The sequence below is a fragment of the Nerophis lumbriciformis genome, linkage group LG04 (genome assembly GCF_033978685.3).
Source record: "Nerophis lumbriciformis linkage group LG04, RoL_Nlum_v2.1, whole genome shotgun sequence".
In the NCBI taxonomy this organism is placed as follows: Eukaryota; Metazoa; Chordata; class Actinopteri; order Syngnathiformes; family Syngnathidae; genus Nerophis; species Nerophis lumbriciformis.
The window spans coordinates 67,552,193-67,696,371 of record NC_084551.2 but is presented as its reverse complement, the minus strand read 5'-3'; the positions used below and the strand labels follow the sequence as shown (position 1 = coordinate 67,696,371).

General features: G+C 38.1%; 3 protein-coding genes across 3 annotated transcripts in view; 2 read left to right on the top strand and 1 right to left on the bottom strand.

Annotated features, from left to right (window-relative positions):
* mtf1 (metal-regulatory transcription factor 1) overlaps nt 1-27,804 on the top strand; it is an 81,698-nt gene extending 53,894 nt beyond the window's left edge. The window contains exons 6-11 of the mRNA XM_061958794.2: nt 2,021-2,154; nt 2,320-2,400; nt 13,671-13,773; nt 13,842-14,446; nt 14,513-14,582; nt 26,325-27,804. Of these exons, the coding sequence (XP_061814778.2) occupies nt 2,021-2,154; nt 2,320-2,400; nt 13,671-13,773; nt 13,842-14,446; nt 14,513-14,582; nt 26,325-26,770 (1,439 nt within the window). The 3' untranslated portion in view covers nt 26,771-27,804. The remainder of the gene's footprint in view (nt 1-2,020; nt 2,155-2,319; nt 2,401-13,670; nt 13,774-13,841; nt 14,447-14,512; nt 14,583-26,324) is intronic.
* A 23,772-nt stretch (nt 27,805-51,576) lies between these two features.
* On the top strand, nt 51,577-68,466 carry yrdc (yrdC N(6)-threonylcarbamoyltransferase domain containing). Its single transcript, XM_061946695.2, has 6 exons — nt 51,577-51,811; nt 53,460-53,655; nt 53,715-53,829; nt 59,361-59,480; nt 64,482-64,612; nt 68,106-68,466. The coding sequence occupies exons 1-6, from the start codon at nt 51,628-51,630 to the stop codon at nt 68,170-68,172; spliced, it is 813 nt and encodes a 270-aa protein (XP_061802679.2). The 5' UTR covers nt 51,577-51,627; the 3' UTR covers nt 68,173-68,466.
* A 10,526-nt stretch (nt 68,467-78,992) lies between these two features.
* Nucleotides 78,993-132,028, bottom strand: maneal (mannosidase endo-alpha like). Its single transcript, XM_061958797.2, has 4 exons — nt 131,338-132,028; nt 120,867-120,976; nt 84,431-84,507; nt 78,993-80,440 (listed from the first exon to the last, which is right to left on the bottom strand). The coding sequence occupies exons 1-4, from the start codon at nt 131,819-131,821 to the stop codon at nt 79,804-79,806; spliced, it is 1,308 nt and encodes a 435-aa protein (XP_061814781.2). The 5' UTR covers nt 131,822-132,028; the 3' UTR covers nt 78,993-79,803.
* Nucleotides 132,029-144,179: the final 12,151 nt, after the last annotated feature.

Below are 144,179 nucleotides of genomic sequence, written 5' to 3'. Positions count from 1 at the left end.
CAACACTGAATATTGCATTGTTGCATTGTAATGAATGGAATAGCCTACTTGATTTGATGTTCAGTTTATAAACTTACATTCATATTTTGTTGAAGTATTATTCAATAAATATATTTATAAAGGATTTTTGAATTGTTGCTATTTTTAGAATATTTAAAAAAAAATCTCACGTACCCCTTGGCATACCTTCAAGTACCCCCAGGGGTACGCGTACCCCCATTTGAGAACCACTGTACTAGAGCATACTTGCCGACCTTGAGACCTCCGAATTCGGGATATGGGGTTGGGGGTGGGGTTGAGGTGGGCGGGGGCGAGGTTTGGTGGTAGCGGGGGGGTGTATATTGTAGCGTCCCGGAAGAGTTAGTGCTGCAAGGAGTTCTGGGTATTTGTTCTGTTGTGTTTATGTTGTGTTACGGTGCGGATGTTCTCCCGAAATGCGTTTGTCGTTCTTGTTTGGTGTGGGTTCACAGTGTGGCGCATATTTGTAGCAGTGTTAAAGTTGTTTATACGGCCACCCTCAGTGTGACCTGTATGGCTGTTGCATAAAGCCGTAGATATTAAGTGACTGGGCCGGCACTAATAGGCAGTGCCTTTTAAGGTTTATTGGCACGCTGTACTTCTCCCTACGTCCGTGTACACTGCGGCGTTTTAAAAAGTCACAAATTTTACTTTTTGAAACCGATACCGATAATCTTGAAACCGATATCGATAATTTCCAATATTGCATTTTAAAGCATTTAGCGGCCGATTTAATCGGCAGTCCGATATTATCGGACATCCCTACTTGCAGTGTTGGGTTAGTTACTGAAAACCAGTAATTAGTTACAGTTACTAGTTACTTTATTTCAAAAGTAACTCAGTTACTAACTCAGTTACTTACACCAAAAAGTAATGCGTTACTGTGAAAAGTAACTATTTAGTTACTTCTTTTTCCCCCCTTTTTTTTTAAGGCTCCCATTAATGCCCTTTTAGCCTTCATTTCAGTACTGTTATTGCACTGGAGAATAATACAATGTGTTGATCAACTTGACATGCATTTGCATCACTGAACTCTGCTAAGCAATGTGCTCTACATACAACACACAAAGACAAAGATATGTTTCAAAGGGCCAATTTATTTCAGGCCAGAACAAATTGACAAAACTATTTTAAATAGCTGCAACATAATGGCACTTTAACTTTAACTTTAAGTAGATAGGATCTTTGATCCAAGACACAACTTACATTTAACTAAAATGTTATTTTCTTTGTGCTCGACAAAAGAAAAGTATTGAGAATATCTCCATGTTAAGAAACTCGACTTCTGGCTTCTCCATGATGTCTTGTTAGTTGTTATGAGAGTAGCGTATGTGTGTGGCCCTTTAAGATATGACAGCATGTGAGGTGAGTGACGTCAGTGAGTGAGTGGGCGAGAGAGGTGAGGGACCGGCGACAGTGAGTGCTTGCAGGTGCTCTAGCTTGGTGGATGGCTGCGTACAATAAAGTCACAAAGTTGCAACACACCGCCGGTCCCGTCATTCACCCTCAGCTGTAAAGACCCACTGCTGGGTAAAGTGAAGTTTGTTAGCGCCGAAGACGTACATAGGCTTTGGAGGAACGTCTCCCCTGCGCTCCTCAACTGCGGTATGGGAGTCCCCCCCGCCCCCACCCACACAAAGCACGCCTTTTCTTTTCCACCGCAGCGCTGCAATAAAACACACTCAGATCTTCTGTTTCTAGCCGGTACTACATGAAAAATAACGTAAAATAATGCAGTAACGCATCACGTAGTAACGGTAACTGAGTTACTGAATATAAAAAATAACGTGTTAGATTACTAGTTACCGCCGAAACTAACGGCGTTACGGTAACGCGTTAGTCCCAACACTGCCTACTTGTGACTTATGTTCATGTTTGATTTGGCTTCCTCTTTGCATGTATATATATTTTTGTTTTATTAGAACAGCAGTCTAAACTTCAGACATAGAATTCAGTCAAGTGTTTATCTCATCCTAAGCTTCTGTTTGACGTCCTTTTACAGGCGAGAAGCCTTTCAACTGTCCGAGTGACGGCTGCGAGAAGACATTCAGCAGCCAGTACAGTCTGAAGAGTCACATCCGGGGTCACGACAAGGGACAGTCCTTCAGCGTCACGCTCACTCACCCGCTGTCCGAAGTGAGTCACTTTGCACTTCTGCCACGACACGTTTTGTGTTGCTGTCGAGTCACTTTCTCACATACACGATGCGGCGCATCAGTGTTTTAACAGTTACATCATGTTTGCACGACTTGGCTTTGCACACTGACCAATTATTCACCGTTCATCTTTATATGGTTCCAGGATGCAAATCATTCACTGTGCCTCAGTGACTTAAGTCTGATCTCTACTGACTCTGCCGAGCTACGGGAGCATATTCACAATGTAAGTAGAGCTCAGCTTAATGCATTCAGAATCTTAACAAACCAAAACACATGCACGGATATCTTGCGTGTATTTACAAAGACTAATTCGGTAAGGCAGGGATGTCAAAGTCAAATACAGCAGAGGGCCAAAAAAAAAACACATTTTCTGCAAGCCGAGGGCCGGACTGGTTCAATGTTTATTAAAATGATTGCACATAACCTATTGAACCAAGAACTAACACAGTGCACTGTATTTTATTTAATGATTCAATGAATAATTCAACATTTGTCAACGTGCTCACAGACAAAAACAAACTTCCTTTAAAGAAAAATCACAAGTCCTGTACCGTATTTTCCGCACCATAAGCCGCCCTGGGTTATAAGCCGCGCCTTCAATGAACGGCATATTTCAAAACTTTTTCCACCTATAAGACGCCCCGTGTTATAAGCCGCATCTAACAGCGCTAAAGGAATGTCAAAAAAACAGTCAGATAGGTCAGTCAAACTTTAATAATATATTAAAAACCAGCGTGATGTGGGCGCGCATGGAGTCGTATATCAACATGGACGGAGCTGCGTGAAAAAAGCCACCCGGCCTCTTCGCGTAAACTTACCTTAACCACTCGCTCATCTTTTCTTCATCCATCCATCCCTTCGAGTTAGCTTTTATGATGACGCCGGCTGGAAAGGTCTCTTTTGGCAAGGTCTTCCTTTTGAATATCACCATGGGTGGAAGTTTCTGGCCATTAGCATGGCAAGCTAGAACCACAGTGAAGGATGACTTCTCATTCCTTGTGGTGCGAATATTCACCGTACGTGCTCCCGTTGTATCCACAGTGCGGTTCACAGGAATATCAAAAGTCAGTGGAACCTCGTCCATGTTGATAATGTTCTCTGGCCGGATCTTTTTTTCAGCTATCTTGTTTTTACAATATGCACGGAAAGTAGCCAGCTTTTCTTGAAAGTCTTTAGGCAGTTGCTGTGAAATAGTAGTCCGTGTGCGGATGGAGAGATTGCGTCTTTTCATGAACCGGAAACCTGTCGCTTAGTAGGAGCCATTTTGTGGTCTTTACAGATGTAAACACACAAAGGAAATGAAACGTACGGTAATATCCGCGCTTCTTCTTCTTCTTCTACGCGGGCGGGTGGTTGCTTACAGTAGAAGAAGAAGCGCTTCCTGTTCTATGGGGGCGGGTGCTTACCTTGGCGGTTGCTTGCGTAGAAGAAGAAGAAAAAAGACGGGGAAAAAAGATGGCGGCTGTTTACCGTAGTTGCGAGACCGAAACTTTATGAAAATGAATCTTAATATTAATCCATATATAAAGCGCACCGGGTTATAAGGCGCACTGTCAGCTTTTGAGAAAATTTGTGGTTTTTAGGTGCGCCTTATAGTGCGGAATATACGGTACATTAAATGAATAAAGCAATATTTTCTTATGGCTCTGACAGTTTATTTCATGGGGAAAATATTTCCAACAGGCAAACAGCAAACAAGTAAATGTCCTTCAAAAATAAAATATGTTCCTTAATATCAAGATGAGTGCATAAATGACAACCTTTTTCCAAAACACAATATAGAATGTGAGATACAATAGGATAATGCATACATTTATCAATCAATCAATCAATCAATGTTTATTTATATAGCCCTAAATCACAAGTGTCTCAAAGGGCTGCACAAGCCACAACGACATTCTCGGTACAAAGCCCACATGAGGGCAAGGAAAAACTCACCCCAGTGGGACGTCGATGTGAATGACTATGAGAAACCTTGGAGAGGACCGCATATGTGGGTAACCCCCCCCCCCTCTAGGGGAGACCGAAAGCAATGGATGTCGAGTGGGTCTGACATAATATTGTGAGAGTCCAGTCCATAGTGGATCTAACATAATAGTGAGAGTCCAGTCCATAGTGGATCTAACATAATAGTAAGAGTCCAGTCCATAGTGGATCTAACATAATAGTAAGAGTCCAGTCCATAGTGGATCTAACATAATAGTGAGAGTCCAGTCCATAGTGGATCTAACATAATTGTGTGAGAGTCCAGTCCATAGTGGATCTAACATAATAGTGAGAGTCCAGTCCATAGTGGATCTAACATAATAGTGAGAGTCCAGTCCATAGTGGATCTAACATAATATTGTGAAAGTCCAGTCCATAGTGGATCTAACATAATAGTGAGAGTCCAGTCCATAGTGGATCTAACATAATAGTAAGAGTCCAGTCCATAGTGGATCTAACATAATAGTAAGAGTCCAGTCCATAGTGGATCTAACATAATAGTGAGAGTCCAGTCCATAGTGGATCTAACATAATTGTGTGAGAGTCCAGTCCATAGTGGATCTAACATAATAGTGAGAGTCCAGTCCATAGTGGATCTAACATAATAGTGAGAGTCCAGTCCATAGTGGATCTAACATAATATTGTGAAAGTCCAGTCCATAGTGGATCTAACATAATAGTGAGAGTCCAGTCCATAGTGGATCTAACATAATAGTAAGAGTCCAGTCCATAGTGGATCTAACATAATAGTAAGAGTCCAGTCCATAGTGGATCTAACATAATAGTGAGAGTCCAGTCCATAGTGGATCTAACATAATTGTGTGAGAGTCCAGTCCATAGTGGATCTAACATAATAGTGAGAGTCCAGTCCATAGTGGATCTAACATAATAGTGAGAGTCCAGTCCATAGTGGATCTAACATAATATTGTGAAAGTCCAGTCCATAGTGGATCTAACATAATAGTGAGAGTCCAGTCCATAGTGGATCTAACATAATAGTAAGAGTCCAGTCCATAGTGGATCTAACATAATAGTGAAAGTCCAGTCCATAGTGGATCTAACATAATAGTGAGAGTCCAGTCCATAGTGGATCCAACATAATAGTAAGAGTCCAGTCCATAGTGGATCTAACATAATAGTGAGAGTCCAGTCCATAGTGGATCCAACATAATAGTAAGAGTCCAGTCCATAGTGGATCTAACATAATAGTGAGAGTCCAGTCCAAAGTGGATCTAACATAATAGTGAGAGTCCAGTCCATAGTGGATCTAACATAATAGTGTGAGAGTCCAGTCCATAGTGGATCCAACATAATAGTAAGAGTCCAGTCCATAGTGGATCTAACATAATAGTGAGAGTCCAGTCCAAAGTGGATCTAACATAATAGTGAGAGTCCAGTCCATAGTGGATCTAACATAATAGTGAGAGTCCAGTCCATAGTGGATCTAACATAATAGTGAGAGTCCAGTCCATATTGGATCTAACATAATAGTGAGAGTCCAGTCCATAGTGGATCTAACATAATAGTGAGAGTCCAGTCCAAAGTGGATCTAACATAATAGTGAGAGTCCAATCCATAGTGGATCTAACATAATAGTGTGAGAGTCCAGTCCATAGTGGATCTAACATAATAGTAAGAGTCCAGTCCTTAGTGGATCTAACATAATAGTAAGAGTCCAGTCCTTAGTGGATCTAACATAATAGTGAGAGTCCAGTCCATAGTGGATCTAACATAATAGTAAGAGTCCAGTCCTTAGTGGATCTAACATAATAGTGTGAGAGTCCAGTCCATAGTGGATCTAACATAATAGTGAGAGTCCAGTCCATAGTGGATCTAACATAATAGTAAGAGTCCAGTCCATAGTGGATCTAACATAATAGTGAAAGTCCAGTCCATAGTGGATCTAACATAATATTGTGAAAGTCCAGTCCATAGTGGATCTAACATAATAGTGAGAGTCCAGTCCATAGTGGATCTAACATAATAGTAAGAGTCCAGTCCATAGTGGATCTAACATAATAGTGAGAGTCCAGTCCATAGTGGATCTAACATAATATTGTGAAAGTCCAGTCCATAGTGGATCTAACATAATAGTGAGAGTCCAGTCCATAGTGGATCTAACATAATAGTAAGAGTCCAGTCCATAGTGGATCTAACATAATAGTAAGAGTCCAGTCCATAGTGGATCTAACATAATAGTGAGAGTCCAGTCCATAGTGGATCTAACATAATAGTGAGAGTCCAGTCCATAGTGGATCTAACATAATAGTAAGAGTCCAGTCCATAGTGGATCTAACATAATAGTAAGAGTCCAGTCCATAGTGGATCTAACATAATAGTGAGAGTCCAGTCCATAGTGGATCTAACATAATAGTGAGAGTCCAGTCCATAGTGGATCTAACATAATAGTAAGAGTCCAGTCCATAGTGGATCTAACATAATAGTGAGAGTCCAGTCCATAGTGGATCTAACATAATAGTAAGAGTCCAGTCCATAGTGGATCTAACATAATAGTAAGAGTCCAGTCCATAGTGGATCTAACATAATAGTGAGAGTCCAGTCCATAGTGGATCTAACATAATAGTGAGAGTCCAGTCCATAGTGGATCTAACATAATAGTAAGAGTCCAGTCCATAGTGGATCTAACATAATAGTGAGAGTCCAGTCCATAGTGGATCTAACATAATAGTGAGAGTCCAGTCCATAGTGGATCTAACATACTGGTAAGAGTCCAGTCCATAGTGGATCCAACATAATAGTAAGAGTCCAGTCCATAGTGGATCTAACATAATAGTGAGAGTCCAGTCCATAGTGGATCTAACATAATATTGTGAAAGTCCAGTCCATAGTGGATCTAACATAATAGTGAGAGTCCAGTCCATAGTGGATCCAACATAATAGTAAGAGTCCAGTCCATAGTGGGGCCAGCAGGACACCATCACGAGCGGAGACGGGTCAGCAGTGCAGAGATGTTCCCAGCCGATGCACAGGCGAGGGGTCCACCCCGGGTCCCGACTCTGGACAGCCAGCACTTCATCCATGGCCACCGGACCTGTGCCCCCCCCCCCCCCTCAAGGAAAAGGGGAGCAGAGGAGAAAAGAAAAGAAACGGCAGATCAACTGGTCTAACAGGGGGTCTATTTAAAGGCTAGAGTATACAAATGAGTTTTAAGATGGGACTTAAATGCTTCTACTGAGGTAGCATCTCTAATTGTTACCGGGAGGGCATTCCATAGTACTGGAGCCCCAATAGAAAACGCTCTATAGCCCGCAGACTTTTTTTGGGCTCTGGGAATCACTAATAAGCCGGAGTTCTTTGAACGTAGATTTCTTGCCGGGACATATGGTACAATGCAATCGACAAGATAGGACGGAGCTAGACCGTGTAGTATTTTATACGTAAGTAGTAAAACCTTAAAGTCACATCTTAAGTGCACAGGAAGCCAGTGCAGGTGAGCCAGTATAGGTATATATATATGTATATATGTATATAAAGGTATATACAGTATAGGCGTAATATGATCAAACTTTCTTGTTCTTGTCAAAAGTCTAGCAGCCGCATTTTGTACCAATTGTAGTCTTTTAATGCTAGACATAGGGAGACCCCAAAATAATAAGTTACAGTAGTCGAGACGAGACGTAACGAACGCATGAATAATGATCTCAGCGTCGCTAGTGGATAAAATAGAACGAATTTTAGCGATATTGCGGAGATGAAAGAAGGCCGTTTTAGTAACACTCTTAATGTGTGACTCAAAGGAGAGAGTTGGGTGGAAGATAATACCCAGATTCTTTACTGATTGTGTAATTGTTTGGTTGTCAAATGTTAAGGTGGTATTATTAAATAAATGTCGGTGTTTAGCAGGACCGATAATCAGCATTTCCGTTTTCTTGGCGTTGAGTTGCAAGAAGTTAGCGGACATCCATTGTTTAATTTCATTAAGACACGCCTCCAGCTGACTACAATCCGGCGTGTTGGTCAGCTTTAGGGGCATGTAGAGTTGGGTGTCATCAGCATAACAATGAAAGCTAACACCGTATTTGCGTATGATGTCGCCTAGCGGCAGCATGTAAATAATAAAGAGTGCAGGGCCAAGAACCGAACCCTGAGGAACTCCGCACGTTACCTTAACATAGTCCGAGGTCACATTATTATGGGAGACGCATTGCATCCTGTCAGTAAGATAAGAGTTAAACCACGACAGAGCTAAGTCTGACATACCAATACGTGTTTTGATACGCTCTAATAAAATATTATGATCGACGGTATCGAAAGCAGCGCTAAGATCAAGAAGCAGCAACATAGATGACGCATCAGAATCCATCGTTAGCAGTAGATCATTAGTCATTTTTGCGAGGGCTGTCTCCGTAGAGTGATTTGCCCTGAAACCGGATTGAAAAGGTTCACAGAGATTGTTAGACACTAAGTGTTCATTTAGCTGCTGTGCGACAATTTTTTCGAGGATTTTCGAAATAAAGGGAAGGTGGGACACCGGTCGGTAGTTTACCATGAGGTCAGGATCAAGGTTAGGTCTTTTGAGCAGAGGATGAATAACCGCTTTCTTGAATGCTAGGGGAACAGTGCCAGAGGAAAGTGATAAGTTTATAATATTTAGCACTGATGGACCTAATAATACAAAAAGCTCCTTGATAAGTTTCCCAGGAAGTGGGTCAAGTAAACATGTTGTTTGTTTTATCCCACTTACACGCCGTAATAGTTCCTCTAATGTTATGTCATCAAAAAGAGAGAGACTATTTTGTATTGCAGTATCCGTCGTAGATACAGTTGTAACTGTGTTAATAGAACCCAGTTGTAGCTGGGATGCGTTGTCTTTAATCTCCTTTCTAATGAGTTCAATTTTCTTATTAAAGAAATTCATAAAGTCATCTGCCGAGTGGGTGGAGCTATTGGGAGGAGTCCCTTGTTGGGTTAGCGATGCTACTGTACTAAACAAAAATTTAGGGTCGTTTTTGTTGAGGCGGATGAGATTTGAGTAATGTTTAGCTTTAGCTAAGGTAAGCATGCGTTTATACAATTATAAACATAATATTGGGGGGCGTGCCTTAAAGGCACTGCCTTTAGCGTCCTCTACAACCTGTCGTCACGTCTGCTTTTCCTCCATACAAACAGCGTGCCGGCCCCTGTCACATGATATATGCGGCTTCTACACACACATAAGTGAATGCAATACACACATAAGTGAATGCATGCACACTTGATCAACAGCGATACAGGTCACACTTAGGGTGGCCGCATAAACAACTTTAACACTGTTACAAATATACGCCACACTGTGAACCCACACCAAACAAGAATGACAAACACATTTCGGGAGAACATCCGCACCGTAACACAACGTAAACACAACAGAACAAATACCCAGAAGCCCTTGCAGCACTAACTCTTCCAGGACGCTACAATATACACCTCCCGCTACCACCAAATCCCGCCCCCCCCAACTCTGCCCACCTGAGCCCCGACATTAATGAACTAGCATCCAAGAAAAGATGTCAGGTATCTGGCTTGGGCACATCAGATTAGATCAGTGTGTTGCAAACTGAGCAGTTTAAAGTCCTGAATGGTTGGTTTATTCATTGTTATTTTATTTTCTAATGTATTAGCCTGTGGAAAAAGTTAATGTTGATATTTACCTTAGAAGGCTGCAAATAGAAAAGAGGCATTCAATTGTTAATTTAAATTGTATTTAATATACCATTGATGTTTTTCGTTTGTTTTTTGAAAGTTGATTTTACACGATTAAGTTATATAAGCGTTGCTTGTTCCATATTCAGTGTTAAAGCAAACTTAGTGTAGCAAACTGAGCAATAATTAATGTTTTATTCATGCACTTTCTCTTGCTACTTCAAGGCTTGAATGTTTGGTTCATTCATTATTGTTATTTTATTTTCAAAGTTTATTGTTAGCCTGTTGAAAAACTTTATTTTGCAAATAGAAAAGAGGCATTAAATTTTTATTTACCGTATTTTCCGCACTATAAGGCGCACCGGATTATAAGGCGCCCCTTCAATGAATGGCCTATTTTAAAACTTTGTTCATATATAAGGCGCACCACATTATAAGGCGCATAGAATAGACGCTACAGTAGAGGCTGGGGTTACGTTATGCTTCCATTAGATGGAGCTGCGCCAAAGGGAATGTCAACAAAACAGTCGGATAGGTCAGTCAAACTTTATTAATAGATTACAAACCAGCGTTCTGACAACTCCATTCACTCCCAAAATGAATAAACAGCTGTTTTATTATTTTCCCCGAGGTAAAGTCAGTGACGTGGTATTTTGTTTATCCTTTAACAACAGCAAGGTATAACATGTAGTGCAACATTTATATCACATACACTGCAAAAACTGAAATCTAAGTAAGATTAAATATCACAAATAAGGGTGATATTTGCTTATTTTGTGTCTGATAAGATAATTCTTCTCACTAAGCAGATTTTATGTTAGAGTGTTTTACTTGTTTTAAGGGTTTTGGTCCTAAATGATCTCAGTAAGATATTACAGCTTGTTGCTGAGACTTGATGACCTATATTGAGTAAAACATGCTTGAAACTAGAATATCAACTGATGCAAAACTGTGTCATCTACACTCACAAGTATAAAACTACTTTTTTAAAGTAATAATTCTTACTTCAAGCATGGAAAAAAATCATGATGCCGAGCGCATATCATTATGTCAAGATAATGGCACTAGCTTTTACTTAAATTAAGAATATTTTTCAACATATTGAGCAAAAAGGTCTCTTTTTTTTCTACCAAGAAAAGTGCACTTGTTATTAGTGAGAATATACTTATTTTAAGGTATTTTTGGGTTCATTGAGGTAAGCTAATTTTACTTGTTTTGTAAAGTCTTGACAAGCCAAATTTTCTTTTTCTATTGGCAGATAATTTTGCTTAGTTCTAATTAAATACAACAAATTTTTGTATTTTTTTTTTCTTGTTTTTGAACACTGACTTTTTGCAGTGTATAAGGCGCACCGGATTATAAGGCGCACTGTCAACTTTTGAGAAAATTGGAGGTTTTTAGGTGCGCCTTATAGTGCGGAAAATACGGTACATTTTATTTGATATGCCATTGATATTTTTTAATTATTATTATAATTATTTGAAACCCGATTTTGCATGTCACTATAAAGTTATATAAGTCTTGCTTGTTCAATATTCAATGCAAAACTTGTTTGGGTCCCTATTAAAAGGTTCATTTGTTCAACCTTGGCCCGCGGCTTTGTTCACTTTTAAATTTTGACCCACTCTGTATTTGAGTTTGACACCCCTGCCCTAAAGGGACATGGATGTTTTGCGAGATCTCACAATACTTTTTGCGAGATCTCGCAAAAATGTTTTTTTCCTATGTCAGTGAACCGGAAGTGAAACAGGCACAGCGATGGTGAACCGTAAGTGAAACAGGCACCGCGATGGAGGAGGATGAGCATGCGGGAGCCTCCCCATCATCTGTGCTCTATTGTGGGACCATAATACTATTTGATGTCTTTATATGTTAAGCCAATACTAAAATAGAAATCAATACACTTATCCATACTTGCCAACCTTGAGACCTCCAATTTCGGGAGGTGGGGGGTGGGTGCGGGGGGCGTGGTTAAGAGGGGAGGAGTATATTTACAGCTAGAATTCACCAAGTCAAGTATTTCATATATATATATATATATATAAATATACATATATATTAGACATGCGCGGATAGGCAATTATTTCATCCGCAACCGCATCAGAAAGTCGTCAACCATCCGCCATCCACCCGATCTAACATTTGATCAGAACCGCACCCGCCCGCACCCGCCCGTTGTTATATATCTAATATAGACGATGCAAGGCATTAGTGAGGTTATAAAGCTTTTGCCTGTTAAAGAAAGGAGACTGATCCAATGCAGCACAGACATTCGCGTGCCACGCTGTCACGACCCAGACGCACACCAGTGCGCAATCATATGGGAGCCGCGCTGAGCGCACCTCCAAGCGCGTCTCGCTGCCGGCGACGGCCGGGTATATGGGCCCGACGCTCCAGCGCCATCCATTTTCAGGGCTAGTTGATTCGGCAGGTGGGTTGTTACACACTCCTTAGCGGGTTCCGACTTCCATGGCCACCGTCCTGCTGTCTATATCAACCAGGGTGAGCCCCACCCCTTTCGTGAGCGCACTGCGCGCGGAGTGACCCCTGTTACGGGCCCCCGGCAACGGGGGTGGCGGGCAGGTAAGCTGCGCGGGCGGAGCGCGCGGAGTGACCCCTGTTACGAGCCCCCGGCCACGGGGGTGGCGGGCAGGTAAGCTGCTTACCTGCTGCGCGTGACGCCGGCCGCGGCGAAGGCGGACGAGGCGGGGTGTCGGTGCGGTGGTGACCCTGGACGTGGGTCGGGCCCTTCTCGCGGATCGCCTCAGCTACGGCTACCAGTGGGGCTCTCTCGGGGGAAGGGGCCTCGTCCCTTCTCCGCTCCGTAAAAGTGTCCATCTCTTTTTTTTTTCTTCTTCTGTTGTGGCATATGCTGCAGGTGCCTGCTCGTTTTTCGTATGTGGGTAACAACATTTAACTATGTATATATATTTACCAATTGGTTTAACTGCCACCCGCCTGAATCTATTTAAAATCTTTTTTTTTTTTTTTTCAACCGCCCGACCCGACCCGCGGATAAAATCTAATTTTTTTAAATTTCATCCGCCCGATCCGCGGACTCCGCGGTTGTGCCCGCAAACCGCGCATCTCTAATATATATATATATATATATATATATATATATATATATATATATAAATAAAAGAAATACTTGAATTCCAGTGTTCATTTATTTACTCATATACACACACATAACACTCATCTACTCATTGTTGAGTTAAGGGTTGAATTGTCCATCTTTGTTCTATTCTCTTGTCACTATCTTTCTAACCATGCTGAACACCCTCTCTGATGATGCATTGCTGTGTGGCACGCACAAAAGTGCTTTCATCAAAATGCACTAGATGGCAGTATTGTCCTGTTTAAGAGTGTCACAACATTGCTGTTTACGGCAGACGGGACTGCTTTACTGTTGACGTTCTTTATATTGTGGGAAAGCGGACTCCGGTCCGCATGGAGCTGGAGGGGGCGTGGCCTCCAGCTCCACCTGAATTTCGGGAGAAAATTTGTCCCGGGAGGTTTTCGGGAGAGGCGCTGAATTTCGGGAGTCTCCCGGAAAATCCGGGAGGGTTGGCAAGTATGCACTTATCCCACGATGATGGGTAGGCTCCTCCATCACTTTGTCTGTTTTACTTCCGGTTCACTGACATAGGAAAAAAACCTTTTGCAAGATCTCACAAAACATTTTGCATATTAAACCATATGAATAAAATTGGAGTTACACCTGTAAGTGATCGGACAAGAAAACGGGCCTAAGCACCGTGTGGACTGGGTTTGGGGGATCCATAGAGGTACAAAGGTGTCTACAGGAGTGCAAGTACACCCTGAAAAGTTTGTGATTTGTCTTTTTCCATTCACTCTTAGGCACAGAATTCACACCTGAGCAACGTGACCCCTATGAAAATCTTTGAGCTCATGTTCCAGAGCCCGGAAAACAGTGTGAGCCAAGATGAGGCCCAGCCTAACGGTGATAACAAACCTCCATGCTCATTTTGTGAACCACCATCTGACACGCGCTGTATTTCTTCTCCCCAGAAAGTCTTGCTGAACGCCTGGACACCCCCACCCCGGTCACTGAAGCGTCATCCCTGATCTCCTTCTCTCTCAATCCTGCCTCCTCCTCGACCTCCTGTTGCCACACCGCCGCCGTCATGGAGGCTCCTCCTTCCTCTCAGGCCCTCGCACCTGCCTCGGCCACTCCCACTCCCACTGCCACTACGACTTCCACGCAGCCACCGGCTTTTGTGCAAATCTCAGAGGGACCTGCACAGGCTCCCAAGCATGTCACTTCTCAGCACTACGTGACACTGCCATCGACATTCCTTCAGCAGGACACCGTCGTTCAGCCTAGTGCTCTGCCTCCCCACATCTCCGCCCCTACTGTGGGGGCCCCGGTCCTTAGCAGCACGGCCCCAAGCACTACCCCGGCCGTGTCTGTGGTCACAGGCGCCTCCTCAGACCCTCTGGCAGCTGTAGCTCAACCCGTGCCTTTGGCCAGCGGTGTTGTTTCCAACTCCAGCCCCGCCACCATCACCATAGCTCCAACTCCCAGCCTGCTGCAGCCCAGCCTAGTCATGTCCGACCAGAACCTCCAGTGGATCCTGAGCAGTGCTGCTAACAGCCAGCAAAACCCTGAACAAGTGGGTTCACAATTGTTTGTTTGGACTTTTTCTGTGTCCATTCTTACATGTTTGTTTCCGTCACAGTCACACCAGGGAGGTCCAAAAGTGGAGAAGGTGTTCTTCACTACAGCCATACCAGTGGGAGGAAATGCTGGTAAGAAACAATGAATATACTTTTCAGTGGTACCTCGATCCCCACGGGATACAGTGGGCAAAGGGACCGGTTTCTTTCGCGCACCGTTTGTGAGTGAGTGTACGATAACCGAAACGCCATATGGATGGATGGAATGGAACTTCATTGTCATTGTATTTTTTTTAAAAACACAATGAAATGACATTTTCAGTACAAACCCGTCTTTTTTTTACTTTGAAAATTTTTTTTTACCTTGAAAATCATTTTTTACCTTGAAAATAATTTTTTACCTTGAAAAAAAAAATTAACCTTGAAAATTTTTTTTTACCTTGAGAATCATTTTTTACCTTGAGAATCATTTTTTACCTTGAAAATCATTTTTTACCTTGAAAATCATTTTTAACCTTGAAATTTTTTTTTACCTTGAAACATTTTTTTTACCTTGAAAATCATTTTTTTACCTTGAAAAAAAAATTTTGCCTTGAAAAATTTTTTTTTACCCATAACATTTTTTTTACCTTGAAAATTTTTTTTTACCTTGAAAATCATTTTTTTACCTTGAAAATCATTTTTAACCTTGAAAAAAAAAAATTTACCTTGAAAATTTTTTTTTACCTTGAAAATCATTTTTTACCTTGAAAAACATTTTTTACCTTGAGAATCATTTTTTACCTTGAAAATCATTTTTTACCTTGAAAATTTTTTTTTACCTTGAAAATCATTTTTTACCTTGAAAATTTTTTTTTACCTTGAAAATCATTTTTTACCTTGAAAAAAAAAATTTACCTTGAAAATTTTTTTTTACCTTGAAAATCATTTTTTACCTTGAAAATCATTTTTTACCTTGAAAAAAAATGTTATCTTGAAAAAAATGTTTTACCCGTAACATTTTTTTTACCTTGAAAAAAAAATTTTACCTTGAAAATCATTTTTTACCTTGAAAAACATTTTTTACCTTGAGAATCATTTTTTACCTTGAAAATCATTTTTTACCTTGAAAATTTTTTTTTACCTTGAAAATAATTTTTTACCTTGAAAATTTTTTTTTACCTTGAAAATCATTTTTTACCTTGAAAAAAAAAATTTACCTTGAAAATTTTTTTTTACCTTGAAAATCATTTTTTACCTTGAAAATCATTTTTTACCTTGAAAATCATTTTTTACCTTGAAAAAAAATGTTATCTTGAAAAAAATGTTTTACCCGTAACATTTTTTTTACCTTGAAAAAAAATTTTTACCTTGAAAATAATTTTTTACCTTGAAAATAATTTTTTACCTTGAAAATCATTTTTTACATTGAAAAAAAAATCTTACCTTGAAAATCATTTTTTACCTTGAAAATCATTTTTTACCTTGAAAAAAAAAATTAACCTTGAAAATTTTTTTTTACCTTGAAAATCATTTTACCTAAAAATCATTTTTAACCTTGAAAACATTTTTTACCTTGAAACATTTTTTTTACCTTGAAAATCATTTTTTACCTTGAAAAAAAAATTTTGCCTTGAAAAATTTTTTTTACCCATAACTTTTTTACCTTGAAAATTTTTTTTTACCTTGAAAATCATTTTTTTACCTTGAAAATTTTTTTTTACCTTGAAAATCATTTTTTTACCTTGAAAAAAAAAATTTACCTTGAAAATTTTTTTTTACCTTGAAAATCATTTTTTACCTTGAAAAACATTTTTTACCTTGAGAATCATTTTTTACCTTGAAAATCATTTTTTACCTTGAAAATTTTTTTTTACCTTGAAAATCATTTTTTACCTTGAAAATTTTTTTTTACCTTGAAAATCATTTTTTACCTTGAAAAAAAAATTTTACCTTGAAAATCATTTTTTACCTTGAAAATCATTTTTTACCTTGAAAATCATTTTTTACCTTGAAAATTTTTTTTTACCTTGAAAATCATTTTTTACCTTGAAAATTTTTTTTTACCTTGAAAATCATTTTTTTACCTTGAAAATCATTTTTTTTACCTTGAAAATCATTTTTAACCTTGAAAAAAAAAATTTACCTTGAAAATTTTTTTTTACCTGAAAATCATTTTTTACCTTGAAAAACATTTTTTACCTTGAAAAACATTTTTTACCTTGAGAATCATTTTTTACCTTGAAAATCATTTTTTACCTTGAAAATTTTTTTTTACCTTGAAAATCATTTTTTACCTTGAAAAAAAATGTTATCTTGAAAAAAATGTTTTACCCGTAACATTTTTTTTACCTTGAAAAAAAAATGTTACCTTGAAAATAATTTTTTACCTTGAAAATAATTTTTTACCTTGAAAATAATTTTTTACCTTGAAAATAATTTTTTACCTTGAAAAAAAAAATTTACCTTGAAAAATTTTTTTTACCTTGAAAATCATTTTTTACCTTGAAAATCATTTTTTACCTTGAAAATCATTTTTTATCTTGAAAAAAAAATTTTACCTTGAAAATTTTTTTTTACCCATTACATTTTTTTTACCTTGAAATTTTTTTTTTACCTTGAAAATCATTTTTTACCTTGAAAATCATTTTTAACCTTGAAAAAAAATTTGACCTTGAAAATTTTTTTTTACCTCAAAATCATTTTTTACCTTGAAAATCATTTTTTGCCTTGACATTTTTTTACCTAGAAAATCATTTTTTTTTTAGGGTAGAGGGTAGACAAATCGGGAAAACCTGATGTGTTGCCAAAAGAGCAGCGCCCCGAGAAAAAGATGGGGCAAAATGTTAACGCGAGAGGAAGAAGAGGAACAAAAAAAACAGCAATTCCCAAACTAAAGTCATGTTTATATTGTTTTTATATTGTTTATTGAGTATGTTATAGTCAGTTCCATATCATACATAATGTACATACATATCTCCAGAGAACAGTCTTGTGCTCAATGGCAATATTATTTCACAAAAAAAGAAGAAAAGAAAATTCAATTAAACACATCTCAAAAAGGTAATGGAAAGAAATTAGGGATTTCCGATATTACATTTTAAAGCATTTATCGTCCGATAATATCGGCAGTCCGGTCGATAAATGCTTTAAAATGTAATATCGGAAATTATCGGTATCGGTTTCAAAAAGTAAAATTTACGACTTTTTAAAATGCCGCTGTGTACACGAACGTAGGGAGAAGTACAGAGCGCCAATAAACCTTAAAGGCACTGCCTTTTCTTGCCGGCTCAATCACATAATATAAAGTTAAAGTACCAATGATTGAGGGGAGCAGTGGGCAGCAGCGGTGACCGCGCCCGGGAATCATTTTTGGTGATTTAACCCCCAGTTCCAACCCTTGATGCTGAGTGCCAAGCAGGGAGGTAATGGCTCCCATTTTTATAGTCTTTGGTATGACTCGGCCGGGGTTTGAACTCACAACCTACCTATCTCAGGGCGGACACTCTAACCACTGGGCCACTGAGTATATACGGCTTTTCACACACACAAGTGAATGCCAAGCATACTTGGTCAACAGCCATACAGGTCACACTGAGGGTGGCCGTATAAACAACTTTAACACTGTTACAAATATGCGTCACACTGTGAACCCACACCAAACAAGAATGACAAACACATTTCGCACCGTAACACAACATAAACACAACAGAACAAATACCCAGAACCCCTTGCAGCACTAACTCTTCCGGGACGCTACAATATACACCCCACCTCAACCTCCTCATCCTCTCTCAGGGAGAGCATGTCCCAAATTCCAAACTGCTGTTTTGAGGCATGTTAAAAAGAAATAATGCACTTTGTGACTTCAATAATAAATATGGCACTGCCATGTTGGCTTTTCTTTTCCATAACTTGAGTTGATTTATTTTGGAAAACTTTGTTACATTGTTTAATGCATCCAGCGGGACATCACAACAAAATTAGGCATAATAATGTGTTCATTCCACCACTGTACAAATCGGTATCGGAATCGGTAATTAAAAGTTGGACAATATCGGATATCGGCAAAAAAGCCATTATTGGACATCTCTAATTTTACGTATAAAGAATATTTTTCTATTTTATTTATGTTATGTAATTCTATGCTACTTAAACAGTTTATTTTCTGTGCTGTTAATACCCATCTTGACTAACAGGGCCACCGACTGTTTACAGTACAGTTCAATTTCAGTGAATATCGCTCAAAATTGATTATCTTTCATGTATACTTTCACCGGAAAATATGTCTAATATCGAGTTTAAGTAAAAATATATCGAGGTATATTTTTTCCGTCCATATTGCCCAGCCCTACGTTCCATACTTCCAGTCCTGTCCTGTAAAAAGCACTAACACCAATCAAGGAACATAAGACCAAGCCATGCAGTTGAATCTTCCCACTATGATGAATAAACTATTCCTAGCACCTTTTTCCAGATTTGCACCAATCTTTTTTTTTATGGTTTCTTAGGGGTGTAACGGTACACAAAAAATTCGGTTTGGTTCATTTTCGGTACAGTAAGAAAACAACAAAATATGACTTTTTTGGTTATTTATTTACCAAATTTGTAAACAATGTCTTTATCCTTTTAACATTGGGAACACTATAATAATTCTGCCCACGTTAATCAACATTAAACTGCCTCAAATTATTGCTCAGATTAAATAAAATTGCAAAACTTTTCTTCTGCATATAAAAAGTGCAACATTAAACAGTTTCAAGTCAACTCATCATGCTTCATTTGTTACAGCATTTGGGAAGCCTGTAGTTGATTTTTATTATGTAAATGTTATATTTTTATCAACATGTGATAGCAGGGACCCTGCCATTCAAAACTAGGCTGCCCCATTACTAATGATTAATGTAACTATAGCTGAAAAAATAGTACAATAGCAATAGGAGAGACTATTCATCCCTGAAAACCATGGAGTTCATGTAGGCTTAATGATGCACTTACATTATTATATCAACTATCAGAGACAGAAACTCTTCATTTAACATAATGTCCTTTTTTGCTGCTTCAACACAGCTCAATCAACACAGAAAAAGGTCAAGTGAAATAACAGACAGACAGGGCTTTGCTGTCCGTAACACACACACACCGCAAAATGAGCTAACGTTATGCTAGAAGCTAATTAGCCTCCACCTCAAGCCAGGACTGCGAGCGAGCTGAGCTGCCGTTTGTTTCTAGAACAGGGGTGCTCTCACTTTTTCTGCAGGCGAGCTACTTTTCAATTGATCAAGTCGTGGGGATCTACCTCATTCATATATATCATTTATATTTACTTATTTATGAAATATATGTTGTTGTTAACAAGTTAAAGGTGTTTAATGATAATGCAAGCATGTTTAACACATATAGTTAATATTGTTAATAAATTAAAGGTGTTTAATGATAATGCAATCATGTTTAACACATAATTAATATTGTTGATAAATTAAAGGTGTTTAATGATAATACAAGAATGTTTAATACATATAGTTAATATTGTTAACAAGTTAAAGGTGTTTAAAGATAATACAAGCATGTTTAACACATATAGTTAATATTGTTAACAAGTTAAAGGTGGTTAAAGATAATACAAGCATGTTTAACACATATAGTTAATATTGTTAACAACTTAAAGGTGGTTAAAGATAATACAAGTATGTTTAACACTTATAGTTAATATTGGTAACAACTTAAAGGTGGTTAAAGATAATACAAGCATGTTTAACACATATAGTTAATATTGTTAACAACTTAAAGGTGGTTAAAGATAATACAAGCATGTTTAACACATATAGTTAATATTGTTAACAACTTAAAGGTGGTTAAAGGTAATACAAGCATGTTTAACACATATAGTTAATATTGTTAACAAGTTAAATGTGTTTAATGATAATACAAGCATGTTTAACACAAATAGTTAATATTGTTAATACATTAAAGGTGTTTAATGATAATACATGTATGTTTAATACATATAGTTAATATTGTTAACAAGTTAAAGGTGTTTAAAGATAATGCAAGCTTGTTTAACACATATAGTTAATATTGTTAACAAGTTAAAGGTGGTTAAAAATAATACAAGCATGTTTAACACAAATAGTTAATATTGTTAACAACTTAAAGGTGGTTAAAGATAATACAAGCATGTTTAACACATATAGTTAATATTGTTAACAACTTAAAGGTGGTTAAAGATAATACAAGCATGTTTAACACATATAGTTAATATTGTTAACAACTTAAAGGTGGTTAAAGATAATACATGTATGTTTAATACATATAGTTAATATTGTTAACAAGTTAAAGGTGTTTAAAGATAATGCAAGCATGTTTAACACATATAGTTAATATTGTTAACAAGTTAAAGGTGGTTAAAAATAATACAAGCATGTTTAACACATAGTTAATATTGTTAACAACTTAAAGGTGGTTAAAGATAAAACAAGCATGTTTAACACATATAGTTAATATTGTTAACAACTTAAAGGTGGTTAAAGATAATACAAGCATGTTTAACACATATATTAATATTGTTAACAAGTTAAATGTGTTTAATGATAATACAAGCATGTTTAACACATATAGATTCCTTTCTTTCATGAAGACAAGAATATAAGTTGGTGTATTACCTGATTGTGATGACTTGCATTGATTGGAATCAGACAGTGGTGATGATAACGTCCGCATTTTCGAATGGAGGAGAAAAAAAGTCCTCCTTTCTGTCCAATACCACATGAAAGTGGTTGGTTTTTGGCATGTTATTTGTCCAGCTTCCGTACTCCTTTGTATACACTTTACAAGAAATACATTGTCGGCAAACTCCGTAGCTTGCTAGCTTGCGCACGCCAGCTTTCTGAGACTCTTATTTTGGTAGCGCAGGCAGGATGAAGCAGAGCTTTTATTGTGCAACTGTGCAGTCGGTCTTTGGAGTTTTGACGACAGGTACGGCGCCAGAGTCTGTTGAAATAAAGTGTTTCTCGCCTTCCTGTCGGTAATTGTAATGATCTGGCAGCAGCCAGCGTCATCTCAGAAGACCCTCGGGTGCCGTGAATGTCAATCAAGTGACGAAAGTGACGTCATAGTGAAGATTTATGATCGCTCATTTTTAGGACTATTTTTTTAATGCCTGGCTGGTGATCGACTGACACACCCTCCGAGATCGACCGGTAGATCGCGATCGACGTAATGAGCACCCCTGTTCTCGAAGGTCAACGGGCTCACAGTGATGTTACTAGTAGTTGACTGGGAGGTGTTTATTATCATTTGGGGAGAGTCCGCGGCCTGATGCTTACCTGCTAAACACCTACCTGCTCATCTTGACGCACGGACACCATGCGCTCTGAATACGCACTGCTGATTGGCTGTTACCGCTCTGTGTGTAACCAATCAGATGGTTGTGTGGGTGGGACAATGCTGGGTGTGTGTAGAGGACTGACAGAGACAGACAATGCTGGGTGTGTGTAGAGGACTGACAGAGACGGAGACAGAACCAAGCGGAGCAGCTTGTTAAGACTTTAGCTTAGAAACTCGTTCGGTACACCTCATACTTGCCAACCCTCCCGAATTTTCCGGGAGACTCCCGAAATTCAGCGCCTCTCCCGAAAACCTCCCGGGACAAATATTCTCCCGAAAATCTCCCGATTTTCAGCCGGAGCTGGAGGCCACGCCCCCTCCAGCTCCATGCGGACCTGAGTGAGGACAGCCTTTTCTTTATGACGGGAGGACAACAGGGTGACAAGAACTAAATCATCCAGACTAGAGATAAATTGTATTATTATGTTTATCTTACCTAAAAATAAATATATTTATTAATTTTTTTTTTTTAAATACTAAATACATTTTTACTATATTTTGCTAAAAACATCAACATTTATTGTATTTTTGTATTTTTTCTGACTCCTTATTACATCCAGCCATAGAATTATACATCAAAATAAACATATTTGAAATCATTCATTTTAAATTATCATAATTATTCGTTTAAAATGACCATATTTAATTATTAAAATAATTGCTTGTTTATCAACAACTTTAGCATTTTATTCATTACATTTTGAAGCTCTCAGAAGCCAAGTTATGTTATATTCCTTAATATTTATTTATGCAAGTTTGAAGTATCAATTATCTAAACACAGTTTTCTTTGCATATTTTCAGGATATATATATATATATATATATATATATATATATATATATATATATATATATATATATATATATATATATGTATGTGTGGGGAAAAAAATCACAAGACTATTTCATCTCTCTTAATAAGGTTATCCAAAAAATAGTGCTCGATACCGTAGTAGAGCGCAATATATGTATGTGTGGGAAAAAAAATCACAAGACTATTTCATCTATTTCATTTTTTTTTTTTTTTTCTTTTTTTTTTTTTTCCCACACATACATATATTGCACTCTACTACGGTATCGAGCACTATTTTTTGGATAACCTTATTAAGACATGTATATATATATATATATATTGGTGAATTCTAGTTGTCAATATACTCCTCCCCTCTTAACCACGCCCCCAACCACGCCCTGCCCCACCCCCAACCACGCCCCCGTCCCACCCCGACCACGCCCACCCCCACCTCCCGAAATCGGAGGTCTCAAGGTTGGCAAGTATGGTCATACTTGCCAACCTTGAGACGTCCGATTTTGGGAGGTTGGGGGGGGGGCGTGGTTGAGTGAGGGCGGGGGCGTGGTTAAGAGGGGAGGAGTATATTGACAGCTAGAATTCACCAATATATATATATATATATATATATATATATATACATATATATATATATATATATACATTGTCGGAGGCAGATATTTACATATATCCGAATTTAAGTTGTACTTCTTCCATTTCTTTGTCAAATTTGAAAACAGCTCGTGTTTTCCATTTCTTCTCTTGATGCTCTGTCAGCAAGTATACTGTGTGTGTTAACCTTGAGTTCTTTGGAATGTGTTTGGACTAGCATTTTGTTTTGTCTACAGAGATGGGACGAGAGAGAGGGTGGTGGGATCGGGAAGACAGACCATTTTTGGGAGGCGCAATAGAATGTTCTATGGTTAGATTGGTCTCAATCAATGTATATTGGCAAAGCTTTGAGAATATACAACAAAATACCTATTCTGTCTCTGGTGGTTTTTCAACTCAGCTTTAAGTGTCGGAAAGAACTTGGGAGCGAATTGTGACTTGAATTCCCTGGGAGGAACAACTGGTCCAAAACGCAACAACATATACATATATATGTAAACATATATATATATATATATATATATATATATATATATATATATACATACAGGTAAAAGCCAGTAAATTAGAATATTTTGAAAAACTTGATTTATTTCAGTAATTGCATTCAAAAGGTGTAACTTGTACATTATATTTATTCATTGCACACAGACTGATGCATTCAAATGTTTATTTCATTTAATTTTGATGATTTGAAGTGGCAACAAATGAAAATCCAAAATTCCGTGTGTCACAAAATTAGAATATTACTTAAGGCTAATACAAAAAAGGGATTTTTAGAAATGTTGGCCAACTGAAAAGTATGAAAATGAAAAATATGAGCATGTACAATACTCAATACTTGGTTGGAGCTCCTTTTGCCTCAATTACTGCGTTAATGCGGCGTGGCATGGAGTCGATGAGTTTCTGGCACTGCTCAGGTGTTATGAGAGCCCAGGTTGCTCTGATAGTGGCCTTCAACTCTTCTGCGTTTTTGGCTCTGGCATTCTGCATCTTCCTTTTCACAATACCCCACAGATTTTCTATGGGGCTAAGGTCAGGGGAGTTGGCAGGCCAATTTAGAACAGAAATACCATGGTCCGTAAACCAGGCACGGGTAGATTTTGCGCTGTGTGCAGGCGCCAAGTCCTGTTGGAACTTGAAATCTCCATCTCCATAGAGCAGGTCAGCAGCAGGAAGCATGAAGTGCTCTAAAACTTGCTGGTAGACGGCTGCGTTGACCCTGGATCTCAGGAAACAGAGTGGACCGACACCAGCAGATGACATGGCACCCCAAACCATCACCCAACCATGCAAATTTTGCATTTCCTTTGGAAATCGAGGTCCCAGAGTCTGGAGGAAGACAGGAGAGGCACAGGATCCATGTTGCCTGAAGTCTAGTGTAAAGTTTCCACCATCAGTGATGGTTTGGGGTGCCATGTCATCTGCTGGTGTCGGTCCACTCTGTTTCCTGAGATCCAGGGTCAACGCAGCCGTCTACCAGCAAGTTTTAGAGCACTTCATGCTTCCTGCTGCTGACCTGCTCTATGGAGATGGAGATTTCAAGTTCCAACAGGACTTGGCGCCTGCACACAGCGCAAAATCTACCCGTGCCTGGTTTACGGACCCTGGTATTTCTGTTCTAAATTGGCCCGCCAACTCCCCTGACCTTAGCCCCATAGAAAATCTGTGGGGTATTGTGAAAAGGAAGATGCAGAATGCCAGACCCAAAAACGCAGAAGAGTTGAAGGCCACTATCAGAGCAACCTGGGCTCTCATAACACCTGAGCAGTGCCAGAAACTCATCGACTCCATGCCACGCCGCATTAACGCAGTAATTGAGGCAAAAGGAGCTCCAACCAAGTATTGAGTATTGTACATGCTCATATTTTTCATTTTCATACTTTTCAGTTGGCCAACATTTCTAAAAATCCCTTTTTTGTATTAGCCTTAAGTAATATTCTAATTTTGTGACACACGGAATTTTGGATTTTCATTTGTTGCCACTTCAAATCATCAAAATGAAATGAAATAAACATTTGAATGCATCAGTCTGTGTGCAATGAATAAATATAATGTACAAGTTACACCTTTTGAATGCAATTACTGAAATAAATCAAGTTTTTCTAAATATTCTAATTTACTGGCTTTTACCTGTATGTATATGAAATTCTTGACTTGGTGAATTCTAGTTGTCAATATACTCCTCCCCTCTTAGCCACGCCCCCAACCACGCCCTGCCCCAACCCCGACCACGCCCCCACCTCCCGAAATCAGAGGTCTCAAGGTTGGCAAGTATGGTCATACTTGCCAACCTTGAGACCTCCGATTTCGATACTTGGCGTGGTTGAGTGAGGGCGGGGGCGTGGTTAAGAGGGGAGGAGTATATTGACAGCTAGAATTCACCAATATATATATATATATATATATATATATATATATATATATATGTGTGTATATATATCCTGAAAATATGCAAAGAAAACTGTGTTTAGATAATTGATACTTCAAACTTGCATAAATAAATCTTAAGGAATATAACATAACTTGGCTTCTGAGAGCTTCAAAATGTAATGAATAAAATGCTAAAGTTGTTGATGAACAAGCAACTATTTTAATAATTAAATATGGTCATTTTAAATGAATTATTATGATCATTTAAAATTAATGATTTCAAATATGTTTATTTTAATGTATAATTCTATGGCTGGATGTAATAAGGAGTCATGAAAAAATACAAATACAAATACAATTAATTTTGATGTTTTTAGCAAAATATAGTAAAAATGTATTTTTTTTTTTTTTTTTTTTAAATTAATAAAAATATTTATTTTTAGGTAAGATAAACATAATAATACAATGTATCTCTAGTCTGGATGATTTAGTTCTTGTCACCCTGTTGTCCTCCCGTCATAAAGAAAAGGCTGTCCTCACTCAGGTCCGCATGGAGCTGGAGGGGGCGTGGCCTCCAGCTCCGGCTGAAAATCGGGAGAACATTTGTCCCGGGAGGTTTTCGGGAGGGTTGGCAAGTATGAGTATGGTACACCTTTGAACCGAAACGGTTCAATACAAATACACGTGTACCGTTACACCCCTACTTGACAACTTTTATCGTTTTGTGTTTTTAGGCAGCTCAGTCCAGCAGATCGGCCTGAGCCTGCCAGTCATCATCATCAAGCAGGAGGAGTCGTGTCAGTGTCACTGTGCCTGCAGGGACACGGCCAAAGACAAGAGCGCCTCCGCCGCCGCAGCACAGCAGCAACCACCAGAGGGCGCCATTCCTCCTCCTCCTCCTCCGCAGCCCCAAGAGCCTTCGCAACAACCCCCTGCCTCCTCTCCCTCCTCGTGCTGCCTCCCAGAGTCTTCCTCCACGGCCGTCTCTTCCGCCTCAGCTCAGACTTTCTCCACGATGGCGAGCGGCTCCGCCTCCACCGACCCCCCGTCGTCTCACGGGCTGGCCAACATGGACGTGTCGGACTTCCTCTCCCTGCAGAGTCCGGAGACGGCGGCCAACATCGAGGCTCTGCTGCTCGTCACGGACGACTTCAACATGGCCACCGACGGCACCGCTTAGTTTGCGCGCTCGGACCCTGGAGTGCATTCTCCTCTACGTGGCATTGTGTCGACTTGACACGCACGACAACGTTTCAGTCTCTTTGCAGTAGTTTGCTAGCTGAAAGTTAAACGCAGGGAAAAAAAGGCAGTAGAGAAGCTTTTTGTTGTCGGTCACCAATATAATCCAATTTGTATATAAGATGATATCCAGTCTCGTCGTCCGGTCCTGACACTGAAATCCTGAGAGATCTGACACACGTGTGTGTGTGTGTGTGTGTGTGTGTGTGTTCTGTACTCCCGAGCTTGAGGAAGGCTTGGTAAAAAGATGGTGGGAATGCACTGAGCGCTCTCCATTTACACGGGTCGGCCGCTAGCGGTCCAAAAGATTGCATTAGAGCCGCCTTGTCATCAAAAAAAACATCATTTCCCTATAACTTAATTTACAATTGTACATTTTAATTTATTTAAGACATTAAATTGTCCTAATGCTGTTAATAAGATTATTAATTTATTCAGATTGTTGATTTTGTCTTTGTTACTGAATTATTTTTCATGTGCAAGAAAGAAATGATGCCACAGCTAGCTATTGTCCACGTGTTTTTTCGGGGTTGTGACCCTCTCTCAGGGACGCATCGGGTCAGAACTGATCCCGGCTCCCTTCACTTCTCGCAGTCGCCCTGCGTATTGCTGCACTCTTCCGTCGTGTTGTTGCACACTAACCTTGTAAAGAGAGTAACCTTAACGTGCAGCATCGCCCCTTTTTCTACACAACTGCTGTAAATGTGTCATTTAAGGAAAACATGTGTTTGTGTGTATATAGTGCAGTTAAGATTCTAGAATTTGTATTTTTGTATAGACGGTTAAAGTAATCTACTGAGCTAACAATGTATCTTGGGGTCAGTCAGTGAGATTTTACAAATTTTCTTGGAATTTCCTTCACAGAACACGGACTTAGATTGTCCCATTTATCGGAATTCTTTTGGGCCTTATAGTGGAAATGTTCATTCTGCTTTCCATTTGAGCTCCCACTTTACTGCATACTTGCCAACTCTCCCGAAAACCTCCCGGGACAAATTTTCTCCCGAAAAACTCCCGAAATTCAGGCGGACTCAGGTCCATGAGGACCTGAGTCCGCTAACCCACAATATAACCAGCATACCTTAATGATGGAGGGCGAGTTCTTGGTTTCTTATGTGGGTTTATTGTTAGGCAGTTTCATTAACGTCCTCCCAGCGCGGCAACAACACACAACAACAGCAGTCAAGTTTTTATATACCGTAAAGCAGTCCGTCTGCCGTAAACAGCAATGTTGTGACACTCTTAAACAGGACAATACTGCCATCTAGTGCATTTGATGAAAGCACTTTTGTGCGTGCCACACAGCAATGCATCATCAGAGAGGGTGTTCAGCATGGTTAGAAAATGGACAATTCAACCCATCCATCCATCATCCGTCTTCTTCCGCTTATCCGAGGTCGGGTCGCGGGGGCAGCAGCCTAAGCAGGGAAGCCCAGACTTCCCTCTCCCCAGCCACTTGGTCCAGCTCCTCCCGTGGGACCCCGAGGCGTTCCCAGGCCAGCCGGGAGAGATAGTCTTCCCAACGTGTCCTGGGTCTTCCCCGTGGCCTCCTACCGGTCGGACGTGCCCTAAACACCTCCCTAGGGAGGCGTTCAGGTGGCATCCTGACCAGATGCCCGAACCACCTCATCTGGCTCCTCTCCATGTGGAGGAGCGGCGGCTTTACTTTGAGCTCCCCCCGGATGACAGAGCTTCTCACCCTATCTCTAAGGGAGAGCCCCGCCACCCGGCGGAGGAAACTCATTTCGGCCGCTTGTACCCGTGATCTTGTCCTTTCGGTCATAACCCAAAGCTCATGACCATAGGTGAGGATGGGAACGTAGATCGACCGGTAAATTGAGAGCTTTGCCTTCCGGCTCAGCTCCTTCTTCACCACAACGGATCGATACGGCGTCCGCATTACTGAAGACGCCGCACCGATCCGCCTGTCGATCTCACGATCCACTCTTCCCTCACTCGTGAACAAGACTCCGAGGTACTTGAACTCCTCCACTTGGGGCAGGGTCTCCTCCCCAACCCGAAGATGGCATTCCACCCTTTTCCGGGCGAGAACCAATGTCCCAATTCAACCCTTAACTCAATGAGTAGATGAGTGGTATGTGTGTGTATATGTGTAAATAAATGAACACTGAAATTCATTTATTTTATATATATATACATATATATATATATATATAGCTAGAATTCACTGAACGTCAAGTATTTGTTTTATATATATATATATATATATATATATATATGTCTTAATAAGGTTATCCAAAAAATAGTGCTCGATACCGTAGTAGAGCGCAATATATGTATGTGTGGGAAAAAAATCACAAGACTATTTCATCTCTACAGGCCTGTTTCATGAGGGGGGGTACCCTCAATTGTCAGGAGATTTTAATGGGAGCATTCGCATACCATGGTTTATATAGGGCACAGAGTGGGTGGGTACAGGCTGGCGTAGGGGCGTGGTGATTGGCTCATGTGTTACCTAGGAGGTGTTTCCGTCTATGGCGGCATGTTACAATTTCGCTGCGCTTGTTGAGGGATGACAGGTCTGGATGGTAGATAATAAACAGCTTCTCTTTCAAGTATAGGTTGCATCTTTTATTACCACTATTGTAAGGTGTGCTGGATGCAAGAATTTGCCATGTTATTGAATATTCAACATTATTGTCTTTGAGGTCCCAAATGTGTTTGCTGAGTTCTGTGGTATTTCGCAAGTTTTGGTTCCTGAAAGAAGCCTTGTGATTGTTCCATCTGGTTTTGAATTCTCCCTCGGTTAATCCTACATATGTGTCGGATGTGTTAATGTCCTTGCGTATTACCTTAGATTGGTAGACAACTGATGTTTGTAAGCACCCCCCGTTGAGGGGGCAATCATATATATATATATATATATATATATATATATATATGAAATACTTGACTTGGTGAATTCTAGCTGTAAATATACTCCTCCCCTTATAGCCACGGCCCCCCTCCGACCCCAACCACCCCCACCCCCACGAATTCGGAGGTCTCAAGGTTGGCAAGTATGCTTTACTGCAGATCTAAAGAGACAACATATTCACGTCCTGCTGTTTTGTTGTCCATTACCTTCAACATGAGGCAATCAAAAGTGTCAGTTTAGGTGCGTTCCAAGTCAAATGTTGCAAACTCTCTAAAAAGCAGGGTTCACCCCGATATATTGTACATAAATGATCAAATACTTGTATTTATTAGGACGAACTGCTTACAGCATTTTACTTTTGACATTAGGCAACTTTTTAAGTTTGGTGAAACCCTGATTTTAACCATTCCAGATATGCAGTATTACAAGGGTCCAATTCACAAGCGTTAAGGCACTAGAAAAACCATTACTGTCACTATCCACGCGTACTACAAATAAACTATGCAATTTCTAGGTAAGGCATTCAGAGTATGCACACTGTCCGTAACTATAGTGATGTGCTAGGATATTTTTATATGCACAAAAATGTTTCTTTTTATCATTTGCATATACAGTAGACACTCATGTCCCCATGCATAATTATATACAAGTTCATTGACATCAGGTGAGATTCAACGCCGTCTGCTTTCTGAAGGAACGATTCTGTTTTAAGAATGACGTTGGTAATAAAGACACACCATGTTTTCATCCGGCTCGTCAAGAGTATCCATGTGAAACAAAGAGTATCCATGTGAAACAATTGACTTTTACGGTCTCAACTTGAACTCTGTTTTTACTTGTATTGAAATGTGACATCTGTTTGGAAGCGGATTTGACTCCAAAGAGATGTCTCATTACCCAAGAAAGTGAGGAATTATTGAAAAAAAAGGTGTATTTAAAAAGAAAAAGGAATGTTAAATGTTTGCATATATGCTCGTTTTGTATAAAGTTCTATAACTTTCTCAAATAAGGAGCAATATACCAATAAAAAAAAAAAAATCTTACTGTCTCAGCAGAGTGTTTATTACAATTTCAACATGAAAATCACTCGGGCTCTTTTTGTGGCGGTGTGGTGACATCCTGGAGAGACTTCCTCTGTGGAAGGAAAAGGACTATTGGTGAATTATGACCCCGTTGTGTTGAGTTGAGTTGGAGTTTATTTGGAACATGCAAGTATACAACATGATACATCACAATAAAAAAAAACAGTCAGATAGGTCAGTCAAACTTTAATAATATATTAAAAACCAGCGTGATGTGGGCGCGCATGGAGTCGTATATCAACATGGACGGAGCTGCGTGAAAAAAGCCACCCGGCCTCTTCGCGTAAACTTCCCTTAACCACTCGCTCATCTTTTCTTCATCCATCCATCCCTTCGAGTTAGCTTTTATGATGACGCCGGCTGGAAAGGTCTCTTTTGGCAAGGTCTTCCTTTTGAATATCACCATGGGTGGAAGTTTCTGGCCATTAGTATGGCAAGCTAGAACCACAGTGAAGGATGACTTCTCATTCCCTGTGGTGCGAATATTCACCGTACGTGCTCCCGTTGTATCCACAGTGCGGTTCACAGGAATATCAAAAGTCAGTGGAACCTCGTCCATGTTGATAATGTTCTCTGGCCGCATCTTTTTTTCAGCTATCTTGTTTTTACAATATGCACGGAAAGTAGCCAGCTTTTCTTGAAAGTCTTTAGGCAGTTGCTGTGAAATAGTAGTCCGTGTGCGGATGGAGAGATTGCGTCTTTTCATGAACCGGAAACCTGTCGCTTAGTAGGAGCCATTTTGTGGTCTTTACAGATGTAAACACACAAAGGAAATGAAACGTAATATCCGCGCGGTTCTTCTTCTTCTTCTTCTTCTTCTACGCGGGCGGGTGGTTGCTTACAGTAGAAGAAGAAGCGCTTCCTGTTCTATGGGGGCGGGTGCTTACCTTGGCGGTTGCTTGCGTAGAAGAAGAAGCGCTTCCTCTTCTACGGGGAAAAAAGATGGCGGCTGTTTACCGTAGTTGCGAGACCGAAACTTTATGAAAATGAATCTTAATATTAATCCATATATAAAGCGCACCGGGTTATAAGCCGCACTGTCAGCTTTTGAGTAAATTTGTGGTTTTTAGGTGCGGCTAATAGTGCGGAAAATACGGTAGGTTGAATAATTTGGGTCCTAGTATTGATCCCTGAGGTACACCACAGGATATATTTAGTGTTGTAGAGGTGTGTTCGCCTAGCTTCACGTATTGTTTCCTGTTCATTAGATAACTTCTTATCCAGTTTAAGACTAACCCTCTGATGCCATATCGTTCTAGTTTTTTGATTAAAATATTGTGATTAATTGTGTCAAATGCTTTAGTTAGATCCATAAAAACTGCTGCCGCACATTTTTTATTATCATTGGTAATTTCTTCTGTAATTTCAATTAAGGCCATCAAAGTTGAAACATTAGCTCTGTATCCATATTGATTTTCTTCGAGTATTCTATTTTTATTTATGAAACTCTCTAATCTGTTATTGAACAGTTTTTCAATGATTTTAGAAAATTGTGGAAGTAAGGAAACAGGTCTATAGTTTGTAAATTGATGTTTGTCGCCAGTCTTGTAAATTGGTGCAACTTTAGCTATTTTCATTTTGTTTGGAAATGTAGCTGTTTGAAATGATAGGTTACTAATATACATTAATGGTCCTGAGATCTCTTCAATAACCTTTTTTATCGTTTCCATATCAATTCCGTTACAATCAGTTGAAGTCTTGGATTTACATTTTGTCACGATTGTAACTATTTCCTGCTGTGTCACATTACTGAGGAACATGGAGTTGGGATTTGGCTCTATGGTATCATTATAGTCCTCAATTGAAACTGGGTCTGGAATCCTTTCTTCCAATTTTGGTCCAATATTTACAAAATAATTATTGAAGCTTTCAACTACTTCCTTTATGTTGTCTTTTTTTTTTTATTTCCGTCTAAGAAGTATTGAGGGTAGTCCCTCTTAGTGCCATTTTTAATAATGCTATTGAGGATGCCCCATGTTGTGGAATGAAGGCGCTCACCTTTAGAACTTCATCCAGGTTTTTCAAATCATCCAGGATCTTGTTGCACAGAGTGACTTTGTCAGAAGCAATCCCCGCCATCTCGTCCACATCCTCCAGGTCCTGTGAAAACGCATTCAAATAGAACGATCAGATATGCAAACTGACTGCTTGACTTCCTCCCACAGACCCCACATTGTGAAGGATGCGGACGAGACAACGGTAGTGGGCCTCATCTGTGACAACGACACGGGCTACAGGGGAGGTGAAACATCTGCTTGACTGGTGCAGAACCGACAACCTGGTCCGGAACGTCGACAAGACCCAAGAAATCGTCGACTTCAGGAGGCACCAGTCCAGCCATGCTCCACTCTTCATCAACGGCACAGCAGTGGAGATGGTAAGCAGCACCAAGTTCATACTTGCCAACCTTGAGACCTCCGATTTCGAGGGGTGGGGGGAGGGGGGTGGGGATGGGCGTGGTCAGGGTGGGGCGGGGCTAAAAGGGGAGGAGTATATTTACAGCTAGAATTCACCAAGTCAAGTATTTTTTATATATATATATATATATATATATATATATATATATATATATATTAGAGATGCGCAGATAGGCAATTATTTCATCCGCAACCGCATCAGAAAGTCGTCAACCATCCGCAATCCACCCGATCTAACATTTGATCAGAACCGCATCCGCCCGTTGTTATATATCTAATATAGACGATGCAAGGCATTAGTGAGGTTATAAAGCTTTTGCCTCTTAAAGAAAAGAGACTGATCCAATGCAGCACAGACATTCGCGTGCCACGCTGTCACGACCCAGACGCACACCAGTGCGCAATCATATGGGAGCCGCGCTGAGCGCACCTCCAAGCGCGTCTCGCTGCCGGCGACGGCCGGGTATATGGGCCCGACGCTCCAGCGCCATCCATTTTCAGGGCTAGTTGATTCGGCAGGTGGGTTGTTACACACTCCTTAGCGGGTTCCGACTTCCATGGCCACCGTCCTGCTGTCTATATCAACCAGGGTGAGCCCCACCCCTTTCGTGAGCGCACTGCGCGCGGAGTGACCCCTGTTACGCGCCCCCGGCAACAGGGGTGGCGGGCAGGTAAGCTGCGCGGGCGGAGTGACCCCTGTTACTAGCCCCCGGCCACGGGGGTGGCGGGCAGGTAAGCTGCTTACCTGCTGCGCGTGACGCCGGCCGCGGCGAAGGCGGACGAGGCGGGGTGTCGGTGCGGTGGGCGCGGTGGTGACCCTGGACGTGCGTCGGGCCCTTCTCGCGGATCGCCTCAGCTACGGCTCCCGGTGGGGCCCTCTCGGGGGAAAGGGCCTCGGTCCCGGACCCCGGCGAGGCGTCCCTTCTCCGCTCCGTAAAAGTGTCCATCTCTTTTTCTTTTTTTTCTTCTGTTGTGGCATATGCTGCAGGTGCCTGCTCGTTTTTCGTATGTGGGTAACAACATTTAACTATGTATATATATTTACCAATTGGTTTAACTGCCACCCGCCTGAATCTATTTAAAATCTAATTTTTTTTATTTCAACCGCCCGACCCGACCCAACCCGCGGATAAAATCTAATTTTTTTAAATTTCATCCGCCCGATTCGCGGATAATCCGCGGACTCCGCGGTTGTGCCCGCAAACCGCGCATCTCTAATATATATATAAGAAATACTTGACGTTCAGTGAATTCTAGCTATATATATATACGTATATATTTATTATATATATATATATATATATATATATATATATATATATATAAAATAAATACTTGAATTTCAGTGTTCATTTATTTACTCATATACACACACATAACACTCATCTACTCATTGTTGAGTTAAGGGTTGAATTGTCCATCCTTGTTCTATTCTCTTGTCACTATTTTTCTAACCATGCTGAACACCCTCTCTGATGATGCATTGCTGTGTGGCACGCACAAAAGTGCTTTCATCAAATGCACTAGATGGCAGTATTGTCCTGTTTAAGAGTGTACAAAAACGGTATACAAAAATGTGACTGCTGTTGTTGTGTGTTGTTACCGCGCTGGGAGGACGTTAATGAAACTGCCTAACAATAAACCCACATAAGAAACCAAGAACTCGCCCTCCATCATTCTACAGTTATAACGTGATTGGGCAGGCACGCTGTTTATATTGTGGGTTAGTTAATTTCGGGAGAAAATTTGTCCCGGTAGGTTTTTGGGAGAGGCGCTGAATTTCGGGAGTCTCCCGGAAAATCCGGGAGGGTTGGCAAGTCTGAGCAAGTTCCTGACAATATGACCTGGTCCCTACACACCAGAGAGCTCTTGTAAAAAGAGCTCAGCAGCGCATGCACTTTTTGCGTGGGATGAAAAGAGCGCAGCTTCCTCCCCTCGTTCTACAGGAGCACTATAGAGAGCCTACTGACCAACTGCATCTCTGGACTGGAGCCTGCAGTGCCTGAGACTGGAAGTCTCTGCAGAGGGTGGTGAGGACGGCGGAAGAGATCATCAGGACTCCTCTTCCTAGTGATGGGTCCGGCAACACCGATGCATCGGCGCATGCGTCGAGCTCATAGAGCAAAACCCTGTGCCGGTGCGCGTACCGCTTTTAGAAAGTCACGTGACCGATCATGAGCTGTTTTGGTCACGTGACCGATACGCCAACTGTGTCGCCTCCTCTGTGCCCTGTGAGCGGCTCTTTTCTACAGCCGGAGAAATAATAACTAAGAAGAGAAATCGTCTAAAATGTAATACGTCGGAAAAACTTTTATTTTTTATTTTTATAAAAATGTGTAAAAAAATAAAATTAAAACAATTCCCAGTCCACAATCATCCACAACACGTTCTCTTAGATTTCCATGTTATGATACATGTTCACATTATTTATTGACTGTATCTAAAAAAGATACAAATATATTTTTATTTAAATGAAGATATGAAATAATCCTAAATGACTTGGTTTATATTATTGTATATACTAGGGCAGGGGTCACCAACGCGGTGCCCGCGGTCACCAGGTAGCCCGTAAGGACCAGATCAGTCGCCCGCAGGCCTGTTCTAAAAATAGCTCAAAGAGCAGCACTTACCAGTGAGCTGCCTCTATTTTTTTAAATTGTATTTATTTACTAGCAAGCTGGTCTCGCTTTGCTCCACATTTTTAATTCTAAAAGAGACAAAACTCAAATAGAATTTGAAAATCCAAAGAAAATATTTGAAAGACTTGGTCTTCACTTGGAATAAGCGGTAGAAAATGGATGGATGGATGGGTCTTCACTTGTTTAAATACATTCATTTATTTTTTACTTTGCTTCTTATTACTTTTAGAAATAAAATTTTAAAGAAAAAATACAACCTTAAAAATGATTTTAGGATTTTTAAACAAATATACCTTTTTAATTTCTTCCTCTTCTTTCCTGACAATTTAAATCAATGTTCAAGTAAATTTATTTATTTTTTATTGTAAAGAATAATAAATAATTTAGCTTATGGTTTTTCGACGAAGAATATTTGTGAAATATTTCTTCAAACTTACTATGATTAAAATTCAAAAAAAATTATTCTGGCAAATCTAGAAAATCTGTAGAATCAAATTTCAATCTTATTTCAAAGTATTTTGAATTTCTTTTAAAATTTTTGTTCTGGAAAATCTAGAAGAAATACTGATTTGTCTTTGTTAGAAATATAGCTTGGCCCAATTTGTTAAATATTCTAACAAAGTGCAGATTGGATTTTAACCAATTTAAAACATGTCATCAAAATTCTAAAATGTATCTTAATCAGGAAAAATGACTAATGATGTTCCATAAATTATTTTTTTTATTTTTTCAAAAAGATTCAAATTAGCTAGTTTTTCCTCTTCTTTTTGTCGGTTGAATTTTGAATTTTAAAGAGTCGAAATTGAAGATAAACTAGGTTTCAAAATTTTATTTTAATTTTTTTCGTGTTTTCTCTTCTTTTAAACCGTTCAATTAAGTGTTTTTTTCATCATTTATTCTCTACAAAAAACCTTCCGTAAAAGGAAAAAAAAAATGTACGACGGAATGACAGACAGAAATACCCATTTTTTTATATATATAAATGTATTTATTTAGCTATTCTTGTTTAAATCACACTTACGTGTAACTTACAAATGACAATATATTTATTTATTTAAGTGTGTATCAAATAGAATGTGAAAATCCAAGAAAATATTTTAAAGACTTGGTCTTCACTTGGAATAAGCGGTAGAAAATGGATGGATGGATGGGTCTTCACTTGTTTAAACAATATCATTTATTTTTTACTTTGCTTCTTAGTAATTTTAGAAATACACTTTGAGAAAAAATACAACCTTAAAAATGATTTTAGGATTTTTAAACAAATATACCTTTTAAATTTCTTCCTCTTCTTTCCTGACAATTTAAATCAATGTTCAAGTAAATTTATTTATTTTTTATTGTAAAGAATAATAAATATTTTAGCTTCTGGTTTTTCGACGAAGAATATTTGTGAAATATTTCTTCAAACTTACTATGATTCAAATTCAAAGAAATTATTCTGGCAAATCTAGAAAATCTGTAGAATCAAATTTCAATCTTATTTCAAAGTATTTTGAATTTCTTTTAAAATTTTTGTTCTGGAAAATCTAGAAGAAATACTGATTTGTCTTTGTTAGAAATATAGCTTGGCCCAATTTGTTAAATATTCTAACAAAGTGCAGATTGGATTTTAACCAATTTAAAACATGTCATCAAAATTCTAAAATGTATCTTAATCAGGAAAAATTACTAATGATGTTCCATAAATTTTTTTATTTTTTTTTTTCAAAAAGATTCAAATTAGCTAGTTTTTCTCTTCTTTTTGTCGGTTGAATTTTGAATTTTAAAGAGTCGAAATTGAAGATAAACTATGTTTCAAAATTTTATTTAAATTTTTTTCGTGTTTTCTCCTCTTTTAAACCGTTCAATTAAGTGTTTTTTTCATCATTTATTCTCTACAAAAAACCTTCCGTAAAAGGAAAAAAAAAAGTACGACGGAATGACAGACAGAAATACCCATTTTTTTATATATATATAAATGTATTTATTTAGCTATTCTTGTTTAAATCACACTTACGTGTAACTTGCAAATGACAATATATTTATTTATTTATTTAAGTGTGTATCAAATAGAATTTGAAAATCCAAGAAAATATTTTAAAGACTTGGTCTTCACTTGGAATAAGCGGTAGAAAATGGATGGATGGATGGGTCTTCACTTGTTTAAATAAATTCATTTATTTTTTACTTTGCTTCTTAGTAATTTCAGAAATACACTTTGAGAAAAAATACAACCTTAAAAATGATTTTAGGATTTTTAAACAAATATACCTTTTTACCTTTTAAATTTCTTCCTCTTCTTTCCTGACAATTTAAATCAATGTTCAAGTAAAATTTATTTATTTTTATTGTAAAGAATAATAAATAATTTAGCTTCTGGTTTTTCGACGAAGAATATTTGTGAAATATTTCTTCAAACTTACTATGATTAAAATTCAAAAAAATTATTCTGGCAAATCTAGAAAATCTGTAGAATCAAATTTAAATCTTATTTCAAAGTATTTTGAATTTCTTTTAAAATTTTTGTTCTGGAAAATCTAGAAGAAATACTGATTTGTCTTTGTTAGAAATATAGCTTGGTCCAATTTGTTAAATATTCTAACAAAGTGCAGATTGGATTTTAACCAATTTAAAACATGTCATCAAAATTCTAAAATGTATATTAATCAGGAGAAATGACTAATGATGTTCCATAAATTCTTTTTTTAATTTTTTCAAAAAGATTCAAACTAGCTAGTTTTTCTCTTCTTTTTGTCGGTTGAATTTTGAATTTTAAAGAGTCGAAATTGAAGATAAACTATGTTTCAAAATTTTATTTTAAATTTTTTCGTATTTTCTCCTCTTTTAAACCGTTCAATTAAGTGTTTTTTTCATCATTTATTCTCTACAAAAAACCTTCCGTAAAAGGAAAAAAAAATGTACGACGGAATGACAGACAGAAATACCCATTTTTTTTATATATATATAAATGTATTTATTTAGCTATTCTTGTTTAAATCACACTTACGTGTAACTTACAAATGACAATATATTCATTTATTTAAGTGTGTATCAAATAGAATTTGAAAATCCAAGAAAATATTTTAAAGACTTGGTCTTCACTTGGAATAAGCGGTAGAAAATGGATGGATGGATGGGTCTTCACTTGTTTAAATACATTCATTTATTTTTTACTTTGCTTCTTAGTAATTTTAGAAATACACTTTGAGAAAAAAATACAACCTTAAAAATGATTTTAGGATTTTTAAACAAATATACCTTTTTAATTTCTTCCTCTTCTTTCCTGACAATTTAAATCAATGTTCAAGTAAATTTATTTATTTGTTATTGTAAAGAATAATAAATAATTTAGCTTCTGGTTTTTCGACGAAGAATATTTGTGAAATATTTCTTCAAACTTACTATGATTAAAATTCAAAAAAAATATTCTGGCAAATCTAGAAAATCTGTAGAATCAAATTTAAATCTTATTTCAAAGTATTTTGAATTTCTTTTAAAATTTTTGTTCTGGAAAATCTAGAAGAAATACTGATTTGTCTTTGTTAGAAATATAGCTTGGTCCAATTTGTTAAATATTCTAACAAAGTGCAGATTGGATTTTAACCAATTTAAAACATGTCATCAAAATTCTAAAATGTATCTTAATCAGGAAAAATTACTAATGATGTTCCATAAATTCTTTTTTTAATTTTTTCAAAAAGATTCAAATGAGCTAGTTTTTCTCTTCTTTTTGTCGGTTGAATTTTGAATTTTAAAGAGTCGAAATTGAAGATAAACTATGTTTCAAAATTTTATTTTTATTTTTTTCGTGTTTTCTCCTCTTTTAAACCGTTCAATTAAGTTTTTTTTTTTCATCATTTATTCTCTACAAAAAACCTTCCGTAAAAGGAAAAAAAAAAAAGTACGACGGAATGACAGACAGAAATACCCATTTTTTTATATATATAAATGTATTTATTTAGCTATTCTTGTTCAAATCACACTTACGTGTAACTTACAAATGACAATCTATTTATTTATTTAAGTGTGTATCAAATAGAATTTGAAAATCCAAGAAAATATTTTAAAGACTTGGTCTTCACTTGGAATAAGCGGTAGAAAATGGATGGATGGATGGGTCTTCACTTCTTTAAACAATATCATTTATTTTTTACTTTGCTTCTTAGTAATTTTAGAAATACAATTTTAGAGAAAAAATACAACCTTAAAAATGATTTTAGGATTTTTAAACAAATATACCTTTTTAATTTCTTCCTCTTCTTTCCTGACAATTTAAATCAATGTTCAAGTAAATTTATTTATTTTTTATTGTAAAGAATAATAAATATTTTAGCTTCTGGTTTTTCGACAAAGAATATTTGTGAAATATTTCTTCAAACTTGCTATGATTAAAATTCAAAAAAAGTATTCTGGCAAATCTAGAAAATCTGTAGAATCAAATTTAAATCTTATTTCAAAGTATTTTGAATTTCTTTTAAAATTTTTGTTCTGGAAAATCTAGAAGAAATACTGATTTGTCTTTGTTAGAAATATAGCTTGGTCCAATTTGTTAAATATTCTAACAAAGTGCAGATTGGATTTTAACCAATTTAAAACATGTCATCAAAATTCTAAAATGTATCTTAATCAGGAAAAATGACTAATGATGTTCCATAAATTATTTTTTTAATTTTTTCAAAAAGATTCAAATTAGCTAGTTTTTCTCTTCTTTTTGTCGGTTGAATTTTGAATTTTAAAGAGTCGAAATTGAAGATAAACTATGTTTCAAAATTTTATTTTAATTTTTTTCGTGTTTTCTCCTCTTTTAAACCGTTCAATTAAGTGGTTTTTTTCATCATTTATTCTCTACAAAAAACCTTCCGTAAAAGGAAAAAAAAAAAGTACGACGGAATGACAGACAGAAATACCCATTTTTTTATATATATAAATGTATTTATTTAGCTATTCTTGTTTAAATCACACTTACGTGTAACTTACAAATGACAATATATTTATTTATTTAAGTGTGTATCAAATAGAATTTGAAAATCCAAGAAAATATTTTAAAGACTTGGTCTTCACTTGGAATAAGCGGTAGAAAATGGATGGATGGATGGGTCTTCACTTGTTTAAATACATTCATTTATTTTTTACTTTGCTTCTTAGTAATTTCAGAAATACACTTTGAGAAAAAATACAACCTTAAAAATGATTTTAGGATTTTTAAACAAATATACCTTTTTACCTTTTAAATTTCTTCCTCTTCTTTCCTGACAATTTAAATCAATGTTCAAGTACATTTTTTTATTTTTTATTGTAAAGAATAATAAATATTTTAGCTTCTGGTTTTTCGACGAAGAATATTTCGTGAAATATTTCTTCAAACTTACTATGATTAAAATTCAAAAAAATTATTCTGGCAAATCTAGAAAATCTGTAGAATCAAATTTAAATCTTATTTCAAATTATTTTGAATTTCTTTTAAAAAAAAATTCTGGAAAATCTAGAAGAAATACTGATTCGTCTTTGTTAGAAATATAGCTTGGCCCAATTTGTTAAATATTCTAACAAAGTGCAGATTGGATTTTAACCAATTTAAAACATGTCATCAAAATTCTAAAATGTATCTTAATCAGGAAAAATTACTAATGATGTTCCATAAAAATTATTTTTTTAATTTTTTCAAAAAGATTCAAATTAGCTAGTTTTTCTCTTCTTTTTGTCGGTTGAATTTTGAATTTTAAAGAGTCGAAATTGAAGATAAACTATGTTTCAAAATTTTATTTTAATTTTTTTCGTGTTTTCTCCTCTTTTAAACCGTTCAATTAAGTGTTTTTTTTCATCATTTATTCTCTACAAAAAACCTTCCGTAAAAGGAAAAAAAAAGTACGACGGAATGACAGACAGAAATACCCATTTTTTTATATATATAAAATTTTTTATTTAGCTATTCTTGTTTAAATCACACTTACGTGTAACTTACAAATGACAATATATTTATTTATTTAAGTGTGTATCAAATAGAATTTGAAAATCCAAGAAAATATTTTAAAGACTTGGTCTTCACTTGGAATAAGCGGTAGAAAATGGATGGATGGATGGGTCTTCACTTGTTTAAATACATTCATTTATTTTTTACTTTGCTTCTTATTACTTTTAGAAATACACTTTGAGAAAAAATACAACCTTAAAAATGATTTTAGGATTTTTAAACAAATATACCTTTTTACCTTTTAAATTTCTTCCTCTTCTTTCCTGACAATTGAAATCAATGTTCAAGTAAATTTATTTATTTTTTATTGTAAAGAATAATAAATAATTTAGCTTCTGGTTTTTCGACGAAGAATATTTGTGAAATATTTCTTCAAACTTACTATGATTAAAATTCAAAAAAATTATTCTGGCAAATCTAGAAAATCTGTAGAATCAAATTTAAATCTTATTCCAAAGTATTTTGAATTTCTTTTAAAATTTTTGTTCTGGAAAATCTAGAAGAAATACTGATTTGTCTTTGTTAGAAATATAGCTTGGTCCAATTTGTTAAATATTCTAACAAAGTGCAGATTGGATTTTAACCAATTTAAAACATGTCATCAAAATTCTAAAATGTATCTTAATCAGGAAAAATTACTAATGATGTTCCATAAATTCTTTTTTTAATTTTTTCAAAAAGATTCAAATAAGCTAGTTTTTCTCTTCTTTTTGTCGGTTGAATTTTGAATTTTAAAGAGTTGAAATTGAAGATAAACTATGTTTCAAAATTTTATTTTAATTTTTTTCGTGTTTTCTCTTCTTTTAAACCGTTCAATTAAGTGTTTCTTTCATCATTTATTCTCTACAAAAAACCTTCCGTAAAAGGAAAAAAAAAAAAGTACGACGGAATGACAGACAGAAATACCCATTTTTTAAAATATATAAATGTATTTATTTAGCTATTCTTGTTTAAATCACACTTACGTGTAACTTACAAATGACAATATATTTATTTATTTAAGTGTGTATCAAATAGAATTTGAAAATCCAAGAAAATATTTGAAAGACTTGGTCTTCACTTGGAATAAGCGGTAGAAAATGGATGGATGGATGGGTCTTCACTTGTTTAAATACATTCATTTATTTTTTACTTTGCTTCTTATTACTTTTAGAAATACACTTTGAGAAAAAATACAACCTTAAAAATGATTTTAGGATTTTTAAACAAATATACCTTTTTAATTTCTTCCTCTTCTTTCCTGACAATTTAAATCAATGTTCAAGTAAATTTATTTATTTGTTATTGTAAAGAATAATAAATAATTTAGCTTCTGGTTTTTCGACGAAGAATATTTGTGAAATATTTCTTCAAACTTACTATGATTAAAATTCAAAAAAAATTATTCTGGCAAATCTAGAAAATCTGTAGAATCAAATTTAAATCTTATTTCAAAGTATTTTGAATTTCTTTTAAAATTTTGGTTCTGGAAAATCTAGAAGAAATACTGATTTGTCTTTGTTAGAAATATAGCTTGGTCCAATTTGTTAAATATTCTAACAAAGTGCAGATTGGATTTTAACCAATTTAAAACATGTCATCAAAATTCTAAAATGTATCTTAATCAGGAAAAATGACTAATGATGTTCCATAAAAAATTTTTTTTATTTTTTCAAAAAGATTCAAATTAGCTAGTTTTTCTCTTCTTTTTGTCGGTTGAATTTTGAATTTTAAAGAGTCGAAATTGAAGATAAACTATGTTTCAAAATTTTATTTTAATTTTTTTCGTGTTTTCTCCTCTTTTAAACCGTTCAATTAAGTGTTTTTTTCATCATTTATTCTCTACAAAAAACCTTCCGTAAAAGAAAAAAAAAAATGTACGACGGAATGACAGACAGAAATACCCATTTTTTTATATATATATAAATGTATTTATTTAGCTATTCTTGTTTAAATCACACTTACGTGTAACTTACAAATGACAATATATTTATTTATTTAAGTGTGTATCAAATAGAATTTGAAAATCCAAGAAAATATTTTAAAGACTTGGTCTTCACTTGGAATAAGCGGTAGAAAATGGATGGATGGATGGGTCTTCACTTGTTTAAATAAATTCATTTATTTTTTACTTTGCTTCTTATTACTTTTAGAAATACACTTTGAGAAAAAATACAACCTTAAAAATGATTTTAGGATTTTTAAACAAATATACCTTTTTACCTTTTAAATTTCTTCCTCTTCTTTCCTGACAATTTAAATCAATGTTCAAGTAAATTTATGTATTTTTTATTGTAAAGAATAATAAATAATTTAGCTTCTAGTTTTTCGACGAAGAATATTTGTGAAATATTTCTTCAAACTTACTATGATTAAAATTCAAAAAAAATTATTCTGGCAAATCTAGAAAATCTGTAGAATCAAACTTAAATCTTATTTCAAAGTATTTTGAATTTCTTTTAAAAAAATTTGTTCTGGAAAATCTAGAAGAAATACTGATTTGTCTTTGTTAGAAATATAGCTTGGTCCAATTTGTTAAATATTCTAACAAAGTGCAGATTGGATTTTAACCAATTTAAAACATGTCATCAAAATTCTAAAATGTATCTTAATCAGGAAAAATGACTAATGATGTTCCATAAATTATTTTTTTTAACTTTTTCAAAAAGATTCAAATTAGCTAGTTTTTCTCTTCTTTTTGTCGGTTGAATTTTGAATTTTAAAGAGTCGAAATTGAAGATAAACTATGTTTCAAAATTTTATTTTAATTTTTTTCGTGTTTTCTCCTCTTTTAAACCGTTCAATTAAGTGTTTTTTTTCATCATTTATTCTCTACAAAAAACCTTCCGTAAAAGGAAAAAAAAAAATGTACGACGGAATGACAGACAGAAATACCCATTTTTTTATATATATAAATGTATTTATTTAGCTATTCTTGTTCAAATCACACTTACGCGTAACTTACAAATGACAATATATTTATTTATTTAAGTGTGTATCAAATAGAATTTGAAAATCCAAGAAAATATTTTAAAGACTTGGTCTTCACTTGGAATAAGCGGTAGAAAATGGATGGATGGATGGGTCTTCACTTGTTTAAATAAATTCATTTATTTTTTACTTTGCTTCTTAGTAATTTTAGAAATACACTTTGAGAAAAAATACAACCTTAAAAATGATTTTAGGATTTTTAAACAAATATACCTTTTTACCTTTTAAATTTCTTCCTCTTCTTTCCTGACAATTTAAATCAATGTTCAAGTAAATGTATTTATTTTTTATTGTAAGGAATAATAAATAATTTAGCTTCTGGTTTTTCGACGAAGAATATTTCGTGAAATATTTCTTCAAACTTACTATGATTAAAATTCAAAAAAAGTATTCTGGCAAATCTAGAAAATCTGTAGAATCAAATTTAAATCTTATTTCAAAGTATTTTGAATTTCTTTTAAAAAAATTTTTCTGGAAAATCTAGAAGAAATACTGATTTGTCTTTGTTAGAAATATAGCTTGGTCCAATTTGTTAAATATTCTGACAAAGTGCAGATTGGATTTTAACCAATTTAAAACATGTCATCAAAATTCTAAAATGTATCTTAATCAGGAAAAATTACTAATGATGTTCCATAAATTCTTTTTTAAATTTTTTCAAAAAGATTCAAATTAGCTAGTTTTTCTCTTCTTTTTGTCGGTTGAATTTTGAATTTTAAAGAGTCGAAATTGAAGATAAACTATGTTTCAAAATTTTATTTGAATTTTTTTCGTGTTTTCTCCTCTTTTAAACCGTTCAATTAAGTGTTTTTTCCATCATTTATTCTCTACAAAAAACCTTCCGTAAAAGGAAAAAAAAAATGTACGACGGAATGACAGACAGAAATACCCATTTTTTTATACATATAAATGTATTTATTTAGCTATTCTTGTTTAAATCACACTTACGTGTAACTTACAAATGACAATATATTTATTTATTTAAGTGTGTATCAAATAGAATTTGAAAATCCAAGAAAATATTTGAAAGACTTGGTCTTCACTTGGAATAAGCGGTAGAAAATGGATGGATGGATGGGTCTTCACTTGTTTAAATACATTCATTTATTTTTTACTTTGCTTCTTAGTAATTTTAGAAATACACTTTGAGAAAAAATACAACCTTAAAAATGATTTTAGGATTTTTAAACAAATATACCTTTTTAATTTCTTCCTCTTCTTTCCTGACAATTTAAATCAATGTTCAAGTAAAATTTATTTATTTTTTATTGTAAAGAATAATAAATAATTTAGCTTCTGGTTTTTCGACGAAGAATATTTCGTGAAATATTTCTTCAAACTTACTATGATTAAAATTCAAAAAATTTATTCTGGCAAATCTAGAAAATTTGTAGAATCAAATTTAAATCTTATTTCAAATTATTTTGAATTTCTTTTAAAAAAAAATTCTGGAAAATCTAGAAGAAATACTGATTCGTCTTTGTTAGAAATATAGCTTGGCCCAATTTGTTAAATATTCTAACAAAGTGCAGATTGGATTTTAACCAATTTAAAACATGTCATCAAAATTCTAAAATGTATCTTAATCAGGAAAAATTACTAATGATGTTCCATAAATTATTTTTTTAATTTTTTCAAAAAGATTCAAATGAGCTAGTTTTTCTCTTCTTTTTGTCGGTTGAATTTTGAATTTTAAAGAGTCAAAATTGAAGATAAACTATGTTTCAAAATGTTATTTTAATTTCTTTCGTGTTTTCTCCTCTTTTAAACCGTTCAATTAAGTGTTTTTTTTCATCATTTATTCTCTACAAAAAACCTTCCGTAAAAAGGAAAAAAAAATGTACGACGGAATGACAGACAGAAATACCCATTTTTTTATATATATAAATGTATTTATTTAGCTATTCTTGTTTAAATCACACTTACGTGTAACTTACAAATGACAATATATTTATTTATTTAAGTGTGTATCAAATAGAATTTGAAAATCCAAGAAAATATTTTAAAGACTTGGTCTTCACTTGGAATAAGCGGTAGAAAATGGATGGATGGATGGGTCTTCACTTGTTTAAACAATATCATTTATTTTTTACTTTGCTTCTTAGTAATTTTAGAAATACACTTTGAGAAAAAATACAACCTTAAAAATGATTTTAGGATTTTTAAACAAATATACCTTTTTAATTTCTTCCTCTTCTTTCCTGACAATTTAAATCAATGTTCAAGTAAATTTATTTATTTGTTATTGTAAAGAATAATAAATAATTTATCTTCTGGTTTTTCGACGAAGAATATTTGTGAAATATTTCTTCAAACTTACTATGATTAAAATTCAAAAAAAATATTCTGGCAAATCTACAAAATCTGTAGAATCAAATTTAAATCTTATTTCAAAGTATTTTGAATTTCTTTTAAAATTTTTGTTCTGGAAAATCTAGAAGAAATACTGATTTGTCTTTGTTAGAAATATAGCTTGGTCCAATTTGTTAAATATTCTAACAAAGTGCAGATTGGATTTTAACCAATTTAAAACATGTCATCAAAATTCTAAAATGTATCTTAATCAGAAAAAATTACTAATGATGTTTCATAAATTATTTTTTTAATTTTTTCAAAAAGATTCAAATTAGCTAGTTTTTCTCTTCTTTTTGTCGGTTGAATTTTGAATTTTAAAGAGTCGAAATTGAAGATAAACTATGTTTCAAAATTTTATTTTAATTTTTTTCGTGTTTTCTCCTCTTTTAAACCGTTCAATTAAGTGTTTTTTTTCATCATTTATTCTCTACAAAAAACCTTCCGTAAAAGGAAAAAAAAAAAGTACGACGGAATGACAGACAGAAATACCCATTTTTTTATATATATAAATGTATTTATTTAGCTATTCTTGTTTAAATCACACTTACGTGTAACTTACAAATGACAATATATTTATTTATTTAAGTGTGTATCAAACTGGTAGCCCTTCGCATTAATCAGTACCCAAGAAGTAGTTTCTGGTTTCAAAAAGGTTGGTGACCCCTGTACTAGGGCATCAAATCAGTGTCAGTTGAGTCGGTCCATAGGTTGCCTGTAGGGATTTTTAATGTCCAGCAGATGTCAGTATTTAGTGACACAGTATCAATACAGTTTTGCAATGTGTCGAAACGCTTCATGACGCCTCATCAACCCATCACTACCTCTTCGTCCTATTCGGGAAATCGCAAAAAGCCGCTGCCTGACCAAAGCTCAGAAAATCTGTAGAAACTCCTGTAGAGACCCTTCCATGAAGTAATTTACGTGGAGCCCGACTTAAACAAGTTGAAAAACTTATTGGGGTGTTACCATTTAGTGGTCAATTGTACGGAATATGTACTGTACTGTGCAATCTACTAATAAGTTTCAATCAATCAATCAATCAATCAATTCCCACCCCCACCAAGGACTGTTTTTCACTGCTGGACTCTAGAAAAAGGTTCCGTAGCAGAACCTCCAGGTTATAGAACCAGGCCATAAGACTCTTGAACGCATCATAATAATTCTCTCCCAAAAAACGGATGAACTCGCTAGATAATAAATACAACATACATCCATAAACGTGGATGCATATGCAAAAGTGCAATATATTTATCTGTACAGTAATCTGTTTATTTATATCTGCACCTTATTGCTCTTTTATCCTGCACTACCATGAGCTAATGCAATAAAATTATGTTCTAATCTGTACTGTAAAGTTCAAATTGAATGACAATGAAAAGGAAGTCTAAGATGTCAATTTAGGCTTTTAAAATACCCACCACTGACCTTTTGGACCGTGTGAGTGTGCTCGTCGCTGGGCTGGGACATGATAGCGGCTGTGCAATGAAGACAATGACAAGTCAGATGTTTTTAATCAGTGTTTCGCAGCTGATTCAAATATCCACTTAATTGAAGTCAGTTGCAGTGTTTTCAACCAAATGTTTTTTTTGTTTTTTTATTATTATTTTTATTTTATAAACCTTTATTTATAAATTGCAACATTTAAAAACAATTGAGAAATAATAATAATCAAAATAAGTACAAAACAGTAAACTCAATAAAATAACTAAAATAGAATGCAAAAAAAAAATTATATATATATATAACAAAGTGCAAAGCCAAAGGCTCACACAAGTTCAGTAAATAATTTACATTTGGAACACAGTATCATCGTTTTCACAGCTTTTTGGTTGTTAGAGGTAGAGAGTGTTTTAACGCAGAGTTCTAATTCTTTTTTTAAAGGCACAAAAAAACCAGGTCGGGTATTGAGAAACTTACAGTTATGAATATAAAACTTAGCCAATAGTATAATGAGGCTGCAAAGGTAAAATACATTTTAATTTTTTTTTTTTTCATACTGTGTAAATTCAAATGTTTATTTATTTATTTTTATTTTATAAACCTTTATTTAAAAATGTCAACATTTACAAACAGTTGAGAAATAATCAAAGTAAGTACAAAAACAGTACAAAACAGCGGCAGAGGGTTGTAAATTCAAAGTAACTAAAATAGAATGCAAATTATATATATATATATATATAATTAATTTTTTTATTTTATAAACCCATCCATCCATCCATTTTCTACCGCTTATTCCCTTTTGGGGTCGCGGGGGGCGCTGGAGCCTATCTCAGCTACAATCGGGCGGAAGGCGGGGTGCACCCTGGACAAGTCGCCACCTCATCGCAGGGCCAACACAGATAGACAGACAACATTCACACTCACATTCACACACTAGGGCCAATTTTAGTGTTGCCAATCAACCTAAACCTTTATTTTAAAATTTCAACATTTACAAACAGTTGAGAAATAATACTCAAAGTACAAAAAAAGTACAAAAACAGTACAAAACAGTGCCAGGGGGTTGTAAATTCAAGGTAACTAAAATACAGTATATATATATATATATATATATATATATATATATATATATATATATATATATATATATATATATATATATATATATATTTATTTATTTATTTTTTGTGAAAATCTAAATGTTTTTATTTTATTTTATAAACCTCTATTTATAAACTTCAACATTTACAAACAGTTGAGAAATAATAGAGTACAAAAACAGTGGGTTGTATATTCAAAGTAACTAAAATAGTATATATATATATATATATAATATATATATATATATATATATTTTTTTTTTTGTAAATCCAAATGTTTATTTTTAATTTTTTTTAATTTTATAAAACTTTTATTTATAAATTTCAACATTTACAAACAGTTAACAAATAATAATAAAAGTACAAAAACAGTACAAAAACAGTACAAAACAGCGCCATGGGGTTGTAAATTCAAAGTAACTAAAATAGAATGCAATATATATAATATATATATATATATATATATATTTTTGTAAATCCAAATGTTTATTTTTTATTTTTTTTTATTTTATAAAACTTTATTTATAAATTTCAACATTTACAAACAGTTAACAAATAATAATAAAAGTACAAAAACAGTACAAAAACAGTACAAAACAGCGCCAGGGGGTTGTAAATTCAAAGTAACTAAAACAGAATGCAATATATATATATATATATATATATATATATATATATATATATATATATATATATATATATATATATATATATATATATATATATATTTTGTAAATCCAAATGTTTATTTTTTTTTATTTTTTATTTTATAAACCTTTATTTATAAATTTCAACATTTACAAACAGTTGAAAAATAGTAAAGTACAAAAACAGTGGGTTGCAAATTCAAAGTAACTAAAATAGAATGCAATTTATATATATATATATATATATATATATATATATATATATATATATATATATATATATTATATATATATATTTTGTAAATCCAAATGTTTATTTTTATTTTTTTTTATTTTATAAACCTTTATTTATAAATTTCAACATTTACAAACAGTTGACAAATAATAATCAAAGTACAAAAACAGTACAAAAACAGTACAAAACAGCGCCAGGGGGTTGTAAATTCAAAGTAACTAAAACAGAATGCAAAATATATATATATATATATATATATATATATATATATATATATATATATATATATATATATATATATATATATATATATTGTAAATCCAAATGTTTATTTTTTTTATTTTATTATTTTATAAACCTTTATTTATAAATTTCAACATTTACAAACAGTTGACAAATAATAACCAAAGTACAAAAACAGTACAAAAACTGTACAAACAGCGCCAGGGGGTTGTAAATTCAAAGTAACTAAAACAGAATGCAATATATATATATATATATATATATATATATATATATATATATATATATATATATATATATATTGTAAATCCAAATGTTTATTTTTTTTATTTTTTTATTTTATAAACCTTTATTTATAAATTTCAACATTTACAAACAGTTGACAAATAATAATCAAAGTACAAAAACAGTACAAAACAGCGCCAGGGGGTTGTAAATTCAAAGTAACTAAAATAGAATGCAAAAATAAAAAAAATAAAATATATATATATATATATATATATATATATATATATATATATATATATATATATATATATATATATATATATATACACACAACAAACTAAGTGCAAAGCCATAGGCTCACTCAATTTCAGTAAATAATTTAAATTTGGAAGACAGTATCATCGTTTTCACATCTTTTTGGCTGTTCGAGGTAGAGAGTGTTTTAACTAGAGTTCTAATTCCTGTGTAAATCCAAATGTGTTACTGCCCCTTTAAGGATTATGTCGTCATCGCTGGAGGGGGTGGGGCGTAACCCGGAAATGCTCACTTCCGGCGTGCTATCAGAGGGTCGACATGCTTCTGTCAACTCTGCTTCTCTAAATGTGACTTTAATGAAGTATTTGCGGACATTTGCTGTTGTTTTCAACAAATATCGAGCGGCGCGCTTTTCTCACGCGGCAGTTTGTGGAGTGTTGCCTGAAAGAGCCATGTGTAAGCCGCTGAAGACCAAAGTGCTCACTTTGTCACCGGCGGCCGGGGACGAGCCCGCGTTTGTGACGCGGGAAGCTCGTGCAGGTGAGATGACGTCATGGCTCAGAAGGACCGACAAACCCTTTCAATGTTTACTTTTTAAATGAGTTTTTACTGCACGTACAATGTTGAGCAGGCGATGACGTAAGAATGGCAGAAAGTTGCGTAAGTTTCTTATATGCACCTGTTGGAGAAGCTCATATTATTTCATTTATCTCCTTCATTGATGTGCATTTTTGATCAATAGACAATTAAAACTTTTAACAACAAAATCCATATTTACACACCTATGCTTGAGAAGGAACAGGATGAAGAAAATGTTAATATTTCCTGCCCCCCTTCAACATAATAAGTAGTTAATGGCTAGCCCAGATTCACAAGCATACAAACCAAACAAATACATCCAAATATAATGAAAACAAACAAAAAGAACAAGTGCAAAACTCCAAGAAGTACAAACCCAACAAAAAAAAGTAATATACACCTCACGGGATGATACAAAACCAGACAATAAATAATAAAAATAAAGCAAAATGTAAACACTTACGGCTGTCCATATGATCGTATTGTTCTGTCTTTATATCTTTTTTTCAATTGGAATATATTTCTACAATCTTTTATCTCATTGTAAAGACAATTCCATAGTTTAACCCCCACCACTGATATACACTTGTGTATATCAGTATAACTAAAAACAGTACGGTTAGTACCCAAAACCTGTACTATGATTTTTTCCTGTTGGGATCTAACAATAATAAGTAGTCTTACTTAATGGATAGCCCAGATTCACAAGCATACAAACTAGAGATGCGCGGATAGGCAATTATTTCATCCGCAACCGCATCAGAAAGTCGTCAACCATCCGCAATCCACCCGATGTAACATTTGATCAGAACCGCATCCGCCCGCACCCGCCTGTTGTTATATATCTAATATAGACGATGCAAGGCATTAGTGAGGTTATAAAGCTTTTGCCTGTTAAAGAAAGGAGACTGATCCAATGCAGCATAGACATTCGCGTGCCACGCTGTCACGACCCAGACGCACACCAGTGCGCAATCATATGGGAGCCGCGCTGAGCGCACCTCCAAGCGCGTTTCGCTGCCGGCGACGGCCGGGTATGGGCCCGACGCTCCAGCGCCATCCATTTTCAGGGCTAGTTGATTCGGCAGGTGGGTTGTTACACACTCCTTACCGGGTTCCAACTTCCATGGCCACCGTCCTGCTGTCTATATCAACCAGGGTGAGCCCCACCCCTTTCGTGAGCGCACTGCGCGCGGAGTGACCCCTGTTACGAGCCCCCGGCCACGGGGTTGGCGGGCAGGTAAGCTACTTACCTGCTGCGCGTGACGCCGGCCGCGGCGAAGGCGGACGAAGCGGGGTGTCGGTGCGGTGGGCGCGGTGGTGACCCTGGACGTGCGTCGGGCCCTTCTCGCGGATCGCCTCAGCTACGGCTCCCGGTGGGGACCACAATATTAATAACAGAATCAACCCTTTTGTGTGAATGAGTGTAAATGGGGGAGGGTTTTTTTTTGGGTTGGTGCACTAATTGTAAGTGTATCTTGTGTTTTTTATGTTGATTTAATTAAAAAACAAAAAAAACGATACCGATAATTTCCGATATTACATTTCAAAGCATTTATCGGCCATCTCTAATTGTATTCAATTATATTTTCCTGATTGCCTGCTACAGATCCTACCGACATCTTGAGCTGCACGGCGAAGGCTCTGAAGGACGGCCATGTCGTCGCCGTGCCCACCGACACCATCTACGGCCTGGCGTGTTTGGCCCAGAACGCCGGCGCCGTGCGTAAAATCTACGACATCAAAAGCCGGAATGAGCAGAAGCCTCTCGCCATATGTGTGGGAGAAATCCAGGATATATACAAGTATGTGCACGTGTGTGCTATCAATGTTGACTTGTCCACCAGTCATTGTTTTGTCCAAGGTACTGCAAAGTGAAAGTGAAAGAGGAGCTGCTCGCTGACCTCCTGCCAGGTCCTGTCACCCTGGTGTTTGAAAGATCCCAAATACTGAACAAAGAGCTCAACCCTTTCACCCGAGTAAGTCCACTAGAACCAGGGGTGTTCCGATCCAAAATTGATATCGGTCCGATATCAGCAAAGAACGAGTATCGGATTATATCGGGCTTGCGTCTAAAATCTCTGATGCACGTGCTAAATGTCCTCCAATAGGGACATGAAGTTAGTCATTTTTCGTGTTTTAGTGAAGACATTACAAAATGTAACCATGCTACACAAGAACAGGGAGCAAGCAGCTACACAACAGCTAAGCAAACAATAGCACACAAGCTACACGTACGTAATGAGTGTCTTTCATAAAAAAATAGTGTAGTTTAAAACTCATTGAAAAATATATGTACAAACCCCGTTTCCATATGAGTTGGGAAATTGTGTTAGATGTAAATATAAACAGAATACAATGATTTGCAAATCATTTTCAACCCATATTCAGTTGAATATGCTACAAAGACAACATATTTGATGTTCAAACTCATAAACTTTATTTATTTTTTGCAAATAATAATTAGAATTTCATGGCTGCAACACGTGCCAAAGTAGTTGGGAAAGGGCATGTTCACCACTGTGTTACATGGCCTTTCCTTTTAACAACACTCAGTAAACGTTTGGGAACTGAGGAGACACATTTTTGAAGCTTCTCAGGTGGAATTCTTTCCCATTCTTGCTTGATGTACAGCTTAAGTTGTTCAACAGTCCGGGGGTCTCCGTTGTGCTATTTTAGGCTTCATAATGCGCCACACATTTTCAATGGGAGACAGGTCTGGACTACAGGCAGGCCAGTCTAGTACCCGCACTCTTTTACTATGAAGCCACGTTGATGTAACACGTGGCTTGGCATTGTCTTGCTGAAATAAGCAGGGGCGTCCATGGTAACGTCCATATGTTGCTCCAAAACCTGTATGTACCTTTCAACATTAATGGTGCCTTCACAGATGTGTAAGTTACCCATGTCTTGGGCACTAATACACCCCCATACCATCACACATGCTGGCTTTTCAACTTTGCGCCTATAACAATCCGGATGGTTCTTTTCCTCTTTGGTCCAGCGGACACGACGTCCACAGTTTCCAAAAACAATTTGAAATGTGGACTCGTCAGACCACAGGACACTTTTCCACTTTGTATCAGTCCATCTGAGATGAGCTCAGGCCCAGCGAAGCCGACGGCGTTTCTGGGTGTTGTTGATAAACGGTTTTCGCCTTGCATAGGAGAGTTTTAACTTGCACTTACAGATGTAGCGACCAACTGTAGTTACTGACAGTGGGTTTCTGAAGTGTTCCTGAGCCCATGTGGTGATATCCTTTACACACCGATGTCGCTTGTTGATGCAGTACAGCCTGAGGGATGGAAGGTCACGGGCTTAGCTGCTTACGTGCAGTGATTTCTCCAGATTCTCTGAACCCTTTGATGATATTACGGAGCGTAGATGGTGAAATCCCTAAATTCCTTGCAATAGCTGGTTGAGAGGTTTTTCTTAAACTGTTCAACAATTTGCTCACGCATTTGTTGACAAAGTGGTGACCCTCGCCCCATCCTTGTTTGTGAATGACTGAGCATTTCATGGAATCTACTTTTATACCCAATCATGGCACCCACCTGTTCCCAATTAGCCTGCACACCTGTGGGATGTTCCAAATAAGTGTTTGATGAGCATTCCTCAACTTTATCAGTATTTATTGCCACCTTTCCCAACTTCTTTGTCACGTGTTGCTGGCATCAAATTCTAAAGTTAATGATTATTTGCAAAAACAATTTTTTTTATCAGTTTGAACATCAAATATGTTGTCTTTGTAGCATATTCAACTGAATATGGGTTGAAAATGATTTGCAAATCATTGTATTCCGTTTATATTTACATCTAACACAATTTCCCAACGCATATGGAAACGGGGTTTGTAGTTTAAAACAATGTTAACGAGTACCAAATAATTATAGTTGCATATTACGTACAAAGGTTGATTGGCAACACTAAATTGGCCCTAGTGTGTAAACGTGAGTGTGAATGTTGTCTATCTGTGTTGGCCCTGCGATGAGGTGGCGACTTGTCCAGGGTGTACCCAGCCTTCCGCCCGAATGCAGCTGAGATAGGCTCTCGCGACCCCGAACTGGACAAGCGGTAGAAAATGGATGGAGGGATGGATTACGTACATAGTCAAAGTCTCTACGGTAGAAGCGTACAGTATTAGAAAGTATCCAGTAACAAACATGTCCACTTCATTCAACTTATTGCGTCATGAGCCAATGGAAGTAAATTACCACTCCCCTTCAACTTAATTAAAGACAGTCCATTCCAGAAGGTTCATAATAAATTGGTTAGTGTTATTTATTTGTAGCATTGTTCTGTTTTGACTAATTTCACTTACTCAAACCGTTTCTAACATTCCACAACTCCATCCATCCATCTTCTTCCGCTTATCCGAGGTCGGGTCGCGGGGGCAGCAGCCTAAGCAGGGAAGCCCAGACTTCCCTCTCCCCAGCCACTTCGTCCAGCTCCTCCCGGGGGATCCCGAGGCGTTCCCAGGCCGAGCCGGGAGACATAGTCTTCCCAACGTGTCCTGGGTCTTCCCCGTGGCCTCCTACCGGTCGGACGTGCCCGAAACACCTCCCTAGGGAGGCGTTCGGGTGGCATCCTGACCAGATGCCCGAACCACCTCATCTGGCTCCTCTCCATGTGGAGGAGCAGCTGCTTTCTCACCCTATCTCTAGGGGAGAGACCCGCCACCCGGCGAAGGAAACTCATTCCGGCCGCTGATACCCGTGATCTTGTCCTTTCGGTCACAACCCAAAGCTCATGACCATAGGTGAGGGTGGTGTTGCGTCTGACCAGTCTACGTCTCAGGGAATTAAAGTCACTGGTCAATCCCAAGTTCTTTTAGATGACATATATGCTGAGTAAGAAGGACCATCAAGACAGAATAGGAATATTATCAAGTTTTACTAAAGCTTTAGGAGAGCAGCCCACATCAATACAGTCATACCGTCATCTCAGGATGGTCTAACATTCAAACGGAAAGAGACTACCGTATTTTTCGGACTATAAGTCTCAGTTTTTTTCATAGTTTGGCCGGGGTTGCGACTTATACTCAGGAGCGACTTGTGTGAAATTATTAACACATTACCGTAAAATATCAAATAATATTATTTAGCTCATTCACGTAAGAGACTAGACGTATAAGATTTCATGGGATTTAGCGATTAGGAGTGACAGATTGTTTGGTAAATGTATAGCATGTTCTATATGTTATAGTTATTTGAATGACTCTTACCATAATATGTTACGTTTACATACCAGTTGGTTATTTACGCCTCATATAACGTACACTTATTCAGCCTGTTGTTCACTATTCTTTATTTATTTTAAATTGCCTTTCAAAAGTCTATTCTTGGTGTTGGCTTTTATCAAATACATTTCCCCAAAAAATGCGACTTATACTCCAGTGCGACTTACAGTATATATGTTTTTTTCCTTCTTTATTATGCATTTTCAGCCAGTGCGACTTGCACTCCAGAGCGACTTATACACCGAAAAATACGGTACTTCTCATTCCGGCCGCTTGTACCCGTGATCTTGTCCTTTCGGTCACAACTCAAAGCTCATGACCATAGGTGAGGGTGGTGTTGCGTCTGACCAGTCTACGTCTCAGGGAATTAAAGTCACTGGTCAATCCCAAGTTCTTTAGATGACATATATGCTGAGTAAGAAGGACCATCAAGACAGAATAGGAATATTATCAAGTTTTACTAAAGCTTTAGGAGAGCAGTTGACATCAATACAGTCATACCGTCATCTCGGGATGGTCTAACATTCAAACGGAAAGAGACTACCGTATTTTTCGGACTATAAGTCACAGTTTTTTTCATAGTTTGGCCGGGGGTGCGTCTTATACTCAGGAGCGACTTATGTGTGAAATTATTGACACATTACCGTAAAATATCAAATAATATTATTTATCTCATTCACGTAAGAGACTAGACGTATAAGATTTCATGGGATTTAGTGATTAGGAGTGACAGATTGTTTGGTAAACGTATAGCATGTTCTATATGTTATAGTTATTTGAATGACTCTTACCATAATATGTTACGTTAACATACCAGTTGGTTATTTATGCCTCATATAACGTACACTTATTCAGCCTGTTGTTCACTATTCTTTATTTATTTTAAATTGCCTTTCAAAAGTCTATTCTTGGTGTTGGCTTTTATCAAATCAATTTCCCCAAAAAATGCGACTTATACTCCAGTGCGACTTACAGTATATATGTTTTTTTCCTTCTTTATTATGCATTTTCAGCCGGTGCGACTTACACTCCAGAGCGACTTATACTCCGAAAAATACGGTACTTCTCATTCCGGCCGCTTGTACCCGTGATCTTGTCCTTTCGGTCACAACCCAAAGCTCATGACCATAGGTGAGGGTGGTGTTGCGTCTGACCAGTCTACGTCTCAGGGAATTAAAGTCACTGGTCAATCCCAAGTTCTTTAGATGACATATATGCTGAGTAAGAAGGACCATCAAGACAGAATAGGAATATTATCAAGTTTTACTAAAGCTTTAGGAGAGCAGTTGACATCAATACAGTCATACCGTCATCTCGGGATGGTCTAACATTCAAACGGAAAGAGACTACTTCTTGAATAGGAATGCCTCCCCCTTCCCCAACACTGATAAGATAAGGAGAGGGATGCATCTTTCTCACATTCAAATAAATGATAAATAAATAAATGGGTTGTACTTGTATAGCGCTTTTCTACCTTCAAGGTACTCAAAGCGCTTTGACACTACTTCCACATTTACCCATTCACACACACATTCACACACTGATGGAGGGAGCTGCCATGCAAGGCGCTAACCAGCACCCATCAGGAGCAAGGGTGAAGTGTCTTGCTCAGGACACAAAGGACATGACGAGGTTGGTACTAGGTGGGGATTGAACCAGGGACCCTCGGGTCGCGCACGGCCATTCTGCCACTGCGCCATGCCTAAAACATTACACAGACTTCTGCAGACAAAGATAAACTGGTATACAGAGTATACATGGAAAAATACTAGATGCTCCAAACATGACTATGAATAAAGAAAACTCTTAAACACATATGCATTCTCCACAATGGGAACGTAGATTGACCGGTAAATTGAGAGCTTTGCCTTCCGGCTCAGCTCCTTCTTCACCACAACGGATCGATACAGCGTCCGCATTACTGAAGACGCCGCACCGATCCGCCTGTCGATCTCACGATCCACTCTTCCCTCACTCGTGAACAAGACTCCCAGGTACTTGAACTTCTCCACTTGGGGCAGGGTCTCCTCCCCAACCCGGAGATGGCACTCCACCCTTTTCCGGGCGAGAACCATGGACTCGGATCCACAACTCATAAAAGTAAACAATGTATGATTCGTGCTGATATGTTTCGGAACAATATTGGTATCGGCCAATACTCAGGGCGTCAATATTGGGTATCGTCTCGGACGTGAAAAAGTTGTATCGGAACGCCCCTAAATAGAGCAACTTAAAAGCCGATGAAAATGAACGTGATCTTGTGCCGCTCAGCTTGTGGGCGTGCGTATTCCAGACTGTACCTTCCTGCGGCGACTTTGTCAAACGTGCAAGGAGCCGCTGGCACTCACCAGCGCTAACGTCAGCGCACAAAGCAGCACGCTGGCCGTCCATGTAAGTAGTCAAGTCATAATGACAGTGATTTGTATGTGCTATTGATATTGCTATCCTCTATGTCAGTGTTTTTCAACCTTTTTTGAGCCAAGGCACATTTTTTGCGTTGAAAAAATGCGGAGGCAGAAATCATTAAAAAAACAAAACTCAGTTGACAGTAAAAAGTCATTGTCGCAATTGTTGGATATGACTTTAAAGCATAACCAAGCATGCATCACTATAGCTCTTGTCTCAAAGTAGGTGTACTGTCACCACCTGTCACATCACGCCCTGACTTATTTGGACCTTTTTGCTGTTTTCTTGTGTGTAGTGTTTTACTTCTTGTCTTGCGCTCCTATTTTGGTGGCTTTTTCTCTTTTTTTGGTATTTTCCTGTTGTAGTTTTATGTTTTCCTTTGAGCGATATTTCAATCAATCAATCAATCAATCAATGTTTATTTATATAGCCCTAAATCACAAGTGTCTCAAAGGGCTGCACAAGCCACAACGACATCCTCGGTACAGAGCCCACATAAGGGCAAGGAAAAACTCACCCCAGTGGGACGTCGATGTGAATGACTATGAGAAACCTTGGAGAGGACCGCATGTGTGGGTAACCCCCCCCCCCTCTAGGGGAGACCGAATGCAATGGATGTCGAGTGGGTCTGACATAATATTGTGAGAGTCCAGTCCATAGTGGATCCAACATAATAGTGAGAGTCCAGTCCATAGTGGATCCAACATAATAGTGAGAGTCCAGTCCATAGTGGATCCAACATAATAGTAAGAGTCCAGTCCATAGTGGATCCAACATAATAGTAAGAGTCCAGTCCATAGTGGATCCAACATAATAGTAAGAGTCCAGTCCATAGTGGATCTAGCATAATAGTGAGAGTCCAGTCCATAGTGGATCTAACGTAATAGTGAGAGTCCAGTCCATAGTGGATCTAACATAATAGTGAGAGTCCAGTCCATAGTGGATCTAACATAATAGTGAGAGTCCAGTCCATAGTGGATCCAACATAATAGTAAGAGTCCAGTCCATAGTGGATCCAACATAATAGTAAGAGTCCAGTCCATAGTGGATCTAGCATAATAGTGAGAGTCCAGTCCATAGTGGATCTAACATAATAGTGAGAGTCCAGTCCATAGTGGATCTAACATAATAGTGTGAGAGTCCAGTCCATAGTGGATCTAACATAATAGTGTGAGAGTCCAGTCCATAGTGGATCTAACATAATATTGTGAGTGTCCAGTCCATAGTGGATCTAACATAATAGTGAGAGTCCAGTCCATAGTGGATCCAACATAATAGTAAGAGTCCAGTCCATAGTGGATCCAACATAATAGTAAGAGTCCAGTCCATAGTGGATCTAGCATAATAGTGAGAGTCCAGTCCATAGTGGATCTAACATAATAGTGAGAGTCCAGTCCATAGTGGATCTAACATAATAGTGTGAGAGTCCAGTCCATAGTGGATCTAACATAATATTGTGAGAGTCCAGTCCATAGTGGATCTAACATAATAGTGAGAGTCCAGTCCATAGTGGATCCAACATAATAGTAAGAGTCCAGTCCATAGTGGATCCAACATAATAGTAAGAGTCCAGTCCATAGTGGATCTAGCATAATAGTGAGAGTTCAGTCCATAGTGGATCTAACATAATAGTGAGAGTCCAGTCCATAGTGGATCTAACATAATAGTGAGAGTCCAGTCCATAGTGGATCTAACATAATAGTGTGAGAGTCCAGTCCATAGTGGATCTAACATAATATTGTGAGAGTCCAGTCCATAGTTGATCTAACATAATATTGTGAGAGTCCAGTCCATAGTGGATCTAACATAATAGTGAGAGTCCAGTCCATAGTGGATCTAACATAATAGTGAGAGTCCAGTCCATAGTGGATCTAACATAATAGTGTGAGAGTCCAGTCCATAGTGGATCTAACATAATATTGTGAGAGTCCAGTCCATAGTTGATCTAACATAATATTGTGAGAGTCCAGTCCATAGTGGATCCAACATAATAATAAGAGTCCAGTCCATAGTGGATCCAACATAATAGTAAGAGTCCAGTCCATAGTGGGGCCAGCAGGAAACCATCCCAAGCGGAGACGGGTCAGCAGCGCAGAGATGTTCCCAGCCGATATACAGGCGAGCGGTCCACCCCGGGTCCCGACCCCGGACAGCCAGCACCCCATCCATGGCCACCGGATCTGTGTGTCTCCCCTTCCACAAGAGATAGGGGGGAGCAGAGGAGAAAAGAAAAGAAACGGCAGATCAACTGGTCTAAAAGGGGGTCTATTTAAAGGCTAGAGTATACAAATGAGTTTTAAGATGGGACTTAATGTTTCTACTGAGGTAGCATCTCTAATTGTTACCGGGAGGGCATTCCATAGTACTGGAGCCCCAATAGAAAACACTCTACAGCCCGCAGACTTTTTTTGGGCTCTGGGAATCACTAATAAGCCGGAGTTCTTTGAACGCAGATTTCTTGCCGGGACATATGGTACAATGCAATCGACAAGATAGGACGGAGCTAGACCGTGTAGTATTTTGTACGTAAGTAGTAAAACCTTAAAGTCACATCTTAAGTGCACAGGAAGCCAGTGCAGGTGAGCCAGTATAGGCGTAATATGATCAAACTTTCTTGTTCTTGTCAAAAGTCTAGCAGCCGCATTTTCCCGCATCTACTTTGTTTTAGCAAGCAAAAATACTTCGGTTGTTTTTAATCCTTCTTTGTGGGGACATTGTTGATTGTCACGTCATGTTCGGATGTACATTGTCTTTGCTCCACAGTAAGTCTTTGCTGTCGTCCAGCATTCTGTTTTTGTTTACTTTGCAGCCAGTTCAGTTTTAGTTTTGCTCTGCATAGCCTTCCCTAAGCTTCAATGCCTTTCCTCAGGGGCACTCACCTTTTGTTAATTTTTGGTTTAAGCATTAGATACTAGAGATGTCCGATAATATCGGCCGATAAATGCTTTAAAATGTAATATCAGAAATTATCGGTATCGTTTTTTTATTTATTTTTTTTATTTTTTATTTTTTTTAAATTTAATTAAATCAACATAAAAAAACACACGATACACTTACAATTAGTGTACCAACCCAAAACACCTCCCTCCCCCATTTACACTCATTCACACAAAAGGGTTGTTTCTTTCTGTTATTAATTTGTGGTTCCTACATTATATATCAATATACCGTATTTTCCGCACCATAAGGCGCCCTGGGTTATAAGCCACGCCTTCAATGAACGGCATATTTCAAAACTTTGTCCACCTATAAGCCGCCCGGTGTTGTAAGCCGCATCTAACTGCGCTAAAGGAATGTCAAAAAAACAGTCAGATAGGTCAGTCAAACTTTAATAATATATTAAAAACCAGCGTTCTAACAACTCTGTTCACTCCCAAAATGTACGCAAATGTGCAATCACAAACATACGTATATCAACATGGAAAGAGCTGCGTGAAAAAAGCCACCCGGCCTCTTCGCGTAAACTTAAACTTACCTTAACCACTCGCTCATCTTTTCTTCATCCATCCCTTCGAGTTAGCTTTTATGATGACGCCGGCTGGAAAGGTCTCTTTTGGCAAGGTCTTCCTTTTGAATATCACCATGGGTGGAAGTTTCTGGCCATTAGCATGGCAAGCTAGAACCACAGTGAAGGATGACTTCTCATTCCCTGTGGTGCGAATATTCACCGTACGTGCTCCCGTTGTATCCACAGTGCGGTTCACAGGAATATCAGTTGCTGTGAAATAGTAATCCGTGTGCGGATGGAGAGATTGCGTCTTTTCATGAACCGGATCCCTGACGCTTAGTAGGAGCCATTTTGTGGTCTTTACAGATGTAAACACACAAAGGAAATGAAACGTACGGTATATCCGCGCGCTTTTTCTTCTTCTACGCGGGCGGGTGGTTGCTTACAGTAGAAGAAGAAGCGCTTCCTGTTCTATGGGGGCGGGTGCTTACCTTGGCGGTTGCTTGCGTAGAAGAAGAAGCGCTTCCTGTTCTACCGGGAAAAAAGATGGCGGCTGTTTACCGAAGTTGCGAGATCGAAACTTTATGAAAATGAATCGTAATATTTATCCATATATAAAGCGCACCGGGTTAAAAGCCGCACTGTCAGCTTTTGAGTAAATTTGTGGTTTTTAGGTGCGGCTAATAGTGCGGAAAATACGGTATATCAATACAGTCTGCAAGGGATACAGTCCGTAAGCACACATGATTGTGCGTGCTGCTGCTCCACTAATAGTAAAATTAAGCTTTAACAGTTAATTTTACTAATTTTCATTAATTACTAGTTTGTATGTAACTGTTTTTATATCGTTTTACTTTCTTTTTTTATTCAAGAAAATGTTTTTAATTTATTTATTTTATTTTATTTGATTAATTTAAAAAAAAAAGGACTTTATCTTCACCATACCTGGTTGTCCAAATTAGGCATAATATTATGTGTTAATTCCACGACTGTATATATCGGTATCGGTTGATATCGGTAATTAAAGAGTTGGACAATATCGGAATATCAGATATCGGCAAAAAGCCATTATCGGACATCCCTATTAGATACCTTTTTTACCTGCACACTGCATCCCGCTGTTTCCGACATCTACAAAGCAATTAGCTACCTGCTGCCACCTGCTGATATGGAAGAGTATTACACGGTTACTCTGCCGACCTCTAGACAGCACCGACACTCAACAACAACACATCATATGCAGACTATAATTACTGGTTTGCAAAAAAATATTTTTAACCCAAATAGGTGAAATTAGATCATATTTCACGGCACACTAGTGGTTGAAAAACACTGCTCCATAGTAGTTGTAGCTGCTGCTGATAAGTTAGCACAAGTCATTTGTTCTTGATTGTTAGCAGCTTTTATTACTACTTCGGACTATTTGTCATATTTTCGTTGTTTGTGAGCTTATCAGCAGCTGTTTATGCTAGAATCGTGCTATCCTCTCTTGCTTTTAGCTGCGATGTAAACGTGACTTGCTTCTCTCTGACGTGAAGGAGTTTAAGGATCTGTGGCCCAAACTCGCAGTGGTCGTGGACGGAGGGCCAATCGGAGACCAGAGTCGCCTCGGGTCGACCGTGGTGGACCTTTCTGTACACAGCAGGTACCGCATCATCCGAGCCGGGTGGTAAGTTCTTCTACTTAAGTGTCTATTATGTTACTAACAACAAAAAGATACTTCATACTATTATTATCATCTTAAAAGGTGTTATGCTGAATCACCTCTATGTACTTTTTAGTTAGGTCAACAAATACATATGAACTATAGTCAAATAAATTAGAAAATTCCCGCGGATTTTGTTTTGGATGTAACTACAAAATGAGCCACAGAGCTAGCCTAAAGCAGTAGCATGTTTACATAAAAATGCTAACACTTAGCACGTGTGCTTACGATAGCATGATAACAGTCAGCATGTTTCATATACCAAGTTATATGACTCAAAGGTGTATGGCTGCGGAAATTGAACAAAAAAGTGTAAAATTACAGAAAAAAAGTTAGCAAACTTAAGTTAGCTTGCTAGTATGCTATCGTTTGCATGCTAACAGTTAACAAGTGTCACATACCAATTTATATGACTCTGGGCTGAACCGTTGCAAAACTAGCTTAAAATGTTAGCATGCTAGCAAGCTAATGTGAGCATGATAATAGTTAGCTTGTGTCACACCAAGTTATGACTCTAAAGGTATGACTCAGGAATTAGAGAGAAAAAGAGTACTATTAGCTAAAAATGTTAGCACGCTAACATTAAAGTGCTAGCAGTGAACAAGTGTCACATACTAAGTTATGACTCAAAGGTAAACGGTTGCAAAATTAGCTCAAAAAGCTAGCACTTTAATGTTAGCATGCTAACGTAAACATGCATACAGTTAGCATGTTTGAAATGCTAAAATATATGACTGTAAGGTGATTAGCTGCGATTAGAGAAAATTAATGTTAGAGTCAAAAAGTGTAAAATTTGGAGAGAAAAAATGTTGGCATTTTATTGTTAGCATGCTAGAAATGCTAACGTTAGCACGCTAACATTAAAGTGCTAGCAGTGAACAAGTGTCACATACTAAGTTATGACTCAAAGGTAAACGGTTGCAAAATTAGCTCAAAAAGCTAGCACTTTAATGTTAGCATGCTAACGTAAACATGCATACAGGTAGCATGTTTGAAATGCTAAATTATATGACTGTTAGGTGATTAGCTGCGATTAGAGAAAATTAATGTTAGAGTAAAAAAGTGTAAAATTTGGAGAAAAAAAATGTTGGCATTTTATTGTTAGCATGCTAGAAATGCTAAGGTTAGCACACTAACAGTTAACAGCTGTCACATACCAAGTTATATGACTCTATGGTAAACGGATGCAAAATTAGCTCAAAAAGCTAGCATTTTAAGGTTAGCATGCAAACATAAACATGCTAACGGTTAGCATGTGTCACATACCAAGTTATGTCCGTAAGGTGTATGGCTCTGTGATTAGAGAAAAAAATGTAAAGTTAGCTAAAAAGTTAGCACTATAATGTTCGCGTGCTATCATGCTAAAGTTAGCACGCGGTGAATGGGCGCTGGCATTGCAGCAGGCCCATAATTTAAAAAAAACAAAAAGATAGTTAAAGTTTAAGGTAAAAATGTGAATTTGCTTCTGACAGATTTAAAAAGTCTAAATCCTAAATATGAATGGTTAATTAAACAGTTTAGAATATACAGGTAAAAGCCAGTAAATTAGAATATTTTGAAAAACTTGATTTATTTCAGTAATTGCATTCAAAAGGTGTAACTTGTACATTATATTTATTCATTGCACACAGACTGATGCATTCAAATGTTTATTTCATTTAATTTTGATGATTTGAAGTGGCAACAAATGAAAATCCAAAATTCCGTGTGTCACAAAATTAGAATATTACTTAAGGCTAATACAAAAAAGGGATTTTTAGAAATGTTGGCCAACTGAAAAGTATGAAAATGAAAAATATGAGCATGTACAATACTCAATACTTGGTTGGAGCTCCTTTTGCCTCAATTACTGCGTTAATGCGGCGTGGCATGGAGTCGATGAGTTTCTGGCACTGCTCAGGTGTTATGAGAGCCCAGGTTGCTCTGATAGTGGCCTTCAACTCTTCTGCGTTTTTGGGTCTGGCATTCTGCATCTTCCTTTTCACAATACCCCACAGATTTTCTATGGGGCTAAGGTCAGGGGAGTTGGCGGGCCAATTTAGAACAGAAATACCATGGTCCGTAAACCAGGCACGGGTAGATTTTGCGCTGTGTGCAGGCGCCAAGTCCTGTTGGAACTTGAAATCTCCATCTCCATAGAGCAGGTCAGCAGCAGGAAGCATGAAGTGCTCTAAAACTTGCTGGTAGACGGCTGCGTTGACCCTGGATCTCAGGAAACAGAGTGGACCGACACCAGCAGATGACATGGCACCCCAAACCATCACTGATGGTGGAAACTTTACACTAGACTTCAGGCAACGTGGATCCTGTGCCTCTCCTGTCTTCCTCCAGACTCTGGGACCTCGATTTCCAAAGGAAATGCAACATTTGCATGGTTGGGTGATGGTTTGGGGTGCCATGTCATCTGCTGGTGTCGGTCCACTCTGTTTCCTGAGATCCAGGGTCAACGCAGCCGTCTACCAGCAAGTTTTAGAGCACTTCATGCTTCCTGCTGCTGACCTGCTCTATGGAGATGGAGATTTCAAGTTCCAACAGGACTTGGCGCCTGCACACAGCGCAAAATCTACCCGTGCCTGGTTTACGGACCATGGTATTTCTGTTCTAAATTGGCCCGCCAACTCCCCTGACCTTAGCCCCATAGAAACTCTGTGGGGTATTGTGAAAAGGAAGATGCAGAATGCCAGACCCAAAAACGCAGAAGAGTTGAAGGCCACTATCAGAGCAACCTGGGCTCTCATAACACCTGAGCAGTGCCAGAAACTCATCGACTCCATGCCACGCCGCATTAACGCAGTAATTGAGGCAAAAGGAGCTCCAACCAAGTATTGAGTATTGTACATGCTCATATTTTTCATTTTCATACTTTTCAGTTGGCCAACATTTCTAAAAATCCCTTTTTTGTATTAGCCTTAAGTAATATTCAAATTTTGTGACACACGGAATTTTGGATTTTCATTTGTTGCCACTTCAAATCATCAAAATTAAATGAAATAAACATTTGAATGCATCAGTCTGTGTGCAATGAATAAATATAATGTACAAGTTACACCTTTTGAATGCAATTACTGAAATAAATCAAGTTTTTCAAAATATTCTAATTTACTGGCTTTTACCTGTATATACATATATATATATATATATATATATATTTTTTTTTTTTTTTTTTTAATTTTATTTAATTTTATTTTTTTTTAAATAGAAATTAATTTACATTATTGAAAAAATATAATTTCAAATGTGAACTTTGTTTATTATTATTAATGTATTAAAACAGACATGTATTATTGTTTTGTGTTAGTAAATAAATACATAAATATCCAATAGGGTTGCTATACATAATGAACTGTAATTATCTCTGAATATGTAGAGTAACTAACTAAACACATGCAGTACTTGTGATAATGTGATATCAACTATGGCATGCATTCAAAGCAAAAACTCTTAATTGGCTTTTTAGTGCCTTTTCTTCCACCGTGGACGTGCTGGAAGGTAAATATGGACTCTCCTCTCTGGATTTGGGATAAAACCACATCACAAAAGTCCACACACTGACTGGAACACAACAAGCTTTTTTTTTAATGAACTTTTCTCTCAACCTCAAGACCATTATTTTTCCTCGGGAATATTTGAGACCCTGGACTTTGGAAACACTCTACGGCTATAAAGTGGACAGCTTGCAATATTTTTATAATGGGAGTGGATTTTATTTTTGTGGCTTTGCTGTTGAATTATGTTGGTCCTTTATAATAGATTTATGTGGAAGTTTTCCGTCTTGTTTTAAAAAGTATCTTATCTATACCCTTTTTTGCATTTCTATTAGAGATAAATGCTTTAAAATGTAATATTGGAAATTATCGGTATGTTTTTTTTTTATAATCGGTATGTTTTTTTAAATTTTTTTTATTAAATCAACATAAACACAAGATACACTTACAATTAGTGCACCAACCCAAAAAAACCTCCCTCCCCCATTCACACTCATTCACACAAAAGGGTTGTTTCTTTCTGTTATTAATATTGTGGTTCCTACATTATATATCAATATATATCAATACAGTCTGCAAGGGATACAGTCCGTAAGCACACATGATTAATTTTACTCATTTTCATTCATTACTAGTTTATACGTAACTGTTTTTATATAGTTTTACTTTCCTTTTTTTTTCAAGAAAATGTTTTTAATTTATTTGTCTTATTTTATTTTATTTTATTTTTAAAAAAAGGACCTTATCTTCACCATACCTGGTTGTCCAAATTAGGCATAATAATGTGTTAATTCCACGACTGTATATATCGGTATCGGTAATTAAAGAGTTGGACAATATCGGATATTGGCAAAAAGCCATTATCGGACATCCCTAATTTCTATTAAGGGCCCGCATGGCCCATTGCAAAAGGACTCCCGAAGGGACATAAGGACCTATTGAATTTGTAAGGTTTTATTCTTTATTATTATTATACCGGCCGCCTCTTTGAGCTGTAATTTGACCCACTTAACATGCTTCAAAACTCACCATATTTGACGCACACATCAGGGCTGGCGAAAATTGCCGTTTGATAAAAAAAAACCAAACCCCAAAAATCAAAATTGCGCTCTAGCGCCCCCTAGGAAATAAAAAACTAGACTGCCTGTAACTCCCACTAGGAAGGTCGGAGAGACATGAAACAAAAACCTCTATGTAGGTCTGACTTAGACCTAAATTTCATTAAAGGTATATTCTCGGGCAAAAATCAACAATTCCCCCTTTAAGACAAAAAAGTACTAAAAACAGTCAATTTTGCCTCGTTGAGCTGTATTTTCACCCTCTTAACATGCTTCAAAACTCACCAAACTGAACACACACATCAGGACTGGCACAAATTGCGATCTAATAAAAAAACCTAACCCCAAATCTCAAAATTGCGCTCTATGAAACGCACAAAAAACTGCTCCTCGGAAGAAAAAAATGACAAAACTGCCTGTATCTCCCACTGGGAAGGTCGGAGAGACATGAAACAAAAACCTCTATGTAGGTCTCACTTAGACCTACATTTCATAAATTGACAACCCCCAGCAAAAATCAACAGGAAGTTTGCTATTCCCCCTTCAAAACAAATTTTTTGTAAAAACCGGTCACCTTCCTTCAAAAACTCTCTCCTCTGAGCGCGTTTGTCGTTTCGGCTTCAAACTAACACAGGAGAGAGATTAAACCCTTGTGTATAAAATAACAGAACAGCGTTTTAATACCTGCTCCGGTTTTGATTTTATGACCCTTCAAAGACCCGCTGCGCTGATGCTGCTGCGCTGCTGTTTTTTTAAGATGGCTGCTTAAAAGCAGGAAGCACCAACGTGCCCACACAATGCAGACAAGGTAGGTACACTAGACAAAAGTCTTGGGACACTTCGGACTAAAAGTAGACAAAAGTATTGGGACACTTAGGACTAGCACCTGCCAAATACGCGGGCCCGACCAATGCTGCTTGCAGCTTTAATTCTTTATTATTATTATACCGGCCGCCTCTTTGAGCTGTAATTTGACCCACTTAACATGCTTCAAAACTCACCATATTTGACGCACACATCAGGGCTGGCGAAAATTGCCGTTTGATAAAAAAACCAAACCCCAAAAATCAAAATTGCGCTCTAGCGCCCCCTAGGGGGAACAAAACTAGACTGCCTGTAACTCCCACTAGGAAGGTCGGAGAGACATGAAACAAAAACCTCTATGTAGGTCTGACTTAGACCTAAATATATTCTCGGGCAAAAATCAACAGGAAGTTGGCAATTCCCCCTTCAAGACAAAAAAGTACTAAAAACAGTCACTTTTGCCTCTTTGAGCTGTAATTTGACCCCCTTAACATGCTTCAAAACTCACCAAACTGAACACACACATCAGGACTGGCTAAAACTGTGATCTAATGAAAAAACCTAACCCCAAATCTAAAAATTGTGCTCTACAGCAATTTTTTTATAAAACGCACAAAAAACTGCTCCTCGGATGAAAAAAATTACTAAACTGCCTGTAACTCCCACTGGGAAGGTCGGAGAGACATGAAACAAATACCTCTATGTAGGTCTCACTTAGACCTACATTTCATAAATTGACAACCCCCAGCAAAAATATACAGGAAGTTTGCTATTCCCCCTTCAACACAACATTTTTGTAAAAACCCGTCCCCTTTCTTCAAACATTATCTCCTCTGAGTGCGTTTGTTGTTTCGGCTTCAAACTAACACAGGAGAGAGATTTAACCCTTCTGATTAAAAGTTGGTGAAAGAGTTGTGATACCTGCTCCGGTTTTGATTTTATGAACCTTCAAAGACCCGCTGCACTGATGCTCCTGCGGTGCTGTTTTTTTAAGATGGCTGCTCAAAAGCAGGAAGCACCAACGTGCCCACACAATGCAGACAAGGTAGGTACACTAGACAAAAGTCTTGGGACACTTCAGACTAAAAGTAGACAAAAGTATTGGGACACTTAGGACTAGCACCTGCCAAATACGCGGGCCCGACCAACGCTGCTTGCAGCTTTAATTCTTTATTATTATTATACCGGCCGCCTCTTTGAGCTGTAATTTGACCCACTTAACATGCTTCAAAACTCACCATATTTGACGCACACATCAGGGCTGGCGAAAATTGCCGTTTGATAAAAAAACCAAACCCCAAAAATCAAAATTGCGCTCTAGCGCCCCCTAGGAAAAAAACTAGACTGCCTGTAACTCCCACTAGGAAGGTCGGAGAGACATGAAACAAAAACCTCTATGTAGGTCTCACTTAGACCTAAATTTCATTAATGGTATATTCTCGGGCAAAAATCAACAGGAAGTTGGCAATTCCCCCTTCAAGACAAAAAAGTACTAAAAACAGTCAATTTTGCCTCTTTGAGCTGTATTTTCACCCTCTTAACATGCTTCAAAACTCACCAAACTGAACACACACATCAGGACTGGCACAAATTGCGATCTAATAAAAAAACCTAACCCCAAATCTCAAAATTGCGCTCTATGAAACGCACAAAATACTGCTCCTCGGAAGAAAAAATGACAAAACTGCCTGTATCTCCCACTGGGAAGGTCGGAGAGACATGAAACAAAAACCTCTATGTAGGTCTGACTTAGACCTAAATTTCATTAAGGTATATTCTCGGGCAAAAATCAACAGGAAGTTGGCAATTCCCCCTTTAAGACAAAAAAGTACTAAAAAACAGTCAATTTTGCCTCTTTGAGCTGTATTTTCACCCTCTTAACATGCTTCAAAACTCACCAAACTGAACACACACATCAGGACTGGCACAAATTGCGATCTAATAAAAAAACCTAACCCCAAATCTCAAAATTGCGCTCTATGAAACGCACAAAAAACTGCTCCTCGGAAGAAAAAAATGACAAAACTGCCTGTATCTCCCACTCGGAAGGTCGGAGAGACATGAAACAAAAACCTCTATGTAGGTCTGACTTAGACCTAAATTTCATTAAGGTATATTCTCGGGCAAAAATCAACAGGAAGTTGGCAATTCCCCCTTTAAGACAAAAAAGTACTAAAAACAGTCAATTTTGCCTCGTTGAGCTGTATTTTCACCCTCTTAACATGCTTCAAAACTCACCAAACTGAACACACACATCAGGACTGGCACAAATTGCGATCTAATAAAAAAAACTAACCCCAAATCTCAAAATTGCGCTCTATGAAACGCACAAAAAACTGCTCCTCGGAAGAAAAAAATGACAAAACTGCCTGTATCTCCCACTGGGAAGGTTGGAGAGACATGAAACAAAAACCTCTATGTAGGTCTGACTTAGACCTACATTTCATTAAGGTATATTCTCGGGCAAAAATCAACAGGAAGTTGGCAATTCCCCCTTTAAGACAAAAAAGTACTAAAAACAGTCAATTTTGCCTCGTTGAGCTGTATTTTCACCCTCTTAACATGCTTCAAAACTCACCAAACTGAACACACACATCAGGACTGGCACAAATTGCGATCTAATAAAAAAACCAACCCCAAATCTCAAAATTGCGCACTAGCGCAATTTTTTAATGAAACGCACAAAAAACTGCTCCTCGGAAGAAAAAAAATGACAAAACTGCCTTTATCTCCCACTGGGAAGGTCGGAGAGACATGAAACAAAAACCTCTATGTAGGTCTCACTTAGACCTACATTTCATAAATTGACAACCCCCAGCAAAAATATACAGGAAGTTTGCTATTCCCCCTTCAACACAACATTTTTGTAAAAACCCGTCCCCTTTCTTCAAACATTATCTCCTCTGAGTGCGTTTGTTGTTTCGGCTTCAAACTAACACAGGAGAGAGATTTAACCCTTCTGATTAAAAGTTGGTGAAAGAGTTGTGATACCTGCTCCGGTTTTGATTTTATGAACCTTCAAAGACCCGCTGCACTGATGCTCCTGCGGTGCTGTTTTTTTAAGATGGCTGCTCAAAAGCAGGAAGCACCAACGTGCCCACACAATGCAGACAAGGTAGGTACACTAGACAAAAGTCTTGGGACACTTCAGACTAAAAGTAGACAAAAGTATTGGGACACTTAGGACTAGCACCTGCCAAATACGCGGGCCCGACCAACGCTGCTTGCAGCTTTAATTCTTTATTATTATTATACCGGCCGCCTCTTTGAGCTGTAATTTGACCCACTTAACATGCTTCAAAACTCACCATATTTGACGCACACATCAGGGCTGGCGAAAATTGCCGTTTGATAAAAAAACCAAACCCCAAAAATCAAAATTGCGCTCTAGCGCCCCCTAGGAAAAAAACAACTAGACTGCCTGTAACTCCCACTAGGAAGGTCGGAGAGACATGAAACAAAAACCTCTATGTAGGTCTGACTTAGACCTAAATTTCATTAATGGTATATTCTCGGGCAAAAATCAACAGGAAGTTGGCAATTCCCCCTTTTAAGACAAAAAAGTACTAAAAACAGTCAATTTTGCCTCTTTGAGCTGTATTTTCACCCTCTTAACATGCTTCAAAACTCACCAAACTGAACACACACATCAGGACTGGCACAAATTGCGATCTAATAAAAAAACCTAACCCCAAATCTCAAAATTGCGCTCTATGAAACGCACAAAAAACTGCTCCTCGGAAGAAAAAAATGACAAAACTGCCTGTATCTCCCACTGGGAAGGTCGGAGAGACATGAAACAAAAACCTCTATGTAGGTCTGACTTTGACCTAAATTTCATTAATGGTATATTCTTGGGCAAAAATCAACAGGAAGTTGGCAATTCCCCCTTTAAGACAAAAAAGTACTAAAAACAGTAAATTTTGCCTCGTTGAGCTGTATTTTCACCCTCTTAACACGCTTCAAAACTCACCAAACTGAACACACACATCAGGACTGGCACAAATTGCGATCTAATAAAAAAACCTAACCCCAAATCTCAAAATTGCGCTCTATGAAACGCACAAAAAAACTGCTCCTCGGAAGAAAAAATGACAAAACTGCCTGTATCTCCCACTGGGAAGGTCGGAGAGACATGAAACAAAAACCTCTATGTAGGTCTGATTTAGACCTAAATTTCATTAAGGTATATTCTCGGGCAAAAATCAACAGGAAGTTGGCAATTCCCCCTTTAAGACAAAAAAGTACTAAAAACAGTCAATTTTGCCTCTTTGAGCTGTATTTTCACCCTCTTAACATGCTTCAAAACTCACCAAACTGAACACACACATCAGGACTGGCACAAATTGCGATCTAATAAAAAACCTAACCCCAAATCTCAAAATTGCGCTCTATGAAACGCACAAAAAACTGCTCCTCGGTAGAAAAAAATGACAAAACTGCCTGTATCTCCCACTGGGAAGGTCGGAGAGACATGAAACAAAAACCTCTATGTAGGTCTGACTTAGACCTAAATTCCATTAATGGTATATTCTCGGGCAAAAATCAACAGGAAGTTGGCAATTCCCCCTTTTAAGACAAAAAAGTACTAAAAACAGTCAATTTTGCCTCTTTGAGCTGTATTTTCACCCTCTTAACATGCTTCAAAACTCACCAAACTGAACACACACATCAGGACTGGCACAAATTGCGATCTAATAAAAAAACCTAACCCCAAATCTCAAAATTGCGCTCTAGCGCAATTTTCTAATGAAACGCACAAAAAACTGCTCCTCTGAAGAAAAAAATGACAAAACTGCCTGTATCTCCCACTGGGAAGGTCGGAGAGACATGAAACAAAAACCTCTATGTAGGTCTCACTTAGACCTACATTTCATAAATTGACAACCCCCAGCAAAAATCAACAGGAAGTTTGCTATTCCCCCTTCAAAACACATTTTTTGTAAAAACCGGTCACCTTCCTTCAAAAACTCTCTCCTCTGAGCGCGTTTGTCGTTTCGGCTTCAAACTAACACAGGAGAGAGATTAAACCCTTGTGTATAAAATAACAGAACAGCGTTTTAATACCTGCTCCGGTTTTGATTTTATGACCCTTCAAAGACCCGCTGCGCTGATGCTGCTGCGCTGCTGTTTTTTTAAGATGGCTGCTTAAAAGCAGGAAGCACCAACGTGCCCACACAATGCAGACAAGGTAGGTACACTAGACAAAAGTATTGGGACACTTCAGACTAAAAGTAGACAAAAGTATTGGGACACTTAGGACTAGCACCTGCCAAATACGCGGGCCCGACCAATGCTGCTTGCAGCTTTAATTATATATGTTATTATTCTTTTAGAAAAGAATGCCTTCATGCATGTTAAAAACTGTTACTCGTGTCAATGTAAGTTAAATCTTGTACAATAAAGACCTCAAATTTCTCCTTAACAACAAAAAGCAATTTAATAAGTGTGTTTCTCTCCTTCACGTGTATTTTCAGTGTCAAATGTTTGAAGTCATATTGGCAATTCAACCACACGCACACACCTCATTAGAGACTCGATACTTTTATTGTGGAGAAAAAAAATGCCAGGAAGAAGCATTAAGCAGGAAACAAAATGTGTAAAGCAATATTCCCGCAGTAACATTTTTGCATTCATAAATCAAGTTTGCTGTGAAGTGTATTTGTTGTCTTAGCGTCATTGTGTAACTCCACTTGCCCTGGAGGTTGTAGGAACCTAGTAGGATGTCGTACGAGAACATATAGAAATGTGCTCATTTTATTGTATCCCTTGTCATGCCTGAGCATTTGCAGCTCGTGGGATTACAAAAAAAAACATCACCAACTTTGTGGAAAGACAATACTTCAGGTCTCCAAACAGATTTTCCTGCAAAATAAACAAAAGTAGTGCTCTCTGTTGTTGAAATTGTATTGCATAGTGTCGCTAACAAAACTTTAGAATGTTGTACGAAAAATCTGCAGTCAGCTGGAATGTGTAGAATATTTTGTCGATGGTTGCCACAGCCCGAGCAGGTGGAGTATTAAGCTAGTCAGACAATCGATCCCAAGTTCTTAAGATGACATATATGCTGAGTAAGAAGGACCATCAAGACAGAATAGGAATATTATCAAGTTTTACTAAAGCTTTAGGAGACCAGCCCACATCAATACAGTCATACCGTCATCTCGTGATGGTCTAACATTCAAACGGAAAGAGACTACCGTATTTTTCGGACTATAAGTCGCAGTTTTTTTCATAGTTTGGCCGGGGTTGCGACTTATACTCAGGAGCGACTTGTGTGAAATTATTAACACATTACCGTAAAATATAAAATATTATTATTTATCTCATTCACGTAAGAGACTAGACGTATAAGATTTCATGGGATTTAGCGATTAGGAGTGACAGATTGTTTGGTAAACGTATAGCATGTTCTATATGTTATAGTTATTTGAATGACTCTTACCATAATATGTTACGTTAACATACCAGTTGGTTATTTATGCCTCATATAACGTACACTTATTGAGCCTGTTGTACACTATTCTTTATTTATTTTAAATTGCCTTTCAAATGTCTATTCTTGGTGTTGGGTTTTATTAAATAAATTTCCCCCAAAAATGCGACTTATACTCCAGTGCGACTTACAGTATATATGTTTTTTTCCTTCTTTATTAGCTTTATTTATTTTCAGCCGGTGCGACTTATACTCCAGAGCGACTTATACTCCGAAAAATACGGTACTTCTCATTCCGGCCGCTTGTACCCGTGATCTTGTCCTTCCGGTCATAACCCAAAGCTCATGACCATAGGTGAGGATGGTGTTGCGTCTGACCAGTCTACCTCTCAGGGAATTAAAGTCACTGGTCAATTCAAGTTCTTTCGATGACATATATGCTGAGTAAGAAGGACCATCAAGACAGAATAGGAATATTGTCAAGTTTTACTAAAGCTTTAGGAGACCAGCCCACATCAATACAGTCATACCGTCATCTCGTGATGGTCTAACATTCAAACGGAAAGAGACTACCGTATTTTTCGGACTATAAGTCGCAGTTTTTTTCATAGTTTAGCCGGGGGTGCAACTTATACTCAGGAGCGACTTATGTGTGAAATTATTAACACATTACTGTAAAATATCAAATAATATTATTGATGTCATTCATGTAAGAGACTAGACGTATAAGATTTCATGGGATTTAGCGATTAGGAGTGACAGATTGTTTGGTAAACGTATAGCATGTTCTATATGTTATAGTTATTTGAATGACTCTTACCATAATATGTTACGTTAACATACCAGTTGGTTATTTATGCCTCATATAACGTACACTTATTCAGCCTGTTGTTCACTATTCTTTATTTATTTTAAATTGCCTTTCAAATGTCTATTCTTGCTGTTGGCTTTTATCAAATACATTTCCCCAAAAAATGCGACTTATACTCCAGTGCGACTTATATATGTTTTTTTCCTTCTTTATTATGCATTTTCGGCCGATGCGACTTATACTCGGAAAAATACGGTATACAAACCGGAACGGTCCACCGTCTGTTCCTAAGCACTAACACAGCTATGATCTTCAATCTTAAACCTTCAAAATGCAAACACGTTATCTACCTAGCGTTGCGACGTTTGGGTGGAGATGTAACACATACTTGCCAACCTTGAGACCTCCGATTTCGGGGGGTGGGGGGCGTGGGCAGGGGCCTGGTTGGGGGCGGGGCTAAGAGGGGAGGAGTATATTTAAAGTTAAAAAAGTTAAAGTACCAATGATTGTCACACACACACTAGGTGTGGCGAGATTATTCTCTGCATTTGACCCATCACCCTTGATCACCCCCTGGGAGGTGAGGGGAGCAGTGGGCAGCAGCGGTGGCCGCGCCCGGGAATCATTTTGGTGATTTAACCCCCAATTCCAACCCTTGATGCTGAGTGCCAAGCAGGGAGGTAATGGGTCCCATTTTTATAGTCTTTGGTATGACTCGGCCGGGGTTTGAACTCACAACCTACCTATCTCAGGGCGGACACTCTAACCACTAGGCCACTGAGTAGGTTTACAGCTAGAATTCACCAAGTCAAGTATTTCATATATATATATATATATATATATATATATATAAAAGAAATACTTGACTTTCAGTGAATTCTAGCTATATATATATTTATTTTATATATATATATATATATATATATATATATATATATATATATATATAAAAGAAATACTTGACTTTCAGTGAATTCTAGCTATATATATATTTATTTTATTTTATATATATATATAAAAGAAATACTTGACTTTCAGTGAATTCTAGCTATATATATATTTATTTTATTATATATATATATAAATAAAAGAAATACTTGAATTTCAGTGTTCATTTATTTACACATATACACACACATAACACTCATCTACTCATTGTTGAGTTAAGGGTTGAATTGTCCATCCTTGTTCTATTCTCTGTCACTATTTTTCCAACCATGCTGAACACCCTTTCGCAGGTACCCAGAAAGGTTTCGAGTACCACCAAAAAAAACTGAATCTCTGAAGACAGTATAAAAATCTGTGATAAAGGTGTACAAATACTGTTTGTATAATAAGCATGTTATTTTTTACAAATGAGGGTTAAGAGTTCAGTACTAAAAAAAAAAAGAAGAAAAGAACGTGGCTTAAGTACAGTTTTTTAATTGAGCTGCTGCATTTTTTGGTTGGGTTGTTTATTTATTTTGAGTAACTTCTATACATTTCTAAAAGGGGAGGAATGTAATAGTGATCTATGTTTGTCTGTTGCCATCTCCTGGTGAATGTTGGCTATAGCGTACTGGGGTTACTTTTTGGTTGGCCAACGATTTACGTGGTGTTGCGCACCTGACGTCACTCAGGTCCGCATGGAGATGGAGGGGGCGTGGCTTCCAGCTCCGCCTGAATTTCGGGAGATTTTCGGGAGAAAATTTGTCCCGGGAGGTTTTCGGGAGAGGCGCTGAATTTCGGGAGTCTCCCGGAAAATCCGGGAGGGTTGGCAAGTATGATGTAACAACCAAAAAATACGCCGAAGACGAGAGCGTTTAACAAGGGTTGACAAAGGTTTTGGTCGACGCTCACAAGTTGATTAACGTAGACCCCGACTTAAACACATTGAAAAATTTATTGGGGTGTTACCATTTAGTGGTCAAATTGTATGGAATATGTACTGTACTGTGCAATCTACTAATACAAGTTTCAATCAATCAATCAATCACGTAACATCAGTTCAGTTCAAGACTTTCTTGTGGAGGAGACAGCAGTGGTAGTGACGGATTATGATGCTCTCAATTATTATTGTGCTTAGTTTTTCCACCAACGACCTAAAGGGTACCAACAAGGTCCGTCACTCTTTCCTGTACTGTCCTCTTCACGGCTAAAAAAAAGACCGCTCAAAGCATCGCAGTTGATCTGCCGTTGACCCGCCTGGGTCTTTTTCACAGAACCTAGCGAAGGCTGCAAATTACTGCGACTGTCTGGGCTTAAAACAGTGACACGGCATCCCCATAGTCAGTCCTTTAGACGGTTCCACGGTCTGGTGAGACGTATGAGAAATTTGATGGGACATTTGCTTGCTGCAAAACCACCGGACTGGTGCTAAACGTCGCACCCCAGTCCCTGTATGGGGGATAAAACCCTGATTCTTTGTTGCCGTCCTGGCTGTTACGACCGCGATACATCGGATGGTTCAGTTGCCAGGTCAAAGTAGTCTCGCCTTACCTGAACAATAACACGGGGAAAAGCTTAGACGTCTGAAAGGGGCTATGCGTCCATTGTTTGATGCCGATGTGTTGGTAGAAAGCTCACATGAGCCACTGTTCCTTCTCCTTGTTGAAGTGCTCAGCCCAGCGTCGCGTCAGCTCCAGGTAGTGTTCAGGTCCGTGCGGCTGGTAGTCCAAGTAGACCCTGGTGGCGGTTTTCTTAGGCACCGCCTTCTCTATCTGCGTCCCCTCGTGCCACTCGTTAAAGGACGTGATGGTGACCATCTCGGGCCGCACGCTAAGCGCCGCCTGCAGGGCCGTCTCGTAGTAGCGCCCGTTGACCCGGTTCCGGGTGCTGTGGCTGTTCCACGGGCGAATGCTGGTGTCTACGTAGCCCGGTCCCACGCTGGGGATGAAGAGGAGATTGTTGTCGTCGCAGAAACTCTTAACGGCCTTCCAGTTCTGGTGGGAGGAACCGAAGGAGAAGCCGTTGGAGGCGAAGTACGTGTACATGCCGTCGAAGCCGCCCACCAGGATGTCCTGCTTGTGGCGCTCCTCCACAATCAGCGCGATGAAGATGGCGTCGTAGGCGGAGCCCCGCACGCTGTGGGAGCCCGTGGGCACCAAAAGTTCGGACCAAGACTCCGCGGGGGTCAGGTACGAGTCGTAGATGTAGAACAGAGGAAGTCTATTTCCCGTGCTGGAGGTGAACCTGTAGAAGGCTGCATGGTCGCCATACCTTCAACAGAAGTCACAAAAGCACATTGAAATCACTTCATGGATGGTAATTGTGTTGTCCTTGTTCCACAGATCACGCAGAGGTCTTTTGATAGCTGTTAGCACTGCTTTTCATTGACTTAGCCATATCTTTGATAGCTTTGATTTATGCTAATGGTATTGGTAGTCTGTTAGCTCTCCTTTCAATAGATAATCTACTCATACAGCTCACGCAAATAGTATTCTGTTAGCGCGAAATTCCATAGTCTGTACTGTTAGTATTGCCGTTACTTGCCAACTCTTTACATTCTCCTGAGCTCACAATTATGATTATTTGCTAGCTGCTCAGCGCTACTTTTTACAGCTAAGACTGTCTAGGTCAGGGGTCGGCAACCCGCGGCTCCGGAGCAGCATGCGGCTCTTTGACCACTCTGATGCGGCTCAGCTGCATTCTTGCCAACCCTCCCGATTTTTCCGGGAGACTTCCGGATTTCACTGCCTCTCCCAGGGCAAACATTCTCCGATTTTCACCCGGACAACAAAATTAAGGGCGTGCCGTGATGGCACTGCATTTTGCGTCCTCTACAACCTGCCGTCGCGTCCGCTTTTTCACCTAAGAAACAGCGTGCCGGCCCAGTCGCATTTTGTATGCGGCGTCTGCTCACACACTAAGTGACAGCAAGCCATACAGATCACACTGACGGTGGCCGTATAAACAACTATAACACTCTTACTAATATGCGCCACACTGTGAACCCACACCAAACAAGAATGACAAACACATTTCGGGAGAACATCCACACCGTAACACAACATAAACACAACAGAACAAATACCCAGAATCCCATGCATCCCTAACTCTTCCGGGCTACATTACACACCCTGCTACCACCAAACCCCGCCCACCTCAATCTACACACGGGGGTGGGGGGGCAGGGTTGGGGTGGCAGGCTCTGGTGGTAGCGGGGGTGTATAAAGTAGCCCGGAAGAGTTAGGGATTCTGGGTATTTGTTCTGTTGTGTTACGGTGCGGATGTTCTCCCGAAATGTGTTTGTCATTCTTGTTTGGTGTGGGTTCACAGGGTGGCGCATATTAGTAAGAGTGTTAAAGTTGTTTATATCTCCACCCTCAGTGTGATCTGTATGGCTGTTAACCAAGTATGGATTGCATTCACTTATGTGTGTCTGCAGAAGCCTCATATAACATGTAACTGGGCTGGCAAGCTGTTTGTTCAAGCCGTAGAGGGCGCTAAAGGTAGTGACATCACGGCACGCCCTTATTATTGTTGTTTGGGTGAAAATCAGCACACATTCGAGAGAATAGTTACCCTGAAATTCGGGAGTCTACCGGAAAAATCGGGAGGGTTGGCAAGTGTGACGCTGTCAAGTGCCCTTCATATAAACCTCGCGGGCCGCACTAACATTACATTTCCATATTAAGGTGTGGGCCGCGTGTCTGAAGCCAAAAAAAACTTTGTACGTAGTGTTATTTCATTTTAAATTTCAAAAGAGTTTTGTGGCTCCCATTGTTTTCTTTAATTTGTGGAAACGGGTCAAAATGGCTCTTTGAGTGGTAAAGGTTGCCGACCCCTGGTCTAGGTGCTCTTTGACTGCATAGCTTTCCAGGTTCTGGTCTGCGGTTAATACAGGTTATGCTAATAGTGTGTTCCAGTAACCTCGGAAGTTTGAAGTGGGACAAAAAGTCAGTGTTCAAAAACAAAACAAAAATTAGGGTTTTTTTTTTTTTTAACTAAGCAAAAGTATCTGCCAATAGAACAAGAAAATTTGGCTTGTCAAGATTTTCCAAAACAAGTAAAATTAGCTAACCTCAATGAAGCCAAAAATACCTTAAAATAAGTATATTCTCACTAATAACAAGTGCACTTTTCTTGGTAGAAAAAGAGACCTTTTTCCTCATATACAGGTAAAAGCCAGTAAATTAGAATATTTTGAAAAACTTGATTTATTTCAGTAGTTGCATTCAAAAGGTGTAACTTGTACATTATATTTATTCATTGCACACAGACTGATGCATTCAAATGTTTATTTCATTTAATTTTGATGATTTGAAGTGGCAACAAATGAAAATCCAAAATTCCGTGTGTCACAAAATTAGAATATTGTGAAAGGGTTACATTTTGAAGACACCTGGTGCCACAAACTAATCAGCTGATTAACTCAAAACACCTGCAAAGGGCTTTAAATGGTCTCTCAGTCCAGTTCTGAAGCCTACACAAACATGGGGAAGACTTCAGATTTGACAGCTGTCCAAAAGGCAACCATCGACACATTGCACAAGGAGGGAAAGACACAAAAGGTTATTGCTGAAGAGGCTGGCTGTTCTCAGAGCTCTGTGTCCAAACACATTAATGGAGAGGCAAAGGGAAGGAAAAACTGTGGTCAGAAAAAGTGTACAAGCGATAGGGATCACCGCGCCCTGGTCAAGATTGTGAAAAAAAAACCATTCAAAAATGTGGGGGAGATTCAGGAGTGGACAGCTGCTGGAGTCAGTGCTTCAAGATCCACCACCAAGAGACGCTTGAAAGACATGGGTTTCAACTGCCGCATACCTCGTGTCAAGCCACTGTTGACCAAGAAACAGCGCGAAAAGCGTCTCACCTGGGCTAAAGAAAAAAAGAGCTGGACTGCTGCTGAGTGGTCCAAAGTCATGTTTTCTGACGAAAGCAAATTTTGCATTTCCTTTGGAAATCGAGGTCCCAGAGTCTGGAGGAAGACAGGAGAGGCACAGGATCCACGTTGCCTGAAGTCTAGTGTAAAGTTTCCACCATCAGTGATGGTTTGGGGTGCCATGTCATCTGCTGGTGTCGGTCCACTCTGTTTCCTGAGATCCAGGGTCAACGCAGCCGTCTACCAGCAAGTTTTAGAGCACTTCATGCTTCCTGCTGCTGACCTGCTCTATGGAGATGGAGATTTCAAGTTCCAACAGGACTTGGCGCCTGCACACAGCGCAAAATCTACCCGTGCCTGGTTTACGGACCATGGTATTTCTGTTCTAAATTGGCCCGCCAACTCCCCTGACCTTAGCCCCATAGAAAATCTGTGGGGTATTGTGAAAAGGAAGATGCAGAATGCCAGACCCAAAAACGCAGAAGAGTTGAAGGCCACTATCAGAGCAACCTGGGCTCTCATAACACCTGAGCAGTGCCAGAAACTCATCGACTCCATGCCACGCCGCATTAACGCAGTAATTGAGGCAAAAGGAGCTCCAACCAAGTATTGAGTATTGTACATGCTCATATTTTTCATGTTCATACTTTTCAGTTGGCCAACATTTCTAAAAATCCCTTTTTTGTATTAGCCTTAAGTAATATTCTAATTTTGTGACACACGGAATTTTGGATTTTCATTTGTTGCCACTTCAAATCATCAAAATTAAATGAAATAAACATTTGAATGCATCAGTCTGTGTGCAATGAATAAATATAATGTACAAGTTACACCTTTTGAATGCAATTACTGAAATAAATCAAGTTTTTCAAAATATTCTAATTTACTGGCTTTTACCTGTGTGTGTGTGTGTGTGTGTGTGTGTGTATATATATATATATATATATATATATATATATATATATATATATATATGATATGTGTGTGTATGTTACTCATCAGTTACTCAGTACTTGAGTAGTTTTTTCACAACATACTTTTTACTTTTACTCAAGTAAATATTTGGGTGACTACTCCTTACTTTTACTTGAGTAATACATCTCTAAAGTAACAGTACTCTTACTTGAGTACAATTTCTGGCTACTTTACCCACCTCTGTTAGTGATATTCGGTGATATTAAGCTAAAAAGTGTCAGAAAACCAAAAACTTGACGTGTGTGTGTGTGGTCAAAGCTCTCTGCTGTGTCATTTTTAAAGAGTGGATTTTTGAATTTGGCACACTTTAAAAAGTCCAAAATGGGCTTTTAAATAACCCAAAGCTCTTTCTAAAAGAACTTTACAGTTTAAAGTATGCATGAAGTTGAGTCAGTAATGGAGGAGTCTACCTGTCAATGATGTACTTGATGTTGTCGTGCACACTCTGGTCGTTCCGTCCTCTGTAGGGTTGGATGTGAAAGGCAACCTGCAGGAAAGAAGCATAGATATCGACTCACCTTCTTGGTTTGCGCCATTATTGTACATAATTAAATTTTGATGCAAAATGTTGCCGCTCTTAGCATTTTTTTTACCCCCACAGTTGACTGACAGAAGCAGCCATGCAACGAGGACTCCGACATGACGTGTACTCTAAAAGTTCATAATATCAATATTTCAAAAGGTGCACGGACGCTGAATTCGACGTTCAATATTTATGACTGGTGTGCAACAACTTGGGAAAACATGAAGGAAAACGTCCTGAAAGAAGTCAGAACATCAGCACCAAAAGGTAACAACGTCAGAAATGGTAAGCCAACCTGTTCTCCTAATTCAGCAAAATTCTGCCATTTGACTGATTTCTGGAGGCTTGAACATGAAACTTAGAAAAGTGCTGCAAAAGAAAATTAAGTTGAATGTCATTCTAAAATATGTTTTTGTTTGGTAGTCTGTATACTGCAAAAAGTCAGTGTTCAAAAACAAGAAAAAAAATAAATAAGGGGTATTTTATTTGAACTACCGTATTTTCCGCACTATTAGCCGCACCTAAAAACCACAAATTTTCTCAAAAGCTGACAGTGCGCCTTATAACCCGGTGCGCTTTATATATGGATAAATATTAAGATTCATTTTCATAAAGTTTCGGTCTCGCAACTTCGGTAAACAGCCGCCATCTTTTTTCCCCGTAGAACAGGAAGCGCTTCTTCTTCTACGCAAGCAACCGCCAAGGTAAGCACCCGCCCCCATAGAACAGGAAGCGCTTCTTCTTCTACTGTAAGCAACCACCCGCCCGCGTAGAAGAAGAAAAAGCGCGCGGATATTACCGTTTCATTTCCTTTGTGTGTTTACATCTGTAAACACCACAAAATGGCTCCTACTAAGCGACAGGGATCCGGTTCATGAAAAGACGCAATCTCTCCATCCGCACACGGATTACTATTTCACAGCAACTGATATTCCTGTGAACCGCACTGTGGATACAACGGGAGCACGTACGGTGAATATTCGCACCACAGGGAATGAGAAGTCATCCTTCACTGTGGTTCTAGCTTGCCATGCTAATGGCCAGAAACTTCCACCCATGGTGATATTCAAAAGGAAGACCTTGCCAAAAGAGACCTTTCCAGCCGGCGTCATCATAAAAGCTAACTCGAAGGGATGGATGAAGAAAAGATGAGCGAGTGGTTAAGGTAAGTTTAAGTTTACGCGAAGAGGCCGGGTGGCTTTTTTCACGCAGCTCTGTCCATGTTGATATACGTATGTTTGTGATTGCACATTTGCGTACATTTTGGGAGTGAACAGAGTTGTTAGAACGCTGGTTTTTAATATATTATTAAAGTTTGACTGACCTATCTGACTGTTTTTTTGACATTCCTTTAGCGCAGTTAGATGCGGCTTACAACACGGGGCGGCTTATAGGTGGACAAAGTTTTGAAATATGCCGTTCATTGAAGGCGTGGCTTATAACCCAGGGCGCCTTATGGTGCGGAAAATACGGTAAGTAAAATTATCTGCTAATAGAACAAGAAAATTTGGCTTGTCAACTTTCCAAAACAAGTAAAATTAGCTAACCTCAATGAACCCAAAAATACCTTAAAATAAGTATATTCTCACTAATAACAAGTGCACTTTTCTTGGTAGAAAAAAAAAGACCTTTTTGCTCAATATGTTGAAAAATATTCTTAAATGAAGTTAATGCTAGTGCCATTAGAGGAGGCTACGCCGGATAGTCGAACCTCGGATTCAGGAGGAACAGTGTGGTTTTCGTCCTGGTCGTGGAACTGTGGACCAGCTCTATACTCTCGGCAGGGTCCTTGAGGGTGCATGGGAGTTTGCCCAACCAGTCTACATGTGCTTTGTGGACTTGGAGAAGGCATTCGACCGTGTCCCTCGGGAAGTCCTGTGGGGAGTGCTCAGAGAGTATGGGGTTTCGGACTGTCTGATTGTGGCGGTCCGCTCCCTGTATGATCAGTGTCAGAGCTTGGTCCGCATTGCCGGTAGTAAGTCGGACACGTTTCCAGTGAGGGTTGGACTCCGCCAAGGTTGCCCTTTGTCACCCATTCTGTTCATAACTTTTATGGACAGAATTTCTAGGCGCAGTCAAGGCGTTGAGGGGATCTGGTTTGGTGGCTGCAGGATTAGGTCTCTTCTATTTGCAGATGATGTGGTCCTGATGGCTTCCTCCGGCCAAGATCTTCAGCTCTCACTGGATCGGTTCACAGCCGAGTGTGAAGCGACTGGGATGGGAATCAACACCTCCAAGTCCGAGTCCATGGTTCTCTCCCGGAAAAGGGTGGAGTGCCATCTCCGGGTTGGGGAGGAGATCTTGCCCCAAGTGGAGGAGTTCAAGTACCTGGGAGTCTTGTTCACGAGTGAGGGAAGAGTGGATCGTGAGATCGACAGGCGGATCGGTGCGGCGTCTTCAGTAATGCGGACGCTGTATCGATCCGTTGTGGTGAAGAAGGAGCTGAGCCGGAAGGCAAAGCTCTCAATTTACCGGTCGATCTACGTTCCCATCCTCACCTATGGTCATGAGCTTTGGGTCATGACCGAAAGGACAAGATCACGGGTACAAGCGGCCCAAATGAGTTTCCTCCGCCGAGTGGCGGGGCTCTCCCTTAGAGATAGGGTGAGAAGCTCTGCCATTCGGGAGGAGCTCAAAGTAAAGCCGCTGCTCCTCCACATGGAGAGGAGCCAGATGAGGTGGTTCGGGCATCTGGTCAGGATGCCACCCGAACGTCTCCCTAGGAAGGTGTTTCGGGCATGTCCGACCGGTAGGAGGCCGCGGGGAAGACCCAGGACACGCTGGGAAGACTATCTCTCCCGGCTGGCCTGGGAACGCCTCGGGGTCCCACAGGAAGAGCTGGACGAAGTGGCTGGGGAGAGGGAAGTCTGGGCTTCCCTGCTTAGGCTGCTGCCCCCGCGACCCGACCTCGGATAAGCGGAAGAAGATGGATGGATGGATGGATGGCTAGTGCCATTATCTTGACATAATGATATGCACTCGGCATCATGATTTTTTTTTTTCATGCTTGAAGTAAGAAATGATTACTTGAAAAAAGTAGTTTTGTACTTGTGAGTGTTGATGACACAGCTTGGCAACAGTTCATATTCTAGTTTCAAGCATGTTTTACTCAATATAGGTCATCAAATCTCAGCAACAAGCTGTCATATCTTACTGAGATCATTTAGGACCAAACCACTTAAAACAAGTAAAACACTCTAACATAAAATCTGCTTAGTGAGAAGAATTATCTTATCAGACAGAAAATAAGCAAATATCACCCTTATTTGAGATATTTCATCTTACTTAGATTTCAGTTTTTGCAGTGTATATAATCCTACCCCTTTTCTTTTACATAACAGTTGCTAACACTTTTGTTCACTTCCTGTTCTCAATTTATTCACATTATACTCCATAAGTAATCACAATCAAAATAAGTAAATAAATAATAATTGGTGAAGTAAGTTACATTTCATATGATGAGATAAGTAAGATTATTTTGAGAGTGAAAGAATGGATGAATTAAATAAATTCAGAATGTTTATCATGGTTCTTCTTCTTTGTACTTTGTAAACACTTTAAGTTTGAAGAGTTTCTTGAAGTGGATCATATTAGTACATTGTTTGATTGCTTTGCTTAATCCATTCCATCATTTAATTCCACATACTGATATACTGAAGGTCTTAAGTGTTGTACGTGCGTACAAATGTTTTAAATTACATTTCTCTCTAAGATTATATTTCTCCTTTTTTTTTGAGAAGAATTGTTGTATATTCTTGGCTAGCAGGTTATAGTTTGCTTTGTGTATAATTTTAGCTGTTTGCAAATTCACTATGTCATGGAATTTCAGTATCTTTGATTCAATAAATAAAGGATTTGTGTGTTCTCTATATCCAACATGATGTATTATTATAACTGATCTTTTTTGTAACACCGTTAATGAATGGAGTGTACTTTTGTAGTTATTCCCCATATTTCTACACAGTAACTCAGATATGGTAACACTAGTGAGCAGTAGAGAATATGAAGTGATTTTTTTGTCTAGAACATGTTTTGCTTTATTCATTATTGACGTGTTTCTTGCTACTTTATGTTGTATATTTTTTACGTGAGATTTCCAGTTCAATTTATCATCAATCATTACACCTAGAAATGTGGTTTCATTTACTCTTTCAATTTCTATTTCGTCTATTTGTATTTGTGTTTGACTTTCTCTTCTACTGTTACCAAATAGCATTATTTTAGTTTTACTGAGATTCAACGATAGTCTGTTTTTGTCAAACCATCTTTTTAATTTGTTCATTTCTTCTGTTATTATTTGTAGTATCTTCTGTGTGTTCTCTCCTGAACAAAACGCTGTTGTATCATCCGCAAATAATACTAACTTTAAATCTTTTGTAACTTTACAAATGTCATTTATATAGAGATTGAATAATTTAGGCCCTAGTATTGATCCCTGAGGTACACCACAGGATATATTTATATTCATTTGTCCGTCAGTAAAATATTTTTAAAGACTACTTCAATTGTTTAGCTGACTATTTATATCTGTGTGTGGCATTGCGTTAGTGTTTTACAAGAATAAATCAATACAAAGAGAATAATGCCACGTACACCATCTGATGTGTGGAGACATTTCACCCCAACCAATGTAGGCGGAAAGGCGGTGTACATTTGCAAATACTGTGCAAAGAGCTACGTCAGAAATGCCACAAAGATGCAGCAGCATATAGACAATATCATTATTGTAATTCCCCATTCATTCCCATATATTCCCATTCATTGCCATATATTCCCATTAATTGCCATATATTCCCATTAATTCCCCTATATTCCCATTAATTTCCATATATTCCCATTAATTGCCATATATTCCCATTAATTGCCATATATTCCCATTAATTCCCCTATATTCCCATTAATTCCCATATATTCCCATATATTCCCATTAGTTCCCATTCATTCTCACATATTCCCATATATTCCCATTAATTGCCATATATTCCCATTAATTGCCATATATTCCCATTAATTTCCATTAATTGCCATATATTCCCATTAATTGCCATATATTCCCATTAATTCCCCTATATTCCCATTAATTCCCATATATTCCCATTCATTCCCATATATTCCCATTAATTCCCATTAGTTCCCATATATTCCCGTATATTCCCATTAATTGCCATATATTCCCATTAATTCCCCTATATTCCCATTAATTCCCATATATTCCCATTAGTTCCCATTCATTCCCATATATTCCCATTAATTGCCATATATTCCCATTAATTGCCATATATTCCCATTAATTGCCATATATTCCCATTAATTGCCATATATTCCCATTAATTCCCCTATATTCCCATTAATTCCCATTCATTCCCATATATTCCCATTAATTGCCATATATTCCCATTAATTGCTATATATTCCCATTAATTCCTCTATATTCCCATTAATTCCCATATATTCCCATTCATTCCCATATATTCCCATTAGTTCCCATTTTTTCCCATTAATTCCCATTAGTTCCCATATATTCCCGTATATTCCCATTAATTGCCATATATTCCCATTAATTCCCCTATATTCCCATTAATTCCCATATATTCCCATTAGTTCCCATTCATTCCCATATATTCCCATTAATTGCCATATATTCCCATTAATTGCCATATATTCCCATTAATTGCCATATATTCCCATTAATTGCCATATATTCCCATTAATTCCCCTATATTCCCATTAATTCCCATTCATTCCCATATATTCCCATTAATTGCCATATATTCCCATTAATTGCTATATATTCCCATTAATTCCTCTATATTCCCATTAATTCCCATATATTCCCATTCATTCCCATATATTCCCATTAGTTCCCATTCATTCCCATATTTTCCCATTAATTGCCATATATTCCCATTAATTCCCCTATATTCCCATTAATTCCCATATATTCCCATTAGTTCCCATTCATTCCCATATATTCCCATTAATTGCCATATATTCCCATTAATTGCCATATATTCCCATTAATTTCCATTAATTGCCATATATTCCCATTAATTTCCATTAATTGCCATATATTCCCATTAATTGCCATATATTCCCATTAATTCCCCTATATTCCCATTAATTCCCATATATTCCCATTAATTCCCATTCATTCCCATTAATTCCCATATATTCCCATTAATTCCCATGGACGGTGTCCAACTTTGAATAATCAAAAAATGGTCAATATTTCCAAACATCCCGAGCTTAACTTCCCGTGGTAAATTTCTGGAAATTTACCGGAAACGTTCCACCCCTTTGGAACCCTAACTGTTACATGCAGGCCCTTTGATGGCAGCCATAACCAGGGGCGCCGCTAGGGATTTTGGGCCCCATGAAAATAATCTTTACAGGGCCCCCAACACAGTGTCATTATTTTTTCTGTATTATAATTTCATTATCATTAGGGGCCTCTCTGGGCCCCCCTCCATCATGGGCCCCTAGAATCCGTCTCCTTTACCCCCCCTTTTCGGCGCCCCTGGCCATAACTGCCATAATGTGGCCCTTAATGAAAACCAGTTTGACATCCCTGCCTTAGGCTGTGGAAAAAATATACATCAATTTATGGAGTCATTGTTTTTTTTTGTTTTTTAAAAAGACTAACTTTTTTTTTTTAGCAACTAACAAAAAACAACAACTACACAATAGTGCTATTTGGACAGCAAACTATTTGAGATTAAATGAACCAGCTTGGTTTCAGCCAAGTACTGCACCCCATCTTGTACGGCTTGATAGTTATTTACATACAATAATCCTCAACTATCAATTACCTTAATTCACAATAACTGTACTTCATTTAATCAGATGGGTTAATTAATTTAATCTGTGTTCTAATACTTAACATGAAGACTGTCGGAGGCAGATATTTACATATATCCGAATTTAAGTGTTACTTCTTTAATTTCATAATCACATTACACAACAGCTAGTGTTTTTCTTCCAATTGTGGTCTTTTGGTTGTCTGCAAATACTGTGTGCTATCCTTGAATATGGAATGTAAGAAAGAGAGATACTCCTTCTTCTTATCTATTCTTATGTCCAGGTGCGGAGGACAATGGGCATGTGTTTAGGCTGGAAAGACAAGACAACGAGGGTGGGAGGGAGAGAGACTTTATAGAAGAGAAGGTTGCCATTTTTGAGATTAGACCATTTTAGCTGCGCGATTGAATGTTCTATGCTGGACTGGTCTCATGATATTTACAAAGCTTTGCAAATATATTACAAAATACCTATTCTGTCTCTGGTGGTTCTTTTACTCAGCTTTAAGTGTCGTAAAGAGCTTGGGAGTGACCAGAAACTTGAATTCCCTGGGAGGAACAACTGGTCCAAACGCAACAAGACCTACCTTAACAATGGAGGCCATATATATATCTAAATAAGACAGTTCCATAATGTACGCCCCTGTGTGCATGCAGCTCTTGCGGCCCATTTAGCGTGAAGACATTTTGACATCCCATCAGGGACATGATTGTCCTGGGACACAAACTTGTCCCCAGGGATCTCCACGCTCGCACACAAGACCTCACTTGGTACGGACTATTTCAGGTCCTCTTCAGTGGCAGGTCAAGCAGCAGCAATGCGGTGCTGCACAATGCATGAGTGTGTGGGTGCTGCTCAAATACTGCACAGCTTATATAATAATGAAAGGTGGAAGGCTTGCTTTTTTAGCATGACCCCCCCAAGAGGGCTCAGTAGTGTATGTTAAAAACTGTGTGGTGCTGGAAGGCTTAGAAAAGTGCTTTGAAAATAATGGAGGGAACACCGTATGAAGTTGAATGCACAGCACACTGCAAAAAAGTCAGTGTTCAAAAACAATTTTAAAAAAATACAAAAATGAGGGGTATTTTATTTGAACTAAGCAAAATTATCTGCCAATAGAACAAGAAAATTCGGCTTTTCAAGACTTTCCAAAACAAGTCAAATTAAAGCTGCAAGCAGCGACTTTGACGGCACATAAAATCCAAACCGGAGCAGTAATTAAAACTCTTTGGTCAACTTTTAATCAGAAGGGTTCAATCTCTCTCCTGTGCTAGTTTGAAGCAGACACGACAAACGCGCTCAGAGGAGATAATGTTTGAAAAAAGGTGACCGGTTTTTACAAAACTTTTGTTTTGAAGGGGGAATTGCAAACTTCCTGATGATTTTTGCTGGGGGTTGTCAAAATATGAAATGTAGGTCTAAGTGAGATCTACATAGAGGTTTTTGTTTCCTACTGGAAGTTACAGGCAGTTTTGTCTTGAGTTTTCTTCCGAGGAGCAGTTGTGTCTGTGTTTTCTTCCTAGGGGGCACTAGAGCACAATTTTGAGATTTGGTTTTTTAAAAATTTTTTATTAGATCGCAATTTTTGCCAGTCCTGATGTGTGTGTCCAGTTTGGTGAGTTTTGAAGCATGTTAAGGGGGTCAAATTACAGCTCAAAGAGGCAAAAGTGACTGTTTTTACAAAACTTTTGTTTTGAAGGGGGAATTGCCAACTTCCTGTTTTGCTGAAGGATGTCAATGTAAGAAATATAGGTCTAAGTCAGACCTACATAGAGGTTTTTGTTTCATGTCTACAAGCAGTTTTGTCAGTGTTTTTTTCCTAGGGGGCGCTCGAGCGCAATTTTGAGTTTTGGGGTTTGGTTTTTTTATTAGATGGCAATTTTCGCCAGTCCTGATGTTTGTGTCAAATATGGTGAGTTTTGAAGCATGCTAAGGGGGTCAAATTACAGCTCAAAGAGGCGGCGGAATAATAATAATAAAACCTTACAATTACAATAGGGTCCTCTGTCCCAAAGGGACATTGCGGTCCCTAAAAATACAAAAATGAGGGGTATTTTATTTGAACTAAGCAAAATTATCTGCCAATAGAACAAGAAAATTCGGCTTTTCAAGACTTTCCAAAACAAGTAAAACTAAAGCTGCAAGCAGCGATGGACGGGACCGACTTTGACGGCACATAAAATCCAAACCGGAGCAGTAATTAAAACTCTTTGGTCAACTTTTAATCAGAAGGGTTCAATCTCTCTCCTGTGCTAGTTTGAAGCCGACACGACAAACGCGCTCAGAGGAGATAATGTTTGAAAAAAGGTGACCGGTTTTTACAAAACTTTTGTTTTGAAGGGGGAATTGCAAACTTCCTGTTGATTTTTGCTGGGGGTTGTCAAAATATGAAATGTAGGTCTAAGTGAGATCTACATAGAGGTTTTTGTTTCCTACTGGAAGTTACAGGCAGTTTTGTCTGAGTTTTCTTCCGAGGAGCAGTTGTGTCTGTTTTCTTCCTAGGGGGCGCTAGAGCGCAATTTTGAGTTTTGGTGTTTGGTTTTTTTTTTTTATTAGATCACAATTTTTGCCAGTTCTGATGTGTGTGTCCAGTTTGGTGAGTTTTGAAGCATGTTAAGGGGGTCAAATTACAGCTCAAAGAGGCAAAAGTGACTGTTTTTACAAAACTTTTGTTTTGAAGGGGGAATTGCCAACTTCCTGTTGATTTTTGCTGAAGGATGTCAATGTATGAAATATAGGTCTAAGTCAGACCTACATAGAGGTTTTTGTTTCATGTCTACAAGCAGTTTTGTCAGTGTTTTTTCCTAGGGGGGCGCTCGAGCGCAATTTTGAGTTTTGGGGTTTGGTTTTTTTATTAGATGGCAATTTTCGCCAGTCCTGATGTTTGTGTCAAATATGGTGAGTTTTGAAGCATGTTAAGGGGGTCAAATTACAGCTCAAAGAGGCGGCGGAATAATAATAATAAAACCTTACAATTACAATAGGGTCCTCTGTCCCAAAGGGACATTGTGGTCCCTAAAAATACAAAAATGAGGGGTATTTTATTTGAACTAAGCAAAATTATCTGCCAATAGAACAAGAAAATTCGGCTTTTCAAGACTTTCCAAAACAAGTAAAATTAAAGCTGCAAGCAGCGATGGACGGGACCGACTTTGACGGCACATAAAATCCAAACCGGAGCAGTAATTAAAACTCTTTGGTCAACTTTTAGTCAGAAGGGTTCAATCTCTCTCCTGTGCTAGTTTGAAGCCGACACGACAAACGCGCTCAGAGGAGATAATGTTTGAAAAAAGGTGACCGGTTTTTACAAAACTTTTGTTTTGAAGGGGGAATTGCAAACTTCCTGTTGATTTTTGCTGGGGGTTGTCAAAATATGAAATGTAGGTCTAAGTGAGATCTACATGGAGGTTTTTGTTTCCTACTGGAAGTTACAGGCAGTTTTGTCTGAGTTTTCTTCCGAGGAGCAGTTGTGTCTGTGTTTTCTTCCTAGGGGGCAATAGAGCGCAATTTTGAGATTTGTTTTTTTTGTTTTTTATTATTAGATCGCAATTTTTGCCAGTCCTGATGTGTGTGTCCAGTTTGGTGAGTTTTGAAGCTTGTTAAGGGGGTCAAATTACAGCTCAAAGAGGCAAAAGTGACTGTTTTTACAAAACTTTTGTTTTGAAGGGGGAATTGCCAACTTCCTGTTTTGCTGAAGGATGTCAATGTATGAAATCTAGGTCTAAGTCAGACCTACATAGAGGTTTTTGTTCCATGTCTCTACGACATTCCTACCGGAAGTTACAAGCAGTTTTGTCTGTGTTTTTTCCTAGGGGGCGCTCGAGCGCAATTTTGAGTTTTGGGGTTTTTTTTTTTTATTAGATGGCAATTTTTGCCAGTCCTGATGTTTGTGTCAAATATGGTGAGTTTTGAACCATGCTAAGGGGGTCAAATTACAGCTCAAAGAGGCGGCGGAATAATAATAATAAAACCTTACAATTACAATAGGGTCCTCCGTCCCAAAGGGACATTGCGGTCCCTAAAAATACAAAAATGAGGGGTGTTTTATTTGAACTAAGCAAAATTATCTGCCAATAGAACAAGAAAATTCGGCTTTTCAAGACTTTCCAAAACAAGTAAAACTAAAGCTGCAAGCAGCGATGGACGGGACCGACTTTGACGGCACATAAAATCCAAACCGGAGCAGTAATTAAAACTCTTTGGTCAACTTTTAATCAGAAGGGTTCAATCTCTCTCCTGTGCTAGTTTGAAGCCGACACGACAAACGCGCTCAGAGGAGATAATGTTTGAAAAAGGGTGACCGGTTTTTACAAAACTTTTGTTTTGAAGGGGGAATTGCAAACTTCCTGTTGATTTTTGCTGGGGGTTGTCAAAATATGAAATGTAGGTCTAAGTGAGACCTACATAGAGGTTTTTGTTTCCTACTGGAAGTTACAGGCAGTTTTGTCTGAGTTTTCTTCCGAGGAGCAGTTGTGTCTGTGTTTTCTTCCTAGGGGGCACCAGAGCGCAATTTTGAGTTTTTTATTTATTTTTTTATTTATTAGATCGCAATTTTTGCCAGTCCTGATGTGTGTTTTCAGTTTGGTGAGTTTTGAAGCATGTTAAGGGGGTCAAATTACAGCTCAAAGAGGCAAAAGTGACTGTTTTTACAAAACTTTTGTTTTGAAGGGGGAATTGCCAACTTCCTGTTTTGCTGAAGGATGTCAATGTATGAAATCTAGGTCTAAGTCAGACCTACATAGAGGTTTTTGTTTCATGTCTACAAGCAGTTTTGTCAGTGTTTTTTCCTAGGGGGGCGCTCGAGCGCAATTTTGAGTTTTGGGGTTTGGTTTTTTTATTAGATGGCAATTTTCGCCAGTCCTGATGTGTGTGTCAAATATGGTGAGTTTTGAAGCATGTTAAGGGGGTCAAATTACAACTCAAAGAGGCGGCGGAATAATAATAATAAAACCTTACAATTACACTAGGGTCCTCTGTCCCAAAGGGACATTGCGGTCCCTAAAAATACAAAAATGAGGGGTATTTTATTTGAACTAAGCAAAATTATCTGCCAATAGAACAAGAAAATTCGGCTTTTCAAGACTTTCCAAAACAAGTAAAATTAAAGCTGCAAGCAGCGATGGACGGGACCGACTTTGACGGCACATAAAATCCAAACCGGAGCAGTAATTAAAACTCTTTGGTCAACTTTTAATCAGAAGGGTTCAATCTCTCTCCTGTGCTAGTTTGAAGCCGACACGACAAACGCGCTCAGAGAAGATAATGTTTGAAAAAAGGTGACCGGTTTTTACAAAACTTTTGTTTTGAAGGGGGAATTGCAAACTTCCTGTTGATTTTTGCTGGGGGTTGTCAAAATATGAAATGTAGGTCTAAGTGAGATCTACATAGAGGTTTTTGTTTCCTACTGGAAGTTACAGGCAGTTTTGTCTGAGTTTTCTTCCGAGGAGCAGTTGTGTCTGTGTTTTCTTCCTAGGGGGCACTAGAGCGCAATTTTGAGTTTTGGGGTTTGGTTGTTTTTTTTATTAGATCACAATTTTTGCCAGTTCTGATGTGTGTGTCCAGTTTGGTGAGTTTTGAAGCATGTTAAGGGGGTCAAATTACAGCTCAAAGAGGCAAAAGTGACTGTTTTTACAAAACTTTTGTTTTGAAGGGGGAATTGCCAACTTCCTGTTTTGCTGAAGGATGTCAATGTATGAAATCTAGGTCTAAGTCAGACCTACATAGAGGTTTTTGTTTCATGTCTACAAGCAGTTTTGTCAGTGTTTTTTCCTAGGGGGCGCTCGAGCGCAATTTTGAGTTTTGGGGTTTGGTTTTTTTATTAGATGGCAATTTTCGCCAGTCCTGATGTGGGTGTCAAATATGGTGAGTTTTGAAGCATGTTAAGGGGGTCAAATTACAGCTCAAAGAGGCGGCGGTGGAATAATAATAATAAAACCTTACAATTACAATAGGGTCCTCTGTCCCAAAGGGACATTGCGGTCCCTAAAAATACAAAAATGAGGGGTATTTTATTTGAACTAAGCAAAATTATCTGCCAATAGAACAAGAAAATTCGGCTTTTCAAGACTTTCCAAAACAAGTAAAATTAAAGCTGCAAGCAGCGATGGACGGGACCGACTTTGACGGCACATAAAATCCAAACCGGAGCAGTAATTAAAACTCTTTGGTCAACTTTTAATCAGAAGGGTTCAGTCTCTCTCCTGTGCTAGTTTGAAGGCGACACGACAAACGCGCTCAGAGGAGATAATGTTTGAAAAAAGGTGACCGGTTTTTACAAAACTTTTGTTTTGAAGGGGGAATTGCAAACTTCCTCTTGATTTTTGCTGGGGGTTGTCAAAATATGAAATGTAGGTCTAAGTGAGATCTACATAGAGGTTTTTGTTTCCTACTGGAAGTTACAGGCAGTTTTGTCTGAGTTTTCTTCCGAGGAGCAGTTGTGTCTGTGTTTTCTTCCTAGGGGGCACTAGAGCGCAATTTTGAGTTTTGGGTTGTTTTTTTTTATTTTTTATTAGATCACAATTTTTGCCAGTTCTGATGTGTGTGTCCAGTTTGGTGAGTTTTGAAGCATGTTAAGGGGGTCAAATTACAGCTCAAAGAGGCAAAAATGACTGTTTTTACAAAGCTTTTGTTTTGAAGGGGGAATTGCCAACTTCCTGTTTTGCTGACGGATGTCAATGTATGAAATCTAGGTCTAAGTCAGACCTACATAGAGGTTTTTGTTTCATGTCTACAAGCAGTTTTGTCAGTGTTTTTTCCTAGGGGGCGCTCGAGCGCAATTTTGAGTTTTGGGGTTTGGTTTTTTTATTAGATGGCAATTTTCGCCAGTCCTGATGTGTGTGTCAAATATGGTGAGTTTTGAAGCATGCTAAGGGGGTCAAATTACAGCTCAAAGAGGCGGCGGAATAATAATAATAAAACCTTACAATTACAATAGGGTCCTCCGTCCCAAAGGGACATTGCGGTCCCTAAAAATACAAAAATGAGGGGTATTTTATTTGAACTAAGCAAAATTATCTGCCAATAGATCAAGAAAATTCGGCTTTTCAAGACTTTCCAAAACAAGTAAAACTAAAGCTGCAAGCAGCGATGGACGGGACCGACTTTGACGGCACATAAAATCCAAACCGGAGCAGTAATTAAAACTCTTTGGTCAACTTTTAATCAGAAGGGTTCAATCTCTCTCCTGTGCTAGTTTGAAGCCGACACGACAAACGCGCTCAGAGGAGATAATGTTTGAAAAAAGGTGACCGGTTTTTACAAAACTTTTGTTTTGAAGGGGGAATTGCAAACTTCCTGTTGATTTTTGCTGGGGGTTGTCAAAATATGAAATGTAGGTCTAAGTGAGACCCACATAGAGGTTTTTGTTTCCTACTGGAAGTTACAGGCAGTTTTGTCTGAGTTTTCTTCCGAGGAGCAGTTGTGTCTGTGTTTTCTTCCTAGGGGGCACTAGAGCGCAGTTTTGATTTTTGGGATTTTTTTTATTTTTATTTGATCACAATTTTTGCCAGTTCTGATGTGTGTGTCCAGTTTGGTGAGTTTTGAAGCATGTTAAGGGGGTCAAATTACAGCTCAAAGAGGCAAAAGTGACTGTTTTTACAAAACTTTTGTTTTGAAGGGGGAATTGCCAACTTCCTGTTTTGCTGAAGGATGTCAATGAATGAAATCTAGGTCTAAGTCAGACCTACATAGAGGTTTTTGTTTCATGTCTCTACGACATTCCTACCGGAAGTTACAAGCAGTTTTGTCTGTGTTTTTTCCTAGGGGGCGCTCGAGCGCAATTTTGAGTTTTGGGGTTTGGTTTTTTATTAGATGGCAATTTTCGCCAGTCCTGATGTGTGTGTCAAATATGGTGAGTTTTGAAGCATGCTAAGGGGGTCAAATTACAGCTCAAAGAGGCGGCGGTGGAATAATAATAATAAAACCTTACAATTACAATAGGGTCCTCTGTCCCAAAGGGACATTGCGGTCCCTAAAAATACAAAAATGAGGGGTATTTTATTTGAACTAAGCAAAATTATCTGCCAATAGAACAAGAAAATTCGGCTTTTCAAGACTTTCCAAAACAAGTAAAATTAAAGCTGCAAGCAGCGATGGACGGGACCGACTTTGACGGCACATAAAATCCAAACCGGAGCAGTAATTAAAACTCTTTGGTCAACTTTTAATCAGAAGGGTTCAATCTCTCTCCTGTGCTAGTTTGAAGCCGACACGACAAACGCGCTCAGAGGAGATAATGTTTGAAAAAAGGTGACCGGTTTTTACAAAACTTTTGTTTTGAAGGGGGAATTGCAAACTTCCTGTTGATTTTTGCTGGGGGTTGTCAAAATATGAAATGTAGGTCTAAGTGAGACCTACATAGAGGTTTTTGCTTCCTACTGGAAGTTACAGGCAGTTTTGTCTGAGTTTTCTTCCGAGGAGCAGTTGTGTCTGTGTTTTCTTCCTAGGGGGCACTAGAGCGCAATTTTGAGTTTTGGGGTTTGGTTGTTTTTTTTATTACCGGTAGATCACAATTTTTGCCAGTTCTGATGTGTGTGTCCAGTTTGGTGAGTTTTGAAGCATGTTAAGGGGGTCAAATTACAGCTCAAAGAGGCAAAAGTGACTGTTTTTACAAAACTTTTGTTTTGAAGGGGGAATTGCCAACTTCCTGTTTTGCTGAAGGATGTCAATGTATGAAATCTAGGTCTAAGTCAGACCTACATAGAGGTTTTTGTTTCATGTCTACAAGCAGTTTTGTCAGTGTTTTTTCCTAGGGGGCGCTCGAGCGCAATTTTGAGTTTTGGGTTTTGGTTTTTTTATTAGATGGCAATTTTCGCCAGTCCTGATGTTTGTGTCAAATATGGTGAGTTTTGAAGCATGTTAAGGGGGTCAAATTACAGCTCAAAGAGGCGGCGGAATAATGATAATAAAACCTTACAATTACAATAGGGTCCTCTGTCCCAAAGGGACATTGCGGTCCCTAAAAATACAAAAATGAGGGGTATTTTATTTGAACTAAGCAAAATTATCTGCCAATAGAACAAGAAAATTCGGCTTTTCAAGACTTTCCAAAACAAGTAAAACTAAAGCTGCAAGCAGCGATGGACGGGACCGACTTTGACGGCACATAAAATCCAAACCGGAGCAGTAATTAAAACTCTTTGGTCAACTTTTAATCAGAAGGGTTCAATCTCTCTCCTGTGCTAGTTTGAAGCAGACACGACAAACGCGCTCAGAGGAGATAATGTTTGAAAAAAGGTGACCGGTTTTTACAAAACTTTTGTTTTGAAGGGGGAATTGCAAACTTCCTGTTGATTTTTGCTGGGGGTTGTCAAAATATGAAATGTAGGTCTAAGTGAGACCTACATAGAGGTTTTTGTTTCCTACTGGAAGTTACAGGCAGTTTTGTCTTGAGTTTTCTTCCTAGGAGCAGTTGTGTCTGTGTTTTCTTCCTAGGGGGCAATAGAGCGCAATTTTGAGATTTGTTTTTTTGTTTTTTATTATTAGATCGCAATTTTTGCCAGTCCTGATGTGTGTGTCCATTTTGGTGAGTTTTGAAGCATGTTAAGGGGGTCAAATTACAGCTCAAAGAGGCAAAAGTGACTGTTTTTACAAAACTTTTGTTTTGAAGGGGGAATTGCCAACTTCCTGTTTTGCTGACGGATGTCAATGTATGAAATCTAGGTCTAAGTCAGACCTACATAGAGGTTTTTGTTTCATGTCTACAAGCAGTTTTGTCAGTGTTTTTTTCCTAGGGGGCGTTCGAGCGCAATTTTGAGTTTTGGGGTTTGGTTTTTTTATTAGATGGCAATTTTCGCCAGTCCTGATGTTTGTGTCAAATATGGTGAGTTTTCAAGCATGCTAAGGGGGTCAAATTACAGCTCAAAGAGGCGGCGGAATAATAATAATAAAACCTTACAATTACAATAGGGTCCTCCGTCCCAAAGGGACATTGCGGTCCCTAATTAGCTAACTTCAATGAACCCAAAAATACCTTAAAATTAGTATATTCTCACTAATAACAAGTGCACTTTTCTTGGTTGGAAAAAAATTAGATCTTTTTTGCTCAATATGTTGAAAAATATTTTTAAATGAAGTAAATGCTAGTGCCATTATCTTGACATAATGATATTACATTTCTTGAAACCAGCAAACTTATACTAAAAACTAATTTATTGTTCTTAATGGAAAGGCAACAAGGCAACCGCTTGTTACTCTCGGGGTCTCCTAGTCCAGGGGTCGGCAACCCAAAATGTTGAAAGAGCCATATTGGACCAAAAATACAAAAACAAATCTGTTTGGAGCCGCAAAAAATTAAAAGCCATATTACATACAGATAGTGTGTCATGGAATTAAGAGGACTTAAAGGAAACTAAATGAGCTCAAATATAGCTACAAATGAGGCATAATGATGCAATATGTACATATAGCTAACCTAAATAGCCTGTTAGCATCGATTAGCTTGCAGTCATGCAGTGACCAAATATGTCTGATTAGCACTCCACACAAGTCATTAACATCAACAAAACTCACCTTTCATGCACAACCTTAAAAGTTTGGTGGACAAAATGAGACAGAAAAAGAAGTGGCATAAAACACGTCCTAGAAAGTCGGAGAAAGATATACATGTAAACAAACTACGGTGAGTTCAAGGACCGCCAAAATTAGTAGGACAAAACGGCGCTTGCCAAATACTCGAATCAGTGAAGCATGTTTAATATAAACAGTGTGCTTTGTGTCATGTTTGTCCTCCTACAGAAACCATATTAAAACAAAAATAGATTTTTTTCCCCTCATCTTTTTCCATTTTTCATAAATTTTTTGAAAAAGCTCCAGAGAGCCACTAGGGTGGCGCTAAAGATGCGGCTCCAGAGCCGCGGGTTGCCGACCCCTGTCCTAGCCACTCAGGCAAATCATATGGTCTAAAAATGCATTTTTCCATGGATAACATGACATCATCGCGCCAAGTGCGTGCTCTTTCAGTCAATTAGTGTGCATATATACAGCCCGGCCCCCGGCCAAAACATTTTTAATTGTAATTTTGAAGAATTTATCTGAATGTGAATGAACTATTTCTGTTCAAATTTTTTAGAAATGTCACATGTTTAAATATTAACTGTCAGTTTACTGTACTGTGTTTTAATTGAAAATAAAGCAAAGTCCATTTAGCTGTCATCTGTTTTAATTATGAGACACAATTGTGTCAAAATCATGATTTTGGTTTTCATGCTTGAAATAAGAAATTATTACTTTAAAAAAGTAGTTTTATACTTGTGAGCAGTGCCGGCCCAAGCCTCCATGGGGCCCTAAGCAAAATTTGATTTTGGGGCCCTCTATTTCTGCCAATAATATTGATTGTTGATCATTCACACACCTACTATAAACTCATTGCGGCTCTGGCAGTGTTGTTTACATGATCCTATTGTCAGCCTGGCATGTCTTTACAAATGACATGTCATTTATAAAGATATGGGGGTGGCCCAGTTAAGAACATAAATAATACCAATGAATGAACGAATGATGTCCAGAGTGCCACATATGGTTCCTAATCTTAAAATGTAGAAAACATTCAGCTACAAGAGTGGCCTGGGGTTGAACAGTCCAAGTGATAAAGCTTTGTATTTACAGTAAAAGTGTCATCTTGTCTCATCAGTCTTGTACTTATTAGTCTTTAATTACTAGTTTACATTTTTAGTTAATTGTTCATATTTAATGTTTACTTTGTACAAAGAGAGCGCAGTCTACTGAAGTTAAATTCTCAATAGTTTTCCCCTTTGAAAGACGCAAGGCAAATTCCTTCCATTTCACCATGTTGCTACAATGATCTTCACTGTTTTCATGCTGTTTCAGCAGTGCACCTATGTTGACCCAATCCCGCTGTCCCTCGGCTGACACTTTTAGGAAAATAATTTGCAGCAAAAGCAATAGACTGCATCTTTACTTCTTGAATAAGTCAGCCAGCTCCGCTTGACTTTTTCCCCATTGACTAGCTGTCTGTAGGTATAATGATAATGAAAACTTGGGCCATCATGCCGTTTGGGGAATGAAAAGTTCTCCTTAATAGACAGTGGTCCTCTGATCACCTGCTCAGTCCTGTCTGAATCTGAGAGGAAAGATATGGCGTCACATTAGTGCCAAAAATCCAAGCGCATAAAAACTGTTATCGCGCGCTGATTCTCCACTTTGTGCGGTGCCTTTCTGTGCGCGCGCCGTCTCGGTCTGTGCGCTCTCTGTGTACTCCTGGCATCTCTCCTCGCGCTGTCATTTTTTTTTTGGCACTTTGGGGGCAGGTATGCTTAGACGGCCCCTCCTTTCTGATTGGCTCTGAGCATTTTTCATATGACCAATCATTCTCCAGCGTAGCAACGTTGTAGCCATCTTACCTCGGACATCTAGCCTCAATCATTACATTGATGTCAAAGCAAGTTATGGTAATTTAATTAGTACATGTACCAATTAAATTACCATAACTTGCTCGATTTTCGACCAATTTACAAACGGTTTGCCTTGTTACAAATCTTATTACATGTAGATATGACATAGGATGCTGCACCTGTTGAAATCACCTCTTTCGCTATAAAAAAAAATGACTTAATTGTGCAACATAGTTGTGTAGGGTCAGTGTTAGTCAGTTCTCTGATTATTTTAAACTGTTTCAGAATACATTATTAAAAGGCTATTTTTAACATTTTAAAAACAAAATTCAAAGATTATTTCATAAATTGTATGGCTGAATCAAACAAAATTCCATAAATTAGAAAACAATGTTCAAGAAGAAGTGAAAACTTTGCGCCTATAACAATCTTGATACATATTGACGATGACCCGCCCTGCTATACTTCTGATTGGCTCTGAGCATTTCGCCTGACCAATCAGAAAGAAGGGGCCGTCTAAGCATACCCGCCCCCAAAGTGCCAAAACGAAACATGCCAGCGCACAGACCGAGACGGCGCGCGCGCAAAAAGGCACCACACGCGCGCAAAAGGGTGTCGCGCCCGCGCACGAAGTGGAGAATCAGCGCGCGATAACAGTTTTTATGCGCTCGGATTTTTGGCACTAATGTGACGCCATAGCAGGCGGCAAACGTCACAGGTGCAGCAGAGGCAGCTTTACATTTAAAGAGAGGCAGGAAGAATCACTAAGCCTAGATCAGCAGCAGCACTCTGTTGACCTAAAATTGTGTTTTTGTACAATAATATATCTTTGATCATTTAGAAATCATCAGTCAGACTCGTACATGCAAAAAATTAAAAATAAGATTTTTTTGTTAATTGCTTTTGGGGGCCCCCTGGTGGCCGCGGGGCCCTAAGCAAGCGCTTAGTACGCTTATGCCTTGGGCCGGCTCTGCTTGTGAGTGTTGATGACACAACAGTTAATATTCTAGTTTCAAGCATGTTTTACTCAATATAGGTCATCGAATCTCAGCAACAAGCTGTAATATCTTACTGAGATCATTTAGAACACTTAAAACAAGTAAAACACTCTAACATAAAATCTGCTTAGTGAGAAGAATTATCTTATCAGACAGAAAATAAGCAAATATCACCCTTATTTGACATATTTCATCTTACTTAGATTTCAGTTTTTGCAGTGCAGGAAACGTCAGTTTATCAGGTGATGTTTGATTGTACAGGAGCTGTTTTTAAAAATTGATTGTAATAAGAACATTCTTTATTTTTGCGAGATCAAAAACTGATCTTAAAGCGCCTGACGTGCAAAACATTCCTCACTTTTGTCCGCCTCTTCCCAGTCCGGTTCAAACTGAACATCTTACACGCGGACAAGTTGGCCAACATACGCTGAAAAGGGCGCACAAACGATGAATAATTCACATCAAAGACGTGTTTTGTGAGGACGTTTAACGTGCGATTGAGATGTTAAAAGCTCTCCTTATGTGTTCTGTAAAGTGCCCGTCCAAGTCCTCCACCTCATGCCGACAGAGCATTAAATCCAGTGCAGCCATGGCGTTTCTAGCCTGACTGTGGAATCTGCGACGTTATTTCTTCGCCCGCGGCTGTTTGGCCGCACTAACGACCGATCGTGACAAGGGCGAGATTATTCAACATGCAAGTCTCTGGATCCTTCATTCCTACCTTTTTAAAACCCCTCATCTGCACTAACCCTAAAACAGTGAAGAGATATTCCTGGCTCTGAATTTGCTCATTGCTATTTTTATGTTTTTGTTATTATTTGTTGCCGTCATCATTAAACGAACAGGTTACTCATCAGTTACTCAGTACTTGAGTAGTTTTTTCACAACATACTTTTTTACTTTTACTCAAGTAAATATTTGGGTGACTACTCCTTACTTTTACTTGAGTAATAAATCTCTAAAGTATCAGTACTCTTACTTGAGTACAATTTCTGGCTACTCTACCCACCTCTGTGTTAGCAAGCAAGGCTATTTACGTTGTTGCTATCCTTTGCGTGGACATTTTTGATTGTCATGTCATGTATGGATGTACTTTGTGGGCGCCGTAAGTTTTTGCTGTCGTCCAGCATTCTGTTTGTATTTACTTTGTAGCCAGTTCAGTTTTGCATAGCCATTGCCTTTTCCTTTCCCTTTCGTTCATTTTTGGTTTAAGCATGACATACCTTTATTACCCGCTGTGGTCTGCATATTGGGATCACGACAAACCATCCTCGTCTCACCCGACACATTCCGACTTTTACAAAGCAATTAACTACCTACCTGCTGCCACGTACTGACGTGGAGTATTACGTGGTTACCCTGCTGAGTTTTACACAGCACAGACACTAAGCAACGGCACATTATTTGCAGATTATAATTATTGGTGTTTCGGATTCAGGAGGAACAGTGTGGTTTTCGTCCTGGTCGTGGAACTGTGGACCAGCTCTATACTCTCGGCAGGGTCCTTGAGGGTGCATGGGAGTTTGCCCAACCAGTCTACATGTGTTTTGTGGACTTGGAGAAGGCATTCGACCGTGTCCCTCGGGAAGTCCTGTGGGGAGTGCTCAGACAGTATGGGGTTTCGGACTGTCTGATTGTGGCGGTCCGCTCCCTGTATGATCAGTGTCAGAGCTTGGTCCGCATTGCCGGCAGTAAGTCGGACACGTTTCCAGTGAGGGTTGGACTCCGCCAAGGCTGCCCTTTGTCACCCATTCTGTTCATAACTTTTATAGACAGAATTCCTAGGCGCAGTCAAGGCGTTGAGGGGATCTGGTTTGGTGGCTGCAGGATTAGGTCTCTGCTTTTTGCAGATGATGTGGTCCTGATGGCTTCATCTGGCCAGGATCTTCAGCTCTCACTGGATCGGTTCGCAGCTGAGTGTGAAGCGACCGGGATGAGAATCAGCACCTCCAAGTCCGAGTCCATGGTTCTCGCCCGGAAAAGGGTGGAGTGCCATCTCCGGGTTGGGGAGGAGATCTTGCCCCAAGTGGAGGAGTTCAAGTACCTCGGAGTCTTGTTCATGAGTGAGGGAAGAGTGGATCGTGAGATCGACAGGCGGATCGGTGCGGCATCTTCAGTAATGCGGACGCTGTATCGATCCGTTGTGGTGAAGAAGGAGCTGAGCCGGAAGGCAAAGCTCTCAATTTACTGGTCGATCTACGTTCCCATCCTCACCTATGGTCATGAGCTTTGGGTTATGACCGAAAGGACAAGATCACGGGTACAAGCGGCCGAAATGAGTTTCCTCCACCGGGTGGTGGGGCTCTCCCTTAGAGATAGGGTGAGAAGCTCTGTCATCCGGGGGGAGCTCAAAGTAAAGCCGCTGCTCCTCCACATGGAGAGGAGCCAGATGAGGTGGTTCGGGCATCTGGTCAGGATGCCACCCGAGCGCCTCCCTAAGGAGGTGTTTAGGGCATGTCCGACCGGTAGGAGGCCACGAGGAAGACCCAGGACACGTTGGGAAGACTATGTCTCCAGGCTGGCCTGGGAACGCCTCGGGATCCCCCGGGAGGAGCTGGACGAAGTGGCTGGGGAGAGGGAAGTCTGGGCTTCCCTGCTTAGGCTGCTGCCCCCGCGACCCGACCTCGGATAAGCGGAAGAAGATGGATGGATGGATGGATGGTGTTTCGGGCACAGGACACGTTTAGAACACTATCTCTCCCGGCTGGCCTGGGAACGCCTCGGGATCCCCCGGGAGGAGCTGGACGAAGTAGCTGGGGAGAGGGAAGTCTGGGTTTCCCTGCTTAGGCTGCTGCCCCCGCGGATGGATGGATGGGTTTGCAAAAAATATTTTTGGGACCAATTAGGTGAAGTTGCATAATTTCCCGCGGCACACTAGTGGTTGAAAAACAGAGCCCTAAAAAGATGACCACATTTCCATGTCAAAACGTGCATAATTGACATCATTGCATATTCTACACATTTCTCATGAGTACGTCAGCTGCTTGTGCTTATTGTCTTTAGGCTGAAATGCTGCATTATTAACGACACCTGCGTGGACTTACAAGCGCTTCTTGCTTTCAGCGCCTTTTTCATGCATTAATTTTACAGAAAGTCCCAGAAAGGATCACTTTAGAAGCATACACTGTGTCTCCCATGCCGCATGTGGAAGTGCCACGGGTTGTTAATTCACATTATTGTCAAACTTTAATAAGCCTTCAATATGGCTGCTGCACGCCCACACATGTTTCCTGCGCTCCTTTCAAACCACATTTTCCAGCCTAATTGGCAACGGGTCACATGGTCTGCCACCGCTCCGCCATATTGCTGATCTACGCAGCTTGTTCCGTCCCTACGGATCTAGCAGCAGCGCTTCTTTGACCCGCGTCCATCATGTCTCCCGTACAGGAAATGTCTAGAGAGATGAGCAACTTTCTCTCATTTCAGTCTTTAGGATTTTGCATTTCTATTAACAAAAGTCATCAAAGCTCCAAAAATGATCAAACCGTACGACAAAATTGTTACATTTCTAAAGCCGTTTATGTTCCTTGTAGTGTTGTCCCGGTACCACATACTTGCCAACCTTGAGACCTCCGATTTCGGGAGGTGGAGGGCGGGGGGCGTGGTCAGGGGCGTGGTTAAGAGGGGAGGAGTATATTTACAGCTAGAATTCACCAAGTCAAGTATTTTATATAAATATATATATATATATACCGGTATAAGAAATACTTGACTTTCAGTGAATTCTAGCTATATATATATATATATATATACATATATATATATATATATATATATATATATATATATATATATATATATATATATATATATATATATATAGCTCGCCAGCCTCAATCTGAACCTTGGTATTTACCGTGATGACGGACTGGCAGTGTGTCGCGCCTCGCCAAGGAGCAGCGAGAATACCAAGAAGCGCATATGCCAAATTTTCAAAGAGAACGGCCTACGGATCACGATTGAAGCCAACAAGCAAACCGTCAACTTCCTTGACGTCACTTTCAACCTGAGAAATAACAGCTACCAACCATTCACGAAACCCAACACAACACTCCAATACGTGCACCATGACAGCAACCACCCACCCACCACCACGAAAAGAATACCTACCGGAATTAATAAAATGCTATCGATGCTGTCATCTAGCAAAGCTGAATTTGACCAAGCAACCCCCCCGTACCAAAAAGCCCTTGATGAAAGCGGATACAATTTCACCCTCACCTATGAACCCACGCCAGGAAACCAGCCGAAAAAGAACAGAAAACGAAACGACATCATCTGGTACAACCCCCCATACAGCAAAAACGTCTCAACGAACATTGGACACAAATTCCTCAATCTGATTGACAAACACTTTCCCAAAGACAACACCCTAAGAAAAGTATTCAACAAGAACAACATTAAATTGAGCTACAGCTGCATGAACAATATACGACAAATCATCTCAAACCACAACAAAACAATTGCAAATGAGCCGTCGACCCCCAGTCAGAGCGACTACAAAACCAACAAAGCATGTAACTGTCGAAAGAAACCTGATTGCCCCCTCAACGGGGGGTGCTTACAAACATCAGTTGTCTACCAATCTAAGGTAATACGCAAGGACATTAACACATCCGACACATATGTAGGATTAACCGAGGGAGAATTCAAAACCAGATGGAACAATCACAAGGCTTCTTTCAGGAACAAAAACCTGCGAAATACCACAGAACTCAGCAAACACATTTGGGACCTCAAAGACAATAATGTTGAATATTCAATAACATGGCAAATTCTTGCATCCAGCACACCTTACAATAGTGGTAATAAAAGATGCAACCTATGCTTGAAAGAAAAACTGTTTATTATTTACCGTCCAGACCTGTGATCCCTCAACAAGCGCAGCGAAATTGTAACAGCATGCCGCCACAGACGGAAACACCTCCTAGGTAACACATGAGCCAATCACCACGCCCCTACGCCAGCCTGTACCCACCCACTCTGTGCCCTATATAATGCATGGTATGTGAATGCTCCCATTAAAATCTCCTGATGATTGAGGGAACCCCCCCTCATGAAACAGGCCTGTAGAGATGAAATAGTCTTGTGATTTTTTTCCCACACACATATATATATATATATATATATATATATATATATATATATATATAATCTATCTATCTATCTATCTATCTATCTATCTATCTATCTATCTATCTATATATCTATCTATATATATATATATATATATACCGGTATAAGAAATACTTGACTTTCAGTTAATTCTAGCTATATATATATATATATATATATATATATATATATATATATATATATATATATATATATTTATTTTATTATATATATATATATATATATATATATATATATATATATATATATATATATATATATATATATATATATATATATATATATATATATATATATATAAATAAAAGAAATACTTGAATTTCAGTGTTCATTTATTTACACATATACACACACACATAACACTCATCTACTCATTGTTGAGTTAAGGGTTGAATTGTCCATCCTTGTTCTATTCTCTGTCACTATTTTTCTAACCATGCTGAACACCCTTTCGCAGGTACCCAGAAAGGTTTCGAGTACCACCAAAAAAACTGAATCTCTGAAGACAGTATAAAAATCTGTGTTAAAGGTGTACAAATACTGCTTGTATAATAAGCATGTTATTTTTTTTTACAAATGAGGGTTAAGAGTTCAGCACTAAAAAAAAAAGAAAGAATGTGGCTTAAGTACAGTTTTTTAATTGAGCTGCTGCAATTTTTGGTTGGATTGTTTATTTATTTTGAGTAACTTCTATACATTTCTAAAAGGGGAGGAATGTAATAGAGTGATCTATGTTTGTCTGTTGCCATCTCCTGGTGAATGTTGGCTATAGCGTACTGGGGTTACTTTTTGGTTGGCCAACGATTTAGGTGGTGTTGCGCACCTGACGTCACTCAGGTCCGCATGGAGCTGGAGGGGGCGTGGCTTTCAGCTCCGCCTGAATTTCGGGAGATTTTCGGGAGAAAATTTGTCCCGGGAGGTTTTCGGGAGAGGCGCTGAATTTCGGGAGTCTCCCGGAAAATCCGGGAGGGTTGGCAAGTATGCCGGTACCACATACTTGCCAACCTTGAGACCTCCGATTTCGGGAGGTGGAGGGCGGGGGGCGTGGTCAGGGGTGGGACGGGGCGTGGTTAAGAGGGGAGGAGTATATTGGCAGCTAGAATTCACCAAATCAAGTATTTCATACATACATATATATATATATATATATATATGTATATATACATATATATAAAATATATATATATAAAATATATATATATAAAATATATATATATAAAATATATCCTGAAAATATGCAAACAAAACTGTGTTTAGATAATTGATACTTCAAACTTGCATAAATAAATATTAAGGAATATAACATAACTTGGCTTCTGAGAGCTTCAAAATGTAATGAATAAAATGCTAAAGTTGTTGATAAACAAGCAATTATTCTAATAATTAAATTTGGTCATTTTAAATGAATTATTATCAGGGGCGTCACTAGCTTTTAAGTACAGGGGGGGCTTTGCCCCCAGGAGATGCACAGGATGCGAGCGAATGTTACGCACGAGCACAAAACTTCACACAACGGCTAACAAAGACTTAGAAATTATTCATTGTTATTATTATTATTTAAAAAAAAATTTTAACCATATATTTTCTTTTTCTTTTTATGTATTTATTCATTTTATATTAAATGTCTTGGTTTTTCCTCCCTCTGAAAATCCTATTAAATGTTTAACAAGCCATCCTATAATAATAAAACAGCTATTAATGTAACAATACAATAAAACAAATATATTTAATGATGTTTTTTTTCATTATTTTAACAATAGGCTTATGTATATTACTTTATATAGATTCTACAAGAAACACAAAACTTAAAAAAATAAATGATTTACAATTGCACACACAAGGTTTTGTGCAGCTTCACTCATTGTAAAGGAAGATAATGTGCTTCGTACACCTGCAGGACCGCAAGCAAGGTCTCAGAGAAAATGCGGGCTGGAATTTGAGTGATGTGGGCATTTTCTATATGAACAAGTGGAATGGATTGGATACCGACGCACGAAAGGGGCTCTCTACCTTACGCTACGAAGTGAGGGGAAACTGAGTGAATAATAACAGGTTATATGATTATTTATTTAAACTCATATTTGGGCCACTTTATAATGAATATGTCGGCATTTATTTGTAAAAAAAAAACAGAAAATTATTTTGGGGGGCTTAAGAATATTTTAGGGGGGCTTGAGCCCCCCTAAAATATGCCTAACAACGCCAATGATTATTATGATAATTTAAAATTAATTATTTCAAATATGTTTATTTTAATGTATAATTCTATGGCTGGATGTAATAAGGAGTCAGAAAAAATACAAATAAAAATACAATTAATTTTGATGTTTTTAGCAAAATATAGTACAAATGTTTTTTTTTTTTTTTTTTTTTTTTTAAATTAATAAATATATGTATTTTTAGGTCAGATAAACATAATAATACAATGTATCTCTAGTCTGGATGATTTAGATTAGATTAGATTAGATTAGATTAGATTTATTGGTCCCCTTGGGGAAATTCATTGTCACTGCCGTACATTTAAACACTAGACATTACACATCACACACAAAAAAAAAAAAAAAAAAGACATCATACATGACTAACACACATTTACATTTAGTTCTTGTCATCCTGTTGTCCTCCCGTCGTGAAAAAAGGCTGTCCTCACTCAGGTCCGCATGGAGCTGGAGGGGGCGTGGCCTCCAGCTCCGGCTGAAAATCGGGAGATTTTCGGGAGAATATTTGTCCCGGGAGGTTTTCGAGAGAGGCGATGAATTTCGGGAGTCTCCCGGAAAATTCGGGAGGGTTTGCAAGTATTGGTACCGGTACCAAAATGTATTTCGATACTTTTCGGTACTTTTCTTAATAAAAGGGACCACAAAAATGGCATTATTGTCTTTATTTTAACTCGAGATGTCCGATGATGGCTTTTTTGCCGATATCCCGATATTGTCCAACTCTTAATTACCGATACCGATATCAACTGATACCGATACATACATATACAGGTATTGCCACATGTGCTCCACTGAATGCTCAGGGACTTTTTGTGTTTGCTCAGACACAATTAGAGGGAACATTGCTGCCAAGTATTTCTTTACAGAAAATAAAGGTAAAGCCGTGTGCTTAATGTGTGGTACACACCTTGCTGTGTTTAAAGAATATCATTTGATAAGCACTACATGACGAAGCACGAGGAAAAATACCGGAATCTGTCCGATGAAGAGCGCTCAAGGGTAAAACTGCAAACCCAACAAGGACTTTTTGCCATATTTCACACCCCCAGAATGCAGCCGTCAGGACAAGTTTCGTCATTTCTCCCAAAATCGCCAGAAAAAGTAAGGCGTTTTTTAAGGAGTGCTTATTGGACTCTGTTGCACTGATATGCCCGGAAACTTGGAGCTTCAGCTGAAGGAACAGAACGGCCGACTTTGACTGTTTTTCGCTGGCTTTGGATGAGAGCTGCGATGCACGTGACACCGCCCAGCTGCTCATCTTCTTACGTGGGATAACTGCTGACTTTCAAATCACGGAGGAGCTGGCAGCCATGCAGTCAATTAAAAGGGACAAACACAGGTAATGACTTGTTCACATAGGTAAATGCGTGTTTGGACATGTTAGGGACAAGCTGGCAGGTGTGACAACAGATGGTTGTCCAAATCTGACGGGGAAAAATGTTGGACTTTTAAAGAGGATGCAGGATAAACTTTAAACTGTGCAGAAATGGACATTTTTGCATTGTATTATACATCAGAGAGTGTAGTATAAGACGGTGTTAAAAATAAAACCATCAAAAGCAATTTGCTTTTGTATTAAGTTAAGTTAGGTTAAATGAAAGTATTATTATTATTATTATTATTTATCTTACGGTATATCAAAAATAATATTGAGCAAAATTTAATTGAAATATTGTCGATGTGGCCCCCGGTAAAAATTAATTGCCCACCCCTGCTCTAAACCGAGGTACGTACCGAACCAACATTTTTGTGTACCATTGCACCCTTAACTAATACAAAACCTCACAATAATGTCTGATTGAATGCTAAAACCGTTATGCCTTAATTGGAATGGAATTTTACATTTTTTTACTGAATGAGACACCCAGAATGTACATGAAAATAATGTGGGATTTACAATATTAACTATAAAGGATAAAACACTGAATATTGACAACATATGAACCCCCCCCCCCTTGATTGACATATTTTACTATAAAGCGAAACACAACAAAAATGCAACAAACACAGCGAAATATGAATGTGAAGGGTAAAAAAAAAAAATACAATCTGATATATGTTGGAATAATTGTTTGTAAGTTATCACAAAAGAAACGTGGTATTATGAATGCTGTCTTTGGAGGCCTAACAAGAGGAAGAAGGCTCGTGAAACGCCACTGTGATTTCAACACGGACAGATGGCAGGATGTGCTCAACTCCCGGAGGAACTCTCTTTGAAGTGGTTCCCAAACTCTCTTCCAACTATTTGGTCAACGCTATTTACGACCCGCTGCCCTCTTGAAGTTGCTGTGGACAGGAGACGGGAGGGGTTGTCCATTGTCCTCCAACACCTGCCCCAGCTGGATCCAGGAAGAGCCCAAGCCCGAGAAGTCCTCTTCTTGGACTTCAAGGCGACCGAAAACAATGACTGTTTTACATACTCCCAATTCCTGCTGTGACATATGTTGGTGCGTGAACATTGAACATCTGAATTAAAAGAGGAGACGAAGACCCTCTTCGTCAGAGCGTGCTAAGACACTGTAAGAGGTTACAGGTTGACGCATGTCTCTCACCAATTGAGTCCAAATTGAATTCTGTCTCTGTTTGATTCCTTGCCTTTTGTCTTGTGTAATAGATGTCCTGTGTTTGAACGTGACAATATATGTGATACATCACTAAGTTGTAGAACTTTGTTGTAAAAATCTCCTTCCGTGTCTGTCCCTGACATCCACATTTCAGGCTTGCTCTGGAAACACTCTGTGGAAACGCTCCCCACCCACATTACTCGGTGCCTCGCAATAATTTTACCTCAAAATGTTGTGTATATTACTGTAAATAGAAAAATAGTACACTGCAAAAAGTCAGCGTTCAAAAACAAGAAAACAAAATACAAAAACGAGGGGTATTTTTACTTGAACTGAGCAAAATTATCAAGAAATTTCGGCTTGTCAAGACTTTCCAAAACAAGTAAAATTAGCTAACCTCAATGAACCCAAAAATAGCTTAAAATAAGTATATTCTCACTAATAACAAGTGCACTTTTCTTGGTAGGAAAAAAAATTAGACCTTTTTGTTCAATATGTTGAAAAATATTCTGAAATTAAAGCTGCAAGCAGCATTGGTCGGGCCCGCGTATTTGGCAGGTGCTAGTCCTAAGTGTCCCAATACTTTTGTTCAGTTTTGGTCATAAGTGTCCCAATACTTTTGTCTACTTTTAGTCCGAATTGTCCCAATACTTTTGTGTAGTGTACCTACCTAGTCTGCATTGTGTGGGCACGCTGGTGCTTCCTGCTTTTAAGCAGCCTTCTTGAAAAAACAACAGCATCAGCGCAGCGGCTCTTTGAAGGGTCATAAAATCAAAACCGGAGCCGGTATTAAAACTCTTTCGATAACTTTTAATCAAAAGGGTTCAATCTCTCTCCTGTGTTAGTTTGAAGCCGAAACGACAAACACGCTCAAAGAGGAGATAATGTTTGAAGAAAGGTGACCGGTTTTTACAAAAATGTTGTGTTGAAGGGGGAATAGCAAACTTCCTGTAGATTTTTGCTGGGTGTTGTCAATTTATGAAATGTAGGTCTAAGTGAGACCTACGGAGAGGTTTTTGTTTCATGTCTCTCCGACCTTCCCAGTGGGAGTTACAGGCAGTTTTGTCATTTTTTTCTTCCGAGGAGCAGTTTTTTCTCCGTTTTATTCAAAAATTGCTCTAGAGCGCAATTTTTAAATTTGGGGTTAGTTTTTTTTATTAGATCGCAAATTTTGCCAGTCCTGATGTGTGCGTTCAGTTTGGTGAGTTTTGAAGCGTGTTAAGGGGGTCAAATTACAGCTCAAAGAGGGAAAAGTTACTGTTTTTACTCAAATTTAGTGTTGAAGGGGGAATAGCAAACTTCCTGTAGATTTTTGGCCGAGGAAATAAATTAATTAAATTTAAGTCTAAGTGAGACCTACATAGAGGTTTTTGTTTCATGTCTCTACAACATTCGTACTGGGAGTTATAAGCAGTTTTCTTTCTAGGGGGCGCTAGAGCGCAATTTTGGGGTTTGGTTTTTTGATAAAAAGTTTTGCCGTATATTACTGATGTGTGTGTAAGGGGGTCAAATTACAGCGCAAAGTTGCGGAAGAAGAATAATAATAAAACCTTACAAATTCAATAGGTCCTTATGTCCCATTGCATAAGGACTCCCTTTGGGAGTTCTTATACAATGGACCATGCGGGCCCTAATAAGTAAATGCTAGTGCCATTATCTTGACATAATGATATGCGCTCGGCATCAGGATTTTTTTTCATGCTTGAAGTAAGAAATTATTACTTTAAAAAAGTATTTTTATACTTGTGAGTGTTGATGACACAGCTTTGCAACCGTTAATATTCTAGTTTCAAACATGTTTTACTCAATATAGGTCATCAAATCTCAGCAACAAGCTGTAATATCTTACTGAGATCATTTAGGACCAAAACCCTTAAAACAAGTAAAACACTCTAACATAAAATCTGCTTAGTGAGAAGGATTATCTTATCAGACAGAAAATAAGCAAATATCACCCTTATTTGAGATATTTCATCTTTAATCAGTTTTTGCAGTTTTTATGGTGGTGTTTGTTACCAAGCTCCAATAAAAGGGGCTCACTAAGACCTGGTCCATACAAATAAAGATATTTAAATAAACACATTTGTATTTACATTTTGGTCTCTCACAGATTTTTACTTTTGGGAAAACTCCGACCAGACTGGAGATTTTCCAAAAAGCGTTGGGAGTGTAAAACTAAGCTTGTTGGTTTGTGTCATATAAAAATGTGACAATATTGAAATATTATTAGGGCCCGCATGGCCCATTGCATAAGGACTCCCAAAGGGAGTCCTTATGCAAATTGTATTTGTAAGGTTTTATTCTTTATTCTTTTTCTTCCGCCGCCTCTTTGAGCACTAATTTGACCCACTTAACATGCTTCAAAACTCACCATATTTGACCCACACATCAGGACCTGCGAAAATTGTCTTTTAATAAAAAAAACGAACCGCAAAAATCCAAATTGCGCTCTAGCGCCCCCTAGGGGAAAACAAACCTAGACTGCCTGTAACTCCCACTAGGAAGGTCGGAGAGACATGAAACAAAAACCTTTATGTAGGTCTGACTTAGACCTACATTTCATAATAGTATATTCTCGGGCAAAAATCAACAGGAAGTTGGCAATTCCCCCTTCAAGACAAAAAAGTACTAAAAACAGTCACTTTTGCCTCTTTGAGCTGTAATTTGACCCCATTAACATGCTTCAAAATGAACGCACACATCAGGACTGGCAAAAATTGTGATCTAATAAAAAAACCTAACCCCAAATCTCAAAATTGTGCTCCAGCGCGATTTTTTAATAAAACGCACAAAAAACTGCTCCTCGGATGAAAAAACTGACAAAACTGCCTGTAACTCCCACTGGGAAAGTCGGAGAGACATGAAACAAAAACCTCAATGTAGGTCCCACTTAGACCTACATTTCATGAATTGACAACCCTCAGCAAAAATCAACAGGAAGTTTGCTATTCCCCCTTCAAAACAACATTTTTGTAAAAACCGGTCACCTTCCTTCAAAATCTATCTCCTCTGAGCGCGTTTGTCGTTTCGGCTTCAAACTAACACAGGAGAGAGATTAAACCCTTGTGTATAAAAGTATAGAACAGTGTTTTAATACCTGCTCCGGTTTTGATTTTATGACCCTTCAAAGACCCGCTGCACTGATGCTGCTGCGCTGCTGTTTTTTTAAGATGGCTGCTTAAAAGCAGGAAGCACCAACGTGCCCACACAATGCAGACAAGGTAGGTACACTAGACAAAAGTCTTGGGACACTTATGACTACCACCGGACAAAAGTATTGGGACACTTAGGCCGAAAACTGGACAAAAGTATTGGGACACTTAGGCCGAAAACTGGACAAAAGTATTGGGACACTTGGGACTACAACTTGACAAAAGTATTGGGACACTTAGGACTACAACTTGCCAAAAGTATTGGGACACTTGGGACTAAAACTGGACAAAAGTATTGGGACACTTAGGACTGGCACCTACCAAATACGCGGGCCCGACCAACGCTGCTTGCAGCTTTAATTCTTTATTCTTTTTCTTCCGCCGCCTCTTTGAGCACTAATTTGACCCACTTAACATGCTTCAAAACTCACCATATTTGACCCACACATCAGGACCTGCGAAAATTGCCTTTTTTAAAAAAAACCGAACCACAAAACTCAAAATTGCGCTCTAGCGCCCCCTAGGACAAAAACAAACTAGACTGCCTGTAACTCCCACTAGGAAGGTCGGAGAGACATGAAACAAAAACCTTTATGTAGGTCTGACTTAGACCTACATTTCATAATAGTACATTCTCGGGCTAAAATCAACAGGAAGTTGGCAATTCCCCCTTCAAGACAAAAAAGTACTAAAAACAGTCACTTTTGCCTCTTTGAGCTGTAATTTGACCCCATTAACATGCTTCAAAATGAACGCACACATCAGGACTGGCAAAAATTGTGATCTAATAAAAAAACCTAACCCCAAATCTCAAAATTGTGCTCTAGCGCAATTTTTTAATAAAACGCACAAAAAACTGCTCCTCGGATGAAAAAACTGACAAAACTGCCTGTAACTCCCACTGGGAAAGTCGGAGAGACATGAAACAAAAACCTCAATGTAGGTCCCACTTAGACCTACATTTCATAAATTGACAACCCTCAGCAAAAATCAACAGGAAGTTTGCTATTCCCCCTTCAAAACAACATTTTTGTAAAAACCGGTCACCTTCCTTCAAAATCTATCTCCTCTGAGCCCGTTTGTCGTTTCGGCTTCAAACTAACACAGGAGAGAGATTAAACCCTTGTGTATAAAAGTATAGAACAGTGTTTTAATACCTGCTCCGGTTTTGATTTTATGACCCTTCAAAGACCCGCTGCGCTGATGCTGCTGCGCTGCTGTTTTTTTAAGATGGCTGCTTAAAAGCAGGAAGCACCAGCGTGCCCACACAATGCAGACAAGGTAGGTACACTAGACAAAAGTCTTGGGACACTTATGACTACCACCGGACAAAAGTATTGGGACACTTAGGCCGAAAACTGGACAAAAGTATTGGGACACTTAGGCCGAAAACTGGACAAAAGTATTGGGACACTTGGGACTACAACTTGACAAAAGTATTGGGACACTTAGGACTACAACTTGCCAAAAGTATTGGGACACTTGGGACTAAAACTGGACAAAAGTATTGGGACACTTAGGACTAGCACCTACCAAATACGCGGGCCCGACCAATGCTGCTTGCAGCTTTAATTCTTTATTCTTTTTCTTCCGCCGCCTCTTTGAGCACTAATTTGACCCACTTAACATGCTTCAAAACTCACCATATTTGACCCACACATCAGGACCTGCGAAAATTGTCTTTTAATTAAAAAAAAAACGAACCGCAAAAATCAAAATTGCGCTCTAGCGCCCCCTAGGAAAAAAAAACTAGACTGCCTGTAAATCCCACTAGGAAGGTCGGAGAGACATGAAACAAAAACCTTTATGTAGGTCTGACTTAGACCTAGATTTCATGATAGTATATTCTCGGGCAAAAATCAACAGGAAGTTGGCAATTCCCCCTTCAAGACAAAAAAGTACTAAAAACAGTAACTATTGCCTCTGAGCTGTATTTTGACCCCCTTAACATGCTTCAAAACTCACCAAACTGAACGCACACATCAGGACTGGCAAAAATTGTGATCTAATAAAAAAACCTAACCCCAAATTTAAAAATTGCGCTCTAGAGCAATTTTTGAATAAAACAGAGAAAAAACTGCTCCTCGGAAGAAATAAATGACAAAACTGCCTGTAACTCCCACTGGGAAGGTCGGAGAGACATGAAACAAAAACCTCTCCGTAGGTCTCACTTAGACCTACATTTCATAAATTGACAACACCCAGCAAAAATCTACAGGAAGTTTGCTATTCCCCCTTCAACACAACATTTTTGTAAAAACCGGTCACCTTTCTTCAAACATTATTTCCTCTGAGCGTGTTTGTCGTTTCGGCTTCAAACTAATACAGGAGAGAGATTGAACCCTTTTGATTGAAAGTTGGCGAAAGAGTTTTGATACCGGCTCCGGTTTTGATTTTATGAACCTTCAAAGACCGCTGCGCTGATGCTGCTGTTTTTTCAAGAAGGCTGCTTAAAAGCAGGAAGCACCAGCGTGCCCACACAATACAGACAAGGTAGGCACACTAAACAAAAGTATTGGGACAATTCGGACTAAAAGTAGACAAAAGTATTGGGACGCTTAGGACGAAAACTGGACAAAAGTATTGGGACACTTACACTGGACAAAAGTATTAAGACACTTAGGACTACAACTTGACAAAAGTATTGGGACACTTAGGACTACAACTTGACAAAAGTATTGGGACACTTACACTGGCCAAAAGTATTGGGACGCTCACACTGGACAAAAGTATTGGGACACTTAGGACTACAACTGGACAAAAGTATTGGGACACTTAGGACTACCATTGGACAAAAGTATTGGGACACTTACACTGGCCAAATGTATTGGGACACTTAAGAATACAACTTGACAAAAGTATTGGGACACTTAGGACTACAACTGGACAAAAGTATTGGGACACTTAGGACTACCACTGGACAAAAGTATTGGGACACCTACACTGGCCAAAAGTATTGGGACACTTAGGACTACAACTTGACAAACGTATTGGGACACTTAGGTCAAAAACTGGACAATAGTATTTGGACACTTAGGACTAGCACCTGCCAAATACGCGGGCCCGACCAATGCTGCTTGCCGCTTCAATTTTCTTTTGCTTTTACCTTGAGGTTGTGCCGATAGGCGGCGTCCAGTATGGCGGGCACAAAATCCTCGGTGGGCTCCCCGTTGTCGTCAGCAAGGCCGGGAGGATACCAGGACAGGACCAGAACCCCTGTAGACACATGACTTCAGGGTGACCTTAAGACCTTAAACTTAAACCCAGGTAACAAAGACAAAGATGCCAAGTGTGTTACATTTGAGTTTAATTTCTGAGCTCTTCAGTAATCAAACCAACAGTGTTAGTGCATACTCTTCTGCCCTACAACACTAGTGATATAACACGGTATTATTGAGTTGTTTTGTGGATTATTTCAAGTCTTTGTGTATTTCTATGATGCCAGCCTGCTTGAGAGAGAACCACCGTGCAGTAACACATCAACTTTCTAATACAGAGGTGTCCAAATATTTACACCAGGAGGTGCGTATCGATACTGCCGATATCAGATCTTTATGCTCTAATATAAAGTCTCGAATCAAAATATCGATACTTTTGATACTTTAGGTCAAGGGTGTCCAAACTTTTCCCACCAAGGGCCGCATACTGAAAAGTCAAAAGTATTAAAAAAATGCTAAAAACAGATGATATACATTGTTTCAGCTTTGTAATATAGGTGACTAAGTATATTATTTTTAATTATTGGAACATTTAAGCTTTTTCTCATTACATACTGATTATTTTGCTATTTTTTCCTTACTTGTTTTTCCCATGTAAGAATAGAATACACATAATAATAATAGTATGATTGTGTAACTGCATAACCTAGAGCAGTGTTTTTCAACCACTGTGCCGTGAGATCATCTAATTTCCCCTATTTGGGGTAAAAATATTTTTTGCAAACAAGTAATTATAGTCTGCAAATGATGTGTTGTTGTTGAGTGTCGGTGCTGTCTAGAGCTCGGCAGAGTAACCGTGTAATACTCTTCCATATCAGTAGGTGGCAGCAGGTAGCTAATTGCTTTATAGATGTGGGAAACAGCGGGAGGCAGTGTGCAGGTAAAAAGGTGTCTAATGCTTAAACCAAAAATAAACAAAAGGTGAGTGCCCCTAAGAAAAGGCATTGAAGCTTAGGGAAGGCTATGCAGAGCAAAAATAAAAATGAACTGGCTACAAAGTAAACAAAAACAGAATGCTGGACGACAGCAAAGACTTACTGTGGAGCAAAGACGGCATCCACAATGTACATCCGAACATGACATGACAATCAACAATGTCCCCACAAAGAAGGATAAAAACAACTGAAATATTCTTGATTGCTAAAACAAAGTACCGTATTTTTCGGACTATAAGTCGCAGTTTTTTTCATAGTTTGGCCGTAAAATATCAAATAATATTATTGATCTCATTCACGTAAGAGACTAGACCAGGGGTCGGCAACCCGCGGCTCCGGAGCCGCATGCGGCTCTTTGATCACTCTGGTGCGGCTCGGCAGCTTACTGGGCGACCCCCCGATTTTCCCGGGAGACTTCCGGATATCAGTGCCTCTCATAGGAAACTCCCGGAAAAGGGCGTGACATGATGGTACAGCATTTGGCGCCCTCTACGAGCTGCATTAACAGCGTACCAGCCCAACCACTTGTTATGCAGTATGCGTCTTCCGCTTGCACAATAACGTGACAGCAAGGCATACTTGGTCAACAGCCACACAGGTTACACTGACGGTGACCATATAAAACAACTTCAACACTCTTACTAATAATGCGCCACACTTTGAACCAAAACCAAACAAGAATGACAAACACATTTCGGGAGAACATCTGCACCTTAACACAACATAAACACAACAGAACAAATACCCAGAATCCCATGCAGCCCTGACTCTTCTGGGCTACATTATACACCCCTGCTACCACTAAACCCTGCCCCCACCCCAACCCTGCTCCCTCCCACATCAACGATGGTGTTCTTGGTGTTGGCTTTTATCAAATACATTTCCCCAAAAAATGCGACTTATACTCCAGTGCGACTTATATATGTTTTTTTTCCTTCTTTATTATGCATTTTCAGCCGGTGCGAATTATACTCCGGAGCGACTTATACTCCGAAAAATACGGTAGATGTGGGAAATATCGCTCAAAAGGAAGACATGAAACTGCTACAGGAAAATACCAAAAAAAAGAGAAAAAGCCACCAAAATAGGAGCGCAAGACAAGAAGTAAAACACTACACACAGGAAAAGTCCAAATAAGTCAGGGTGTGATGTGACAGGTGGTGACAGTACACCTACTTTGAGACAAGAGCTATATTGATGCATGCTTGGTTATGCTTTAAAGCAGGGGCGTCACTAGCTTTTAAGGACAGAGGGGGCTTTGCCCCCAGGAGATGCACAGGATGCGAGCGAATGTTACGCACGAGCACAAAACTTCACAAACGGCTAACAAAGACTTAGAAATGATTCATTGTTATTATTATTATTTTAAAAAAATGCACGGGACGAAATGAAATGCTCCCCGGGACGATGGCTTTTAACCATATATTTTCTTTTTCTTTTTATGTATTTATTCATTTTACATTTTATATTAAATGTCTTGGTTTTTCCTCCCTCTGAAAATCCTATGAAATGTTTAACAAGCCATCCTATAATAATAAAACAGCTATTAATGTAACAATACAATAAAACAAATATATTTAATGATGTTTTTTTTCATTATTTTAACAATAGGCTTATGTATATTACTTTATATAGATTCTACAAGAAAAATAAATGATTTACAATTGCACACACAAGGTTTTGTGCAGCTTCACTCATTGTAAAGGAAGATAATGTGCTTCGTACACCTGCAGGACCGCAAGCAAGGTCGCAGAGAAAATGCGGGCTGGAATTTGAGTGATGTGGGCATTTTCTATATGAACAAGTGGAATGGATTGGATACCGACGCACTAAAGGGGCTCTCTACCTTACGCTATGAAGTGAGGGGAAACTGAGTGAATAATAACAGGTTATATGATTATTTATTTAAACTCATATTTGGGCCACTTTATAATGAATATGTCGGCATTTATTTGTAAAAAAAACAACAAAAAAAACCAAATTCATACCTGCCAACTACTCCGGTTTTCCCGTAATTACCGTATTTTCCGCACCATTAGCCGCACCTAAAAACCACAAATTTACTCAAAAGCTGACAGTGCGGCTTTTAACCCGGTGCGCTTTATATATGGATAAATATTAAGATTCATTTTCATAAAGTTTTGTTCTCGCAACTTCGGTAAACAGCCGCCATCTTTTTTCCCGGTAGAGCAGGAAGCGCTTCTTCTTCTACGCAAGCAACCGCCAAGGTAAGCACCCGCCCCCATAGAACAGGAAGCGCTTCTTCTTCTAATGTAAGCAACCACCCGCCCCCGGAAGAAGAAGAAGCGCGCGGTGCATGCTGGGATATGTGACGTTTCATTTCCATTTGTGTGTTTATGTAAAGACCCCAAAATGGCTCCTATTAAGTGTGTTGTCTGTCTAATTATAAATAATGCAGACGAGGCGTGTTAACTGAGTTCTCAACGTTTACTCACAGCGTGCTCATAACCACATTCTAACTCCCAGCATACAACAACGCTTCTCAGGGCTACCGCGCATGCTCGTAACTATCGTTGCTTGCTGGGTAGTGTAGTTGTTATATTTGCTAGCTCATAACATCACATTAAGAGACACGCTTACGCGCTTAATTCAATACTCGCCGTCATTCCGGGTGGATTGACAAAAGACCTCCAGCCGCTAGACATTGGTGTCAACAGGGCATTCGAAGCTAGACTGCTAACTGCGTGGGAACAATGGATGACAGAAGGCGAACACACCTTCACTAAGACAGGGAGACAGCGCCAGACGACGCCAACATCTGCCAGTGGATCGTAAATGCCTGGGCAGATATTTCGGTCACAACTGTGGTCCGAGCTTTCCGGAAGGCAGGATTCACAGAACTGCTGGATAAAAGTGACACTGACTCCGATGACTTCGACGAGACGGAACCGGCCATTTTGGATCTCACATTTGCCCAACTTTTCACTTCGGACACCGAAGACGAGGGATTTACGAATGAAGAATAACTTCAGAAAGTGAGCGCTATGTTTATTTTGTGTGTTGTGACATTAACGTTCGAGCAACATTATGTTGCTATTGCTCTGCACTATTTTGAATTTTACTATGTTTGTGATTGCACATTTGCGTACATTTTGGGACAGAGTTGTTAGAACGCTGGTTTTTAATATATTATTAAAGTTTGACTGACCTATCTGACTGTTTTTTTGACATTCCCTTTAGCGCAGCGTAGGCGCGGCTTATAGTCCGGGGCGGCTTATTGGTGGACAAAGTTATGAAATATGCCATTCATTTAAGGTGCGGCTAATAATCCGGTGCGCCTTATAGTGCGGAAAATACGGTAGTACGGTTTTCATCAACCTATTCCGGGTTACGGTTGCAGTGATAAAAAATACGGTTTTTCATTAATTAAAAAAAAATTTTTTTTTTAAAGTTTTATTCACGAAATCGCGTAACAACAATGACAATCGACACTGCTTCCCGTAACTTCCTATCGAGCCATTCCGAATGCCAATGCGCGAGGCTATTTATAGCACCGCTGCCAAGCACGAGGCACCAGTTGCCATTGTTTCCAAACGAGCGAACGATCATGGAATCAGCCGGAGAAAAATCGCAAACGAGTCTTAAACCGAAAAGAAAACCGCAGTCATTCCGTGAAGAATATTCAAAAGCCTATCCGGGAATAATTATCCGTTCCAAAAAGGGTGAAAACTACGCGAATTGCACCTTGTGCAGACAAGATTTTTCGATCGGACACGGAGGAATTAGCCATGTAAAAGACCACGTTGGGACAAAAAAACACAAGTCTAATGCCGTTGCTAGCGATACAAGTGGAAAACTTTCAACGTTTTTCGTCGCCCAAACAGATTCTTTGGATGTGATAAATGCCGAAGTTTTATTTACGGAGGCAATAATTGAGCATGGACTTCCAATCGCACTGGCATGATCACATGGGACAGTTATTTCGGAAAATGTTTCCCCACTCGAAAATCGCCAAAAAATATGGATGTGGTCGAACCAAAACATCAAACATTATTCAGTGTCTTGGAACAGAATCCTCAAAAAGTATCGCCGATGTCATGAAGACGGAACCATTTAGCATGTCGACTGACGGCAGCACCGATTATGACGATGTAAAACTGTACCCCATTTGTGTTCCATATTTCAATGACGATATGATAATTGTGATAGAAATGTGAATTTTAGGCACAGAATATTTTTTACAATTGAACAAGGCAGTAGATTATACAAGCTTGGACAGAAAGTTAATAATGACACCAATTTTTTTTTTTAATGGAATTGTTTAGTACTGTTTTACCATTTGTTTACTGTAAAAAGTGTTTATACTTTCAATGAACAAATTGAAGTCTTGTGAAAGGTTGACAGGATAACTGGCATTAACTGTCAAAATAATTTCAAACTATTGAAGTTAGCTTACAGAATAAACATGTCAATCAACCCATATGATTTTTGCTGTAATATTTTTGTTTTGAAAAGTCACTGTGACTGATAGAAAAGTGATGGTTTTAGCAACATTTTAACCTGTCTGAATGCTAATAATCATTTTGCGTTGGGGGGCTTCCCTGAACCCCCCACCAGGACTTTGTCCCTGGACCTACCGGGGCCTGCGGCCCCTGGACCCTGGCTACTAGGTTTTTCTGATTTCAAAAGTTGGCAGGTATGCAAATTATTTAGGGGGGCTTAAGAATATTTTAGGGGGGCTTGAGCCCCCCTAAAATAGGCCTAACAACGCCAATGCTTTAAAGTCATATCCAACAATTGCCACAACGACTTTTTACTGTCAACTGAGTTTAGTTTTTTAATGATTTCTGCCTGCGGATTTTTTCAACGCAAAAAATGAGCATTGGCTCAAAAAAGGTTGAAAAACTCTGCCCTAAAGACGATTCTACTTTTAAAATGTGTGGCTGTTGTCATCCTCAGTGCCTCTTTTGCTGGGACCACTTATGGTACTTTGCAGTATTGTCCTTTTTCTAGCTCTTGCGTGTAATTAAGTGAATTGTTTTTTACCAGACTGGCCTGGTACTCATCATCCATCTGTCAATTTTGACAGGAAGTTAGATAACGCCATGGTGTACAATAACCAACCACCTCCCCCACGGCACCAGGCTGGAACATGATCCCAGGACTCCTGTGTCAGCGCGGTAACACTGACATTTGATATTTCAACATCACTTACTTGACATAGACTTGCAGTGTGTTTGATTAGGTGGAGCTTAACACAGTGGCACCTCAACTTAAGAGTGTTTTGAGATAAGAGCTGTCTTTCGGCTAATTGTTATGCTTGAAGTGGCAGGCAGATATTTAACTTGCAAGCATGAGTTGGTGTAGCACAGACTTGGGATAATTAAGCTTTTCAATCTGGCCCACCGGACATTCCCACATTTGTTTTTAGATCTTTAAGATGGAAACTGTAGCTGCCATTATGATGTGCAGGAGAGATGTCCGATAATGGCTTTTTTGCCGATATTCCGATATTGTCCAACTCTTAATTACCGATATCAACTGATACCAATATATACCGTTGTGGAATTAACACATTATTATGCCTAATTTTCTTGTGATGCATTAAACAATGTAACAAGGTTTTCCCAAATAAATCAACTCAAGTTATGGAAAAAAAATGCCAAAATGGCACTGCCATATTTATTATTGAAGTCACAAAGTGCATTATTTTTTTTAAACATGCCTCAAAACAGCAGCTTGGAATTTGGGACATGCTCTCCCTGAGAGAGAATGAAGAGGTTGAGGTGGGGGGTCTATATTGTAGCGTCCTGGAAGAGTTAGTGCTGCAAGGGGTTCTGGGTATTTGTTCTGTTCTGTTGTGTTTATGTTGTGTTACGGTGCGGATGTGTTTGTCATTCTTGTTTGGTGTGGGTTTACAGTGTGGCGCATATTTGTAACAGTGTTAAAGTTGTTTACACGGCCACCCTCAGTGTGACCTGTATGGCTGTTGACCAAGTATGCAATGCATTCACTTGTCTGTGTGAGAAGCCATAGATATTATGTGATTGGGCCGGCATGCAAAGGCAGTGCCTTTAAGGTTTTTTGGCGCTCCGTGTACACAGCGGCGTTTTAGAAAGTCATACATTTTACTTTTTGAAACCGATACCGATAATTTCCGATATTACATTTTAAAGCATTTATCGGCCGATAATATCGGCAGTCCGATGTTATCGGACATCTCTAATGTGCAGTGATGTTTTCAAATGACCGTAAGTCTTGAACTATACAAAGTATTTCAATGCTTGGAATCTGCGCTTTTGCATGATATACAAGTTACTATGGTAATCTAGTTAGTTACTATGGTAATGTAATTAGTTACTATGGTAATCTAAGTCACAGCAGCTCAGACGAGGCACCGAACAGTGTGGGTGGGGTGCGTTTCCACAGAGTGTTTCCAGAGCCTGAAATGTGGGTGTGGAAATGTGGAAGGACATTTTTACAACAAAGTTGTAAAACTTAGTGATATGTCAGATATATCAGATTGTAAATTGGCTTTTTTTTTTTTTTTTTTTACCCTTCACGTTCATATTTCACTGTTTGCTGCATTTTTTTTTTTGCGTTTCGCTTGATTGTAAAATATGTGGATTGAGAGGGGGTGTGATGTTCATATGTTGTCAATATTGGATCTAACATAATAGTGAGAGTCAAGTCCATAGTGGATCTAACATAATAGTGAGAGTCCAGTCCATAGTGGATCTAACATAATAGTGAGAGTCCAGTCCATAGTGGATCTGACATAATAGTGAGAGTCCAGTCCATAGTGGATCTAACATAATAGTGAGAGTCCAGTCCATAGTGGATCTAACATAATATTGTCAGAGTCCAGTCCATAGTGGATCTGACATAAAAGTGAGAGTCTAGTCCATAGTGGATCTAACATAATAGTGAGAGTCCAGTCCATAGTGGATCTAACATAATAGTGAGAGTCCAGTCCATAGTGGATCTAACATAATAGTGTGAGAGTCCAGTCCATAGTGGATCTAACATAATAGTGAGAGTCCAGTCCATAGTGGATCTAACATAATAGTGAGTGTCCAGTCCATAGTGGATCTAACATAATAGTGAGAGTCCAGTCCATAGTGGATCTAACATAATATGGTGAAAGTCCAGTCCATAGTGGATCTAACATAATAGTGTGAGAGTCCAGTCCATAGTGGATCTGACATAAAAGTGAGAGTCTAGTCCATAGTGGATCTAACATAATAGTGAGAGTCCAGTCCATAGTGGATCTAACATAATAGTGTGAGAGTCCAGAACATAGTGGATCTAACATAACCAGTCCATAGTGGATCTAACATAATAGTGAGAGTCCAGTCCATAGTGGATCTAACATAATAGTGAGAGTCCAGTCCATAGTGGATCTAACATAATAGTGTGAGAGTCCAGAACATAGTGGATCTAATATAACCAGTCCATAGTAGATCTAACATAATAGTGAGAGTCCAGTCCATAGTGGATCTAACATAATAGTGAGAGTCCAGTCCATAGTGGGGCCAGCAGGAGACCGCCCAATTCCGTTGCTACAACTGTTGCATTGGCTCCGATTACAAACGATTCATAGATTATTTTAAAGAAAAATAATGAACGCACATTTGAGGTGAAATTAATATTTTTTCAAGCTTAAGAAGTATGTCAAATACATTTACAGGTAAAAGCCAGTAAATTAGAATATTTTGAAAAACTTGATTTATTTCAGTAATTGCATTCAAAAGGTGTAACTTGTACATTATATTTATTCATTGCACACAGACTGATGCATTCAAATGTTTATTTCATTTCATTTTGATGATTTGAAGTGGCAACAAATGAAAATCCAAAATTCCGTGTGTCACAAAATTAGAATATTACTTAAGGCTAATACAAAAAAGGGATTTTTAGAAATGTTGGCCAACTGAAAAGTATGAAAATGAAAAATATGAGCATGTACAATACTCAATACTTGGTTGGAGCTCCTTTTGCCTCAATTACTGCGTTAACGCGGCGTGGCATGGAGTCGATGAGTTTCTGGCACTGCTCAGGTGTTATGAGAGCCCAGGTTGCTCTGATAGTGGCCTTCAACTCTTCTGCGTTTTTGGGTCTGGCATTCTGCATCTTCCTTTTCACAATACCCCACAGATTTTCTATGGGGCTAAGGTCAGGGGAGTTGGCGGGCCAATTTAGAAGAGAAATACCATGGTCCGTAAACCAGGCACGGGTAGATTTTGCGCTGTGTGCAGGCGCCAAGTCCTGTTGGAACTTGAAATCTCCATCTCCATAGAGCAGGTCAGCAGCAGGAAGCATGAAGTGCTCTAAAACTTGCTGGTAGACGGCTGCGTTGACCCTGGATCTCAGGAAACAGAGTGGACCGACACCAGCAGATGACATGGCACCCCAAACCATCACCCAACCATGCAAATTTTGCATTTCCTTTGGAAATCGAGGTCCCAGAGTCTGGAGGAAGACAGGAGAGGCACAGGATCCACGTTGCCTGAAGTCTAGTGTAAAGTTTCCACCATCAGTGATGGTTTGGGGTGCCATGTCATCTGCTGGTGTCGGTCCACTCTGTTTCCTGAGATCCAGGGTCAACGCAGCCGTCTACCAGCAAGTTTTAGAGCACTTCATGCTTCCTGCTGCTGACCTGCTCTATGGAGATGGAGATTTCAAGTTCCAACAGGACTTGGCGCCTGCACACAGCGCAAAATCTACCCGTGCCTGGTTTACGGACCATGGTATTTCTGTTCTAAATTGGCCCGCCAACTCCCCTGACCTTAGCCCCATAGAAAATCTGTGGGGTATTGTGAAAAGGAAGATGCAGAATGCCAGACCCAAAAACGCAGAAGAGTTGAAGGCCACTATCAGAGCAACCTGGGCTCTCATAACACCTGAGCAGTGCCAGAAACTCATCGACTCCATGCCACGCCGCATTAACGCAGTAATTGAGGCAAAAGGAGCTCCAACCAAGTATTGAGTATTGTACATGCTCATATTTTTCATTTTCATACTTTTCAGTTGGCCAACATTTCTAAAAATCCCTTTTTTGTATTAGCCTTAAGTAATATTCTAATTTTGTGACACACGCAATTTTGGATTTTCATTTGTTGCCACTTCAAATCATCAAAATTAAATGAAATAAACATTTGAATGCATCAGTCTGTGTGCAATGAATAAATATAATGTACAAGTTACACCTTTTGAATGCAATTACTGAAATAAATCAAGTTTTTCTAAATATTCTAATTTACTGGCTTTTACCTGTATATCTGCACAAACAGGACTTAGAGCTGTCCATGGTGCTGAATCCACTTTAAACCCCTTTTTGGTTCTGTTTATTATTCTTACATTTATTAGAAGTCAGATCTATAAATGTTTTAATCAACAATCCTTGCATTAGATGTATCATTGATCATTTCTAATCAGAATTGATGACTGAATATGTTTGTACCTGCAGCAGAAGCCGCTATCTGCTCCATGTGGGACTCCAGCACGTCCGGGTCCCTAGAACTGTAGGATCCGAGTTCGGGGTAGAAACTGGAGCCGATGTCCTCGGGCGGCAGGTGTCTCCCCCTCGGGTAGCTGGATGCGATCTTCGGGTCCCAGTGCGGCACCAGGACGTGGTCCCAGTGCACGAACTTGCCGTCCACTCGCGGGGTTCCGTACCACACGTAGTAGAAGATGTGCACGTCGTCGAAGATGGCTCCCTCCGGACCGGAGTTCGGCAAAGCGGATTTGGTGTCGTGGTGACCCGGCGAGGAGGAGGAGGACGAGGACACCGAGCGCCGGTCCAGCTTCCCGGGGAGCTCCAGATTCGGAACCAGATCTGATAAACCGTCGCCGGTCTTGAGGGTTCTGAGTCCCATCATGGTTCCGAAGAGGAAGAGAGCGAAGAGAAAGAGCCCCACGCACGCTCTCCTCCGCAGTCTGCCCATGCTCGTCCGGTACCGGCGGCCCTTTGCTTTTCGGGTTCCGGTGTTGAAACCAGCGGTACCAGGCCTAAAGGAGCGGACCCGACACCTCCATCTTCCACGCCAGGAAGTGCTTTCAAAGTGACGGCGGCACTAGAAGGTTCTGTTGTGGCGCCGAAGAAATGTGAGGCGTGTTGTTGTGTTTCCGGTTCGGGTGTCCGTAAGTGATGTGTACTGACATCTAGCGGACGAGGTGGGTAAGTGCTCTGGCTACGTCACGTGTGTGTGTGTGTGTTCAGGGACACTCGGACATAATGCTATTTGGCGCTTTAGTCCGTTAAAACAGTGTTTTGATTGATTGATTGAAACTTTTATTAGTACATTGCACAGTTCGGTGCATATTCCGTACAATTGACCACTAAATGGTAACACCCCAATACGTTTTTCAGCTTGGGTCCACGTAAATCAATTCATGGTACAAATATATGCAAACCCCGTTTCCATATGAGGGAAATTGTGTTAGATCATACTTGCCAACCCTCCCGAATTTTCCGGGAGACTCCCGAAATTCAGCGCCTCTCCGGAAAACCTCCCGGGACAAATATTCTCCCGAAAATCTCCCGATTTTCAGCCGGAGCTGGAGGCCACGCCCCCTCCAGCTCCATGCGGACCTGAGTGAGGACAGCCTTTTTTCACGACGGGAGGACAACAGGGTGACAAGAACTAAATCATCCAGACTAGAGATAAATTGTATTATTATGTTTATCTTACCTAAAAATAAATATATTTATTAATTATTTTTTTTTAAACTAAATACATTTTTACTATATTTTGCTAAAAACATCAAAATTAATTGTATTTTTATTTGTGTTTTTTCTGACTCCTTATTACATCCAGCCATAGAATTATACATTAAAATAAACATATTTGAAATAATTAATTTTAAATGATCATAATAATTCATTTAAAATGACCATATTTAATTATTAAAATAATTGTTTGTTTATCAACAACTTTAGCATTTTATTCATTACATTTTGAAGCTCTCAGAAGCCAAGTTATGTTATATTCCTTAATATTTATTTATGCAAGTTTGAAGTATCAATTATCTAAACACAGTTTTGTTTGCATATTTTCAGGATGTATATATATACATATTAATATATATATATATATATATATATATATATATATATATATATGAAATACTTGACTTGGTGAATTCTAGCTGTCAATATACTCCTCCCCTCTTAACCACGCCCTTAACCACGCCCTGCCCCACCTCCGACCACGCCCCCACGCCCCACCTCCCGAAATCGGAGGTCTCAAGGTTGGCAAGTATGTGTTAGATGTAAATACAAACGGAATAAAATGATTTGCAAATCCTTTTCAACCCATATTCAATTGAATATGCTACAAAGACAACATATTTGATGTTCAAACTCATAAACTTTATTTTGTTTTGCAAATAATAATTAACTTAGAATTTCATGGCTGCAACACGTGCCAAAGTAGTTGGGAAAGGGCATGTTCACCACTGTGTTACATGGCCTTTCCTTTTAACAACACTCAGTAAAGGTTTGGGAACTGAGGAGACACATTTTTGAAGCTTCTCAGGTGGAATTCTTTCCCATTCTTGCTTGATGTACAGCTTAAGTTGTTCAACAGTCCGGGGGTCTCCCTTCTGCTATTTTAGGCTTCATAATGCGCCACACATTTTCAATGGGAGACAAGTCTGGACTACAGGCAGGCCAGTCTAGTACCTGCACTCTTTTACTATGAAGCCACGTTGATGTAACACGTGGCTCGGCATTGTCTTGCTGAAATAAGCAGGGGCGTCCATGGTAACGTCCATGTGTTGCTCCAAAACCTGTATGTACCTTTCAGCATTAATGGTGCCTTCACAGATGTGTAAGTTACCCATGTCTTGGCCACTAATACACCCCCATACCATCACACATGCTGGCTTTTACACTTTGCGCCTATAACAATCCGGATGGTTCTTTTCCTCTTTGGTCCGGAGGACACGACGTCCACAGTTTCCAAAAACAATTTGAAATGTGGACTCGTCAGACCACAGAACACTTTTCCACTTTGTATCAGTCCATCTTAGTGGTTGGGGCGGGGCGTGGTTGGGGGCGTGGTTTAGGGGGGAGGAGTATATTGACAGCTAGAATTCACCAAGTCAAGTATTTCATACACACATATATATATATATATATATCTACATCCTGAAAATATGCAAACAAAACTGTGTTTGGATAATTGATACTTCAAACTTGCATAAATAAATATTAAGGAATATAACATAACTTGGCTTCTGAGATCTTCAAAATGTAATGAATAAAATGCTAAAGTTGTTGATAAACAAGCAATTATTTTAATAATTAAATATGGTCATTTTAAATGAATTATTATGATAATTTAAAATTAATTATTTCAAATATGTTTATTTTAATGTAAAATTCTATAGCTGGATGTAATAAGAAGTCAGAAAAAAATAAATAAAAATACAATTAATTTTGATGTTTTTAGCAAAATATAGTAAAAATGTATTTCGTTTTTTTTTTTTTTTTTTTTAATTAATAAATATCTATTTATTTTTAGGTAAGATAAACATAATAATACAATGTATCTCTAGTCTGGATGATTTAGTTCTTGTCACCCTGTTGTCCTCCCGTCGTGAAAAAAGGCTGTCCTCACTCAGGTCCGCATGGAGCTGGAGGGGGCGTGGCCTCCAGCTCCGGCTGAAAATCGGGAGATTTTCGGGAGAACATTTGTCCCGGGAGGTTTTCGGGAGAGGTGCTGAATTTAGGGAGTCTCCCGGAAAATTCGGGAGGGTTGACAAGTATGTTATATACCGATTGCGAGAATCGGTTTTGAATCAAGAATCGATTGGGAATCAAATCGTCACCCCGGGAATTGGGATTGGGTCGTTAGGGGCCCAAAAATTCACACTTTGAACATGTCAAGATAAACCCCCCTAAATTTGGTTTTGTCTAAAAAAAAAAAAAGCAGTTTTTTTTTTTACAAAATAGTGCCAACAAATTCAACATAAAGTGGCCAAAATAATATCTTTAATAATAATAATAATAATAATAGATTTTATTTGTAAAAAGCATTTTACATTGAGTAAACAACCTCAAAGTGCTACAGTGTATTAAAAAAAAATACAAAAATTAAATAAAAAGATAATAAAAATTAATAAAAATAAAAATAGCCAGAACTACTATGCATATATCTTAAAAAAAGAGGCTTTTTTTAAAAAGAAGGGTTTTTAAGCCTTTTTTGAAAGCATCCACAGTCTGTGGTGCCCTCAGGTGGTCAGGGAGAGCGTTCCACAGACTGGGAGCGGCGGAGCAGAAAGCCCGGTCTCCCATTGTCCGTAGCTTTGTCCTCGGAGGTTGGAGGAGGTTAGCCTGTCCAGAGCGGGGGTGTCGTGTGGAGGATTCTTTGAGGTAGAGGGTGGCATTTCCATGGAGGCACTGGTGGGTTAGTAGGGAGACTTTGTATTCAATCCTGAGTGGAACAGGAAGCCAGTGAAGGGATTTGAGAACTGGTGTGATATGGTCGTATTCCCGCACTCTCATATCATACCATTGTCATTATTCACCTAAATATGTCACGTTTTCTTTTACTTTAGTGTGTAACGTTCTAATTCCCATTATTATCAGTCGAACTTTTATTAGTATTATATTGCATCTCCTGTCGATTGAGTCTCCCCTTTAAAAACTAGCGACACCTCCTTTTCCAACTTTATCCGAGGGTCTTTGAACGCACCGCAGTGATGGCCAACGAGACGCACAAAGCGACTTCATTGCGTTGTTACCTTTCTTCTGTCACCTCAACCTTGAAAGGTAAACACAAATGACGTCATGATGACGTCTGTGTTGAGTGACGCGTTCAAAGCTCAGTTTGCGATCCAGGTGCAACAAACCATTTAGCATTTTTCAAACGTTATTATTTTTAATTTGTTTGAACTATTAAATGAACCAAAAATATGACTTATTTTATCTTTGTGGAAAATATTGGACACAGTGTTGTCAAGCTTTTTTTTTTTTTATAAATGTCTAATGATAATGTCAATGAGGGATTTTTAATCACTGCTATGTTGAAATTGTTACTAATATTGATATTGTTGTTGATAATATTCATTTTTGTTTCACTACTTTTAGATTTTTCTTTGTCATGTTTGTGTCTCCTCTCAATTGCTCTGTTTATTGCAGTTCTGAGTGTTGCTGGGTCGGGTTTGGTTTTGGAATTGGAATTGCATTCAGGCCCGGCCCTAACCAATCTGGCGCCCTAGGCAAGATTTTAGGTGGCGCCCCCCCACATCGGCAGTGAAGTGTATATACTCACAAGAAACCGAATAGCTTTGTCTTTGACCTTTTTTTTTTTACTTACAACTATACCTAATATATAAAGGGGTGGAAAAGTGACTATTACCTGCAGGGCAAACATTAGCTAACCAGAAGGCAATAACAATGTAAACAAAAAACACCTGCTTAAAAGATCTAATACAAATGTCCCTGAGGAATGTAAGGTGGGAGCAGGGGCGTCGCTAGGGATTTTGGGCCCCATGAAAAGAATCTTTACAGGTCCCCCAACACAGTGTCATTATTTTTTCTGTATTATAATTTCATCATCATTAGGGGCCTCTCTGGGCCCCCCTCCATCATGGGCCCCTAGAATCTGTCTCCTTTACCCCCCCCTTTTCGGCGCCCCTGGGTGGGAGTACTGTAATTACCTAACGTTACATTATTATTTTCCATAACAATTTAGCCCCCTCCACAATATTAACCCGACGTTAAAACAGAACTAGCTATTTATTGATTAGCAATTGCCGAATCATGTAACATTAGCTTAATGCTAAAAAGCCAGGTTACTATCACATTCTGTAACAGACAAATAATTTCATGTAGGCTAACGTTACCTACCTGCTACCTCTGTCTTTTCTCGTTTCTCTTCCTCTTCTTTTCTCTTTTTTCTTCCCTGGGCACCTGACAGTTTTGGCCGTTTTGACATCTTGTGTTGATTTTTTGATGTGGTGACGTCCAAAAAGAGTCATGATACGGGAAGGGAGGGGGCGCACCGTGCGGGGGGTGGAGGGGGGCGTAATGTTGTAACAAATAATATTTCTATTAAATAGGCTTTACTTTGCATTTTAATTAACGTGGGATTATTTTTTGTATTTAGAAATAATAGTACCAACTTTTTTTTTTTTTTTTTTTCTCCAACATTTGTGGCACTGGCGTGGCGCCCCCTGATGGACGGCGCCCTTAGCATTTGCCTATACGGCCTATGCCACGGGCCGGCCCTGATTGCATTATTATGGTATTGTTTTGTATTGTTTTGTTGGATTGATAAAAAAAACAAAAAACAACGTGTCAGACAATCTTAATTTTACGGAGCCCCTAAAGGGACATGGGGGGATTTTTATTTTTTTTATAATTTATTTTTATTTTTATTGTATTTTAAGACATGTATCTCGTGCGCATGAGAAACTTTTTATAAAGTTCTAAAAAATAAAAATATTATTATTATTATTTATTTTTTTATTATTATTATTATTTATTTATTTTTTTTAATAACTTTATAAAAAGTTTCTCGTGTGCACGGGATACATGTCTGAAAAAATAAATAAAAATAAAAATAAAAATAATTTAAAAAAAATTCCCCCGTATAATTTGATTCAATTACATCTTTTTTTTTTTTTTATAACCTACTTTTCTTTTCTTTTTTTTCAAACTTTACAAAACTTACCCCTTGCCCCGTTCCCCACACTCTGCACTAAAAACAACAATTCTGTGTTTTTGTGTGACTTATTCTATTCATGCATGTATTAATCTGATGAATAAGAATACCGTACATGACTTTCATCCTGTCATCATGAATCAAACTCCCATTTTTTTAACACTTCATTCTTTTTCTCAACACAGAAGCTGCCAAATCAGTGTCCCTGAACGCAGCACAGGGGGTAAAAACATGTTCACTGTCACATAAATGTATTCCACTTGCAGCTTCTGGCATGCAGCCAACATGATGGAGGAGGTCTGCTTGACCCCCCCCCCCCCCCCCCCCTTCTCCACAGGAAGACATTATATTGTTTGCTTTCTCAATTAAGCACTTTATTAATGGCCACTGAGCACATTTATGACTCTTCCTCGTGCTATTAAAGCTGTGAAAAGTTAAATATTTGCACAATGAACTTCACCATAATATACCTCAGACATGTTTGATTGGTAACACTAAATGGTCCCTAGTCTGTGAATGTTGTCTGTCTATCTGTGTTGGCCCTGCAATGAGGTGGCGACTTGTCCAGGCTCCAGCACCCCCCGCGAACCCAAAAAGGGACAAGCGGTAGAAAATGCATGGATGGATGGATGTTTAAAGCACAAATATGACATAACTTTAACCCGCTACTGAACACAACAGCGTACATATTATTGCCATTCATGTGTTCGATGGCTCATATTTACAAGTTTCCATTCATTAAAAAAAACTATAAAATATGAATAATGTAAAAATAAATTACAGTATCATAAAAACGCATGTGAGTAACTTAAATGATTTTAGATCTCTTTCAATATTTTACATGAATTAAATCATCTCAATAGTTTTTCACTATTTCAGTGCTGTATTTAAATAACTTCTGGTTCCTCACAGCCCAAACATTTATTTCTAGAATCAACCAACATTATTAAAAAAAAATTTTTTAAAAGATTACTCCCTATATATGTGTATATATGTATGTATATATTTTTGTGTGTATATATATATATATATATATATATATATATATATATATGTATGTGTGGGGAAAAAAATCACAAGACTATTTCATCTCTACAGGCCTGTTTCATGAGGGGGGGTACCCTCAATCATCAGGAGATTTTAATGGGAGCATTCGCATACCATGGTTTATATAGGGCACAGAGTGGGTGGGTACAGGCTGGTGTAGGGGCGTGGTGATTGGCTCATGTGTTACCTAGGAGGTGTTTCCGTCTATGGTGGCATGCTGTTACAATTTCGCTGCGCTTGTTGAGGGATGACAGGTCTGGACGGTAAATAATAAACAGTTTCTCTTTCAAGCATAGGTTGCATCTTTTATTACCACTATTGTAAGGTGTGCTGGATGCAAGAATTTGCCATGTTATTGAATATTCAACATTATTGTCTTTGAGGTCCCAAATGTGTTTGCTGAGTTCTGTGGTATTTCGCAGGTTTTTGTTCCTGAAAGAAGCCTTGTGGTTGTTCCATCTGGTTTTGAATTCTCCCTCGGTTAATCCTACATATGTGTCGGATGTGTTAATGTCCTTGCGTATTACCTTAGATTGGTAGACAACTGATGTTTGTAAGCACCCCCCGTTGAGAGGGCAATCAGGTTTCTTTCGACAGTTACAGCCTTTGTTGGTTTTGGAGTCGCTCTGTCCGGGGGCCGACGGCTCATTTGCAATTGTTTTGTTGTGGTTTGAGATGATTTGTCGTATATTGTTCATGCAGCTGTAGCTCAATTTAATGTTGTTCTTGTTGAATACTTTTCTTAGGGTGTTGCCTTTGGGAAAGTGTTTGTCAATCAGATTGAGGAATTTGTGTCCAATGTTCGTTGAGACGTTTTTGCTGTATGGGGGGTTGTACCAGATGATGTCGTTTCGTTTTCTGTTCTTTTTTGGCTGGTTTCCTGGCGTGGGTTCATAGGTGAGGGTGAAATTGTATCCGCTTTCATCAAGGGCTTTTTGGTACGGGGGGGTTGCTTGGTCAAATTCAGCTTTGCTAGATGACAGCATCGATAGCCTTTTATTGATTCCGGTAGGTATTCTTTTCGTGGTGGTGGGTGGGTGGTTGCTGTCATGGTGCACGTATTGGAGTGTTGTGTTGGGTTTTGTGAATGGTTGGTAGCTGTTATTTCTCAAGTTGACGGTTTGCTTGTTGGCTTCAATCGTGATCCGTAGGCCGTTCTCTTTGAAAATTTGGCATATGCGCTTCTTGGTATTCTCGCTGCTCCTTGGCGAGGCGCGACACGCTGCCAGTCCGTCATCACGGTAAATACCAAGGTTCAGATTGAGGCTAGCGAGCTGGGAGAGGAGGAAACTCCCAACGAGTTCACACGTTTCTGCTCCGTCAAAACTTCCCATAGTGACGTCAAATGTTGCATTGTTCTTTTTTTGCCATGGTGTACTGTTGTGGATGAGAATGGAGTTTTTTGCGTGGATGATGATGTTTCTTTCGTTGCCTGTGATTGAGTCGTAGTCTGAGGCGAAGTCTAGTGCTTGAGTCAGTAGGTCTTGCGTGATGGAAGGGTAAAATTCCTCGATATCAAAGGAGATAAAGTTGTGCTGTTGTTTGTCTTGGATGTTGTTGAACCATTTGATTACTGCTGCTGTATTTCTCCATTGGTTGAGTGGTGTTTTGTCCTTGATTTTTGTGTTGACTCTGTCCAGGATTATTTTGCTGATTTTTCCTATTTCAGATTTAGTTGGGTTTATTAGTCGGCATGTTGGGTTATTTGCGAAGTTGGGTTTGTGATCCTTCAATGTGATGAAGGCTTCCTTGTTGGCTGTGGCCATATATATATATATGTATGTATATATATATATATATATATATATATATATATATATATGTGTATATATGTATGTATATATTTTTGTTTATATATGTATATATATATATAAATATATTTATGTGTGTATATATATATATATATATATATATATATATATGTATGTGTATATATATATATATATATATATATATGTATGTATATATATATATATATATGTATGTATATATATATATATATATATATATATATATATATATATATATATATATATATATATATATATATATATATATATATATACATATATATATATATATATATGTATCTGTTTATATATATATTTTTCTGTTTATTATTATTATTAATGTATTATTTATTTTTTGTTTATTTAATTGATGTATTTGTAGATACTACTTTGTTTTTTTTTGCTGTTTATTTATTTTTTTGGGGGGGGGTGGTATGGTTGGGATATAAACAAAAATATTTTTGACATTTAGGGCAGACAACAGATATATGATGTATGTAAATATGATGTAATGGATAGGAATGTCTGATGCTGGATGTCAATAAAAAAAAAGAAAAAAGAATCAACCAACATTCATCAAAAAATGAAATATTTAAACAATTCAAAATATTTCATAAAACGTGTATGATGAGTTAGTGAATTTAGGAAACACAAAATAGTCTCATATGCCACAAAATAATAAAAATAAAAATGCATTTCTTGCCATACGACAAAAGGTCATTCAAGGTGCCTGCGTGGTGCATGTTGTCCACTAGAGGTCGCTGTGCTATTTGTACTGAAAGGTTTGTAAACGCCAATCATTAGCGCATCCCTTTCATACGCACAAAAAAACATATTTGTTCGTTTTATTTGTCTACAAACTGCGTTCTCAAATATAATTTGTGCAACATATCATAATTCAGAACAAGGACGGAATGATTATCATGCAGGAATTTGTTGTTGCATAAAAAAAAAAAATCTATATGTCTTTCATATGCATCCATTTCCCAAGTGTGTGTGTGTGGGGGGGGGGGGGGGGGGTATTAACATGATGTGATCAATCACTTTATTGATCCACGCGTCAGTTGGAGATGCTTACCGTGTTTTCCTGGAGTGTGACTCAAGAAGATGCTTTTATTTTGTAAACATCTCCCCTCACTACCATGCAACACATTATTTTCTTCTGGACATTTTTTTTAATCACATCATTTTGCAGCTAAGCACTTTAAAACACCATTTTTTTAAAACATTATTATGACTCACACAGCTTTATTTTGCAATAAAACTATTTATTTTGACATGTAGTATTTTTAAAGCACACAGCTTTCAGAGGTGGAATACTTAAATAACGAAATGTTAGACATATTTGTGGAAAAAAAAGAATAATAAACATTGTTGAATTCAGTTGAATTTACAAGTTAAGATCATTTTACACATTTATACAATAAAATTAGCACATAAAGCAATATAACATTTATTTGGGTCAAATTTAGAATTAAATGACTAATTATTTGATGTAATTATTTTTTTTGTAAGATTTAAACGAGCCAAAAACTGTAAACAAATTGTACAGGTTTTTTTAAAAATCCTGATCATTTTTATACAACAAAAATAGCCAGAATGATAGCAAAAAAAAAAAGTTATTATCTAATTGTGAAATTAGTGACACTTTTCAAAAATAGATAATTATAAAAAGAAAATGAGAAAATATGAAAATAATAATAATAAAATCCATTAATTAGCTCTATAATGCGACAGCTTCAAAATAGAATAGAATAGAGTTTTATTGTCATTATTACAGTGAACAGGTTCAAAGAACAAGGAAATTGGAGCAGATCCCCGGCCTAAGGTGCATATACACAATCATTTAGTAATATAAATAGTAAAAAAAAGATAAAAAAGAAGATATATATGTATATATGCACACACATGCACATATCCATACATATGTATATATATACATACACACATAACATTATTGCACATTATAGTCTGAAAAAATAAAAAAGACATTTACCATAAAACAGCCAAAAATACACTGCAATAATTTTAGTGAACCTAGTAAAATTCAATATTGATTATTCGAGGTACTGTAATAATTATAGAAATATAATACTTTTTAAAAAACCTGATAATTTTTATATAACAAAAATAGCCAGAATGATAGCAAAAAAATAGTCATTATCTAAGAGTGAAATTAGTGACACATTTCAGAAATAGATTATTATGAAAAGAAAATTAGAAAATATAAAAATAATAATAATAAAATCCATTAATTAGCTCTATAATGTGACAATTTCAGAATATAATATAATATAGTTTTATTGTCATTATTACAGTGAACAGGTTCAAAGAACAAGGAAATTTGAGCCGATCCCCGGCCTAAGGTGCATATACACAATCATTTAGTAATATAAATAGTAAAAAAAAAAGATAAAAAAAGAAGATATATATGTATATATGCACACACATGCACATATCCATACATATGTATATATATACATACACACATAACATTATTGCACATTATAGTCTGAAAAAATAAAAAAGACATTTACCATAAAACAGCCAAAAATACACTGCAATAATTTTAGTGAACCTAGTAAAATTCAATATTGATTATTCGAGGTACTGTAATAATTATAGAAATATAATACTTTTTAAAAAACCTGATAATTTTTATATAACAAAAATAGCCAGAATGATAGCAAAAAAAAGTTATTATCTAATTGTGAAATTAGTGACACATTTCAGAAATAGATTATTATGAAAAGAAAATTAGAAAATATAAAAATAATAATAATAAAATCCATTAATTAGCTCTATAATGTGACAGCTTCAAAATAGAATAGAATATAGTTTTATTGTCATTATTACAGTGAACAGGTTCAAAGAACAAGGAAATTGGAGCAGATCCCCGGCCTAAGGTGCATATACACAATCATTTAGTAATATAAATAGTAAAAAAAAGATAAAAAAGAAGATATATATGCACACACATGCACATATCCATACATATTCATATATATACATACACACATAACATTATTGCACTTTATAGTCTGAAAAAATAAAAAAGACATTTACCATAAAACAGCCAAAAATACACTGCAATAATTTTACTAAACCTAGTAAAATTCAATATTTATTATTCGAGGTACTGTAATAATTATAGAAATATAATACTTTTTTAAAAAACCTGATAATTTTTATATAACAAAAATAGCCAGAATGATAGCAAAAATATAGTCATTATCTAAGAGAATGAAAAGAAAATGAGAAAATATAAAAATAATAATAATAAAATCCATTAATTAGCTCTATAATGTGACAGCTTCAAAATAGAATAGAATAGAGTTTTATTGTCATTATTACAGTGAACAGGTTCAAAGAACAAGGAAATTGGAGCAGATCCCCGGCCTAAGGTGCATATACACAATCATTTAGTAATATAAATAGTAAAAAAAAAAGATAAAAAAGAAGATATATATGCACACACATGCACATATCCATACATATGTATATATATACATACACACATAACATTATTGCACTTTATAGTCTGAAAAAATTAAAAAGACATTTACCATAAAACAGCCAAAAATACACTGCAATAATTTTAGTGAACCTAGTAAAATTCAATATTGATTATTCGAGGTACTGTAATAATTATAGAAATATAATACTTAAAAAAAAAACCTGATCATTTTGAAAAGAACTATCAAAATAACTAAATTGATAGCAAATAAAATCTAATCTAGTTTCAAAATCAATAAAGTATCGAACAAAAAAAGGAGCAAAACAAATGCACA

What these genes read in the sequence shown, in the direction of transcription:
- maneal (XM_061958797.2), bottom strand. Translation starts at nt 131,821, where the DNA reads ATGGGCAGACTGCGGAGGAGAGCGTGCGTGGGGCTCTTTCTCTTCGCT. An exon ending in GATAGCGGCTTCTGCTGCAG is followed by an intron (nt 120,977 to 131,337) that starts GTACAAACATAT and finishes ATGTGTCTACAG; the next exon opens with GGGTTCTGGTCCTGTCCTGG. An exon ending in ATCAAGTACATCATTGACAG is followed by an intron (nt 80,441 to 84,430) that starts GTAGACTCCTCC and finishes CTTCTGTTGAAG; the next exon opens with GTATGGCGACCATGCAGCCT.
- yrdc (XM_061946695.2), top strand. Translation starts at nt 51,628, where the DNA reads ATGAAGTATTTGCGGACATTTGCTGTTGTTTTCAACAAATATCGAGCG. An exon ending in AGCTCAACCCTTTCACCCGA is followed by an intron (nt 53,830 to 59,360) that starts GTAAGTCCACTA and finishes TGTGCCGCTCAG; the next exon opens with CTTGTGGGCGTGCGTATTCC. An exon ending in GCAGCACGCTGGCCGTCCAT is followed by an intron (nt 59,481 to 64,481) that starts GTAAGTAGTCAA and finishes TCTGACGTGAAG; the next exon opens with GAGTTTAAGGATCTGTGGCC.